This window comes from Mauremys reevesii, linkage group 6 (assembly GCF_016161935.1).
Source record: "Mauremys reevesii isolate NIE-2019 linkage group 6, ASM1616193v1, whole genome shotgun sequence".
NCBI classification, from domain to species: domain Eukaryota; kingdom Metazoa; phylum Chordata; order Testudines; family Geoemydidae; genus Mauremys; species Mauremys reevesii.
The window spans coordinates 1,242,500-1,380,217 of record NC_052628.1 but is presented as its reverse complement, the minus strand read 5'-3'; the positions used below and the strand labels follow the sequence as shown (position 1 = coordinate 1,380,217).

General features: G+C 55.9%; 2 protein-coding genes across 2 annotated transcripts; one reads left to right on the top strand and one right to left on the bottom strand.

Annotated features, from left to right (window-relative positions):
* Nucleotides 1–57,182: 57,182 nt before the first annotated feature.
* On the top strand, nt 57,183–89,222 carry TESK1 (testis associated actin remodelling kinase 1). The gene is made up of 10 exons (XM_039545219.1): nt 57,183–57,533; nt 76,573–76,694; nt 77,049–77,097; nt 78,224–78,370; nt 85,156–85,238; nt 85,671–85,761; nt 86,493–86,576; nt 86,928–87,017; nt 87,390–87,504; nt 88,030–89,222. Exons 1-10 carry the CDS (start codon nt 57,288–57,290, stop codon nt 89,082–89,084), a joined length of 2,082 nt encoding a protein of 693 aa, XP_039401153.1. The 5' UTR covers nt 57,183–57,287; the 3' UTR covers nt 89,085–89,222.
* Nucleotides 89,223–91,583: 2,361 nt separating this feature from the next.
* On the bottom strand, nt 91,584–137,074 carry LOC120407968 (B-cell differentiation antigen CD72-like). The gene is made up of 7 exons (XM_039544380.1): nt 137,062–137,074; nt 116,826–116,915; nt 115,600–116,082; nt 113,787–113,938; nt 111,701–111,795; nt 93,493–93,690; nt 91,584–91,822 (listed from the first exon to the last, which is right to left on the bottom strand). Exons 1-6 carry the CDS (start codon nt 137,072–137,074, stop codon nt 93,537–93,539), a joined length of 987 nt encoding a protein of 328 aa, XP_039400314.1. The 3' UTR covers nt 91,584–91,822; nt 93,493–93,536.
* Nucleotides 137,075–137,718: the final 644 nt, after the last annotated feature.

The window sequence follows — 137,718 nt, the reverse complement described above, 5'->3', positions numbered from 1 at the left end:
ATCCCATTGCTCACCCCCTTACTGGACTCCACCGCCGTGGAGGTGTACAGCCGAAAGAAAGGGGCGGAGGCAGAGGACTACAAACTGTTCAAAGAGGCCCTGCTCCGCGAGTTTGGGCTAACTCCTGAGATGTACCAGAAGAGGTTCCGGAGTCAACATAAAACCTGTGAGCTCACATACCTACAACTGATCAACCGGGCGCAGGGATATGCCCGCAAGTGGACAGCTGGGGCCCAAACTAAAGAGGACCTGCTTGACCTATTCATACTGGAGCACCTGTATGAGCAGTGCCCACCCGACCTGAGGCTGTGGTTGATGGACCAGAAGCCGGAGAACCCGCAGCATGCAGGCCAGCTGGCCGATGAGTTTGTGGACAGTCGGGCAGGGGATGACAGATAGGAGTCCCAAAGAAGCAGGGCCGCCACGACGCGGAAAGAGAGTGACCTGGAGACCTCCTAAAGGGGAAGCATGGAGAACCCTGCGTGAGGGGACCCATGGGACATGGGCTGCTATCACTGTGGCCAGAGGCCACATACGGGCCCAGTGCCTCAGGCTCAGGGACAGACTGAGCAGACCCAGCCCACAGAGGATTGACAGAGTAAAGACCCAGCTGGACGAGGGGCAGTGTTCCCAGGCAAGGGGGGCTGGCCGCGTACCACCTGCGAAGTGGGGAGGAGCAGGGCCGGCTCCAGACCCCAGTGCGGCAAGCACACGCGTGGGGCGGCATTTGCCGGCAGGGGCGGCAGGCGGGTCCGGCGGACCTCCCACAGTCATGCCTGCGGGAGGTCCACCGGAACCCCTGGAGGAGTGGACCTGCCGCAGACATGACTGCGGAGGGGGCGCTTGGCCCGCGGCTCCAGTGGACCTCCCGCAGTCATGCCTGCGGACGGTTCGCTGGTCGCGCGGCTCAGCTGGACCTCCCGCAGGCACGCCTGCAGAAGCTCCACTGGAGCCGCGGGACCAGCGAACCCTCCGCAGCTGCGGGAGGTCCAGCCAAGCCGTGCGACCAGTGCACCTCCCGCGCATGACTGCTTGGGGTGGCCAAATTCGTAGAGCCGCCCCTGGGGAGGAGGGTCTCAGGCCAGCTCCTCTGGGGGGCTGGATGCTCCAGACTCAGGGTTTTGGGTTTACAGGGTGGGCACGGAGCTGCCCCTCCGGAGCGAGTGCCTTGTTCCCCTGGAGGTGGATGGGAGGAAGGTCACTGGGTACTGGGACACAGGCGCAGAGGTGACGCTGGCCCGGCCCGGGGTGGTGGCCCCAGATCGGGTGGTGCCTGATACCTACCTGACCCTGACTGGAGTGGGCGGGACCCCATTCAAGGTGTCCGTGGCGAGGGTGCACCTGAAGTGGGGGGCCAAGAAGGGCCACAAGGACGTGGGGGTGCACCCCCATTTGCCCACTGAGGTGTTAATGGGGGGATCTGGAGGACTGGCCAAGCAACTCCCAGGGTGCCCTAGTCGTGAACCATAGCCAGACCCGGCGAGGGGCACTGTGCCCTGACAACGGGCAGGGTACCTTGCCCAAGGCGCAGGACCCTAACCCGGTGGGGAGGGAACGCCCAGGGACACGACTCAGAGAGCTGCAGCCTCAGACCCGGCTGGCAAGAGAGAGCAGGTCCCCGTCCCTTCCCCAGCGGCTGAGTTCCAGCCCGAGGTGCAGAAAGATCCCTCCCTGCGGAAGATAAGGGACCTGGCAGACCTCAGTGCGGTACAGACCATGGGGGGAGGTTGCCGGAAAAGGTTCCTGTGGGAGAAGGGGTTCCTGTACCGAGAATGGGCTCCCCCAGGGAAAATGGAGTCAGGGGGGATCAGGAGGCAGCTGGTGGTACCCCAGGAGTATCGCCACCAGCTGCTGTGCTGGGCCCATGACATCCCCCTCTCAGGGCACCAGGGAGCCTGGCGTACCCAGCAGCGGCTGCTACGGAACTTTTACTGGTCTGGGGTCTTTACTCATGTCCGGCAGCACTGCCACTCCTGTGACCCTTGCCAGAGGGTGGGGAAGGCCCGGGACAAGGAGAAAATGGCTGTAGGACCCTTGCCCAGCACAGAGGAGCCTTTCCAGGGGGGGGCCAGGGTCAAAAGGAGGGCTCTGAACCAAGAGAGCCCGAATCACAGCCCCCCAGACTGGAACGTGGGGAGAAGACCCCAGCCCAGCTTGAACCCCGGGGGTATTGGGGTGGGGAAAGGACATGGGCCGCATAAACCTTCCCACATGCGAACTACGAGTGCCATCGAGGACCCCTGACCTAAAGGGGGGCAGGAAACTGGAAGGGCCTGGTGTAATTCTCACCTATGGGAGGGATGTTGGGGCATCCCTGGGAATGTGGGTAGGTTCGAACTTCCCCAGATCACTGGCCGAAGTGACCCCGCTCAGTTCAGTCTCCAAGGGGGGAGAGATGTGACGAACTGTGTTAGAGCAAAAGGTCAACTATTTGCTTACACCCCACTTAAGCTTCCTGCACGTATTCAAGTTGCTTGGGAAAGGAAGTTCAACAGATGCATCCTGATTACACCCGAAAGAAGAATGTAGGAAGTGCATAGGCTAATAGAATTTACGCATGCTAAGTTGTTTGTTACCGGGTATAAAGAGCCTGTTCCGCGCTTGAAAGGTCTGCCTCTCCTCTGGCATGAGTCGAGGGGAGCACCCGCTCAGCTGACTGATAAATAAAGAATTTGGTATCTGTCTTCACGCCTTCCGTGCCTCCTTGGGGTAATTGAGCAGCTCCAGGGGGAAACGAGCCCGTTTGGCTAACAATTGGCACCCCAGATGGGACTTCTCTCCCTGTAGAGGGTGCTGACCAGCGGCCGAGGATGACTCCGGGGAATGGCCACCTCGAGCTGTTGGTTTGCTCGGGCTCCGGGTCGCCACAATCGGCCGGGATGGCTGCGCCCTCTCTGTAGAGAACTCCGAAGGACACGGAAGCAGGACGGTCAAATCAGAGGGGAGTCCAACTGCCGGACGCGGCCACTCCAGGTGGTAAGTGCATTTACCTGTCGGGTTTGAGGTATAATACCTTACAGGGACGCCCCTGCAGTGTAGGTCGGACAAAGGGAGCCCTCTAGGCGGCACGTACACGGGATGGTATAGTGTAGTATGCTGTGTGTATGTCCTGTTGTTGTATCAAATGTACTGTGTTTGTTGGTAAGGGAATGAAACAGCTAATGGCCAGTGAGTAATTCCACCAGTTTGTGGGCCATCTTGGTCAATTACTGGGATTTGGAACAACCCCAGGGATTGCTCCTGTTTCTGATAGGAGTAGTCATATTCCTCCTATTGATAGTGTGTTGGAAACCGAAATTATAATTGCTCGAGCAAGCAGTTAGGAGTCCTGTGTGTGTGAGGAGTGAGTGCCGCTGACCAGGTCTGGGACTTAAGCTGACTCCAGCCGCCCCAAGACTCCTGCAAGGGGAAACCCGATGACCAGGATATCTTGATTGCAAGGGGGGTCAGCCGAACCTCGTGACCCAGTGGATATCTGAGTGAATGATACTCCCTCTCCTTTTTCCCTTCCCTCGATATATTTGGTCAAAGCATAATGGGCTCCTCTCAAAGCACTTTTTCTGGGACGCCCTTGGGATATATGTTGGACAATTGGAAGGCGTTTAGACGCCAGGCTGATTATGGAATTGTACTATGTAAAAATGATCTTGTAAAATTCTGTACTCTTGAATGGACAACACTCGGGGTGGAATGGCCCGATAGGGGAACACTTAAACCAGAAATTGTACAAGCTGTACATAATGTTGTGACCCGAGATGGGCACTGAGACCAATACCCTTATATAGATATTTGGCATGATCTCGTAGCCAACCCTCCCCTCTGGCTGCAAAAATGCAGGTCACAGACTATTAAAACTCTAATGGCCCATGCCCCTGCTAAGAAACCCTGTCCGCGAGTTGTGATTCCTTCTGCCCCGATCCTATGCCCCCTCCCCCCTTGTATCCTGGCCTCCTGGTTCAGGCACCCCCGACCACAAGGGCCTCTTCCCCTCTCGCTGAGGGTAATGGCTCAATCGAAGGAACGGAGGATGGTTCAAATAGCCGGGACTCCCCCGAACAGATCCCTTCGACCTCCTCGGCTCAGGTAGATTTGGCGGGTCAAGAAAATATCCCTATAGTAGTGCAGTCTCAATCCGGTGTCCTGTTGCCTTCAGGCGGACCGCCGGCTTCCCCTACTAGGAGCCACGACCCCAAACCTGGCTCCTCGACACCCCGGGCCGAGAGCTCCAGAGCGCAGTGGGGCTTGTCTTCCGCCTATACTCCTGGGGATGTTCGGTTTACCCTTATTAACACGTCGGGCCGAGACGCTCCGGTACTCCAAATGCCCCTAAAACAGAGTTATTTGTGTCCAATGCGGGAGACTGTAGCCCCCGATGGCAGTCTCACCATGGTGTATGTCCCCTTTACTACTAGTGATCTATATAATTGGAAGCACCAGAACCCCCCATTTTCAGAAGATCCCTCCCCACTAACAGCAGTGTTTGAAACTTTGATTACGGCCCATAACCCAACTTGGGGCGACATGACGGTTGCTCTTAACACTCTACTGACCATGGAGGAGAGGCATTTAGTCCTCTCCAGGGCCCGCGAGTGGCTAACCGAATTAGGATTGAACCTGGCCGAGGTGGCTACGCGGTTGCCTGAGAGTCCTCCTAACTGGTCTCAGCATGACACAATAGAACGAGCCCTCCATGGCCAATACGCCTCGGCCATAGTACAGGGCATGAAGCGCTGCATTAGAAAAACCCCGAATTGGGCCAAGTTATATAATATAAAACAGGAAAAAAATGAGAACCCAGCCGCTTTTTATGAACGGCTTTGTAATACTTGTAGAAGATATACAGACCTCGATCCTGAGGACTCCAATGGGAAATGGGTATTGCTACCCCTTTTCATTGGACAATCCTGTGAGGATATTAGGAAAAAGTTGCAAAAGTTGGAAGGGGCGTCGGGCAAGAATATAGAGGAACTTTTAGAGATTGCCATGAAGGTTTATGATCGAAGGGATAATGAGGAGCAAAAGAAAGGGGCCCGCATTTTAGCAATGGCCCTAAGGGAAGGATATGAAGAAAGGGGGGCCAGAGTTAAGGTGCGGCCAGGGCCACCGGGGAGGGGACAGGGCCCCTGCCTGGGTCGGAATCAGTGCGCTATCTGTAAGGAGGAGGGACATTGGAAGAATGAATGCCCCCGGCAACGGGCCACGGGGGAGGAGCATAGAGATAGAACCCCACCCCTTTCCGTCCTCTATAGCCATGCAGGACCGACTGGGGAGGGATCCTCCCCATAAGGGGGCCGAGGGACCCAGTGGCCCCCGGCGGCACAGGCCGCCAGCCTGGATCCCACGGTAAAAATTAAAGTAGAGACCCACCCAATTGAAGCCCTTATTGATACTGGGGCCACCCTTAGTTTGCTCCCCCTTAATAAGGCTCCCCAAGGTAGAGCTCGGGGACGTGCCATAGTCCAAGGAATTGAGAGACAAACTACAACTTTAGAAAAAACTCTTCCCCTCCTGGTGAAAATAGGGGACCATAAGATTTCCCACCAGTTTGTTTGCAGCCCCTCCTGCCCCATCGCGCTGCTTGGACGAGACATCCTCACTAAATTGCAAGCGGAGATCTCGTTCAACAATGGGACTATGGAAGTTAGACTTCCCAAACAGCAAACCTCCAACTACCAGATGGCCCTCATGAATGCTAGAAATCTCTCCTCGGGATGCCAGGGGAGTGAAGGAGACCAGCTGCCGGGGGTTAACCTTGAAGTTTGGGCAGAGGAGGGAGGCGTCGCTCGGGCCCGGAATGCTTCACCAGTGCATATTTCCCTTAAGGAAGGAAGCAGCCCGGTCTGAATTCAACAATACCCTCTTAAGCTGGCCACTCGGGTCGGACTGAAACCCCTGATCCAAAAATTTCTACAGTATGGGTGGCTCAGGGAGGGCACGTCCCCATACAATACTCTGATAATGGGGGTGCCTAAGCCTAATGTACAGTATCGATTGGTCCAGGACCTAAGACAAATTAACAAATTAGTAGAGGCCCCCTACCCTGTTGTCCCGAATCCTCATACTATCCTGGGTCAGGTTCCTAGGAACCACAGCTGGTTCTCTGTCATAGATTTAAAGGACGCCTTCTTTTCCATATCCCTTGATCCGGAGTCTCAGAGGCTGTTTGCCTTTGAGTGGGAGGACCCAGATACCCACTACAAGGCTCAATATCTCTGGACCGTTGTTCCACAAGGACTTACCTGTGCACCCGAGATTTTTGGCAGCCAGCTAAAAAGAGACCTCACTCCATTCCTGGTGAGGCATCCCTCATGCAACATAGTCCTGTACTGCGATGATTTGCTCCTAAGTACTGAGACGGAGGCATCCTGTAAAGAGCAAACTACAGAGCTCCTTAATTACCTTGGGGCACAGGGGTATAAAGTCTCAAGAGAGAAAGCCCAATTGATTAAGCAGCAGGTCACTTTTCTCGGATATCATCTTTGCCAAGGGAGTCGTAGCTTGGGTAAAGAGAGAATCCAGGTTATATTTGATAGCCCTCAACCCCAGAACCCCCGAGAATTGAGGGCCTTTCTGGGACTGACTGGCTTTTGTCAGCTCTGGATCCCTGACTACGGGGGAAAAGCCAGACCATTATATGAATCCCTAACTAAGGAAGGTCTGCTCCATTGGACATGGACCAGAGAAATGGAAAAAGCATTCTGAGTGCTTAAAACAGCCTTGGTTCAGCCTCCCGCTCTGGCCCTCCCAGATCCCCGGAGGCCATTCACCCTGTACGTTCATGAGAGAGGAGGAGTGGCAGCTGGAGTCCTGTGCCAAAGGTCAGGACCAACCTGGCAACCCATTGGATACTACTCAAAGGTGTTGGACCCTGTCGCCAAGGGGTGGCCTGCTTGTTTACGGGCCGTTGCGGCAACCACTCTCCTCGTCCAGGAAGCTGAAAAGTTAACCCTGGGTGGGGACACTGAGGTTGTGGTCCCCCACAGGGTGCCTCAAATACTGGGAACAGACGCTGGGGAAAAGCATCTAAATCCCAGTCGACATACTAGATATGAAGTGGGGCTCTTGCTAGCCCCCAATTTAACCTTTAGGACAGTTAGTTCCCTCAACCCAACTACCCTACTGCCTGATCCTCGGGTTTCCCGTGAGACCAACCCCACTCATGACTGTATTGAAGTCTTGCAACAAGAAACCAAACCCCGCCCTGACCTCTCAGACTTACCCTGGCCCAACCCCGATATCGAAAGATACGTTGATGGGTCTAGCTATGTGGTGGATGGCAAGCGGTTTACTGGAGCGGCAGTAGTAGTTAAGGACAAAGAAGTGCACAAGTTTAAACTTAGCCCCAATTTGTCCGCCCAAGCAGCGGAGTTAGTGGCCCTTACTGAGGCTCTCCGGTTGGGAACCGGGAAGACTCTTAATCTATATACTGACAGTCGCTATGCCTACATGGTGGTACATGCCCACGGGACCCTGTGGAGAGAGAGAGGATTCATTACGGCCTCAGGCCAAAGAATTGCACATGGGAGCCTCATCAAAACACTTCTTGAGGCCCTGATGCTTCCTCTCCGGGTCGCCGTAATACATGTGCGTGCTCATGGATGGGCCCCTGAGGCCGAGCAGCGTAGGTATAACCAATTGGCTGACCAGGCTGCGAAGGAGGCCGCCCGAGAGGGGGCCTTATGGCTCCTCTTGGCTCAAGATACTGAAGCTAAGACCCCTCCTCCCCAATATACTGCTGAGGAAGTATGCCACGCACAGGCTGCAGGGGCCCGGCAGGTCTCCTCTGGATGGTGGAAATTGCTTGGGGGGGAGATTTTTGTCCCTCAACCAGTACTTCAGGAAATTCTTCGACTCTTACATAAAGAGGGACATCCGGGGTCGGGAGCAATGGTTGATTTGGCCACCCTATCCCTTAAGGGGCTGGGTATGCACATGGAAGCCCAGAGAATTGTTAATAATTGCCCAATCTGTCAATGAACAAACCAAAAGGGGTGTGGCCCTCCTGCCCCAATGGGAGGCCGACCCTGGGCCACCTTCCCCTTTCAAAGATGGCAAGTTGACTTTGCTGAAATGCCCCCTTGTAGGGGCTATAAATACCTACTCGTATTTGTTGACCAGCTCACTGGGTGGGTAGAGTGTTACCCCACCCGGCATTGTCAGTCCCGGGCTGTCACCAAGGCCCTGTTACATGAAATATTTCCTCGCTTCCATCTCCCCGAGACAATTGAGTCTGATCAGGGAAGCCACTTTACCTCACAAGTGGTCCAAGAGGTGTGCCAGGCACTCGGTATACAATGGAAGTTACATACGCCCTGGAGGCCGCAAAGCTCAGGTCAGGTAGAAAGAATGACTAGAACCCTCAAGGATACCCTCACTAAAATATGTACGGAATCTGGTTTGAAGTGGCTTGATGCTCTACCACTCGCCCTTACCCGCATTCGAAGGGCCCCGCGTAAGGGTCTTAAACTTTCACCCTTTGAACTGGTCTTTGGGTTTCCTCCCCGAATACTTGTCCCGGGGTACCGGGAGGATGTAAACTGGGAAATGTGGAATGACTCTTTATGGAAACAGGTTTCTGGGCTGCAATCTGTCTTGTTACAGCTGCATCGATACGCGGTGCCTTTTCAGGCCCTTCCCTTGGATCAGCCCGTGCACCCATTCCAGATCGGTGATCAGGTCCTTGTCAAGAAGTGGAAGCGTGACCCCCTTACACCACGGTGGGATGGCCCACACTCTGTCTCGCTCATCAGCCAAGCCGCAGTTAAAGTTCTTGGGAGCGACAAATGGACACACCATACGCGGGTAAAACGGTTCCTGAACCCTAACCTGGAGACCGAATCAGCGGAAGGAGACACCAGCCCTCTGTCCGCCCCAGCTCCGGAAGCCCGGGGTGGCACAGGCGAAGACTCCACCTGGGAGTACCAGAGACTGGACGGACTAAAAGGACTGTTTAAGAAAAGATAATGAAACTATTGTTGATATTTTTGCTTATGTACTCCCATCACTATTATGGTTGGGAAAATAGGTTTTTACAATTGGGAGAGACGATAGCAAATTCCTTTAATCTCAGTAACTGTTGGGTGTGTGGAGGTCCAGGAGATTTGAATGAATGGCCCTGGGTAGCCCAACCGGTGCAACCCAAATGGTGGGTTAGTAATTTAAGTATAGTCCACGATGGGACAAAAGTTTGGACTAAGGAGGGTAGTCCCTGGCGACTCAATTCTTCTGGAATGGGTATTTATTGCCTTAATCGGACGAGACGGGAGGGAGTGCATGTAGGGGAAAGTAAGTGTGAATGGACTCTATCTCCAGGATTTACCCAACTGTTACGCGTACGGTTGTTCGGGAATCACGCGACACGGATCTATCAATGGGCATGGCAACACCTTAATGGAACTCGTACTTTTTTTAAACAGTTTTGGTCTAGTACCAATAGGCCGGAACAGGGCTGTAATTGCATCTGGCAAACAGAAGCTGGGGCATGGAAATGTGATTACTGCTATTCTGATGGTTCACCATCAGCAATTATGGGGGGCCTCTAGGGCCAGGTAATCACTTCTATTATGAACAACCATCGGGCTCCGAAACCTGGGATGGCCCCTTTGCTAATGGAACCTGGGCCCTGGAAGGCCATTACTGGATTTGTGGGCAATATGCTTATCGAAGATTGCCATCAAATTGGTCAGGAGTATGTTATGTTGGGTACATTAGGCCCTTGTTCTTTTTATTACCCCAAACACAGAAATAAATTGGGAATTAAAGTATATGACAATTTGATTAGGGAGAGGTGGTTCGTGGACTCCATGTTGGCCGCCAGAAGCTCCCAAACATGGGGGGCTCAGGAGTGGCCCCCTGAAAGAATTGTACAACATTATGGACCGGCCACTTGGAATCCTAATGAATTAGTATCAGGGGCCAGGGAGCCTATTTATAACCTAAATCGAATAATTAGGCTACAGGCTGTTTTGGAAATATTAACTAACCAAACAGCCGCGGCCCTCAACCTTTTGGCCGATCAATCAACCCAAATGAGGAATGCGATCTATCAGCACCATATAGTCCTTGATTATTTACTGGCAGAAGAAGGAGAAGTCTATGGGAAGTTGAATGAATCTAATTGCTGTTTACAAATCAATGATAATGGAAAAGTGGCAAGACAGCTAACAAAGGAAATGAGAAAGTTAGCCCATGTCCCAGTTCAAACGTGGGGAGGGTGGAATATGCACTGGCTTACTTCTTGGCTACCACAGTTAGAATGGCTCCGAAAAGGCTTCCTCCTCTTTGCACTCTTCATTGTAGCTTTATCAGCCCTAGCTTGCTTTGCTCCCTGCTTAGTTGCATTAATCCGACGAATGGTTAATCAGGTTGCATATCAACAAATAAAGCTGAAGACTGGGGATCCTAGGGCTCTCAAAATGCTTTTAAGGGGGGAGAACCTTGTTAGAGCAAAAGGTCAACTATTTGCTTACAGCAGCAAAGAATCCTGTGGCACCTTATAGACTAATAGTCTATAAGGTGCCACAGGATTCTTTGCTGCTTCTACAGAACCAGACTAACACGGCTACCCCTCTGATATTTGCTTACACCCCACTTAAGCTTCCTGCACGTATTCAAGTTGCTTGGGAAAGGAAGTTCAACAGATGCATCCTGATTACACCCGAAAGAAGAATTTAGGAAGTGCATAGGCTAATAGAATTTATGCATGCTAAGTTGTTTGTTACCGGGTATAAAGAGCCTGCTCCGCGCTTGAAAGGTGTGCCTCTCCTCTGGCATGAATCGACGGGAGCACCCGCTCAGCTGACTGATAAATAAAGAATTTGGTATCTGTCTTCACGCCTTCCGTGCCTCCTTGGGGTAATTGAGTAGCTCCAGGGGGAAACGAGCCCGTTTGGCTAACAACTGGGACTGTTCTGACTGTGGTCTGTGAATGCTGAGTGGGGGGTGTTGGCCAGGGAGGACGGTCTGCATTGGGGGATGGGAGACTGGCTGGAGGGAAGATGCCTGAGCATGTAAGGTGAGAACCCAGGAAGGGGTTAGAGGCCAGGTGACACCTCTGCCTGGGAAGCTGAACAAAGGCTGGGGGAGGAGACGCTGGGGGAGGGAGAGGAGTTTTCAGGAGCTGGCTGTTGGAGGAAGGGAAGGACAGACAGGGCTCTGACCCCCCAAGGAGGATCCTGTTGTCTGTACCAGCAAGACCTGTCTTGGACTGGGTTCCTGTCGTCTGAATAAACCTTCTGTGTTACTGCCTGGCTGAGAGTCACGGTGAATCGCAGGAAGCCGGGGGTGCAGGGCTTTGTGCCCCACCACGCTCCATGACAGCAACATCTACTGCCATTAAATAATTATTGTCCACACCTCCCTCTGTCACCTCTCACAACTGTGAAAATTTAAATCAATTTGAAAAAATGCTTAGAAATAAGCATTGCTGTTATCCCTGGAAATTATACAAAATACAAGTTCTGCTGAGGCTACTCGGAGTTCAGGCTCCCCTGGCAGAGAGGGGTGGTTACTGGTGCTCTGTACTGAAAGCTGCCAGCCCCACAGTACAGCGCCTGTGTCAACGTGCATCTGCCATGGAAACGAATCCCTGCTGCATGGCCCCATCGCTCACACCAGGCACCCCCCCTCCAGTGGGCACTGAGAACGCAATGAACTCGTTACAGGAATGAGCCCACTGTGCTGGGGGCTCCAGGAGGGTCTGCATGGCTCAGAGGGAGCCGGCAGCGCAGGGTGGCTGGCTGGACTCCTGCTCCTGGTACCAGAGTCGTTCGCGGAACAGAAACAGAACCCCACAGGTCCCCCGCCCCAAGTGTGGGACTCACACCTGCCCCCCAGGGCACTGGTGATACTATTTGTAGAGTAGCATGAAGGTCACTATCCCGGGCTTCTTCTCCGCACTCCAGAGACAGACGCTGACCTGTCTGCTGCTCCCGGGGAGGGACCCGCTTCCCAGAGGGGCGCACGGCTGCAGCTCTCCCTTGGGCCCCCCCAGGGGAACACGGTTCCCTGCCCCGGCGTCAGCCCCAGCTGCCTTTCACCCCGGCTCTCTGAGCGGCGGTTGATGCTGAGCCCCGCAGGCTCTGGCAGGGACGGGGAGGGCAGCCCCCTCCCGGGGCAACTGCAGCCAGACTGACAGAGCAAAGCCCAGCAGCCACCTGCAGGCAGGGGAGCAGCAACGCCTGAGGCGGGTCCTACCTGGAGTCTTGGTGGGCCTGGGTGCCGCTCCCTGGGCAGACAGCAGGGGCGAAAGGGCCAGGAGAAGGGCCAGAGCCGACACCTGCAGGGCCATGTTCCCAGACGGTCCCGGGGAAGAGCTCAGCCCCACGCGCTCTGCCTCTCAGCTCAGCTCCAGTGTGAGCTCAGCGTGACAGAGACCAGCGAAGAAAGGAAACAGCCAGACACACAGAAATCGCATGTGGTGCAAGAGCTTCCTCCTTCCCTGGAGATGGAAACTCCTGTCAGAGCTGCTCTGGTTCCTCTCGGGGTGTGCTGGGGCACCGCGTGGCTCCAGACCTGTTCGGTAACCTCGCCGCTCTGGGAGCTGTCAGACTTCTGAGGGGAACACACACTCCGCTGCTTCCCCTCATTGCTGGGCCAGGACTCCTGGGTCCCTTTGGACCATGCCCAGCTTGCGGCGCTGGGGGTGGGGGGCAGTCAGGGGCCGTGGGCGCAGCAGCCCTGCGCACTAACCCCTTTGCGCTTGTGACGTTATGAGTATAATATAATATCTCATTGAAAGATGACAGGGCCACCTCACCGACTGACCTGACCCATGGGTGCATGTTAAGGACTGGTTAGCAAGATCTGTAAATGAACAGAGCTTTGAAATGCAGCCTGCATTGTTAGAGATCTCAAGGGTAGATGTTTGCTCAGGTCTTGTGATTTAAGCAAACAAGTCTTGTCTATTGCTATAGCTTTAATTCAAAGATCAAAAAAGGAATATTAACATTTCTGATGATACTTGAGTGAAATAGTATTATTGTCTATGTGTCTCTTTGAAGGTTGTGGTAACCTGTATCTGAACTGTTTAATGGATAAATTACCCTGTGCTATTTGCCAGGATGTTTGGGAGAAGGAGTTAAGCCTATTGTTTTCTCAGGCCGAAAGGCTGCTGGAAATGTATAAGACGCCTGGGACACGATCCTGCTTCATCTCAGATCTGCTTTGGGTTTCAAGAGGGGGAAACCTTAAGCCACAAGGATTGAGATCCCCAGTCACTGACTGGAGTCACCCTGAATATGGACATTGGACTGTAACCTATGAACTACTTCTGAAAGGACTTTTGGCAACTACAAGCTCACCTCTGCTGTGTATCTGAACCTCAAGAATTGAATTCAAGTCTGTCTGTATATTGATCTTTTAACCAACTCTCTCTCTCTCTTAATAAATTTTAGCTTAGTTAATAAGAATTGGCTATAGCATGTATTTTGGGTAAGATCTAAGCTATAATTGAACCTGAGTATGTGGCTGATCCTTTGGGATTGGAAGAACCTTTTCTTTTATATGATGAGATCAGATTTTCAGGAATCATCATCATATCTGACGTGTGTCTGGACGGAGGCCTGAGGCTGGGCACTTTAAGGGAACTGCAGTGTTTGGACTTCTAAGGGCTTGGCTACACTGGGGAGTTGCAGCGCTGGTGGTGGGTTTACAGCGCTGCAACTCACTCACCGTCCACACTTGCAAGGCACATACAGCGCTGCATCTCCCTGGCTACAGCGCTGGCTGTACTCCACGTCTGCCTGGGGAATAATGACTATAGCGCTGCTCTTGCAGTGCTGCGGTGCCAGTGTAAACAGTGATTAATCTTACTATGCTGTAACTGACCTCTAGAACCTTCCCATAATGCTTTTTAAGTAAAGATAACACTCTTTGTTTTAGCAGCAAAGAGTCCTCTGGCACCTTATAGACTAACAGACGTTTTGGAGCATGAGCTTTCGTGGGTGAATACCCACTTCGTCGGATGCAAGCAGTGGAAATTTCCAGGGGCAGGCATATATATGCAGGCAAGAAGCAAGCTAGAGATAACGAGGTTAGTTCAATCAGGGAGGATGAGGCCCTGTTCCAGCAGTTGAGGTGTGAAAACCAAGTGAGGAGAAACTGCTTTTGTAGTTGGCAAGTCATTCACAGTCTTTGTTTAATCCTGAGCTGATGGTGTCAAATTTGCAGATGAACTGAAGCTCAGCAGTTTCTCTCTGAAGTCTGGTCCTGAAGGTTTTTTGTGCAGGATGGCCACCTTTGTTTTGTTATGAACTAAAAAACAAACACAGCTCCTGTTTGCTCGAGCAGAGGCAGGGAGGGGGGATCCCCTAGTGTTTGCTTGAGGAGAGAAGCAGCCCAGAGGCGGGGAGGGAGGGTCTGTTTTGGAGCAGCTGCTTATCTGGTCTGAAGGCTATTTGCATTTAGTGAATGAGAGAGGGGTGGGGGAAGGGGTCCAAACTTTTAAAATGATTGAAGATTGGTGCTGTGTATCTTCAAGTCCTTAGAACTTGCAAGGCAGGGAGCTGACACAGTGTCAGCTCCAAAAATCCACTCTCTCTTCTGTCTCCCCCACAAACCCTGTCACACCCCACCCCCCATCTTTTGAGAAGCACGTTGCAGCCACTTGAACGCTGGGAAAGCTGCCCATAATGCACCACTCCCAACACCGCTGCAAATGTGGCCACACTGCAGCGCTTTCCCTACACAGCTGTACAAAGACAGCTTTAACTCCCAGCGCTGTACAGCTGCAAGTGTAGCCAAACCCAAAGTAACCAGTGAGGTGCTGTAGAAGCTGTTCTGTGCTGGCTGGTAAATCTAAGTATTGGAATATCCACCAGCGTTTGGGGTTCGTCTGCCCCGTTTGGTCTGCAGTTCACCCTAATTGAGTGACCTCAGCTGGCTCCCACGGGCAGCACCATCACAGTGGCGTAGTTATGCAAGGATCCACAGAACCAGGTCAATTAAGCTTTGGGTCAGAACCCCACACTATCCAAATCCGAATTTTAGTATTGAGAGTTTGGTTGGTTAAGGAGCAGTTGCAATGGATGAGCAAAGAGCATATGAGGGTCTTGACAAAAAAGCCCTGGAAGATTTGTGTTCAAAAAGGGGATAAGCTTTAGAAAGAAAGCTACAAATAAAGAACTGAGAGATCTGTTAATGGCCAGTGATCAGGATCTTCATTAACGATCTGGAGGATGGTGTGGACTGCACTCTTAGCAAGTTTGCAGATGACACTAAACTGGGAGGAGTGGTTGATACGCTGGAGGGTACGGATAGGATACAGAGGAACCTAGACAAATTAACAAAGAATCCTGTGGCACCTTATAGACTAACAGACGTTTTGCAGCATGAGCTTTCGTGGGTGAATACCCACTTCTTCAGATGCAAGTGCACTTGCATCCGAAGAAGTGGGTATTCACCCACGAAAGCTCATGCTGCAAAACGTCTGTTAGTCTATAAGGTGCCACAGGATTCTTTGTTGCTTTTACAGATCCAGACTAACACGGCTACCCCTCTGATATTAGACAAATTAGAGGATTGGGCCAAAAGAAATATGATGAGGTTCAACAAGGACAAGTGCAGAGTCCTGCATTTAGGACGGAAGAATCCCATGCACTGCTACAGACTAGGGACCGAATGGCTGGGCAGCAGTTCTGCAGAAAAGGACCTAGGGGTTACGGTGGACGAAAAGCTGAATATGAGTCAACAGTGTGCCCTTGTTGCCAAGAAGGCTAATGGCATTTTGGGTTGTATAAGTAGGGGCATTTCCAGCAGATCGAGGGATGTGATCATTCCCCTCTACTCAGCACTGGTGAGGCCTCATTTGGAGTACTGTGTCCAGTTTTGGGCCCCACACTACAAGAAGGATGTGGATAAATTGGAGAGAGTCCAGCGGAGGGCCACAAAAATGATTAGGGGGCTGGAGCACATGACTTACGAGGAGAGGCTGAGGGAACTGAGATTGTTTAGCCTGCACAAGAGAAGAATGAGGGGGGATTTGATAGCTGCTTTCAACTACCTGAAATGGGGTTCCAAAGAGGATGAATCTAGACTGTTCTCAGTGGTAGAAGATGACAAAACAAGGAGTAATGGTCTCAAGTTGCAGAGGGGGAGGTTTAGGTTGGACATTAGGAAAAACTTTTTCACTAGGAGGGTGGTGAAGCACTGGAATGGGTTACCTAGGGAGGTGGTGGAATCTCTTTCCTGAGGTTTTTATGGTCAGGCTTGACAAAGCCCTGGCTGGGATGATTTAGTTGGGTTTGGTCCTGCTTTGAGCAGGGGGTTGGACTAGATACCTCCTGAGGTCCCTTCCAACCCTGAGATTCTATGATTCTAGGCAGGAGCACGGCCCTTACCTGATGCTACAGAAACTGCAGAAGCAATTAGAATGAAAAAGGCAGCAAATAAACTGCAACTGGAGCATGTACAGAAACTAGCAGATCTTCGATTGCTGGAAAAGCAAAAAGTAGCTGAATTAGAAAGAAGCTGCTGAGAGAGAAAAAGAGGCTCGTAAGGGGCGTCTGGAATTACTGGCTGCTGAGGAGAAAGCTTAACAGGGGCAACAGGAGACTCGCAAGATGGAACAGGAGATGGCCAAACTGCAGCTCCAAGTAATGGAAGAGCAGAGAAAGTCAACACCACCTGATACTCCACATACCCACCACCGCGAGAAAAACTGGGAAAGGATGTGTCCCCTCTACAACGATACTGAGGATATAGAGGAGTTTTTGTCCACCTTTGAGCGCCTCTGCAATCTGTACCAGATCCCCGATGATCAGCAAATACCTGTCCTGCTGACCAGACTGACTGGAAAAGCCAGGATGGTATTTAATGAATTGGGGGAACAAGAAGCCTTGGATTATGGGCGTGTAGTCGTCCGGTGCGGGGCTCGACCCTCTCAGGTGCGGCTGGGAGCCAGGCTGCCTCACTACCCGGCCTAAAGCAGCAGTTCAATCTCCGAAGGTCCAAGCCCTAGGGCAGGGCCGGGCAACAAGCAGCAGTGCAAGGGCTCAGACCCTCAGGCAGGGGCTGAGCAAAATAAATAGTCAGTGAAGCCCAAGCCCTCAGTCAGGGCGGGGCAACAGAACAGCAGTCCAGGGGCTCAGGTCCTGAGGCAGGAGCTGAGCAACCACACAGCAGTCCAGGTAAGTCCAGACTTCTTTGCCCGAGCGCTGGGGTGAGGGGGAGACTGCCACCCGTGAGTGGGGTGGCAGGGGGGACACAGGCCCACCCACTCCACTGTGTCCCAGCCCGGGGCCCTAACAGCGGCAGTTAGTCTGCTGCTGTGTCGGTGGGGTCCTGACCACAACACACCAACATCAGCTCGAAATCTGCGGTAGCCAGACTGGGGTCAGCTACCCCTGGGCTACTTCCCATCTCCCCCTCCATGGGTACCTACTCATCGCTGGTGTCCGCAGCGAGGTCCCACACCATGGGCTCCTCGGCATGCTGAGGGCTGGATAAGTCGGGCTGCTGCTCAGGACTCGGGTCGGGGGAACATTCAGGCAGCTCCTCGGGATACCGGGCTCGGGGAAGGATGGCCAGTCCTCCTCGGGGTACCGGGCTCGGGGAAGGCTTGGTCCAGCAGGAGCTCGGTCCGTAGCGTCTGTCCTCTCCGGCCGCCGGCCAGCAACTGAGTGCTGGGGCCGGGCCTTTATACTTCCTGTCCCGCCCCTTGACTTCCGGGGGCAGGGACAGGCCCACTGCGGAGGCGACTGTTCTGGCTCGGCCCTCTCAGGTGCGGCCGGGAGCCAGGCCGCCTCACTACAGGGCGGTTTAAAGATTCTGTGTTAAGTCGGTTCAAGGTGACTCCTGATTCTTACAGAGTTAAGTTTAGAAAATTTAAGATGTCTAATGATTGTACTTTTGTGGAATGTGCTCATAAGCTGAGGGGTTTTGTTAAAAAGTGGGTTATGGGAGCAAAGGCACATGGGAGTTTTGAAAATCTGCTGGATTTGATAACTTTGGAACAGTTCCTAGACATTGTGCCTGACCATGTGAGAGCAGCTGTGTGTGATAGGGACCCTGAGTCAGTCCTACGGGTGGCAGAGATTGCGGATGCCCATACCCAAAACAGGGCTCGAGAAGGGTATAAACCCCCGGGGAGAAAAAATCACCATTCTCCCCAGTTCAAGAGGAGGGAAGGTTTTAAAGGTAAACCGGGCCCTGACTCTTCTCGAGGAGCTCGTGGGGGCCCAGAGGGTAGGAACTCTCACCCCAGGCATAAACAGGTGACCTGCTATCACTGTGGTGTGCTTGGCCACATGAGACCAGATTGCCCGACCCTGAAGTGCAGCCCAAAACCAGCAACCCCAAATGCCACAGCAAATGCTAATCCCGTTGTTATAAACTCACAGGCAAGCCACATAGAGCCTGGCACTGGGGCCCTGTGTGCAAATGCTGTTTCCGTGGTCTCTCAAGAATTGGACCTTAAAACTCCTATTAAGGGTAAATATGGGAACCACACTGCAGAGTTTATGAGCAGTGCAGCAGTGACCGGAGTGAGGTGTGTGTCCGGGAGGGACACTGCAGAGTTTATTAGCAGTGCAGCAGTGACTGGAGTGAGGTGTATGGCATGGAGTGACACTGCAGCAGACATTACTCTGGTTAAAGCGAGTCTGGTCAGGGAGGAAGATTATTGGCCAGATGAAAGTGTAACTGTTGTAGCCCTACCTGAGTATTTTGTCAGGGTGCCTTTGGCTAAAATCCACCTGAAATGGAAGGGATTTGAGGGCACCATGGCTGTGGGAGTAAAAGACACAATCCCTAAGGATCTTATGATTGGGAATGATAAAGCTATGATCAGTCAAGTTAACACAAACCAGGCACAGGAGAGGATTAATCCTAAAGTTGTTTGGGAAGAGGTTCTCCAAATGTTTGTCTGAGGAAAAGAGCTGTTTGTGAATGGAGTTGCTGAATGTCTGTCTAATGTCTCAGAAGTGAATCTGGAATTAGATCAAGATAAGGGGGAGGAGAACAAGGAGATTTTGGAGGAGCCTGGGCAGCCTTGTGCGCTGATGGCTTTGTCTAGTCAGCAGTTTGGGAAGGGAGGGATAGTGGAAGATGAGTGTCCCTATCCCTTACCTGTTTCCTGTGTGGAGAAATGTGACAGTGGAGGGAATGTGCCTGTGTCTGTCAGGGGTATTGACTTGCCTATGGAGGAAGCTACCTCGGTCTCCAAGCTGTTGTCTGTGAACAGCCATGTGTGCTGGGACAAGGGAAATGAGATCCCAAGCTGTGTGTCTAGTGCAGGAGAATGTATCTCCGGCTCTTGTGTGTTTGTGGAGCAGACAGAAGGTGCCTTTCAGCTTGTGATGGTTGAGAATAGTGCATTTGTCTCGGAGTTGGTTGTAAATACAGCTAAAGCCCAGGAAGGGAATGGTCCTAAGTTTGCGTCTGCTGGGGAAGAATGGCCCTGTGACTAGGTTGCATCCAGTTAGTATCTGGTCTCTGGGATTTTGCTAAGACAATTCTGGTGCTTGTAGTTTGCCAGTTGCTAATGTGTGGTTGGAAAAGGGTGCAGCAACTCTGTCTGATCAGGGTGGTACCCTAGCCAAGGCACAAGGAGAGCAGAAAGATGATTTAATTGTGTTACCTACTGACAGTTTGACAACTTGTAACAAGTGTAAGGGGGCTTATTCCTTCACCCTCTCACTTCCCTGGTCCTTCTCGCATGAACAGAGAGCAACAATCCCCAAAGTCCAAAGGCGCAAACAATTCGATATTTATTGGGGTGAACTTCCAGCAAGCAGGATTCCAGTTTCCTTCCTTAGTCTCCCCCTTCCCAGCTCTGACACCACAGAGCCTTGTCTGTGTTCCCGTTCCCATTCCCCCTTTAGCAAAACATGATCCCAATTCTAATTCTATTTCTCCCGTTCCCCCGCCTCTACTTCCTGACTGACTGCAGACTATATAGTAAAACCTGAGTTCTGCTTAGCTAGACCTTAACCAATCATTTTACTGAAATGTAACTAACCAATCCTAACATACTGTAACATGGTTATTTAACCAATTATATCCCACCACCTTAATTCATTTACACCCAACAAAATTAATGATACAGCAGCCAGAAACAATCACAGAACCAGACAGAGACCATGCAAATAAACATACAAAACAATACAGAAGTGAGGATTTCACAACTACATCTATACAGACAGAAGGGTTCTCCAGCGGTGTCTATTGATAAGTGAGTTCTTGCCAGACAGGATGCTATTAAACTAAGTTTCCTTTTACATCTTCTAGGCTCTTCCCTTCCTCTGGAGGTGATGGAATATCAGGACAGGATTGTATTTCTAATAGCACTTTATTTCAATGTGACTAGTTTGGAATGTGAGGATGTGACCATACACAGACAGTGATTTTGATTCTCTCTTGTATACCTCTATAACTAGCTAAGTGAGAACAATACACCTAAATTCTTAAAGTATAAGCCTTTGCAGACAGGCCTGAATATCTATATCCTAACAACAAGGAGGAAATGATTCCTAAACTTGTGTGTATTGAGCCTGACAACTTGTAGGTTTCCAGTGACTATGAGGAAAGTTGCAGAGGGAAGGAGAAAACCTCTAACATTTTATCTAGTGAGTCTATGAGTTTGCCTGAAAGGGGATTGTGTAGAAATCCGCCTGATGGGCCAAAGGTGATCATGGATGTGAGTAAGACCCAGAAAGAGTCTGTTGTGGCTCAGGGAAGTGTTTCTTTAGAGCGAGCCCTGGGTGAAAAGGATAAGAGCAGAAATTCTGTGAGGGGTGAATTGTTGCTTAAAGAAGCTGCTAAGGAGAGAAATCCTCCTGGTAATCTGTGCAAGCAGTTTGCTACAACTGAAGGGTGTGAAAATGATTTAATCAAGAAAGTTTCAGTTCCTAACAGCCAGAAATTTTCTGTTGTGAATGGATCCACTGACTTTCCTTTGAAAGATCCAGTGTGGGCAGCTTTGAAAAGATCTCAGATGGAGTAAGAGCTGTTAACAAAGTTGAGCAGCCCTATAACCACGTGGCTGTGTGTGGCCAGCTTGTTGGGAAAACAATGGTGTTGGCACAGGAATGTCTCCATGCTGATTCTGGGAGTGAGCAGTCTGTGCTTCAGGGTCTGAGGAGAGATTTGGTTACTGGTGTTTCACAGCAGAACAGTTTTATGGCTGAATGCTTGAGGATGCAGGGGAGAGCAAGCCAGCTCTCACCCTCAGACCCTCTGGATTTGTGTGGTATCTCTGGTATCAGAAGGGTAGCTGTGTTAGTCTGGATCTGTAAAAGCAGCAAAGAATCCTGTGGCACCTTATAGACTAACAGACGTATTGGAGCATGAGCTTTCATGGGTGAATACTCACTTTGTCGGATGCATCAGACAGAGTCCAGCCTTGGAATGGGTAGCAGCTGAAAATCTAAAAGCTAGTGTCTGTGTTAATGCAAATTACTTGGCTGGCAGGGAGAAGAAAGACTTGCTAATAGCTAAAATAACAGGAGTACTTGTGGCACCTTAGAGACTAACAAATTTATTGGAACATAAGCTTTCGTGGGCTACAGCCCACTTCAAGCTTATGCTCCAATAAATTTGGTAGTCTCTAAGGTGCCACAAGTACTCCTGTTCTTTTTGCAGATACAGACTAACACGGCTGCTACTCTGAAACCTGGCTAATAACTGTTAGCAAAGAGAGCCCACCCCATCAGCCAGTGAATTCTGTTAAGCAAGAGATATCAGGGTTTAATCCTGCAGGACAAGGAGGAAAGAGAAAACTGAATTTTGCAAAGGGAAGCTGCAGGTTAACCCTAAAATGCCAAAACCCCGATGGTGTTGAGCCGAAGGTGGGCATAACAAACATGACTGTAGATGAACACTTGCAATGAATTTGTTTTTATTGCTAATGATGGGTTTTGTAACGAATGTGTTGCTATTACCAAGAACTGTATGAATGTATAATGTGCCTAATCTTTTGGAAAATCCTTTGAACATGTTGGCTAAGTCCATAAATGGCTATTAGCCAGGATGGGTCAGAATGGTGTCCCTAGCCTCTGTTCGTCAGAGGATGGAGATGGATGGCAGGAGCGAGATCACTTGATCATTGCCTGTTAGGTTCACTCCCTCTGGGGCACCTGGCGTTGGCCACTGTCGGTAGATGGATACTGGGCTAGATGGACCTTTAGTCTGACCCGGTACGGCCTTTCTTATGTTCTTATGTTCTTATGTTAAGAGTAATGCATGAAGACATACTTTATGTTAGAAGGTCTTGTTATACTGATGTTTCACAGTTGATGCCTGTAAACAGTCTTGGAACTTTTCACAGGGGAAAAAACATTCCAGACCTGACGTGCTGTATGAAAAGGGAAACTGAGGCACCCTACTATATTGCTTGCCTGGCTAAATGCCACGATTCCTACACTGTAAACAACATTAATATCTATGTGGAACCCAATTAACATCAAATCAAAACATTTGCCAGAGCTTGTATGGATAAAATAGCTAGTTTCTTTAGCTCTGGGCAAGATCACATGAAATATACAGGAAGCCTGCTGCAGCAGCAGATCCAATCCACTACAGTGCTAACCAAGTTTTATCTTAAGTTCATAAAATGATTCAATCATGTTATTGAACATGAGTTGGGTAAACCATTTCTGTTATACATTAATATGGCTTCTAACCCAGTACAAGCTGTAATGAGACAGAACCCAGGATGGGGAGCTCTTGGGATGCAGTCAGTGATGTTTGTGTCATTCCTTCCTGCATCAATTTTGCATTGTAGGTGTGACGTTATGAGTATAATATAATATCTCATTGAAAGGTGAAAGGGCCAGAAGGAGTTAATTAACTCACCTCACCGACTGACCTGACCCATGGGTGAACCTTAAGGACGGGTTAGGAAGATCTGTAAATGAATAGAGCTTTGAAATGCAAGTCTGCATTGGTAGAGGTAGAAGGGGAGATGTTTGCTCAGGGCTTGGGATGTCAGCAAACAAGTCTTGTCTATTGCTATAACTTTAATTCAAAGATCAAAAAAGGAATATTAACATTTATGATGATACTTGAGTGAAATACTATTATTGTCTATATGTCTCTTTGAAGGTTGTGGTAACCTGTATCTGAACTGTTTAATGGATAAATTACTCTGTGCTAATTGCCAGGATGTTTGGGAGAAGGAGTTAAGCCTATTGTTTTCTTAGGCCGAAAGGCTGCTGGAAATGTATAAGACGCCTGGGACACGATCCTGCTTCATCTCAGATCTGCTTTGGGTTTCAAGAGGGGGAAACCTTAAGCCACAAGGATTGAGATCCCCAGTCACTGACTGGAGCCTATGGACTATTTCTGAAAGGACTTTTGGCAACTACAAGCTCATCTCTGCTGTGTATCTGAACCTCATGAATTGAATTCAAGTCTGTCTGTATATTGATCTGTTAACCAACACTCTCTCTCTTTTCTTTTTTAAATAAATTTTAGCTTAGTTAATAAGAATTGACCATAAGCGTGTATTTTGGGTAAGATCTAAGCTATAATTGGACCTGGGTATGTGGCTGATCCTTTGGGATTAGAAGAACCTTTTCTTTCATATGATGAGAGAAGATTTTCAGGAATCATCATCATATCTGACAGGTGTGTCTGGATGGAGGCCTGAGGCTGGGTACTTTAAGGGAACTGCAGTGTTTCGACTTCTGAATAACCTGTATGGTAATATAGAAGTTATTCTGTGCTGGTTGGTAAATCTAAGTACTGGAAGATCCACCAGCTTCTGGAGTTTGTCTGCCTCGTTCTGTTTGCAGTTCACCGTGATTGAGTGACCTCAGCTGGCTCCCAGGGCAGCATTGTCACAGGTTCTTCAGAAGACGTGGACACCGGCAGCACTGAAGGGCCAAGTGGATTGGCCTGATCTGTTTTTGCCCAGACCCAAAACCAGATGCTCAACCAAATGGTGAAACAGAGCGGGATGCTTATTCTATAGGCCTGTACTATCTAAAGTTGAGGGAGAAATTAAGCCTGTGCAAGCTCATAACCGTAAAACTGTGATGTGTGCAATTGTCCTGGGTGTGCCCCTGGTCAGAGGCATCACGACTGCGTGTACTGGTCTTTAGATGATGTGAACTGTAAAGTTAGCGGTAGTTTGTGTATGGAGAGTACGTTAAATATCATCATTATATTGGGATACACACTGCAGTGCCTCTGTTTAACCAAGGAACATTTAGCTCTAGGGGCAGAATTGGTGGACAAAGTGACAGAGGCCGAGGACCCAAATAGTGTTTTAGATAAAATCATCAAACCGACAGATGTTTAATGCAAAATGTTGAACGTCTTCCTTGTTCAGCAAATTACAAAATCTTGCTAAGAAAAACCACTAACAGAGCGTGTTTTGGGAACAAAACAGGGCGTGTTGTAAAATAACATGTCACTTGAAAATAACTGTGTGAAGCGTCTGTTTATGGAGTTCAAGGGGTGTAGGGTTTGTCAAAAGGGAAGTAGGTTGCCCCATAGTATACCTACTGTTAGGTTACAGTTTGTCAACAACAAGAAGTATATGAGCGGCCTGTTCCTCTAACAAAGGCCCACCCACCCCAGGCGTTTGAGCATGAGGGTTGTAGGCTGTTGGGGCACCTGAGCCATTCCAAAGCAGCCCCGGAACCCCTCTTCAATCATACCGTCTTCTGCTTCGGCTGGACCTGTTGCCGGCACAGAGGGCCGAGGACAGCAACAGTGGGGGTTCGTTGCCTGGTGTGCGCCGCACTAATTAACACACCAGGGTGGAGAAGCAAAACAAGTTTATTTGAGCCCAAATAAGGTGCAAGGGAGACATAGCAATCTCAAATCCTGCACACAGATACAAGCCGTTTTTCTCCCTTTATACATAACTTCAGCTAAGCATTCCCATCACCCCCACACTCCTCCTCTCCCCCCACCTTTCATTCCCATGCAACAAATACACTTTGCAATAGCAATTACATTAAGCAGTTAAGTCATACTTGGCAAAAACCACTTTAGCTCGTTAGTAACTCTTCTGTGAACAGTTATCTTGTTTTATTTCTTTGATCTGTTATTCTGCCCCCCCCCCCCCGCCCTTAGCCAGGTGCAAGCAGGCCTCATCATTATCTCCTGGCAGTACCACGGTTGAGCTAGCTGTTGTACATTCCATTCTCGCTTACTGGCCTGCTAGGTTGATTAAAGTTCAAACAAACATGGAAGCGCTTTGGTCAGACATGGAGTGACTTTAGTTCATTCAGGCCTACTACAGAAGGCTTTATTGACACTTATGGTTTTCCACCCTCCTGAGTTACCTAGAGTCATGCCTAGTGACACCAACAACTCCCCCCTTTGAGAATACTCAACAAACCTTTTGGCTGAGTTTTCTCATACTTTGAGGACAAAAAGGAATTAAGCTCTAGGGAGCTGGGGTTAGTAATGAGGGGGTATTCAGTTCCACATTCATCCTCCCCATGGACCCGGCAGGATTTGGTATGTGGGAGCCCACCCGCACCCTAATCGGTCCATATGCTTGGAAGGAGCACTGTGAATGCCCACACTTCCACCCAGAAAGTGTCCAAGTATGTCTTCATGACCACAGATCAGATGGTACTTCTGATATGTCTGTAAGGGCAGTGGGTCAAGTCTGGTGCTCAAGATCACTCTGAATGGCCATCAGCTGGTCATTCAGGAAATCCTGAATTTCTAAATATACTAGATCCCACTGCAATGCCTTCCCAGCCTCAGTGATATTCAATACCATCTCTGTCAGTAACTTCTGGGTCATAGAACTAAGGGTGGAAATGACATGTAACTCACCAACTCCAGCCTGTACTTGGGTTAGCTGAACTTCAGAAATAAGGCTAGTGGCCCTTTCTGGATGGCCCAAGTTCTTATCATGTTCTTGGCCTTTAAGAATATTCCAAATGGCTGCTACACTGTTGGCCCCAGCCCACAGGGATCTGCCCAATTTCCTCTTTTTCCAGAGGAAATAACCCAGGTTCTTTGTTGTGCTAATCTAATGGCAGCCCCTTGTGAGCAATCTGGGTATGTAGAAGTGATCTGAAAACTGGATAAAGGCAATGTCAGTTAAAATCCAATTAGGGAGGGGAATACATATTGAAGGATTTATCCAAAACACAGGGTGCAGACTGTAGAATAAACCCCAAAATCCAATTAATACCACATTCCCAAACATGGGTCCCACAAGTTTCTTCCTGCCAGTGTATAATTCCTTGGGTTTCTTCACCAGGGTCAGTTCTCAATGTCCTTTCTGGTCAGGAATTCCTGGATTTTGGCAATGTCAGTGAAATGAGTGTTTCTTCTCCTTTCCTCAAACATTTGTAGTTCAGCATTCTACAGGGGAGGGATTACGAGTACATCACCCTGTAATGGTTTTGCTTCTTTTAGAAAAATTCAAAGGCACAATAGATTTGTTCGTGGACAAGGGAGAGGTTTAACCAGCACGTCACCTTGTCCTTTTTCCCTGCTGTCCAGAAGGCACAGTAAAACTAGAAAAAGGAATAGGCTAATCATGAGTAGGAGAATTCTTCTGAGGTGGAGGGGTCTTTTTGCAGTGAGAATCCTGGGTCCAGGCAGTCAGTCTTTGGCACTTCACAGCGGTGTTGGTAGTCAGCAGGACTCAATAAGGGCCTTTCCAGCATGGAACCAAAGCAGTCTTTCGTTGGTGGACCTTTACATTGATCTAGTTTCCTGGTTCCAAGGAGTAGCAGGGCTGCTAGGGTCTTCGGATAATGCTTCTTTACCTGTGAGAAAAGAAACCTAACACATTTTATTAGTGTCTTTGCAGATTTTACAGCTGCTTGGGTATATTCAAGCCCCCCTTTTCTTGGTTGTTAGCCAAGTCTTAGCTGTGAGCAGTGTCCTTGAATGGAGCTGGCGCCTTATCCTTAGACTGAGCATGTTAACTATTTTTTCTCTTAGTTAACTCGTTCTTTTTCCTTTTCCCCTTTTTGGCTTCTTTTAACCTACAAAGGAAACTTTTACTTTTTACTTATACACCTTTTGTTAACAATGAACACATACACATTGCTGAAGCAGCAAATAATCCTGTGGCACCTTATAGACTAACAGATGTTTTGCAGCATGAGCTTTCGGGGGTGAATACCCACTTCTTCGGATGCAAGTAGTGGAAATTTCCAGGGGCAGGTTTATATATGCAAGCAAGAAGCAAGCTAGAGATAACGAGGTTAGTTCAATCAGGGAGGATGAGGCTCTGTTCTAGCAGTTGAGTGAAAACCAAGGGAGGAGAAACTGGTTCTGTAGCTGGCAAGCCATTCACAGTCTTTGTTTAATCCTGAGCTGATGGTGTCAAATTTGCAGATGAACTGGAGCTCGGCAGTTTCCCTTTGAAGTCTGGTCCTGAAGTTTTTTTGCTGCAGGATGGCCACCTTAAGATCTGCTATTGTGTGGCCAGGAGGTCGAAGTGTTCTCCTACAGGTTTTTGTATATTGCCATTCCTAATATCTGATTTGTGTCCATTTATCCTTTTCCTTAGAGACTGTCCAGTTTGGCCGATGTACATAGCAGAGGGGCATTGCTGGCATATGATAGCATATATTACATTGGTGGACGTGCAGGTGAATGAACCGGTGATGGTGTGGCTGATCTGGTTAGGTCCTGTGATGGTGTCGCTGGTGTAGATATGTGGGCAGAGTTGGCATCGAGGTTTGTTGCATGGATTGGTTCCTGAGTTAGAGTTACTATGGTGCGGTGTGCAGTTACTGGTGAGAATATGCTTCAGGTTGGCAGGTTGTCTGTGGGCGAGGACTGCCCTACCACCCAAGGCCTGTGAAAGTGTGGGATCATTGTCCAGGATGGGCTGTAGATCCCTGATGATGCGCTGGAGGGGTTTTAGCTGGGGACTGTATGTGATGGCCAGTGGAGTCCTGTTGGTTTCTTTCTTGGGTTTGTCTTGCAGTAGGAGGCTTCTGGGTACACGTCTGGCTCTGTTGATCTGTTTCCTTATTTCCTCGTGCGGGTACTGTAGTTTTGAGAATGCTTGGTGGAGATTTTGTAGGTGTTGGTCTCTGTCTGTGGGGTTAGAGCAGATGCGGTTGTACCTCAGTGCTTGGCTGTAGACAATGGATCTTGTGGTGTGCCCGGGATGGAAGCTGGAGGTATGAAGGTAGGCATAGCGGTCGGTAGGTTTTCGGTATAGGGTGGTGTTAATGTGACCATCAATTATTTGCACCGTAGTGTCTAGGAAGTGGACCTCCCGTGTAGATTGGTCCAGGCTGAGGTTGATGGTGGGGTGGAAGCTGTTGAAATCGTGGTGGAATTTTTCCAGAGTCTCCTTCCCATGGGTCCAGATGATGAAGATGTCATCAATGTAGCGTAGGTAGAGAAGGGGCGTGAGTGGACGGGAGCTGAGGAAGTGTTGTTCCAGGTCAGCCATAAAAATATTGGCATATTGTGGGGCCATGCGGGTGCCCATAGCGGTGCCACTGATCTGGAGATATATATTGTCATCAAATTTGAAATAGTTGTGTGTGAGGATAAAGGCACAGAGCTCAGCAACCAGTTGTGCTGTGGCATCATCAGGGATACTGTTCCTGACAGCTTGTATTCCATCAGCGTGTGGGATGTTTGTGTAGAGAGCCTCTACATCCATGGTGGCCAGGATGGTGTTTTCTGGAAGGTCACCAATGCATTGTAGTTTCCTCAGGAAATCAGTGGTGTCACGGAGATAGCTGGGAGTGCTGGTGGCATAGGGTCTGAGTAGAGATTAAACAAAGACTGTGAATGGCTTGCCAACTACAGAACCAGTTTCTCCTCCCTTGGTTTTCACTCAACTGCTAGAACAGGGCCTCATCCTCCCTGATTGAACTAACCTCGTTATCTCTAGCTTGCTTCTTGCTTGCATATATAAACCTGCCCCTGGAAATTTCCACTACTTGCATTCGAAGAAGTGGGTATTCACCCACGAAAGCTCATCTGTTAGTCTATAAGGTGCCACAGGATTCTTTGCTGCTTCTACAGAACCAGACTAACACGGCTACCCCTCTGATACTATACACATTGCTGTTATACAGTACATTAGTCTTATCTAATGTATGCCACATATACCCTTTCACTAAAATAACCTTATTACAGAGCTTTGGAACAACAAGCCAGGACAAGCACACCCACTTTGATGAGTTTCTTCAATACAACCTCTAGTCCAATAGCCTCCCACCATCCCCAGCCCTCTGGCTAGAAATCTGAGGTAGCCAGAAGAATTCCATGTACAATATGGGGAGTGGGTTAACTTTTCATGTCCTTGCAAATTTTAATAACAATTTTTAATTAAAAGATTTGGCCAATAAAGTTTCTCTTTCTCTTATGGAAATGTACTAGACTTTAGTATATCACATTTTTCCTGATGTATTTAAACACTTTGTATTCTAAGTTGAACAAAACAAGTATCTGCATTCCAATCCAACCCTTCCACTTGATTTTAAACCAGACCATCCCATGAAAATATTAAACACAACAATTCTGGCCATGAGACAAACACCACAAGACAGAACATAGACCACAAAACATAATTTTTACTGTGCCAGCAAATCATGGTACGTTGAATGCTGTTCAGCTGACATTAGTTTTCTCTGATTATCTGAAAGACAAAAACAGAGATCTACCCCTTCTGGGCAGTCAATCATTGCTTAAAATATACAAATACCCTTGTTGATTTCAGGCAAAACAGGGGAATTACCCCATATTTTCTTTAGCATTTTTACAAAGTACAACTGCTGTTCCTTCCAGCAACTACAGAGTTAACTTTCCACTCTGTTTTAAATCACTTGCTTGTTTTCCAACAGCCACTTTTATCAACTCAAATCAGCATTCCAAGTATCCTCCTGGGTCTTTGAAATCCCCATGCTCACACTTACTTACTCCTTCCTTCCACTAGACCCTTAAAAGTTTCCAACCTGTTTTCCAATCTCTCCGTCTGTTGCCTGCCCTCCTGGGCCCGATCCGTCTTTTCTCGCTGAGCCGTCCCTTCCATTGGCACCAATTTGCTCCACTACCAGTTTAGCTAGGAGGGTGGGCTTCTTAACTAGCCCCCACCCTTCTGGTCTTTTCCCTAAAACATTTCTACTCACAAGACTACCCGAATCCTCCCTTTTCTCCAACTACTTTATTGCCCAGTCCCGCTACAACTGGGGGGAGATCCACATGCCACCCTTCCCGGTCAACCAGGATGGAGAGAGGAATGCTAAACCCCTCTCCAGTTCTCAGACTTACTGCGGCTGAGAGTGAGCACACCTTTAATTATACAATCCTCAACATATAACCCCAACAGTACCAAACAAAGCAAACATAAAATAACAAGGGTAAAACAGATAGATGGTGTAAATTCTGCAGGGCTCCCCCATTCTCTATTGCTCACCAAACTGTGACAAATTTCTGTTACCAATCAATCCCTCATGTCAGGTGATCAAACTGACACTGCAGGATGGTGGGGGAGGATAGAGAAAACACACCATATAACCAAATTTTAAAGCTTCATTAAAAATAATAAAACAACAATGAAGGGTGTTGGGAATGCTCCCACATCACTCAGGAAAAACATGAATACTTCAACCCTTAAGCCACTTTAATACTCACACATGTCCAAACTGGCCACGTCTGTATAACGTTCAGAAAAGGGGAATAGGTGGACGGGAGATTATCCTATATACAGCTAGTCCAGAATTTCCAACATACTTCTGCTCTTGGGATGGCTGTTCTTTTACACCCTGGAATCTCCTGCGGTGTCTCTTTCAGAGATTCCAGTTCAGGTCAGCTGCCTGTGGCTTTTCCAGTGTCACCAAGCCACACCAGCTACAGGGTCGCAGAAGCACACTGTTGGATCTCACTGGAAAGTTAAGCTTTGCAAATGTAATTTCAGTTCTGTAACTTGTATTGCCTTTGGTTTGCCTCTGTCTCTATTTTTCCACAGCCAGCTGGGGCCGAGAGCAGTTTTTCTTTGTACTTAGCATAGTCTGCGCTGATTCTTGACCTTGTACGCACAGCAGCTTTCTCTTTCTCTCTGGGCTAAGCTGAATTTCAAATTAACCCGTTCCTAGACAAATTGCTCACACTGTGTCGGAGGCTTTTCTTTGGTAATTAAAAGCTCCTCTGAGATATATGATCTTATCTAGACTAAAGATACCTTCTAATGGGCATTGTTTAGATGGATTTTCACGCGTGTAAAGATTCCAATTCTCTAAATACCTGCAGGTTTTAGGACCATAATGTACGTACATGTAACATGCCGGGGTACCCATAGGGGGTGAGGTGGAATGTTTAGACTGTCCCTCCCCCATTTTCCACTTACACACACAGAGAGGGTGCCCTGTCCGCGCTAGCGGCACATAAACTAAGGATCTCTCCCTACAGGGCACTCACACAGGAGAGACTAACGGGGATGACCACGACTCTCCTACACCTCCCTTCAGCAAAGAGCGTTGGCTAGTCTCTGGGAGACGGCGCCGCTTACTCTGATTGCATCCAGTGAGATGATCAGACTGTCAGTAGCCCACACGGAAAGGAAGGGGGGGAGGGAAGATGGGTTCACACACTCCTAGACCCAGGAAGCTTCCTCGCCGGACGATGCCAGGCCGAGTCAGCCCACCGTGGGTCGGATCTCCTAAAGGTCCACTAGTTACCGGGCTTGCATTAGAGTAGTCCTGATCACGAGCCTTCGCTTCACAAGGTACTCTGGGCGTCTTCCGGTAACAATCACTCACACTGGTATACACACACACACACACACACACACACACACACACACACACACACACACACACACACACACCAAGACCATTATTTCCTATTACCACAATGCATCTTATCTTGCTGCACAGTCAATAAGTTCAGATTGCGTGAGCCCAACAGAGACAGACGTCCCCACGGACAGTTCTCCTCCCAGTGCAGCTCTAGGGCATATGATGGGGGATTTTTACAAGAGCTCTCCATACAAACAGCTTCAGAAGCTACCTGTTCGCTGACAAAACAGGAGTAATTGAAGGATCGTGTTGTAATTAAGTGATCCTTCCAGTGGCCACCTTTCCTGGCTCTCTAGCTGATATTGAGGCCAGTCTACTGTACAGAACCTTTTCAGTTTGCTTTCAGTCAATGGATCTGATTAAAACACTCTCCAATTCATCAGAATGCATTCTAAGGGTGTACACCGTGCCCTGCCTGTACTCTGTTCCTGCCCCATACCTATGGGAAGACACTGGGCGTCCCCAGATCTTAACAGGCAAACAAAAGGTTAACAGCACTGGACTGTTCCTACCTTATCCACAGGACCGGTTCCTCACCGTCACCCGCAGCTGCTTCTCCACTATCTGAGCGAGTTGCACCGTTGTGTCCTCCAAGGTCAGCCTGACGTGTCTCTGCCGAGGCCCCCGGTAAAGGCACCGGTGCGCGCTAGGCGTCGGCTGTGACCATCGTCCACCGGCCATTGGAGGAGTCCGGGCAAGGCACAATTTTGCCTCGAGCCCACCCAGGGACGCCAAAACTGTTGCCGGCACAGAGGGCCGAGGACAGCAACAGTGGGGTTCGTTGCCCGGTGTGCGCCGCACTAATTAACACACCAGGGTGGAGAAGCAAACCAAGTTTATTTGAGCCCAAATAAGGTGCAAGGGAGACATAGCAATCTCAAATCCTCCACACAGATACAAGCCGTTTTTCTCTCTTTATACATAACTTCAGCTAAGCATTCCCATCACCCCCACACTCCTCCTCTCCCCCCACCTTTCATTCCCATGCAACAAATACACTTTGCAATAGCAATCACATTAAGCAGTTAAGTCATACTTGGCAAAAACCACTTTAGCTCGTTAGTAACTCTTCTGTGAACAGTTATCTTGTTTTATTTCTTTGATCTGTTATTCTGCCCCCCCCTTAGCCAGGTGTAAGCAGGCCTCATCATTATCTCCTGGCAGTACCACGGTTGAGCTAGCTGTTGTACATTCCATTCTCGGTTACTGGCCTGCTAGGTTGATTAAAGTTCAAACATAAACATGGAAGCGCTTTGGTCAGACATGGTGTGACTTTAGTTCATTCAGGCCTACTACAGAAGGCTTTATTGACACTTATGGTTTTCCACCCTCCTGAGTTACCTAGAGTCATGCCTAGTGACAGACCTTTTCATTTTCTTCCCACAGGCCCTCTGCATTAGGACTTAATCATGACCCCTCTGATTTCAACAGTGTCTCAAGTCTCTCATCTACTAGTTCATATTATTTAATGCTGTACATCACCTAGGGTTACAGTCTGAATAAAAGTGTTTTATAAAAACAAAACAAAACTATTCTCTAGGGGCTTAGACAAGCTAATGATCAACAAAATTGTAATTGTTGCTTTGCAAGCCCTGCTACAAAGTATCTTTAAGTTTGTTTTTGTTAATATTTCTGATAGGCCATAGGATGAGGGAGATAATACTAGATAGTAGTAATACTAATACTAAAAGCAGCAAAGAGTCCTGTGGCACCTTGTAGACTAACAGATGTATTGGAGCATGAGCTTTAGTGGGTGAATACCCACTTCGTCAGATGCTTATGCTCCAACACGTCTGTTAGTCTATAAGGTGCCACAAGACTCTTTGCTGCTTTTACAGATCCAGACTAACACGGCTACCCCTCTGATAGATAATACTAGTGCTTCCGAATGACAAATGCTTGCTGGTGCTAAAGCATAACAACTAACACAGAATGGCTGCCTACAAAACAGTTTCACTAAAAGAGTTATTATCATTCCCCCTAAAACTCAGGTCAGGTTTCTTACCCCTGTGGCCTGAGCTCTGTGGCTTTTTAAAAAAATTGTTTGTCCTCGGTTTAGATTTGAAAAAAAAACATTAGAAAAGAAGAAAGTGGAGAGTAGGAAGGTGTGTGTGGGGGTGGGGGGGGGGAGGGCAGAATCCTTATCTCCAGTAAAAGAAACAGCTAACTTTTTTTTACATAAGCTAATTTTTTCTTGTGTTTTTTTTGTATAAATCCAAACTTTAAAAAGCAATCCTGTTGATTTTTTTTGTTAATTTGGGTTTTTTATTAAAACACATCTGTAAACTCCTTTCAGTTGCCAGTTTTCATATTCTTACCCAGTTGCTCTTTTGCTACTTTAAAAACACTATTTTTAAAAGGCTAGACTAGTATCTTAAGCCTTTTTAGCTCACTAAACTTCTGCAAAATATCCCTGAGAGGGGCCTTATTTTGTTACATCTCGGTCAATACTGCTTTTTTCATGTTAAACTTTAAAACAAACAAACATAATGCTTCAAATAGGCCTCACTGCATACAGAATATCCTTTAAAAAGGTCATGTTGTGTTACCTCTCAGTCAATGCTGTATTTTTCGTGTTAAATGTTAAAAACACCTTTATACAATGAAACACTGCATGTTTAGCAAGTGTTAGAAGTACGGGGGTGGGGGAAATCGAGGGGTGGGGTGTTCTTCAGATAAGCTTTATCTCTGAGCTTCATGCAGTCACAAAGTAATGGCTTTTGTCTTTTACAATCAGTAAATGGAATAAAATACTTGTTATAACTCACAAAGTGTCTTTCAATGCGATCTCACCATTTGTTAAAATGTTAATAGCATTTAAAAAGCAGCCTGCATAAGAAACCAAGCAAACGGAAGAGGTGATTGACCCCTAGAGCATTGCTAAGGCAGACTCTAGTGCATGGAGCACTGGCTAGCCTTATCTGCTAGTCTTATCTGTTTTTTAAATGTAGAGAAAGCCACAGCTCCAGCCTGTGCTGTATTCTTATAATAAAATCTATGGAGCCAAAAGAAACACAAGAGCTTGTACCTGTGCCTCAGCACACGGGTTGCAAACATTTAAAAACAAAGACATTCTGATAATACAACAGAAAAATTCATACTTAAATCTAAAAGTCCTAAGAAAATGGAAGCTTAATATAACTTTCACTTGTCTTTGTTAAAAAGTGGGGGAAGAAACAAACTTCTCTCTGATCCACTGGATTACAGAATAAGGGGGATATAAACTGGCTATTACTAATGACCTGTGGTTTTAAACCTGGAGTGTTTCTGCATGCTCTGTTTTATTGAAACACACCTGTAAAAATGTTAAATGAAGGGATGTGTCTTCATATAGCCTTCCTTGTCTTTTAAAGTATTTATTCCTTTGCAAGACTTAATACAACTTTCACCTCTATTTGTTAAAAAGCGGGGGAAGAAGCAGCCTTCTTATCTCTGATCTGCTGGCTCACAAACGCTGTTTTTGCTGCAGCTTCAAATTGTCCTCACTAAAAGCACAGGGAAAAGCTTTAAACACTTTTTGTTAGTAAGGGATTGTGGGTTTAACCCTGGGGTGCTTCTGCATGCTCATTTTTTATTGAAACATACATGTAAGTGTTAAATGGAGGGGTGTTTCCTCAGATAGGCTTGTATTTCAAAGTGTTTATTCCTTTACAAAACTTAATATAACTTTCACTTGTATTGGTTAAAAAGGAGGAAGAAGCAGCCTTCTTATCTCTGATCCGCTGGCTCACAAAAGCTGTTTTTGCTAACAGCGGCTTTCTTGCAAAAGGGCAGCAAGTGTGTGCGTGCATGTGGATAACAGCACTGTGTGTGTATGGTCACTGTATGTGTGTGTGCAGGCAAGGGCAGTGTGCGTATAAGGGCAGGGCTGAGTGTGCATAAGGACAGTGCTCGTGTACAGTGAGTGTACGTGTGCTTAAGGGCACTTTGCGTGTGTACATGTATATAGGGGCAGAGTGCGTGTGTATTGTCAGCATACATGTGTGTAAGGGCATTGTGCACATGTACGTGTGTGCATGCATAGGGACAGTGTGCACACACACAAGGACAGTGTACGGTCAGTGTGTGTGTGTGTGTGTGCATTAAGGTCCGTGTGCATGTACAATCAGTGTACATATAAGGGCAGTGTGTGTATACATGTTGTCACGGAGTGTGGGGAGACTAGGCCCGGCACCCCCAGCTTCCTACGATTCACCGTGACTCTCAGCCAGCCAGTAACACAGAAGGTTTATTTAGACGACAGGAACACAGTCCCAGACAGGTCTTGCCGGTACAGACAACAGGATCCTTCTTTAGTTAGGTCCATCTGGGGCCCCAGGGAAGCCACAGCCCTGTTGAGAGGCCTGAGCCCTGTCGGGCTCCCCTCCATTTCCCAGCCAGCTCCAAACTGAACCCCCCCCCCCCAGCCTCTCACTCAGCCTCCCCCCGGCTCCTCCCCCAGCCTTTGTCCTTTGTCCAGTGTCCCGGGCAGAGGTGTCACCTGGCCTCCAACCCCCCTCCTGGGGTCTCAGGTTACAGGCTCAGGTCTCCTCCCTTCCCCAGTGCAGCCCGTCCCAGCACAGCTCCCCTGCCACCTTCCCAGGTCACTGCTCCCCACTCAGCATTCACAGACACACCCAGAACATTCCCACTTCGTCACAGGAGTATTGACCTGGGAAGGTTGCAGGGGAGTTGTACTGGGACTGGCTGCCTTCTGTTTTACTGGCTGGCTGAGAGTCACGGTGAATCGCAGGAAGTGGGGGGTGCAGGGCCCTGACTACCCCCACACTCCGTGACAACAGGTGGCAGTGGTGGGATCTACTGCACCCCGTGGACGGCGCTTCCTGCAGTAAGTGACTGGGGAGCAGTAAAACGAAGGGGCGATTAACCCTGGGGAGAGTGTGGCCAGAGAGAAGGACTTTGCAGTAACAGGGTCCCCCGGGGGATCACAGCGAGCGATCCCAGGGGTGGAGGAGTCTGCGGCTCGACCCTGGCAGGGAGGGGGTGACCTCAAGGACTGGCACACTAGGGGTCCCTCTGGAACCCGTGGGGAGCGGCGAGCACCCCGGCCTGCGAGCGGCCAGCAGGAAGATGTATGCCAAGTGGCTTAAGGACGACCTGGTGGAGCTGTGCAAGCAGAGGGGGCTGCGCAGAGGGAGGCTCACCCAAGACCAGCTGATGGCCCGGCTGGAGGAGAGAGATCGCAGGAATGAACCGGTCCCTGTCTCTGAGGGAAGCAGCCTGGCAGAGGCAGCGCAGGCACCAGTGTCTGTCCCCGCTGGGAGTGGTCAGCCAGCTGCGGAGGGCTTGCCTAGGGGGAGGGTGGGGAGGAGCCCAGCGACTACCGAGGGCACCGTGACCCCCCCGGCCAGCAGGGGATCCTCCCAGCGACGCTCAGCATCTGTGGAGCAGAAGCGGCTGAAGTGGGAGAGAGAGCTAAAACAGAGAGCAACATGAACAGAGGCAACATGAATGGGAGGAGAAAGAGAAACAGCGTCAGCATGAGCTGGACCTGGCAAGGCTGGGGGGCAGCGGGCCCCCTGCTGCGGGGTCTGAGGGGGGCCCAGGACTGCGCGGAGCTTTGATAAGTGCATCCTGGCCCCGCGCAAGGAGGGGGAGGACATGGGTGACTTCCTGGGTGCCTTTGAGACGGCCTGCGAGCTGCACCAGGTGGATCCTGCGGACAGGCTCCGGGTTCTCACCCCCTTACTGGACCCCAAGGCCGTGGCATTGTACGGCCAGCTGGGAGAGGAGGAGAAAGGGAACTACGAACCATTCCACCAGGCCCTGCTGCGCGAGTTTGGACTGACCCCTGAGATGTACCGGGAGAGGTTCCGGAGTCAGGATAAAACCCCTGAGGTCTCCTATCTGCAACTGGCCGTCCGCATGGAGGGGTACGCCAGCAAGTGGGCAGATGGGGCCCAGACGAAGGGGGACCTGGCTAAACTGCTGGTACTGGAGCAGCTGTATGAGCGGTGCCCATCCGACCTGAGGCTGTGGTTGAGGGACCAAAAGCCGGAGAACCCACGACATGCAGGGCGGCTGGCCAATGAGTTTGTGAAGAGCTGGTCGGGGGGTGGCAGGGAGGAGTCCCAAAGAAACAGGCCCGCTGCGATGCAGAGAGAGAGTCATCCTGAGACCACCCATAAGGAAAACGTAGAGAACCCCCTCCCAAGGGAAACATCCGGCGTCAGGGCCAACCGACCAGCTCGGGGGGACCAATGGGACATGGGCTGCTCTCACTGTGACCAAAGAGGCCACATATGGACCCAGTGCCACAGGCTCAGGTACAGACCAAGCAGACTGGACCCACAGAGGGTTAACTGGGTAGCGGCCCAGCTGGACGAGGGACAGGCTTCCCAGGAAACGGGGGCTGGCAGCTTATCAACTGTTCAGGAGGGAGGAGGGCCCCAAGCCACCTCCTCTGCAGAGCTGGACGCTCCGGACACCAGGTTTTCCGTTTACAGAGTGGGCGCAGGGCTGTCCCTGCAGAGCGAGTGCCTTGTTCCCCTGGAGGTGGATGGGAGGAAAGTCCATGGATACTGGGACACGGGCGCTGAGGTAACGCTGGCCTGGCCCGGCCCGAGGTGGTAGCTCCAGATCAGATGATGCCCAACACCTATCTGACCCTGACTGGGGTGGGTGGGACCCCATTCAAGGTGCCCATGGCAAGGGTACACTTAAAATGAAGGGACAAGGAGGGCCCCAAGGAAGTGGGGGTACACCCCCATTTACCCACTGAGGTGTTAATGGGGGGTACATAGAGAACTGGCCAAGCAACCCCCAAGGTGCCCTGGTCGTGACCTGTAGCCCAAGCCTGCATGGGACACTGTGCCCTGACCTCGGGCAGGGTACCTTGCCCGAGGAGCAGAAGCCTACCCTGGTGGGGAGGGAACACCCAGGGACACGGCTCAAGGAGGCTGCAGCTTCAGACCCAGCCGGTGAGAGAGAGCAGGTCCCCATCCCTGCCCCAGCTGCTGAGTTCCAGGCCGAGTTGCAGAAAGATCCCTCCCTGCAGAAGATAAGGGACCTGGCAGACCTCAGTGCGGTACAGACCATGGGATTCCCCAGGGGAAATGGAGGGGGATCAGAAGGCAGCTGGTGGTACCCCAGAAGTATCGCTGCCAGCTGCTGTGCCAGGCCCATGACATTCCCCTCGCAGGGCACCAGGGAATCCGGCGCACCAGGCAGAGGCTGCTGCAGAACTTTTACTGGCCTGGGGTCTTTCCCCATGTCCGGCAGCACTGCCGCTCCTGTGACCCCTGCCAGAGGGTGGGGAAGGCCCGGGACAAGGGAAAAATGGCTGTAGGACCCTTGCCCAGCACAGAGGAGCCTTTCCAGAGGGGGGCCAGGGTCAAAAGGGGGGCTCTGAACCAAGAGAGCCCGAATCACAGCCCCCCAGACTGGAACGCGGGGAGAAGACCCCAGCCCAGCTTGAACCCCAGGGGTATTGGGGTGGGGAAAGGACATGGGCCGCATCAGCCTTCCCACCTGCAGGCTACGGGTGCCATGGAGCACCCCCGACCTAAAGGGGGGCAGGAAACTGGAAGGGCTGGTGTAACTTTTCCCCCACAAGGTGGGGGATGCTGGGGCATCCATGGGAATGTGGGTAGGTTCGAACTTCCCCAGGTCACTGGCCGAAGTGACCCCGCTCAGTTCGGTCTCGAAGTAGGGAGAGGTGTGACGAAGTGGGACTGGTTTTAATGGTCCCTCTGAATACTGTGTGGGGGGGGGGGGGGGGGCTCAGCTCGGGCCGACCCTCTGTCGCCTGGCAACTAATGGCCTGGGCCCTTCCCCCTGCCAGGGGATGCTAAAGATGGGGGAGACAGAGAGATCAGGTGCCTTCTGGCCCCAGAAAGAGACAAAGGCCAGAGAGGAGGGGCTGGAGGGGGTTGGGCAGTTTTTGGAAGCTGGCTGGGAAATGGAGGGGAGCCCCGAGGAGGCTTGGGCCTCCCAGCGGGGCTGTGGCCTCCCTGGGGCCCCAGATGGACCTAACTAAGGGGGGTCTTGTTGTCTGTACTGGCAAGACCTGTTTTGGACTGTGTTCCTGTCGTCTAAATAAACCTCTGTGTTACTGGCTGGCTGAGAGTCACGTCTGACTGCGCAGTCGGGGTGCAGGACCCTCTGGCTTCCCCAGGACCCGCCTGGGCGGACTCGCTGTGGGAAGCGCATGGAGGGGCAGAGGATGCTGAATGCTCCAAGGAGAGACCCAGGAGGTGAAGCCGTGGGAGCTTCTTGGGCCAGGGAGAACCCAGCTCCGAGGCCGGGGGACCTCCGCCCCATCCTCCTGCTGCCCATTGGGTTGCCAACCCTCCAGGATTGTCCTGGAGTCTCCAGGAATTAAAGATTAATCTTGAATGAAAAACTATGTCATGATGAAACCTTCAGGAATATGTCCAACCAAAACTGGCAACCCTAGCCTGCCCAGCACCACATCCCGGGGCCTGCAGTGGGTCTGCCAGCTTCAGGGAGGGGGCAGCGTGGATGTGACACACAGGTCCCAACTCCCCCAGCACCTGGGGACAGGCTCTGGAGTGGGGCAGCTGCTTATCCAGCTCCCACACCCTGGGCTAGTGACCATCAGAGCGGATCGTGGCCCGGGGACGGGAGCCCTGCGCCTTGCCCTGGTTCACCCTCTGGCTCCATCTCTCCCCACATCCGGCAGAGCCCTGCTGCCATGGCTGCCTATGCCACGTTTCACATGGAGCTGTGCCCAGGGGCGCCCCCAATCCCCGGGGTGTGCAGTCACTCCAGACCCCGGGTATAATGCCAGGAAGGCTCTGGGGGCTCCACCCCTTTGGCGTGAGCTCTGGCCCTTGGCCTAGAATAGCCTGAGTCTGCTGCCCCTCCCGCCCCAAGCAAGGCACCAAGCCCTGGGAGCAGTGGGTGCCAAAGGGGGCTGGCTCAAGGAGGGGGGCAGGGGAGGGGGCTGGATCTGTGCCAGCTGGTGGGCCTGGGGGTCACTGCTGCTGCCCTCTGCTATCTGGATGGGGGTTCAGTGAAGAGTTGGGGTATCGATTGCCCCAAGCAGGGGGGTTGGCAAGGTGGTGCCCACCTAAGTTCCCTCCGAGCTGCGTGGCCGCACATCAGGCTCTCACGGACCAGGCAGGTGCAGAGCCACAGGGGACTGGAGAGGCACCTCTGTCCCGGCACCGGGCTGCTGCAGCGGGAGAGGGCTGTGGGGAGTTCTCTCCCCCCGCCCGGCATTTCCCCTTTTTGCATCTCAGCCTGGCCAAGCTCCCAGTGGTGAACAGGTGCCCAGAAGCCAGGCAGGGTGAGTGGGAACAGGGAAGTGCCCAAAATACCCTGTGCCCGGAAGGGGCCGGATCGAATAAGGAAGGAAAAGCCAAGCAGCTGCTCCCCAAGTGGGCCGGAGCCAGGGGCCGGAGGGGGGGGCAGTGGAGCTGGGGAGCTGCACGGCACGGCCAGCAGTAGCCAGAGCAGCACTGCCCAGCCCTGATGCACACATGCCCGCTGCGCTCTCAGCACCCTCCGGGCAGGCCTGTCATCCCCCTGCCCAGGCCAGGTTGGAGCAGTGACACACACCCCCCAGCTCGTGCAAGGGTCTCCGGGACTGGCCCTGTGTCACGGAGTGGGGGGGGGGGGAGAGAGATGAGGCCCGGCACCCCCGGCTTCCTGTGATTCACCGTGACTCTCAGCCAGCCAGTAAAGCAGAAGGTTTATTAGACGACAGGAACCCAGTCCAGGACAGGCCTTGCCGGTACAGACAACAGGACCCCCTTCAGTTAGGTCCATCTGGGGCCCCAGGGAGGCCACAGCCCCATTGGGAAGCCCAAGCCCCATCGGGCTCCCCTCCATTTCCCAGCTAGCGCCAAACTGAAACTCCCCCCAGCCTCTCACTCAGCCTCCCCCCGGCTCCTCCCCCAGCCTTTGCCAGTGTCCCGGGCAGAGGTGTCACCTGGCCCCCAACCCCCCTCCTGGGGTCTCAGGTTCCAGGCTCAGGTATCCTCCCTTCCCCAGTGCAGCCCGTCCCAGCACAGCTCCCCTGCCACCTTCCCAGGTCACTGCTCCCCACTCAGCATTCACAGACACACCCAGAACATTCCCACTTGGTCACACCCTGTAACTGGTGGGAGAACTCCAGGCTCCACAGCTAGGCCCCGGGCTCGGAGCGGGAGCACTCGGGGCATTACAGGCCCTGGGGCGCTTCTCAGAGCCTGGGCGTGAACCCAGGCATCCGGGCCAAATGCCGGCTGCTAATCACCTTCACCCCCAGGGGCGATGGGGCTCTGCTGCCCTACAGCGCAGCCCCACGGTGCCCTGCGCCCCTCACACAGCCGGGCCTTCGTGCACGTGGCGAGCCCGGGGGCAGGACGGCAAAGGAGGGGAGAAATCAGGCCTCTGGCACTGCGCCAACAGCGAGGGCCCTGCCTGCTGGCAGCCGCCCCTCCCTGGGCCGTGCAGCCACAGCTCCAGTCTGACCCACGGTCCCTGAGTGTTGGGGGGAGGGCTGCCAACTTAATCGCACAAAACCGAACACCCTAGGCCCCGCCCCTTCCCTGATGCCCCGCCCCCTGCTCACTACATTCCCCCTCCCTCCCCCACGCTCACTCACTCACTTTCACTGGGCTGGGGCAGGGACTTGGGGTGCAGGAGGGGGTGAGAGCCCTAGCTGGGGGTGCAGGCTCTGGCTTGGGGCTGGGAATGAGGGGTTTGGGGTGCAGGAGGGGCCTCCTGGTTTGGGGGGGGCTCAGGTGCACTCCCGGTCAGCGATGCAGTGTGGGGGCTAAGGCAGGCTGCCTGCCTGTCCCGGCACCCTGTTGCGCGCACCCCAGAAATGGCCACAGGACCGGCGCTAGTAGGCGAGGGCGGGGGGGGGGGGCAGGAGGCTCCACATGCTGCTCTTGCCTGCAGGCACCCCCCCCTTCCCAGTTCCTATTGCCCAGTTCCCAGCCAATAGGCGTGCGGAGCTGGTGCTCGGGGTGGGGGGCAGCACGCAGAGCCCTGGGGTCTCCCCGCCTAGGAGCCGGACCTGCTGGCTGTTTCCAGGGCGCAGCGCAGAGCCAGGACAGCCTGCCTTAGCGCCGGCGGTGCTGACCGGAGCCACCAGGATCCCTTTTCGACCAGGCGTTCCCGTCAACAACCAGACACCCGGTCCCCTAGCAGAGGGGAGGCCCTTCGACGGTGTGCTGCACCCCATGCCCCCCTCGGCAGAGTCTGCAGGAACCTGGCCCCGCAGAGCATGCTGGGGGGAGCCTGAGCGAAGGGGCTGGGGCTGGGGTGCTTGTTCTCCCCTGCTCTGGGGGGCAGGGTTGGCAGGAGAGTGACCAGATTGAAAGTGTGAAAAATTGGGACGGGGGTGGGGAGTAATAGGTGCCTATTACCCCAAAATATCAGGGACCTCTGGTGACCCTGGCTGGCAGGGACGCTGCTTTGGTGTCACTGGTGGAGCCGGCTGGGAGGCGCCGGCCTGTGTGTGAGAAATAATCAAACGCCAGCGACTCTCAGAGCTCAGCGCCAAGGGCAGGGCCTGCGTGGGCTGGGGCTTGTCCCGGGAGCCGCCACAGTCAGCCACCCCCTGCCGGCTGCAGCCACGCGCCTTCAGCCGCTTCAATGACACTGGACGGGGCTTAAGCCTGGGCGGTGGGTCCAGGCCAGGGAGCCTGAGCCGCCCCTAACCCAGGCTGGGGCCCCGCCCATGCTCTGCCCCAGCCAGGGGGAGGCGCTTGGGGCTCTGGTGGGCAGGGCCTCTCAGCCACCATTGACCCCACAGCTGGGACAGACACGGGGTGTGACCGGAGTCATGGCCACGGCAGCCACACAGGGCATCCTGCAGGACACATTGTGATGAAGTGGGGCTGTTCTTAATGTTCCCTCTGAATACTGTGGGGGGGCCTCAGCTCTGGCCCACCCTCTGTCTCCTGGCAACTAATGGTCTGGGCCCTTCCCCCCTGCAAGGGGTTGCTAAAGGTGGGGGAGAACAAAGAGGTCAGGCGACCTCCTGGCCCGGGAAAGAGACAAAGGCCAGAAAGGAGGGGCTGGAGGGGGTTTCAGTCTGGAGCTGGCTGGGGAGGAGGAGTGAGGGCAGATGTGGGGGTCTGGCTCACTGCCCCCCAGAATGGACCCGGCCGAGGGGTCCGGTTCTTTGTACCTACAAGCTCTGTTTTAGACCCTGTTCCTGTCATCGAATAAACCTCTGTGTTACTGGCTGGCTGAGAGTCACATCTGACTGCGAAGTGGGGGTGCAGGACCCTCTGGCTTCCCCAGGACCCGCCTGGGGGGACTCGCTGGGGGAAGCGCACGGAGGGGCAGAGGATGCTGAATGCTCCAAGGAGAGACCCAGGAGGTGAAGCCGTGGGAGCTTCTTGCCCTGCAGACAGGCTGCTCCGAGGGAGAGGAGGCTCCCCAGAGTCCTGCCTGGCTTTGTGGGGAGCAGTTCCAGAGCTTCGCCCGGGGACCCCATGACACATGTACCCCCCCTCTTCACTGCAGGACGTAGCTGGCTGAGCTCCGGGGGCTCCTCTGGGGTAAGCTGGTCATTCTAGCCCCCAGCTGGTCTGGCCTGGCCCACACACTAGCAGTGGCCTGGGGGGTCTCCAACAGGCCAGCCCACCCCCCTGTTCTGCCAACAGGGGCCCCTTCGGGCCCCCCTTGCCGGGGGGAGGACAGAGCTATGCTGGCCGGCCAAGCACAGACCCACCCTACTGGCGGAGGGAAGGCACAGGTGGGAGCCCTTGGGGCAGCTAGAGCCCAGCTCCCCCTCCCTAGAGGCACTCACCTTCCTCGGCCCTCCCCCCTGCTGGGAACAGCTGCAGTCACTCTGTGGGGCAGGGGAGTGTGGGACACTCCATGGGCAGGGTGTGACAGAGTCTGTAATATTTTTACAAGGCCTTGTAATGCAGCCATGCTCACCTGCACAGCGCTGGCCATCCAGGGAATTAGCTCACAGCCACCAGGACACCCTCTGCCAGCCAGTGGCTCACCTGTCACTGGCCCCAGTACCCCTTCGGGACTGCCCCCTGGCAGTATCCCCCAGTTTCTGGGTCTCCCCACCCAGGGGAACCCCTAACCACTATCCTCACCTCAGTATCAGGCCACTGCCAGTCACCATCTAGCCCCTGTTCCCTGGGGCAGATGCAGCATCAGCCACTCATCACCAGCAAAGGAGGGTTGGACCTGCTGCCTCTGCCTCCCTTGGGCTGCCCCCTGCACCCCCAGTACCTGTTCTTGGCCTTTAACAAGGCCTCAGCCGGGGGGTTTCCAGGCCAGAGCTCCCCCAGGCCTGCTCCAGTCTCTGTACCCTGTGGGCTCCTAAGCAGCCAGACCCCTCCCTCTCTAGAGACAGAGAGAGACTGACTGTGCCTGGCCCACTGCCCTCTTATAGGGGCCAGCTGGGCCCTGATTGGGGCGTGGCCACAGCTGTAGCTGTTTCCCCAATCAGCCTGGGAACTGCTTGATCCCAGCCACCGCCCTCTCCTGGGCTCTTTTAAACCCCTACAGACCTGGTGTGCCCGGTGGGCCAGCCTGTACTCCACCCTGGTCCCGAGGCCCGCCGGGGATGTCAGTTGGCAGCTCCTCCATGGGGCTGTGAGCACGGGCGTGTACTTGGCACGGTTCACCCCTGTCCCGGACACCTGCCCCTTCTGCGGCATGAGGGAGACCCTGGCGCATGTTTACTTAGAGTGCGCCAGGCTGCAGCCCCTCTACCGGCTCCTCACTAATCTCCTCTTGCGTTTCTGGCTGCACTTTTCCCCCCACCTCCTTCTCCATGCACTCCCTATCCGTGGCCCCACGAAGTCGCGGGACCTCCTGGTCAACCTCCTCCTCGCCCTGGCAAAAATGGCCATCTACGCGACCAGGGAGAGGAGGTTGGCCGACGGAGACTCCTGCGACTGTGGGGCTTGTTTCCGGTCCCTCGTCCGCTCACGTCTCCGGGCGGAGTTCCTCTGGGCGGCGTCCGATGGCTCCCTTGACGCCTTCGAGGAGCAGTGGGTGCTGTCCGGGGTTCTCTGCTCAGTGTCCCCATCAGGCTCCCTCCTTATGACCCTTTGACCACACTCCTGTCCCTGTTCTTTTATTAGTTGTCCCCCGCACTTAGTGGGTTTCTGAGGCTCTGTGGCACCTCCCCTTAGGCTGGGGGGGGGTTCTGTTAGCATGGGGCGGGCTCGCCCGCCCCATTTCCTGGAAACCCAATAGATCCACCCTGGTCCCGAGGCTCGCCGGGGATGTCAGTTGGCGGCTCCTCCATGGGGCCGTGAGCACGGGCGTGTACTTGGCGCGGTTTACCCCTGTCCCGGACACCTGCCCCTTCTGCGGCATGAGGGAGACCCTGGCGCATGTTTACTTAGAGTGCGCCAGGCTGCAGCCCCTGTACCGGCTCCTCACCAATATACTGTTGTGTATCTGGCTGCACTTTTCCCCTCACCTGCTTCTCCACGCACTCCCTATCCGTGGCCTCTCAAAGTCACAGGATCTCCCTGTCAACCTCCTCCTGGTCCTGGCTAAAATGGCCATCTATGCAACCAGGGAGGGGCGGTTGGCCAGTGGAGACCCCTGTGACTGTGGGGCTTGTTTCCGATCCTCTGTCCGTTCACGCATCCGGGCATAGTTCTTCTGGGCGGCATCCACTGGCTCTCTTGATGCCTTCGAGGAGCAGTGGGCGCTGTCCGGGGTTCTCTGCTCGGTGTCCCCGTCAGGCTCCCTTCTTATGACCCTCTGACCGCACTCCTGTCCCTGTTCTTTTATTAGTTGTCCCCTGAACTCAGTTGGGTTTTGAGGTCCTGTAGATCCTCCCCTTAGGCTGCGGGGGGGGGGGGGAGATCCTTTAGCAGTGGGTGGGATTCCGCCTGCCCACTTCCTGGAACCCAATAGGTACAGGCCTGGTGTGCCTCAGTTTCCCCATATGCTGCATTGTTACCTGGTGGGTGGAAGGGGACTGCTTGTTCTCAGGGCAGGCTGACACACGTGGGTGCAGATGTCCCCGAGCTGTCTGGGCCTCAGTCTCCACCTCAGCGGAGGATCTGAGAAGAGAGGGCAACTCCAATCAACAGGACATTGGCGCCTAGCACCCAGCGACCGAGGGGGATATGGACGGTCCCCCCCTCCTTAGGGAAACTGAACAATCCCCAGCGTGAGATCAAAGAACAGGGGAGGAACAAGGTGGGGGAGGGATGGCTCAGTGGTTTGAGCATTGGCCTGCTGGGCCCAGGGTTGTGAGCTCAATCCTAGAGGGGCCATTGAGGGATCTGGGGCAAAAATCTGTCAGGGAACTGGTCCTGCTTTGAGCAGGGGGTTGGACTAGACACCTCCTGAGGCCCCTTCCAACCCTGAGATTCTATGATTGCAGCTGGGAGGAGTCGGGCTCTCACCTGGAGTCTGATCGAGGAGATCAGACAGAGCTTGCCCCAAGGGTTCCCTACAGCGTGGCTGGGCTCTGGGCTCTGGGCTGGCCAGACTGGAGGATGCTCCGACCGTCAGTTCTCTGGGCTACCCTAAGGGCTCCCTGTGCTGTGTCCAGGTGATGGACAGACCCGACTGTTCTGGCAGCGCTGGGTGAGCGTCACTGCAGATGCTGGGCGAGGTGCATTAATCCCTGCGGAGTGGACAGGTCTCCACCAGGGTCGGTCTCTCTGGGACTCGCTGAGCAGAGCTCACAGGGTGAAGCAGGGGGGCTGCAGGCCCAGAGGTCCAGTCTCAGGAGGTGGAGAAGCCGCATGGCTGACTCTGGAGGAAGAGCAAAGCCCATAGGGGGTCCGGCCCGCTGACGGGTTCCTCCTACAGACCCTTCCAAAGCTGGAGCCTAGCCCCGAGCCTGTGGGTCTGTGACGCCTCTATGCCAAGGCACCCAGTACAGCAGGGCCTGGGGGTGCTGCTGAAAGGCAGAGGTAACAATCCTGCCCTGCCGGGGCCCCAGCACCCCTTTGCCTGGGTATCTGTCACGGGCCGCTCCCCGCCCTGCAGCCAGTGCTGACACACACGGCTCACCATGAGCACTGGCTCGCACACACACGGGTAAAGCCCCTGGCCTGCTTGGATGCTAATTGCCTCTGGGAGACCTGTTTGTCCAGAGCCAGCGGAACCCGCCCGCCCAGGAGCCAGGGATCAGCAGGGTGGGGTAACTGGCACCTTGAAATAGGGCAGGAGAGAAACCAGGCCACAGCCAGTCTGGTGATTTATTCATGTCAGGGAGGCCCTGGAGCCCCAGCTGGGAGCAGGGCCCTGTTGCGCCAGGTGCTGCACAGACGCAGTGGGAGACTGGGCAGCGAGAGGCGGCACAGCGGGGAGAGCGCTGGCGTCCTGTCTACACCAGGGCCCCCTGCGCTAGCCCAGACACAGCTACTGGGCCACAGAGCTGGGGGCTCTGGCCATGGGTGGCGCCAGACTGTTCTCTCACCCAGCGCCCCACACGGCCCAGGCCTTCCTGGGGAGCCGGGAACATGGGCGCAGTGTGAACCCTTTTCCTTCCCCCTGCCTGCTCCGTGCAGCGAGCGGCTCTCTGGCCTCGGTGCCAGCGCCCTCCCCATCCCCCAGAGGGTCTCCCTGCCTGCCCAGGCTGTGGGACCCAGGCACACCCGGCCAGGTGGAGGGGCAAGGGATGCTCTAGCAGCCAGCCTGGGGCTCAGCCACTGCAGCGAAGGCTCTGCCTGGGCGGGCTGGGTCTGATCCTCCGGCAGCGGGGGGCTGCCCGGGCGGGCTGGGTCTGATCCTCCGGCAGCGGGGAGCTGCCTCGGCGCTGGGGGTGGCAGAAGAGGAGGGAAATGTCAGCGAGCGGCGCTGTCGCTCTTTAAGCGCTAAGTGGGATTTGCCAGGCCGGGAGAAGCAGTAAAGGGCAGCGCCAGCCTTGGCTGTGAGCAGTGACAGATCCAGTGGCCCCCGCGCCGCGCCCCCGTCCAGCCCGCCCCCCACTCAGCTCGGCAGCGTCTGAGCGGGATGGGCCCGGCCTTCGGGGCTCTGGGATGGTCAGTGGGGCGCTCTCGGGGAGCTGGGGGCTGAGCCCAGCAGCTCTCCCTGCTGCGCCCCGGGCTCTCTGCCCCCTTCCTGGCACAGGAAGCAGCGGCTGTGGGCAGCGTGGGGGCTGGGTGCCCTATGCTAACGCTCTCGCTGTTTGTGGTCGTTCCTTAGCAACATCCCCCAAAGTGTCCTGCCCACATGACGCCTCCTCCGCCCCACGGGAGGGGGTGAGGCACCACGCTCTGTGCCCCCCCCCAGGCCCCGCGGTGCTGGGCTAACACCCTCAGCCAGGGGAGGGGACGGCACTAGGAGTAATGGGGTGAGATGCACCATATCCTAGGGGCTCTCCTGGGCCAAGAAGCTGGCAGCTCATGGGGGCTCAGCACAGACCCATGGAAAGGATCCCCCCACAGCCAGGCTGCCCCAGCTCCCGTCCTCGTCTGAGCCTGGGGCTGCCTGGCTAGTGAAGGGCAAACGGGTGAGATCGGCTTCCTCTCCTGCTGTGACCTCCCCTCCCTGAGCCTATCGCCTCGTCCTCAGCCTGCCCTGCTCTCGGCTCCTGACGTCGGTGCCACTCACCTTCACTCTGCCCCCTGAGCCCAGCTGGCACCAACTCCCTCGGGCCCTACGCCCAGAGCAGCCCCCTCTGCATGCCCGGTGCCTTGTCTCACCCCAGAGCTCCCTCCTTGGGCCCCCTCCCATCTGGGCGGCTCCTGGGCTCAGCACCTGGGCACCTGCCACGCAGCAAATCTGCTATCGGGGGGGATGGGGAGGTCGGGGGGGTGTCTGCCCAGAGCTCAGAACTGGCTGTTTCCTGGTCACTGCGGGATCCTAGCCTGGCGAACATCTGCGCCGCTCTGGGCCCTGGTGAATGCGAGCAGAGGTGAGACCTGTCAGCTGCCTCACTGGGAACAACTGACATCCCTGACCCAGCCCCGCGCGGTGTCTATGGCCAGGGAGGTGCAGGCCGAGCGCTGACCCAGCCAAAGGGCTGCGACCAGAAGAGGATACAAATGTTACCCGTTATGGAGGCGACAGAGAGCCGCTCTCTGCACGGAGCAGGCAAGCAAAGAAGTACGGGCTGGATGAATGGACTATAAGGTGGATCAGCCAGTATCAAGCAGAGTGTCTCAAGGGTCAGTCCTGGGGCCAGTTTTGTTCAATATCTTCATTAACGATCTGGAGGATGGTGTGGACTGCACCCTCAGCAAGTTTGCAGATGACACTAAACTGGGAGGAGTGGTTGATACGCTGGAGGGTAGGGGTAGGATACAGAGGGACCTGGACAAATTAGAGGATTGGGTCAAAAGAAATCTGATGAGGTTCAACAAGGACAAGTGCAGAATCCTGCACTTAGGACGGCAGAATCCCATTCACTGCTACAGACTAGGGACCGAATGGCTGGGCAGCAGTTCTGCAGAAAAGGACCTGGGGGTTACAGTGGATGAGAAGCTGGATATGAGTCAGCAGTGTGCCCTTGTTGCCAAGAAGGCCAACGGCATTTTGGGCTGTATAAGTCGGGGCATTGCCAGCAGATCGAGGGACCTGATCATTCCCCTCTATTCGACATTGGTGAGGCCTCATTTGGAGTACTGTGTCCAGTTTTGGGCCCCCCACTACAAGAAGGATGTGGACAAATTGGAGAGAGTCCAGCGGAGGGCAACAAAAATGATTAGGGGGCTGGAGCACATGACCTATGAGAAGGGGCTGAGGGAACTGGGATTGTTTAGTCTGCAAAAGAGAAGAATGAGGGGGGATTTGATAGCTGCATTCAACTACCTGTATGGGGGTTCCAAAGAGGATGGATCTAGACCAGGGGTAGGCAACCTATGGCATGCGTTCGGCACGCAAGCTGATTTTCAGCGGCACTCACACTGCCTGGGTCCTGGCTACCAGTCTGGGGGGCTCTGCATTTTAATTTAATTTTAAAAGAAGCTTCTTAAACATTTTAAAAACCTTATTTACTTTACACACAACAATAGTTTAGTTCTATATTATAGACTTAGAGAAAGAGACCTTCTAAAAACATTAAAATGTATGACTGGCACGTGAAACCTTAACTTAGAGTGAATAAATGAAGACTCAGCACAGCACTTCTGAAAGGTTGCTGACCCCTGATCTAGACTGTTGTCAGTGGTAGCAGATGACAGAACAAGGAGCAATGGTCTCAAGTTGCAGTGGGGGAGGTTTAGGTTAAATATTAGTGTGACGTTATTGATATAAATTGGGACCATATAGAACACAGGACCAACCCCAACTAAATTATCCCAGCCAGCGCTTTGTCAAGCCGGGTCTTAAAAACCTCTAAGGATGGAGATTCTACCACCTCCCTAGGGAACCCATTCCAGTGCTTCACCACCCTCCTAGTGAAATGGTGTTTCCTAATTGTGACGATGCGGTTCTGGCGGGACCCCACTGAGAGTGCCAATTCAGGACCAATTGCTCAAACAGGGCAGTCACAGCCCTAGGCTGGGGTTTTTCCACCTCTAAGGCAAACCAAACCAGCCAGACAGAGAGGACTTCGGTCTCACCCCACTGGCTAACCACACGTCACACAAGCAATTTCCTTAGACACTCCAGTCTCCCAGTATCACCACCAGTGCTCTCGGCCTGGGGATGAATGGTTATGAAAACCAACACCCCAATAAAAGAAAACAGTTCTCTCGATCCCAAAGAATCAAGCCCCAGACCCAGGTCAATATCAACATCAGATCTTACCCACAAATCACGCTGTTGCCAATCCTTTAGAATCTAAAATCTAAAGGTTTATTCATAAAGGGAAAAAGGTAGAGATGAGAGGTAGAATTGGTTAAATGGAATCAATTACATACAGTAATGGCAAAGTTCTTAGTTCAGGCTTGTAGCAGTGATGGAATAAACTGCAGGTTCAAATCAAGTCTCTGGAGAACATCCCCCACTGGGATGGGTCATTCAGTCCTTTGTGCAGAGCTTCAGCAAAGTCCCTCCAGAGGTAAGAAGCAGGACTGAAGACAAGATGGAGATGAGGCATCAGTCTTTTATAGGCTCTTCCAGGTGTAACAACCTCTTTGTTCTTGCTGTGGAAAATTACAGCAAAATGGAGTCTGGAGTCACATGGGCAAGTCCCTGCACTTTGCTGAGTTACCAGGTGTATCTGCCTCCTCTCCATGGGTCAATTGTGTAGCTGATGGTCCTTAATGGGCCATCAAGCAGGCCAGGCAGAGCTAACACCAACTTGTCTGGGATGTCTCCCAGAAGCACAGCACAAATTTGAAATACAGACAGTATAGAGCCAATATACATAACTTCAACTAAAAATGATACAGACACACAGACAGCATAATCATAACCAGCAACCCAGAACCTGGTCTTAGACACCTTATATGACCCCCTTTACATAAGATTTGGTGCCACTACAGGACCTTGGTTGCAACCATGTTCTATATGGTCCCAGTTTATATCAATAAAGTCACACCCTGTCTCCCCAGCAGCCCCCAGATCCCACCACAGGGCCCCCTGTCTCCCCAGCAGCCCCCAGGGCCCTCTCCCAACTTCCCCTTGGCATCCCCCCGTTGTGGTGCCCGGTCTCATGCTGTATTTGGAAGTTTGTCCCTGGCACATTTCTTCCCATCTGAGCACCTCTGCCGCCGTATGTGCCAGGGACGGGCCCAGGAGCCGGAGCAGCGTGAGGGGCCCTGGCCTAGGGAGAAGGTCCCAGCTTCACTACTCTCCAGCTAACGCAGGGGCCCAAGGCTGCTCGGGGATGGGGGGGACCCATGGAGCCTACAGGCCCCGGCATGCAAAGCATCAGCCAGCTCTGAGCCGCCTGGCCCCGCTGCATGCTGGGATCTGCAGTCTCACCCCACACGTCTAGCTGGGAGTGTCTGGAACCCGCTTCCAGCAGCGAGGTTCAGTTCCTGGCTCAGCCTCGCCCGTGCCAGCGAGCGGCTCCCTGCAGCGCTCCAGCTGCCAGGCCAGGCGGACGGGGAGTGGCTGGGAGCTCCAGGGCCTTCGTTATCAGCCCAGGGTTCGTTATCAGTCACTCGGGCATCGCCGTGCTCAGCTGATCTGTGCCATCTGGCCAGCAGGCTGCTGACACACACCTGGTTAATGAGCCTCCTGCACATTGAGCCGCTCTTATCTCCTGCTATCGCACGTGATGCCAGTCCCTGCAGCCCACGGGCAGGGCTGCCTCTGGGCTCCGAGCTGCGCCGGGAGCAGCCAGGGACCCTGCACATCCTCTGCGCCAGCGAGCGAAGGGACCGCAGTGCCCTGCGTGCAACGGGCACCAGGAGAACCCGGCTGGCCCGAACCCTGAGCCCTGATGAGCAGACTGGCCCAGCAGCCCCTCGGGACTGGCCTGGGTCTGAGCGGCGTCCATGCAGCCAGGCCAGCCTGCCAAGGCGGCGCTGAGAGAGCCAGGACCAGCCGGCCACTGCTACGGCCACCCCACCTCCATGGTTGACTGGTCAGAGTCGCTGAAGTCGGGGGACACCCCATGGGGCGATCTGGCCCATCCCCCGTGGCCTGGGGGGCTGCTCTCACCTGGGCAAAGGGCTCCAGGCCCCCCCCCCGCTGCCCCCTGCGGCAGAGGGTCCCTGAGGACCTGCCCTGCCCTCTCCATGGAAAGGGGGCTCACAGGTATTCACAGCGGCGGCCTCTCTCCAAGCAGCCCCTCTGCAAGCCGCTCGCCTGGCCTGATGCCGCGGGGCTGGTGGAGCCAGCGGCAGAGCAGAAGGGTTCAGGGCCTCCGGGCCAGTCACCTCAGGAAGCGGGCAAGGTGCTGGGGTGCCAGGCTGGAGCCTGGAGCACAGGCAGCCCAGGCGCTGGTGGGAGGGGCTCCCCTGGGGCCCCCCATGCATGGCGGGTGGATTGGGGTGTAGGGCCAGTGCTGAGCCTGCTGGCGTCGCGTGAGAGGGGCACCCCCCGAAGGGCTGGCTGGAGGCCGGGGGCTGAAGCACAAATCCGAGAACCAGCTGGGCACAGGGCAGAGGTGAGTTTTCTTTGTGCCTGTGCAGGGCAGAGGCCCCCGTCCCAGGGTGCCCCCCCCCATGGTTGGCTGCAGAGAGGGTGGGGCCCAGCCTGCTTGGTCCTGGCTTTCCTGAGCCATTCTGCATGGGCAGCCCTGGCACAGACGCTGGGCCGCGGGGCAGGGCGAGCAGGCGGACAGCCAGGCGTTACTGGGGGCCGACCCCCACCAGGGCTGCCAGGAGCTGGGGAAGGGGGACGGCGCGGGACACAGCTGTGTGCTGGGCTGCCGTTCCCGTGAGCGCTGGGCCAGGCTGGGCTCCCGGGGGGGATCCCCACAGTCTCCCTGCTGCTCTGCTCGCAGCCCTGCCAGCCAGTACGGAGCTCTGTGCCCACTGGTGACGAGACCCCCACTCACGCCCCAGCCCCCAGGGCTGTTACAGAGCCCTCGCCCAGCACGCAGGATGGAGCTAGTGGGAGCAGCAGGGTGCGGCGGGGAAACACCCATCGGTAGTTAGCACCTGGCCCTTCTCATGCCCCGGTCTCAGGGCGCAGGGCTGTCAGCCCATTCACGGAGGGGAAAGTGAGGCGGGGAGGGACGTGGTGAGTCAGTGGCAGAGCCAGGGTAGGACTTCGGTGGGCAGGAGCCGGAGCGGGCAGCGCCGAGGTGAGCCGCATGCTGCCGGCTCTCCCATCGTGGCGGCACAGCCGGGCAGTGGGCGCTGGCTGCTGGGAGAGGCAGCACGGCTGGGACCTGCATGGGCTGCCAGGCTCTCCGAGGCTACAGAGCGTGTGGGGCCACGTTTCGGAACATGCCTGAATCCGCAGGAGGCCAGCGGCTGGCGTGTCCATGGGGCACCATGAGAAGGGGTTGAAGGGCAGGAACGCCCCTCCCTGGGCTGGGACAGTGTTTGCTCCTATCCTCCTCCCCGTGCTGCCCCCTCACCAGGGCATCCACTCCCCACCCCGGCAGAGGAGCTCACTCCCTCTGGATGGGGCAGGCGTCGCCCCCCCTCCCGGTGGCAGCAGGATGGAGAACATGGGGCTCAGGGGGCAGGGAAAGGTGGCAGGGCGCCCAGGCTGCCTGGGTAAGCAGGACCCATGGCAGCCCCTTCCCCAGGCACCTGCCAGCAGTCTCCCAGCCTGGCTAAGGCACCGGAGGCTCCGAGCCACGAGCCACAGGGCGGAGCTGCTGTTTGCCATGCAGCCTCTCAATAAACCCTCCTGTGTTACGCTGGCTGAGAGTCGCTCCGGGCTAGAGAACAGGGCGCGGGGGGGGGGGGATCAACCCCTTCAGGGTGAGGAGGCCCGGGGGTTCCAGAGCGAGGGGACTCCCTGAGGGGGCCCATGGCACAGACAGACGTGCTGAGGCTCAGAGAGATGCGGCTCCAGGAGGTGGAGGGGCCTGACCCCGAGAGAGAGTGGCCCCCCGAGAAGGGCTGTCGCACTGAAAGGGGCACCCCCCATGGACCGCATGGGGCCAAGAGTGGGCACCATCTGTGAGTCCATGACATGGGCCAAAAGAAACCTGATGAGGTTCAACAAGGACAAGTGCAGAGTCCTGCACTTAGGACGGAAGAATCCCATGCACTCAGGGCCGGCTCCAGGCACCAGGCATGGCTTGGGTGCGGCGGCGGCCATTCGCGCAGTCCCGGGCTGTTGTCCCCCTGCCCCAAGCAGCGCGCGGGCGCCGCGTGCCCCGGTGCCGCGCAGGCAGGCTGCGCAGCGTACGCCAGCGGGCGCGCAGCTTCGGGCAGCAGCCATAGCTTCAGCTAAACAAAGAAGCTGGCGCCCGCCTGGCGCGCGGCTGCACCGCCAGCACGCACCTGCCACCACACAGGGCACAGCCGCACTCCCCTCCCAGGGCCAGGGGGGCCGTGCGCGCTGCTTGGGACGGCGAAAACTGTAGAGCCGGCCCTGCATGCACTGCTACAGACTAGGGACCGAGTGTCTAGGCAGCAGTTCTGCAGAAAAGGACCTAGGGGTTACGGTGGACGAGAATCTGGATATGAGTCAACAGTGTGCCCTTGTTGCCAAGAAGGCTAATGGCATTTTGGTTTGTATAAGTAGGGGCATTTCCAGCAGATCGAGGGATGTGATCATTCCCCTCTATTCAGCACTGGTGAGGCCTCATCTGGAGTACTGTGTCCAGTTTTGGGCCCCCCACTACAAGAAGGATGTGGAAAAATTGGAGAGAGTCCAGCAGAGGGCAACAAAAATGATTAGGGGGCTGGAGCACATGACTTATGAGGAGAGGCTGAGGGAACTGGGCTTGTTTAGTCTGCAGAAGAGAAGAATGAGGGGGGATTTGACAGCTGCTTTCAACTACATGAAAGGGGGTTCCAAAGAGGATGGATCTAGACTGTTCTCAGTGGTAGAAGATGACAGAACAAGGAGTAATGGTCTCAAGTTGCAGTGGGGGAGGTCTAGGCTGGATATTAGGAAACACTATTTCACTAGGAGGGTGGTGAAGCACTGGAATGGGTTCCCTAGGGAGGTGGTGGAATCTCCTTCCTTAGCGGTTTTTAAGGTCAGGCTTGACAAAGCCCTGGCTGGGATGATTTAGTTGGGGATTGGTCCTGCTTTGAGCAGGGGGTGGGACTAGATACCTCCTGAGGTCCCTTCCCACCCTGATATTCTATGGAGCAAGGCCGACGGGATGTGGCAGGGGCTGGCGGATGGGTTTGGGGGGGGCTGGGACCTGAGGGCAAGTCTAAGACCCGTCCAGGCTTGTAGTGGAGACACCCCCACGCGGAAGAGCCATTTCTGTCGCCTTTTCAATTCGAATGTAACGTTTGGGGGATGGGGCAGCAGGGAACCGGGGCTTTATAGGGGGCTTTGTGGCATTTTCTGTCTTAATAGCTAAACATTAAATACATGGGACCCGTCCCGGGCAGGCACTAGGTGTACTGGGGGGCAGGGCCCCACACGCCCCCGGGAGCCGGGTCCGGGCAGGTGCTGGGATATTGCCTGTGCCCTGCCCCGTCTGTGTGGCCCTTTGCAGGGTGGGCGGCTGGTCAGGTCAGAGGCTGGACCGGAGCGGAGGGGGCAGGAGCCGGGAGGGAACCAGGGGAGCGCGGCGGGGGCTGGGGCAGAAGCTGGGGCTGGGGGGCTGGGGCAGGAGCCAGGGAGCGGGGCAGGAGCCGTGGATGGGGCAGGGGGACGGGTCAGGAGCCGGGGCAGGGGGACGGGGGACCGCGGCGGGGGACGGGGCAGGAGCCGGGGAGCGCGGCGGGGGGCCGTGGACGGGGCATGGGGACGGGGCAGGAGCCGCGGAGCGCGGCGGGGGGACGGGGCAGGAGCCGGGAGAGAGCCGAGGCAGGAGCCGGGAGCGCGGCAGGAGCGGCCGCGGCGGCTGGTACCCAAGGAGTTAAGGGCTCGCCCCGCCCCGGCTCCGCCTCTCGGGTCCGCTCCGCTCTCAGGGCCGCGCTCGGAGCCGCGGAGACACGGAGCGGCGGAGCCGAGCCAGGCCGGGCCCTGGCGAGCCCGAGCCCCGCTGCGCCCCGGGGCTGCCCCCCGCCGGCGCGTCCTGCTCCCGATCCCCCGCCCCGGCCGCCCCCCTGCGGCCACTGCCCCGGGCCTGCTGCACCCCGCCCCCAGGGCATGGCCCCCTCGCCACCCCGCCCTGAGCCCGGTGCTGAGCCCCTGGCCCGGAGCCCCGGCCCTGGAGCCCCGAAGGCCCCGCGCCCGGGCAGGACGCTGCGCTCCCGCCGCGCCCGGGCAGGGGCCGAGGCCGAGCCGGGCACGATGTGAATGGCGCCGGGGGTGCTCCGCGCGCCCGACATGGCCGGGGAGAAGCTGAGCCGGCGGCCCGGGCTCTCGCTGCGGGGGGACCGGCCGGACGAGGGTGACGCGGAGCCCCCGGCCGCCTGGCCGGGCTGCGGGCGCCTCCGGCCCTCCTCGTACCGGGCCCTGCGCAGCGCTGTCTCCACCCTGGCCCGCATCGACGACTTCTACTGCGAGAAGATCGGAGCCGGCTTCTTCTCCGAGGTCTTCAAGGTGCGGGCCCGGGCAGCGCGGGACGGGGATGGGCACCCGGGGACAGGCAGGGCAGGACGGGGATGGGCACCTGGGGCCGGGCAGCGCGGGATGGGGATGGGCACCTGGGGCCGGGCAGCGCGGGATGGGGATGGGCACCTGGGGACAGGCAGGGCAGGATGGGCATGTGGGGATGGGCAGCGCGGGACGGGGATGGGCACTTTGGGGACTGGGCAGGTGTGTGGGTTGGGCTGCAGGGTTGGCCCATCGCGCTGGGGGCCGCAGGTTCGTGGGCTGCGGGGTTCATGGGCTGTGGGGTTGGCCCATGGGGCTGGGGTCTGCGGGTTTGTGGGCTGCAGGGTTGGCCCATTGCACCGGGGCCTTGGGTTCGTGGGCTGCAGGATTGGCTCATCGCACGAGGGGCCGCAGGGTTCGTGGGCTGCGGGGTTGGCCCATCACGCCAGGGGCTGCAGGTTCGTGGGCTGCGGGGTTCATGGGCTGCAGGGTCAGCCCATCGCACCGGGGGCTGCAGGTTCGTGGGCTGTGGGGTTGGCTCGTCGCACCAGGGGCTGCAGGTTCGTGGGCTGTGGGGTTGGCTCATCGCACGAGGGGCCGCAGGGATCGTGGGCTGCGGGGTTCATGGGCTGCAGGGTCGGCCCATCGCACCGGGGGCTGCGGGGTTCATGGGCTGCAGGGTCGGCCCATCGCACCGGGGGCTGCAGGTTCGTGGGCTGCGGGGTTGGCTCGTCGCACCGGGGGCTGCAGGTTCGTGGGCTGCGGGGTTGGCTCGTCGCACCAGGGGCCGCAGGGTTCGTGGGCTGCAGGCAGCTGGGTTGCGGCACCGGTTCGTTGCCAGCGAAGGTGTTTCTGGAGGAGGGGGCGGCGGGGTCCGGCCTGAGCTCTCAGCACAGCCTGTCTCACCACCACAGGGCGCTGCTTGTTTTCACAGCAGCTGTTGTGGTGTGGGGAGGGGCCGCTGGGCGGGGAGGCTCCTTCGCTGCCCCTCCCTCAGCAGTGCGTGCGAGTGTGAGCGTGCCCCGGCGCCCAGGCTGTTTCGGCAGCGTAAGGCACGAGGTGTTTGAGGCGCCCACAGGCCGTGGGCGGGTTAAACCCTCCACCCCCCATGCCTGGCCACGTGTGGCTTTATCCCCGGGGTCCTTCTGGGGGGAGCAGAGCTGAGAGGGGCTCCCCAGGGTGCCTGTGGGTGCTGCCCAGTATGACAGCGCGAGCTCCACCCCCATTCGTAGCACTCCTGGGGGCACAGGGTCAGCCTGGGTCCCGTGGAGCTCGCTAGCACCACGCCTGGAAGGGCCCCTTTAAGGTCCCCCTGCCCTGACCTCCCGCCGTGGCCTGGGCACCTGGGCCTGGTTTGCAGGGATCTGGGTCTGGCATGCTGCCCGCCCCCCACCCCCCCCGGAGGTGCTGTCAGAGGTGGAAGCCCTGGGGCCCTGCCCGTCTCCTAGGGCCCAGCAGGAGGGCTGGCTGCCCTGGGGGCTGCTGTCTGGGTGACGCTGGCCGTCCCCACGAGAGGCTGGCCCAGGCAGGCTAAGGGTGGCATTTAATACAGCCAGGCGGGCGGTTGGCCACTCAGGGAATACGGCTCCATCTAAGAACGACTCTCCTGTCAGCCGGCAGGATCCCTGCGCCCCATGTCCCCAGCCGGCGGGATCCTCGCGCCCCCTGTGCCCCCAGCCAGCAGGATCCCTGCGCCCCACTCCCCCAGCCGGCGGGATCCTCATAGACTTTAAGGTCAGAAGGGACCATTATGATCATCTAGTCTGACCTCCTGCACAACACAGGCCACAGAATCTCACCCACCCACTCCTGTAACAAACCCCTAACCTATGTCTGAGTTATTGAATTCCTCAAATTGTGGTTTGAAGATCTCAAGCTGCAGAGAATCCTCCGGCAAGTGCCCCATGCCCCATGCTGCAGAGGAAGGCGAGAAACCTCCAGGGCCTCTGCCAATCTGCCCTGGAGGAAAATTCCTTCCCGACCCCAAATATGGCGATCAGCTGAACCCTGAGCATGTGGGCAAGACTCACCAGCCAGCACCCAGGAAAGGATTCTCTGTAGTAATTCAGATCCCAACCCATCTAACATCCCATCACAGACCACTGGGCATACTTACCTGCTGATACTCAAAGATCAATTGCCAAATTAATTGCCAAAATTAGGCTATCTACAATACTCACCTATGCCACAGGGGTGTGTGGAGGAATCATCAGCTCATGTTTCCAGCAGCATTAATAATGCAGAGAGTTGGCCTGAGAGAGAGAAATGGGAATTTAGAGATTATTTTTGTTTCCTTTTTTCAAACAATAAATTGGAGAATTTTGTGGGGTGAAAAAAGTGATTCCATTGGCAGTCTGGGGACCCTAGGCCTGTCTAAGGAGTTGGGACCAATCATCTCTGGGAGCGAAAGGGCCTTCACTCTCTCTGTTAGCCGAGATGATGAGCCTACCACAGATCATAGGTTAAGTACGGGTCAGTACTAGGGTGCTGCAGTAAGTGGTGCTAAGGACACACCAAGGGGTGCTCTTTCTTCCAAGTCTGCAGGGATACCCCAGTATTGCCCTTGGGGGTGTGGCGCTGCAGGGAGCGGTGTGGCTCTCCCCTCAAGTCAGTACAGACTCCAGCATGGTGAAGGGAGGAAGCAATTGTGCTGCAGCAGTAGCCATATTTCAGATGAGCTATAAACCCCATGAGCTATTCAATTGCACCCCCTGCGCCTCCAGCCGGTGGGATCCCTGCGCCCCCCCGCGCCGCCAGCTGGCGGGATCCCCGCACCCCCAGCTGCTCGGCCAGACCAGGTGCCTCTCCCACCTTGCCAGTGCTGCCCCCACCCCGCAGGGGAGCCATTTGCATGGCTGAGTTTGTCCCCACTAGTGATTTCCCCACACGGGGACATGGAGGGAGCGGGCACTGGAAAGGGGTTGGGGTGGGTAGTGGCAGGGGAAGAGCGGAGTGGGGGTGGAAGGGGTATGGATGGGCAGCGGGGGGCGGCGGGAAGGGCAGGGGTTAGGGTGGACAGCGGGGGAAGGGCACAGTTGGGGCGGGGAAGGGCAGGGGTTGGGTGGGCAGCGGCGGGAAGGGCACAGTTGGGGTGGCGGGGGAAGGGCAGGGGTTAGGGTGGACAGCGGCGGGGGAAGGGCACAGTTGGGGTGGCGGGGGAAGGGCAGGGGGTTAGGGTGGACAGCGGCGGGGGAAGGGCACAGTTGGGGCGGCGGGGGAAGGGCAGGGGGTATGGATGGGTAGCGGCAGGGGAAGGGCACAGTTGGGGTTGGGGCGGGGGAAGGGCAGGGGTTAGGGGGCAGCGGCGGGGAAAGGCATGATTGGGCGGCGGGGAAGGGTAGGGGTTAGATTGGCAATGGTGGGGAAGGGCACAGTTGGGGTGGCGGGGAAGGGCAGGGGTTAGGGTGGACAGCGGGGAAGGGCACAGTTGGGGCGGGGGAAGGGCAGGGGTTAGGTGGCAGCGGCGGGGAAGGGCACAGTTGGGGTGGCGGGGAAGGGCAGGGAGTTAGGATGGACAGCGGCGGGGAAGGGCACAGTTGGGGGCGGCGGGGAAGGGCAGGGGTTAGGGTGGGCAGCGGCGGGGAAGGGCAGGGGTTAGGTTGGCAGTGGTGGGAAGGGCAGGGGTTAGGTTGGCAGTGGTAGGGAAGGGCAGGGGTTAGGGTGGGCAGCGGCGGGAAGGGCAGGGGTTAGGTTGGCAGTGGTGGGAAGGGCAGGGGTTAGGTTGGCAGTGGTAGGGGAAGGGCAGGGGTTAGGGTGGGCAGCGATGGGGGAAGGGCGTGGTTGGGGAGGCGGGGGAAGGGCAGGGGGTTAGGGTGGGCAATGGCGGGGGAAGGGCAGGGGGTTAGGGTGGGCAATGGCGGGGGAAGGGCACGGTTGGGGCGGCGGGGAAGGGCAGGGGTTAGGGTGGGCAATGGCGGGGAAGGCACGGTTGGGGCGGCGGGAAGGGCAGGGGTTAGGGTGGGCAGCGGCGGGGAAGGGCAGGGGTTAGGTTGGCAGCGGCGGGAGGGCAGGGGTTAGGGTGGGCAGCGGCGGGGGAAGGGCAGGGGGTTAGGGTGGGCAGCGGCGGGGGAAGGGCAGGGGGTTAGGTTGGCAGCGGTGGGGGAAGGGCAGGGGTTAGGGTGGGCAGCGGTGGGGGAAGGGCGTGGTTGGGGCGGCGGGGGAAGGGCAGGGGTTAGGGTGGGCAGCGGCGGGGAAGGGCAGGGGTTAGGTTGGCAGTGGTGGGGGAAGGGCAGGGGGTTAGGTTGGCAGCGGCGGGGGAAGGGCACGGTTCGGGTTGGGGTGGCGGGGGAAGGGCAGGGGGTTAGGGTGGGCAGCGGCGGGGGAAGGGCAGGGGGTTAGGTTGGCAGCGGTGGGGGAAGGGCACGGTTCGGGTTGGGGGGGCCGGGGAAGGGCGGCCGGTCGCCGTTCATTGTGCGGTGGGGAGGCTGCTCCAGCACCCGGCTTTGGTCGTGCAGGGACTCGGCGTGGGCCTCGGTGCGTGAGCCGTGTGCTCCCCGTGGCCTGGCTGGGCCCTGTGCTGTGTGCGGGGGGGGGCACCTCTCCCTGCCAGTGCCCCCCAGGTACAGGCGTGTGTGGGCTGCGTACCTGGGGCGGTTGGGGGCCCAGCCAGGGCCAGGCAGGTGTCAGTGGGGTCCGGGGGCACTGGCCAGCGGGGACCTGATGTCCTGCTTAGCCCAGCCCGTTACCCCCGTGCTGAGCCCGGTCCCTGGTTTGACCAAAGCCCCCCCCAAGGGCTTTGGTCAAACCCAAACCCAAAGTGTGGCTCGGCGACACGAGCCGGAGAGCCCCTTGGCAGCCTGTGCCCGCGGGCACCACCTCCCTGGCATGCGTTTGGGGCCTGTTTCTAAGGTGCATTTCTGTGGCCTCAGCTTCCAGCTCTTGGTCTCTCGCTCGTCGTTTTCACCAGGCCTTGAATACGTTTTGTCTCGTCTCTGCACCTCTCCAAGTTCTCAACGTCTTTTTAATACTGTGGCCGCCAGAGGTAACATCCCGCCTGCTCCCGCTCCCCTGTTCATACACCCGGGGTCACGTTAGCCCTTCGCAGCACAGCCTCGCGCTGGGAGCGCTTGGTCGGCTACCTGCCCAGTGGGAGCCCCGGATCCCTTTCCGAGTCGCTGGTTGCATTCGGCTGTTTCAATCTCATGTTGTTTGAATGGGCCCAGCTTAGCGAGTGAGCCAGATCGCGCTGGGTGTCACCCTGTCCTCATTGCTTGCTGCACCGCCCGTGTGGCTGCTGACGACAAAAATAATCCTGACTTTTCCCTCGGTAGCTCTCAAAGCGCTGCACAAAGGAGGGCGGGAGCAGTCGGTTTTACAGGTGGAGAAATTGAGGCACAGCAGGGCAGGGAAGCGACTTGTCCCAGGTCACCCAGCAGGCCAGCAGCCAAGCTCAGGATAGAGCCCAGGTTTCCTGAGACCCAGCCCCGTGCGCTAGTCCAGTATTCGAGCCACTTGGCCGGGCTAGTCACTCTTACGGGGACTAGTGTCAGGCATAGAACCAATCCCACTAGAAACACCCCCGTTCATCAGAGACCCCTTCTTGAGATCCATCATCAGCCAGTCCTGAAGCTATTCAGCATGTGCCTTACTGATAGTGTACAGTGCTCGTTTTTAACCAGAACGTCACACACCTTCCAACAGTCTGTTCCATCTGCGCCGTCGTTACCTTCGTTAACTCAACTTGGAATCTCATCAAAGGCTGAAATCGGATGGGTTAGACAAGACCTGTTTTCCATAAAACCTATTGTCCTGTCCTTCCGTCCTTTGTCACTTGAATCCCGTTACTTTGTCTGGGATTGATGTCAGGCTAACCAGCCTAGTGTTACCCGGGTCATCCTGCTTCATCTTTTTGAATATTGATGCAACATTAGCACTTTTCCAGTGTTCTGGATTTTCCCCAGTATTCCAGGGTTTATTAAAAAATGATCCTTAGCAGGCCAACTCTTTTAGGACTCTTGGGTGCTAGTTACCAAGACCTACTGATTTAAAAATATTTATCCCTAGTAGATGTTGTCTAATGTCATCCTCAGTTACTATTGGACTAGATAGTACTTCGTTTTTGTGTGATAAGAGTATGTCATCCTGCCCTTTCCAAATATAGAACAGAAAGGTTTTTGAATGCTTTTGCATTTTCTGCATCATTATGAAAAGCTTTGCCATCTCCATCTAGTAATGTGCCTATGCCGTTGCTAGGGTTTCTTTTATTCCTGACATACCTAAAAAAACCCTCTCTTTTTTATTGTCCTTGGCCCAGCTAGCCATGGATAGTTTCCCTGATGTCTTTAGCTTCCTTTATCAATTTTCTATTCTGTATAACTTCTCATTGATATCAGTTGCAATCTGCTTGCCCCCATTCCCGTTCCCCATTCTGTTCCCTTTATTTCCATTTGTTAGATATTGCTTTTTTATTCCGAGTTGCATCGCCACTGAACCTGGAGGGGGTTCGCCCATGTTGGTAACATGCCTAGAGCCAGAGGTGTGGGCTGGCCCCTGTGCCGAAGCACATACAGAGTCCTGGCCGTTAGGGGCAGGAGCTGTGCATGCTGGGACAGGTGGTTGTGCAGCCACAGGCCCATGCTGCAGCTAACAGCTGCCTGCCACGTTGCAGAGCCCCGTGGGCCAGGCCCTGGGACCCAGCGAGGGCCGGAGGGCACAGCGCAGCTGGGGGAGTTCCGGTCCCCCAGAGCCTGGCCGTGCCCAGAGGAGGAGCTGAATGCCAGAGCCCAGGGAGGCTAACCTGGAGCATGGCAAGCGGCTGGTACCCATGGGGATGGGAGGGCACCGCCGGGCCCTGGCACGGAGACGGGGGCGCGAAGAAGGCTGACGGGGGAGGGGCAGGCTGTGGCTGCTGGCGGGGATCCCGCGCTCAGACTGTCCTAGCGGGCGGGATCCGCCTGGGGCGGAGAGCCAGGCCCCCAGAGACCTGCCCCCTGTGCCTGGCAGCGCCCTGTGCGTCCCTGGCGAGTGGGCAGGCCCCCTGGCACCGCCTGCTGTCAGCAGTGCTCAGTCACCGGCTGCTGGAGCAGGTCTCCCGGCGCGCGCGGGCAGGACGGTCCCGTCTTGCCGGAGGAGGGGCTGAGGCAGGGACAGGCCCAGGGCGCAGCGCGGGAGGCAGAGCATGGACCCAGGCTCCTGCCTGGGATGCTAAACCCTGCTGGGGTGGCACCTTGCTGGGCCCTCTCGGGGCGGGCCCGGTCCGTGGGGGAGGGGGGCCAGGCTGTGGCCCCTGGGGCTGTGCTGTCTGCTCGCTCTCATCAACGTGCCCGTTAATCATTTCTAAGCTCTGCTGCTGAGGCAGCTCAGCTCCCTGGTGCCTGTGGCGGGGGATGGATCTCGGAGCCAGCGTGTGCCAGGGGCCCGGTGCTGGGGTCTCAGTGCTGATTAACGAGAGCAGGCGGCCAGTGCTGTGGGCAGCAGCAGGGCCCCAGGGCGTGGGGGGAGTCACGGGGTGCCAGGCTGGGGGCACTGGGTGCCAGGTGGGTGCCACGTAGGGAGGAGCAGAAGGGCCCGTCCAGCCCTGTGGGTGGTGGGCAGGAGCAGGCTGCCTGCCCGTCACCCAGAGCCGGGCCGCGTGTGGCTGCCCGGCTGAGCTCAGCTCTGGGGAATGTGCCGGGATTCCAGGGCACGGTGCCAGCGCACGGGGAGGCGGGGGCGGGTGGCGTAGCTTATCTCTGCTCCCCCCGTGCTCTGGGCTGCAGGGGATCAGGCAGCCTGACTGCACGGGCTCTGCCCGCAGCGCCCGTCTCGCGGGGCTGCCCCTGCCGGAGGCTGTCCCGGGGCTGAGGTGCATTAGACCCTGGTCGTGCCTGGCCAGGGCTGGCAGAACCTGCCTGTTCCCTGGGTGTTGCTCACTGGGGAGTGAGCACACAGCTGGGGGAGCCTCCTCTCTGCACAGGCCACCGCACCCCCATGGGGAAGTGGGAGAGGGAGCTGGAGCTGCAGCACCCAGAGATGGCCCTGGGGTTTCCTCTCTCTGGGTGCCATGCTGGGGTGGGGCCTGGCGGGTGAGGTGCCCCACGGTCCTGGGGAGCAGCGGCTTGGGGGCCCAGCAGCTGTGGGGCCCAGCTGGAGCCGTAACTGAAGTGGGTGCCAGGCAGAGGAGGTGCCCCGATGCTAGTGGCAGGTGCAGGGAATGGGGGTCAGGCAGCCCCACTAGGGGCACCCGAACCCTGGCTGCTCCCTGGAGCTGAGCCCAGGCCCGGGGGTGCCGTGGCCACGCCCCACGCTCCCGGCACAGCCGAGCAGGACGCCAGCCGCGACCGCAGCCGTGTGTGGGAGGCTGGCTGCACGTACACAGCCTTAACCCCGTCACCACTGCCCGGGGCGCCCGCAGGCTGGGGGTAGGGGTCATGCTGGGGGCACTGGGCAGGGGACGGTAGTGATGTGCCCATCCAGCCTCAGGCACAAGGCCGCTGGGCACGCGGGAGCTGCATGGAGAGGGGTTTCTGGGGAGCCCAGCTGGTCGCTGGGTGCTGGGGGCAGGGAGTGGGAATGTAGGGGGGAGCTGGTCTCCCCAGGGTGGGACTCAGGCAGCCCCTCAGGCAGCTGGCTGGGAAGAGGCGCTCGACGTGGGGTGCGGTGTGGAGGGGGGGCTCCTGTGTTGTAGTGCGGGAGGGGGAGGGGCAGGAGCTGCCTCCTCTCAGTGGGTTCACGGGGTGCCTGGGGGTTGCCATGGTGGAGGTCTCAGCAGAGGGAGGGGCCAGGGAACATGCACTGGGGGGGGGTACGCGCGTATGGGGGCCCAGCTGGTACCTCTCCATGCTGAGGGAGCTGTCGGTGGGTCTGCAGGGAGTCCCGCCCGCCCTGCTCCCCTGGCCTGGGAGGGCTAAGCAGGGCCGGGGACGTCTCTGTCCCTGGGGGAGTCACTGTCCCGGTTTGGTACCTTCCATGCCCAAGGCAGTTCTGTTTCCTAATTTCATTTGTTGTTTATCCAGCAGCCAAGAGGTGGTGGTTAGCCACCGCCCCAGATTTTATGTTGCTTTTAGGTTGTTTAGACCTATTTGTGCCAAATCCACAGTAGCGTTTGCCTGCTTGTGAGTGGGACGATCCCGCAGCTGTGACAAGGAGCGGGACTCGGTTGTAATTACCTCCAGGATTTCCAGTTTTTGCTTTACATTTAACGGTTTTTACTATTGTGTTTGCTACATTTTGTTCTGCCCGGCCATCAGAGTGTTGATGTGCTTTGATTTAGGCCGTTACAATAGGAAGGGAGGAGGGGGGACAATTTAGACACGTTTGAGTTTAATTTATACCAATTTTTATTTTTATTAAGAGTGGATTTAACAGGACTTTTCTTGGGTCACTTTGAGTTACAAAGAACTTTGGGGGTGAGTGACCCTGGCAGGAGATGGGGCAGGGCTGGGCCGGCCCATGGGAGGAAGTTGGGGCAGGGAGGGGTCTGTGCCCTGCTGGCCGACCCCTTGGAGATGGCCTCACACGCCTGCTCTGTCCTGCTGCCCTGGAGTGGCTGGGCCGAGATTTGCAGGGATCCTGGGGGTCCTGCCCCAGTGCAAGGGGAGTGTCTCGTCTGGGCCCTGCCGCATGCGCCCCCCCCAGTCCTGCAGCACTTGGGGGCCGCCCTCCCCTCTCCCTGCCCCTGTCCAAGGGCATTAGGCAGCATTAGTCTCCATCTCTCCTGGCCAATCACCAAGGGAGGAGGCTTATTCGAGGGAATGAGGCCGGGGGCTTCCCCGCCAGCAGAGCCGGAGTTGCTCCCCCCTCCCCCATGGCAGGAGGCTGCCCGCTTGTCCCTGGGCCCTTCCCGACCCGTGTGGGATCCTGCTCCCTGCCCCGGCTGCCGGGGTCCCCTGGGCATCGGGGCGCCTGGGCCCATCTGCACTGCCCCCTCTCGCCTGCTGGTACCTCGGCTGGCTGCGCACTGCGGGGGCCTTGCAGCTCCTGGCGGGGTGCAGGGGGCTGGGGCGTCCCCTGCCGGTGAGCAGGGCTCTCGCAGGCCTGGCACCTGGGCGTGCAGCCCAGTCCCCAGCCCGATGGGCAGGGGCCCAGACTCCCCCAGAGTGCACTGCCGTGAACAGCGGGCCAGGGCACGTGCGTGCGTGTGTATACGGGTTTGTGCGTGCGTGTGTATATACGTGTGTGTGCGTGTGTGGGGCAGTGTCTGTGGGCCCCTCTGCCGGGAGTGCTGGGGGGGATGCGCTCACTGCTTGATGGCACTTCCAGCCCCGGCCTGACTGCCCAGACCCCGCGGGGTGCCAGGCTGTGCCCATGGGCTCCCTCCGGCTGCCGTGCCCTGGATGCCGGGAAGCGGGCAGCTGGGCCATAGCCCCGTCCCTGCCCTCTGTCGCTCTCCTGTGTAAAGCGCCTGTGCCCGCAGCCCCAGGTGTCTTTCTGCATCCAGGTGTCTCTGCCTCGCCACGTCCAGGCCTCTCCCCGGTCAGGTCGGCGGGGCCAGAATCGTTAACGGACCCTGAGGGGATTAAATCACCTTCACCAACGAATCGAGATCCCAGATAAGAACACAGGGCCGGACGTCCTAGTCCCTGCCAATGCACCAGGCCCTGAGCCCGGCCTTCAGACGAACGTGGGAACGGCCCTACTGGGCCAGACCGACGAGCCGGGGGCAGGAAGGGCTGTTTGCTCTCAGGCAGCTCTGAGACACACGCTGACTGGTGCTGAGCTCTCTGAGCTGGAGGGGCCATTGGAAAGGCCTGGCCGAGGCTGCCCCGCACCAATGGAGGAGCCCACAGCCAGTGGAGAACCCGGTCACCAGGGCAGTGACACCTGGCCCCCAGGACCCGGAGGGGGAGGATTCCCCCTCTCTCCACGGGGAAGCAGAGCTCAGACCCCAGCTTGAGAACAAAGCGCCGAGGTTTGAGGTCGGGGATGGGAGTTGGCTGCTGGGAGGAATCTGGGCTCTCACCTGGGAACTCACCAAGGGGATCAGGTGGCGAGAGACCCAGACCCTGAACATGGAGTCACTACAGCGTGGCTGGGCTCTGGGCTGGCCAGACTGGAGGATGCTCCAACCGTCAGTTCTCTGGGCTACCCTAAGGGCTCCCTGTGCTGCGTCCAGGTGACGGATAGACCCGACTGTTCTGGCAGCGCTGGGTGAGTGTCACTGCAGGTGCTGGGCGAGGTGCATTAATCCCTGTGGAGTGGCCAGGTCTCCACCAGGGTCTGTCTCAGTGGGACTCACTGGGCAGAGCTCACGGGGTGAAGCAGGGGGGCTGCAGACCCAGAGGCCCAGCCTAAGCAGGTGGTGAGGTCGCATGGCTGACCCTGAGGAGTGAGATCTCTAAGGGATCTGACACACTGAAGGGTTCCTCCTAGAGACCGTTCCGGAGCTGGGAGTGTAGGACCGATCCTGTGGGTCCGGAACAGGTGGTGGGAGCAGTGGGATGCTGAATGCACCCGTAGTATTTTGCAGTAAGTGGCATGCAACAGTAGTAACAAGGTTAGTCAAAGGCAACAGCAAGAAAAAGGCGTGTAACCACCTGCCGAAGAAGCACCTCGCGAACCTGTGCGATGGTTAAACGTTGGGACGTTCAATGGGCGCAGCGGAGTGCACGGCTGGAGAAGGGTGATCGGTGCAAGGAGCAGGGTCCAGAGCCATGTGGCTTCCAAGAGGGTCCGAGAGCGACGGAGGAGCAGCCGGGCATCCTCGAGCCCCGGTTCCTGTCCAGCAGGGTCTCCTGGGATCCCATCAATAGATCTGAAGCGCTGGGAGCTGGAGCTGAGAGTAAAGGAGCTTCAGTTAGACCAGCCGGGACTAGCAGCCCATGGCAAGCAGCGGAAACATGCACTGGAGATGGAGAGGTGCAGGAGCAGCAGGGTACGTGGGGAAAGGCCCTGCGGATGCCAGTTCTGCAGGCAGCCTAGATCCCAAAGGTTGTCTCAGTTGAAAGGAAGAGGCTATCGGGTCCTGCCTCGCTGCCTGTGGGGAGGCCTGTGATCTGACCCTGGCTGGCCCTGCGGACCGGCTCTGGCTCACCCCTTGCTTGGCCCCAGAGCTATCGAGGTGCACAGCCAGGTGGATGGAGTTGATACTAGGGACCATGAACAGTCTGAAAAGCTGCTGCTGCTGAAGTTTGAGCTCACATCTGAGGCTCGTAGGAAAAGGTTTTGGGGTGTGTAAAAGCCCCAGGGTGTGACATTGTGACGAAGGGGGAAATTTTTGTAATATTTTTATGAAGCCTGAATGTGCCTCGGTTTCCCCTATGTGCTGCATTGTTACGCGGGGGAGAAAAGGTCTGTGCGCTTCCAGGGCAGGCTGAGACACAGGTGCGAGTGTTACCGAGCTGTCTGCACCTTAATCCCCACAGCAGTGGGGAGCTGAGAAGGCAACAGCAAATCACCTAGAGACGAACGCCTCGGAAGGATGTGGGCTTCCCGCCTCTCCACAGGGCTCTGGGCGGCATCTTCCCGGCTGGGGGTGTGAGGTGGAAGTGAAGTGAAAGCAGTCGAGGGACCCTGGGAGTCTGACGAGAGCAGATGGCCATGGAGGGGCTAACTCATCCGCTGCCCAGCCAAGGCAGCCTGTAGGTCAGGCTGAGAGGGTGACAGATGCAACTGAGTGGACTCTCCTGGGCTCAGACACATCTGAGCCCCAGTGGGAGCAGAAGGGGGTGGTTAATGGGGAGACATTGTTGGGGTTGAGAGTCTGGGACAGCGAGACAACCTAGTGACAGAAGAGGTGGTAAAAGCTGACGTGCTCAATGCTTTTTTTGCTTCGGTCTTCACAGACAAGGTCAGCTCCCAGACTGCTGCACTGGGCAGCACAGCATGGGGAGGAGGTGAGCAGCCCTCAGTGATGAAAGAGCAGGTCAAGGACTATTTAGAAAAGCTGGACGTGCACAAGTCCATGGGGCCGGATCGAATGGCTCCGAGGGTGCTGAGGGAGTTGGCAGATGTGATTGCAGAGCCATTGGCCATTATCTTTGAAAACTCGTGGCGATCGGGGGAGGTCCCAGACGACTGGAAAAAGGCTATTGTAGTGCCCATCTTTGAAAATGGGAAGAAAGCGAACCCTGGGAACATCAGACCGGTCAGCCTCACTTCAGGCCCCGGCAAAATCATGGAGCAGGTCCTCAAGGAATCCATTCTGAAGCACTTTGAGGAGAGGAAGGTGATCAGGAACAGTCAGCATGGATTCACCAAGGGCAAGTCAGGCCTGACAAACCTGATTGTCTTCTATGAGGAGATAACTGGCTCTGTGGATGAGGGGAAAGCAGTGGCTGTGTTATTCCTTGACTTTAGCAAAGCTTCTGATACAATCACAGTATTCTTGCTGGCAAGTTAAAGAAGTATGGGCTGGACTATTGGACTATAAGGTGGATAGAAAGCTGGCTAGATCGTCGGGCCCAGTGGGTAGTGATCAATGGCTCCATGTCTAGTTGGCAGATGGTATCAAGTGGAGTGCCCCAAGGGTTGGTCCTGGGGCCGGTTTTGTTCAATATCTTCATTAATGATCTGGAGGATGGCGTGATTGCACCCTCAGCAAGTTTGCGGCTGACACTAAACTGGAAGGAGTGGTAGATAGGCTGGAGGGTAGGGATAGGATACAGAGGGACCTAGACAAATTGGAGGATTGGGCCAAAAGAAACCTGATGAGGTTTGACAAGTGCAGAGTCTTGCCCTTAGGACGGAAGAATCCCATTTACTGCTACAGGCTGGGGACCAACTAGCTAAGCAGCAGTTCTGCAGAAAAGGACCTGGGGATTACAGTGGACGAGAAGCTGGATATGAGTCAGCAGGGTGCCCTTGTTGCCAAGAAGGCCAACAGCATATTGGGCTGCGTTAGTAGGGGCATTGCCAGCAGATCGAGGGAAGTGATTATTCCCCTCTGTTCGGCACTGGTGAGGCCACATTGAGTCCAGTTTGGGGGCCCCTACTACAGAAGGGATGTGGACAAATTGGAGAGAGTTCAGCGGAGGACAATGAAAATGATTAGTGGGCTGGGGCACATGACGTATTAGGAAAAGCTGAGGGAACTGGTCTTGTTTAGTCTGCAGAAGAGAAGAATGAGGGGGGATTTGATAGCTGCTTTCAACTACCTGAAAAGGGGGTTCCAAAGAGGATGGATCTAGACTGTTCTCAGTGGTAGCAGAGGACAGAACAAGGAATAACGCTCTCAAGTTGCAATGAGGGAGGTTTAGGTTGGATATTAGGAAACACTATTTCACTAGGAGGGTGGTGAAGCACTGGAATGGGTTCCCTAGGGAGGTGGTGGAATCTCCTTCCTTAGAGGTTTTTAAGGCCTGGCTTGACAAAGCCCTGGCTGGGATGATTTAGTTGGGGTTGGTCCTGCTTTGAGCAGGGGGTGGGACTAGACACCTCCTGGGGTCCCTCCAGCCCTGAGAGTCTATGATTCTATGACCCCTCGTCACACCCTGTGTGGTGCAACCCCATTGGATGCCGAGGGGCTGTGGGACCTGGGTGAAGGTCCCAGGGATGAAGCCCCTCACCCCGCCTATGGCTCTGATCCTTGAGCAGACCCAGGAGGGGTCAGGGTGGCTGGTCGTTGGGGTTCTCCAGGGCACCAGCTATGGCGTCCATTTGGGGAATGACTGGATCACTCTAAGACAAAATTCAGTCCCTGTTTCAGTCCCCCCCCCAGGGGCTGAACCCAGCGAGCCAGCAGGCCGGGAGTGGAGATATCCGGGAAATGCAAACAGCTTGGTTGGCAGGGAGAAGACGGGTCGCTTGCAACACTAGGGAACAGCTGCGAAGCTCAGGGCACCTTCCTGTCTGCAGCCAGACCCCTGGGCCTGCGGGGGCAGACGAATGCCCCCGCCCAGCTCCACACTGGAGCTGTGAGTCACACAGGCTCGGGGGTAACTGCCTGATGCTGTGGCCAAGGGAGCAGCTCACGGCCTGTCCTCACTGGCACAGCAGAGCAGAGCTGGGCCCTGTGGTGTCTGGGAGCCCAGCTCAGCGTGGGGAGAGACGGGCAGGGCAGGACGCTGCCAGACATGGCTGGGGTCAGAGCCGGACACTATCTAGCCCAGCGGCCTGACTCTGCCAGGTGCCCCAGAGGGAATGAACAGAACAGGGCAATTTATCAAGTGATCCATCCCCTGTCGCCCATTCCCAGCTTCTGGCAGTCAGAGGTTTAGGGACACCCAGAGCAGGGGGTTGTGTCCCTGACCATCTTGGCTAATAGCCATTGATGGACCTGTCCTCCAGGAACTGAGCTAGTTTATACTTTGAGTTATATTTTGGCCTTCACAACATCCCCTGGCGAGGAGTTCCACAGGATGACTGTGCGTTGTGTGAAGAAATACTTCCTGTTGTTTGTTTTGAACTTACTTCCTATTAATTTCATTTGGTGACCCCTAGTTCTTGTGTTATGTGAAGGAGTAAATAACACTTCCTCATTCACTTCTTCCCCACCAGTCATCATTTTATAGACCTCTGTCATATCCCCCCTTAGTCGCCTCTTTTCCAAGCTGAAAAGTCCCAGTCTTATTAGTCTCTCCTCAAATGGAAGCTGTTCCATACCCCTAATAATTTTTTTGCTCTTTTCTGAACCTTTTCCAATTCCAATCTATCTTTTTTGAGATGGGGCAACCACATCTGCATGCAGTATTCAACCTGTGCACGTACCAGGGATTTATATAGAGACAATGTGATATTTTCTGTCTTATTATCTCTCCTTTTCTTAATGATTCCCAACCTTCTGTTCCCTTTTTTGACTGTTGCTGCACATTGAGTGGATGTTTTCAGAGAACTATCTACAGTGACTCCAAAATCTCTTTCTTGAGTGGTAACAGCTAATTTAGACCCCATCATTTTATATGGCTAGTTGGGATTATGTTTTCCAATGTGCATTACTTTGCATTTATCGACATTGAATTTCATCTGCCATTTTGTTGTGCAGACGCACAGTTGAGTGAGATCCCTTTGTGACCTCATGGCGTGGTGTGACTGTGAGGGGGGGTGGGGCAGTGGTGCACCCGGGGTCTGTGGTCCAGGGTTGTGCTGTGGAGGAAGAGATGTGATGAAGTGAAAATTTTCTTGAGTATTTTTATGAAGCTGTTGTGTGCCTTAGTTTCCCTCTCTACATTGTATTGTTACTCAGTGGGCACAAAAGGGTTAACGCTGCCCCTGGCCCAGCACAGGGGACACGGGGGGGGGGGTGTTGCCTGCTGTCGGGGTGCAATGAATCAGGTCCTTACGGAACCGGCTGGAAGCAGCCCAGACTAGGGCTCTGGTGCACACAGCAGGGCAAGCCCTGGGAGGGGCCAGGCCTGGTGCCCTGAGCTGGCGAGATCCCCTTGGGCCAGGCCTGGGTCTCTGTCTGGCTGCTCCCCTGGGGCCAGGGACCTCCAGAGGAGCGTGGGTGAGTGGGCGCTAAGCAGGGAGCTGTGGAGGGGGCATTGCCCTAGGGGGTCGCTGCCCTTAGCACCCGGGCCCCTTGGTGGCACAGGTGCCGGGAGCTGGCTGGGAAGGCGGCACTGGTGAAACACAAGCGCCCAGGCCGAGGGGCTGCTGAATAATGCAGGGCCTGGGAGAGGGACGAATGGAGAGGCAGGCGAGGCCATGGGGGCCCAGGGGAGACACCCGGCCTTGGGACATGAGGTGCCAGCCTGGGGAGGGTGTGTGCTCTGACTGTAGCCTGAATCTGCCCCCCCCAAAGCCGTGGGGATGAGCACAGGGTGCCGTGGGGAGGGTGCATCTACCCTAGGCCCCGTGCACCACGAGCATGGCCAGACGTCTGTCCCGCTCGGCGGCTGGGGAGGGGGGGCACCTAGTCTGCCTGGGCCCAGCGCCTCCTGGTGCCCCACCTGGGCCAGGCACGGCAACTCCCAGTCCCCCCAGCCCGGGAGGGAGGGGGCAGGTTCACGGTGTGGCCCCATTCACCCAAAGTGCTGCACACAGTGTATGTGGGGCGCCCTTGCCCAGCACTGGCATGCAGCCACCTCTGGGGCAGGCCTGGCGGCTCGCTAACAGCTCACAGCCACGCCGCACAACTGCTCAGGACAGCAAGGCAGGCGGAAAGCCGTGTGCTGCGAGGGGCCTGCCCCCTTCCTGCCCCTCCCTTGGGAACTGCCCAGGGCCTGTCTGCATCTGCCCCCCAGCCAGCTCCCACGCCCTGCGGTACTGACTGGGGGAGGCAGACTCTGCCTAGAGCCCGGCTGGGGGCGGGCCGGGCCTGGCACAGCCCAGCGACTCAGAGCAGCATTGACTAAAAAGGGCAGGAGAGGGGAGCTGACAGCAGCGCTGAGGAATGCGGCTCCCTGGGGCAGGGGCTCCTCCGTCAGCTGCTGGGCCCCCCCGGCAGGCAGCTGGGCTGGGGGGAGGGAGGGCTCTGCACTGCTCTCCGGAAATGGGACGAGGCTCCTTGTTCTTCCCAGCACCCCCCAGAGCCAGGGACCCCCCCAGGGAACTGGAACCCCCGGGGCAGAGTCTGAGCCTGTGTGGCGGAGGGGGCTCTGTGCGTGTGTGTGTGTCAGCTGTGTGTGTGTGGCAGGTGGGGACTCTGTGTGCATGTGTGTGTCAGCTGTGTGTGTGTGGCAGTGGGGGTCTGTGCGTGCGTGTGTGTGTGTCAGCTGTGTTTGTGTGGCAGTGGGGGTCTGTGTGTGATCTGTGTGTGTGTCAGCTGTGTGTGCGTGTGGCAGGGTCTGTGTGCTAGAGACGGGGCTCTGTGTGGGTGCATCTGTGAGCCGTGTGTGCGTAGCAGTGGGGACTCCATGTGCATGTGTGTGTCAGCTGTGTGTGCATGTGGCGGGTTCCATGTATGTGCGAGGGCGAGGTCTCTGTGCGAGAGACGGGGGTTCTGTGTGCACACGTGTGCCAGCTGTGTGTATGTGCAGTGGGGTCTGTGTGCGAGAGATGGGCGCTCCGTGTATGCATGTGTGCCAGCCATGTGTGCATGCGGCGGGGTCTGAGTGCGAGAGATGGCGGCTCCATGTGCGTGCAATTGCCAGCCGTGTGTGAGTGCAGCGGGGTCTGAGTGTGAGAGACGAGGGCTCCGTGTGTGCATGCGGCAGGGTCTGAGTGCGAGAGACGGGGGCTCCGTGTGTGTGCGTGCGACAGGGTCTGAGTGCGAGAGACGGGGGCTCCGTGTGTGCGTGCGACAGGGTCTGAGTGTGAGAGACGGGGGCTCCGTGTGTGCATGCAACAGGGTCTGAGTGCGAGAGACGGGGGCTCCGTGTGTGCATGTGGCGGGATCTGAGTGTGAGAGACAGGGGCTCCGTGTGTGCATGTGGCGGGATCTGAGTGTGAGAGACGGGGGCTCCGTGTGTGCATGCGACAGGGTCTGAGTGCGAGAGATGGGGGCTCCGTGTGTGCTGGGAGGACGGACCCCGGCAGCCACCTCCCCTCTGGCATCCCTGGAGCAGCCCCAGTAACGCAGGTCACGTGGTGGTCTCTGCTCGGAGCAGGCTAAATATACCGCGCTGCTGCGGCTGGTAGGGCAGGGCGCCGAGTCCCCGCTCCCTGCGGCTCACCCAGGCAGGACTCCCGGCTCCGCCGGGGCCTGGAGCTGAGCCTGCAGGCTCGGGGCCGACGCTGTGCTTTGGGACAGTGGTTCTGGTCAGTCTCCGAGTGCTGAGCTCCCGGCTCCTTCCCCCGGGGGCCTTGCCGGGCTCCAGGGGCCGTTCAGCCTCTGCTAAGGGGCCTTGTTAATACAGTGGCACCGACGTGCCCAGAGCCGGCCATCCGCAGGGCGCCTGCAGACCTTCCTCTCCTCTTCATGTGGGGAAACTGAGGCTCCTGGCAGGGTGGGACCCAGCAGGTCCATCTCAGCACTCAGGGTCCTGGCTCCCAGCCCTGTGCTCTGCCCACTAGGCCGTGCTGTGTCCCACCCTTACAATCATAAACTATCAGGGTTGGAAGGGGCCTCAGGGGGTATCTAGTCCAACCCCCTGCTCAAAGCAGGACCAATCCCCAACTAAATCATCCCAGCCAGGGCTTTGTCAAGTCTGATCTTAAAAACCTCTAAGGAAGGAGATTCCACCACCTCCCTAGGGAACCCATTCCAGAGCTTCACCACCCTCCCAGTGAAATAGTGTTTCCTGATACCCAGCCTAGACCTCCCCCTCTGCAACTTGAGCCCATTACCCCTTGTTCTCTGCTCCCCCAGGTGCGGCACCGCCAGTCTGGCCAGATCATGGTGCTGAAGATGAACAAGCTGATGAGCAACCGGGGGAACATGCTGCGGGAGGTGCAGCTCATGAACCGCCTCTCGCACCCCAACATCCTCAGGTGAGGGGCCCACAGTGACCCCCCCGACGCCCCTGCCACCAGGTGGCCCCTGTCCTCCTCCGCGGAGGGGGGCAGCCGGCGTCTGCGGCCCCTGCTCCCAGCCGAGCGGGGTCCTTCCTGGCCCGGCCTGGCTCTGTGGCCCTCACGGAGGCCCTGGCTCTGCCTCTGCCCAGGGCGTGGGGAAGCCGGCGCTGGCTGGGGGGTGAGGTCCCTGCCCCGGATTGGCATGTGCTGGGCAGAGGGCGCTGGTCCCTTCTCCGCCTGGATTCTCTCTCTTCTCCGCGGGGGATCTGGCCCGTCCGGGGGGCAGGTCCCCGGCGCTGCTGGTCTAACGCGCTCCCCTCTGTGTCTCAGGTTCATGGGGGTCTGTGTGCACCAGGGGCAGCTGCACGCGCTCACGGAGGTACGAGGGGGTCGCCCGGGGGCCCTGGGGTGCTGCGCTGGGGCCCATGCAGCTGGGCTGGGGCTGGTGGGGAGGCGGGCAGGGCAAGGCAGGAGAAGGTGGGGGATGGGCCCCATGGGGGAGGCAGTGAGGTGGTGGGCAGGGAAGAGCAAGGGGGGACCGGCACCATGGGGGAGGCAGGCAGGGCAAGGCAGGAGGATGAGGGATGGGCCCAGTTGGAGAGGCGGGCAGGGTGGGGGATGGGAGATGGGCCCCATGGGGGAGGCGGTGGGGAGGTGGGCAGGGGATGGGGATGGGTCTGATGGGGAGGCGGGCAGGGCAGAGCAGGGCAAGGCGGGGACCAGCCCCATGGGGGGGTGGGGAGGTGGGCAGGGCAGGAGGATGGGGGACGCGGTGGGAAGGCGGGCAGGGCAGGGAGATGGGGGACAGGCCCCATGGGGGAGGTGGTGGGGAGGCAGGCAGGGCAAGAGCGACGGGGACGGCCCCACGGGGAGGCGGGCAGGGCAGAGCAGGGGGATTGGGGATGGGCCCCATGGAGGAGGCGGTGGGGAGGTGGGCAGGGCAGGAGGACTGGGGACAGGCCCGATGGGAGAGGCAGGCAGGGCAGGGCAGGGGGATTGGGGATGGGCCCCATGGCAGAGGTGGTGGGGAGGCAGGCAGGGCAGGAGGACGGCGCAGGGCCCCCAGGGGGGAGGCGGTCGGGAGGCGGGCAGGGCAGCGGGACGGGGGACCAGCCCGACTGGGGAGGCAGGCAGGGCAAGGCGGGGGGCCGGCCCCGTAGGGGAGGTGGGCAGGGCAGGATGGGGAAGGCGGACAGGGCAGGGAGATGGGGGATGGGCCCAATGGGGGAGGCGGTGGGGAGGCGGGCAGGGGGACAGGGGACCGGCCCGATGCGGGAGGCGGGCAGGGGGACGGGGACCAGCCCGATGCGGGAGGCGGGCAGGGCAGGGCAAGGCGGGGGAACCGGCCCCATGATCGGGGGGAGGTGGGCAGGGCAGGGCAGGGCAAGGCGGGGGGCCGGCCCCATAGGGGAGGCGGTGGGGAGGTGGGCAGGGCAAGGCGGGGGGCCGGCCCCACGGGGATGCCGGGGGCTGACCGCCCGCTGCCCGTCCCCTCTCCCTGGCAGTACATCAACGGCGGGAACCTGGAGCAGCTGCTGGACAGCCCGGTGCCGCTCTCCTGGGCCGTGCGCGTCCGGCTGGCCCTGGACATGGCCCGCGGCCTGCGCTACCTGCACTCCAAGGGCATCTTCCACCGCGACCTCACCTCCAAGGTGGGCAGTGCCCCTCCCGCAGCTGACAGACCCCTTGTGACGGAGCGATTCTGGCGGGACCCAACTGAGAGTGCCAAATCAGGACCAATTGCTCAAACAGGGCAGTCACAGCCCTAGGCTGGGGTTTTTCCACCTCTAAGGCAAACCAAACCAGCCAGACAAAAAGGACTTTGGTCTCACCCCACTGGCTTACCACAAGTCACACAAGCAATTTCCTTAGACACTCCAGTTTCCCAACATCACCACCAGTGCACTCGTCCTGGGGATGAATGGTTATGAAAACCAACACCCCAATAAAAGAAAAAGGTTCTCTCAATCCCAAAGGACCAAGCCCCAGACCCAGGTCAATATGCACATCAGATCTTACCCACAAATCACGCTGTTGCCAATCCTTTAGAATCTAAAATCTAAAGGTTTATTTACAAAGGGAAAAAGGTGGAGATGAGAGGTAGAATTGGTTAAATGGAATCAATTACATACAGTAATGGCAAAGTTCTTAGTTCAGGCTTGCAGCAGTGCTGGAGTAAACTGCAGGTTCAGATTAAGTCTCTGGAATGCATCCCCCGCTGGGATGGGTCCTCAGTCCCTGGTGTAGAGCTTCAGTTTGTAGCAAAGTTCCTCCAGAGGTCAGAAGCAGGATTGAAGACAAGATGGAGATGAGGCATCAGCCTTATATAGGCTTTTCCAGGTGTAAGAATCTCTTTGTTCTCACTGTGGAAAATCACAGCAACATGGAGCCTGGAGCCACATGGGCCAATCCCTGCATACTTTGCTGAGTCACAAGGCGTGTCTGCCTTCTCTCCATGGGTCCATTGTGTCCTTAATGGTCCTTAATGGGCCATCAAACAGGCTAGGCAGAGCTAACACCAGCTTGTCTGGGAGGCTTCCCCCAGAAGCACAGCACAAACTTGAAATACTGACAGCATAGAGCCAACATTCATAACTTCAACTAAAAATGATACAGACATACAGACAGCATAATTATAACCAGCAACCCGGAACCTGGTCTTAGACACCTTATATGACCCCCTTTACTTAGGATTTGGTGCCACTACAGGACCTTGGTTGCAACCCATGTTCTATATGGTCCCCATTTATATCAATAACGTCACACCCCCAATGCAAAATTGATGCAGGAAGGGATGACAAAACATCGCTGACTGCATCCCAAGAGCCCCCTTTCCTTGGGTCTGTCTCACTACAGCTAGTGTTGGGCTAGAGGCCGTACCAGTGTATAACCGAAATGGTTTATCAAAGTCATGTTCAATAACATGAATGGATCTCTTTACAAACTCAAGGTATAACTTGGTTAGCTTTTGCAGCATGGTTCCTGTATGTTTCATGTGATCTTGCCAAGAGCTAAAGAAAATAGCTACTTTATCCATACCAGTTCTGGCCAATGTTTTGAACCCAAATAACATTAAACCAATGTAGATATTGAGGTTGTTCATAGTACAGGAATCTTGGCATTTAGCCATGAAAGCAATATGGTAGTGTGCCTCAGTTTCCCCTTTCATACAGCACATCAGGTCTGGAATGTATTTTCCCCTGTGAAAAGTTCCAACACTGTTTACATGCATTAACTGTGAAACATCAGTATAGCAAGGCCCTTTAACATAAAGTGTGTTTTCATGTATTCCTTTCAACATGTTTAAGGGATTTTCCAAAAGATTAGGCACATTGTACATTGTTACAGTTCTTGGCCATAGCAATACATTAGTTACAAAAATTAGCATTAGCAATAACAACAAATTGATTGCAAGTGTCCATTTACAATCATGTTTGTCATGCCACACCCTTGGCTCAATACCATTGGAATTTGGGCATTTTAGGGTTAACCTGTGGCTTCCCTTTGCAAAATTCAGTCTTCTCTTTCCTTCTGGATTAAACCCTGATTTCTCTTGCTTAACAGAATTCACTGGCTGATGGTGCGGGCACCCTGTGCTAACAGCTATTAGCAATTCTGTCTTCTCCCTGCCAGCCAAGTAATTCGCATCAACACAGACACTAGCTTTTAACTCTTCAGCTGCTATGGATTCCAAGGCTGGACTTTGTCTCACAGAGATACCACACAAATCCAAAGAGTCTGAGGGTGAGAGCTGGCTTGCTCTCCCCTGCCTCCTCAAGCATTTAGCCATACAACTGTTCTGCTCTGAAACACCAGTAACTGAATCTGTCCTCAGATCCTGAAGCACAGACTGCCCACTTACAGATTCAGCATGGAGACATTCCTGTCCCAACAGCATTGTCTCCCCACCAACAAGCTGGCCACACACAGCCAGGTGGTTATAGGGCTGCTCAACTTCCTTAACAGCTTCTACTTCACCTGAGACCTTTTCAAAGCTGCCCACACTGGATCTCTCAAAAGGAAAGTCAGTGGATCCATTCACAACAGGAAATTTCTGGCTGTTAGGAACTGAAACTTTCTTGATTAAATCACTTTTACACCCTTCAGTTGCAGTAAACTGCTTGCACAGGCTACCATGAGGATTCCTTTCCCTAGGAGCTTCTCTAAGCAGCAATTCACCCCTCTTAGAAATTCTGCCCTTCCCCTCTCCAATTAGGGCTTGCTCTACAGGAACACTTCCCTGAGCAACCACAGCCGCTTTCTGGGTCTCACTTACACTTAGACTCACTTCAGGCCCCACAGGCGGATTTCTACACAATCCCCTTTTAGGCACACCTACAGACTTTCTAGATAACAGGTCAGAAGCAGTCTCCTTCCCTTGGCCATGAACAAGTTCAGGAATCTTTTCCTTCTTGCTACAAGTTGTCAAACTGTCAGTAGGTAACACACTTAAATCACCTTCATGCTCTCCTTGTGCCCCGGCTAGGGTATCACCCTGATCAGACAGAGTTGCTGCCCCCTTTTCCAACCACACATTAGCAACTGGCAAACTACAAGCACCAGAACTGTCTGGTCTCTGGGATTTTGCTAAGACACTAACTGGATGCAACCTAGTCACAGTGCCATTCTCCCCAGCAGACACAAACTCAGGACTATTCCCTTCCTGGGCTTTAGCTGTATTTACAACCAACTTCGAGACAATTGAATCACCCTCAACCATCACAGGCTGACAGGCCCCTTCTGTCTGCTCCACAGACACAGAAGAGCCGGAGACACATTCTCCTTCACCAGACACACAGCTTGGGATTTTACTTCCCTTGTCCCAGCACACAGGGCTGTTCACAGACAACTGCTTGGAGACTGGGGTAGCTTCCTTCATAGGCAAGTCAATACTCCTGACAGAGACAGGCACATTCCCTCCACTGTCACATTTCTCCACACAGGAAACAGGTAAGGGATATGGACACACATCTTCCACTATCCCTCCCTTCCCAAACTGCTGATTAGACAAAGCCATCAGCTCACAAGGCTGCCTAGGCTCCTCCAAACTTTCCCTACCAGGCACATTGCCTCTCCCAACAGATAAGCTGCTGCTCTTTTCACTACACTGAGCTACTTTTAGCAAATCACAGTTACCCATTTCAGGTTTACTTCTACAAGCTGCACTAGCCAATAATTCATTACCCATTACAAATTTACCCTCTCCCTCCTCAGTTAGGGATTTAACCTGAGAAACATTTTCCTCCCCAATGAGATCTTTTTGCTCTTGATCTAACTCCAGATTCACTTCTGAGACATTAGACAGACATTCAGAAATTTCATTCCCAGACAAACTGCTTTTTTGCACAGATAAACCTTTGGAGCAACCCACCTCAGGCAAATCATTGCTCACAATAGACACAGGTTTAAGATTATTCCTCTCCTGTGACTGGCTACCTGGACTGAACAAATCTTTAACATTTTCCCCAATTAAAAGATCTTTAGGCAATAACTTCCTGACGCCAGCTATCACTTCATGCTGAGCCCCATTCCACTCAAGGTGGATTCTGGCTAAAGGCACACGGACAGTAAACTCACAGAGGATCACAACATTCACACTCTGATTTGGTAAATAATCTTCCTCTTTGACCAGATCTGCTTTAACAAGAGTGATGTTAGAAGCCATAGTTTGCCCTAAACAGCTTTTACCATTGACTTTTACACTCTCATACATAGCACTGGCACAATTTATGGGGCCACCCCCTACTGAACACACAGTAACAGCATTGACATAAAAGGTGGCATTGTTGGGGTACATTTGGTTACCCCCAGACAACTGCTCAGAGTTATACAACATACCAACATTGTTACAAACTGGATTTTCAAGAGGATACAGTCTCTGCCGTTCTTCCCTTGCTTTTTTGACTTGGAGCTGGAGTCTGGCAGTTTCTTGTTGTATTTTGTGAGTCTCCTGCTGCACCTTGCGAGTCTCCTCCTCAGCAGCCAGCAGCTCTAGACGTCCCTTACGAGCTTTTTCTTCTCTCTTAGCAGCCTCTCTCTTTCTCTCATCTGCCTCTCTCTTTCTCTCAGCTGCCTCTTTCTCCAGCTGGGCCAAGACTTGCTTCTCTTCCATTCGAATTTTTGCCAGTTCTTGCTCATAATCAAACTGCAGGCTGTCTCTCAAGGCTTGCAGTTTCCTTGCTTTTCCTGATGCTTTCTGTCTCATGGTCACTGATCTTTAACCAACCAAACTCTCAATCCCACATTTAAATTTTGAATAGCGTGGGGTTCTGACCCAAAGCTTAATTGACCTGGTTCTGTGGATCCGAGCCCGACTACGCCACTGTGACGGAGCGATTCTGGCGGGACCCAACTGAGAGTGCCAAATCAGGACCAATTGCTCAAACAGGGCAGTTACAGCCCTAGGCTGGGGTTTTTCCACCTCTAAGGCAAACCAAACCAGCCAGACAAAAAGGACTTTGGTCTCACCCCACTGGCTTACCACAAGTCACACAAGCAATTTCCTTAGACACTCCAGTTTCCCAACATCACCACCAGTGCACTCGTCCTGGGGATGAATGGTTATGAAAACCAACACCCCAATAAAAGAAAAAGGTTCTCTCAATCCCAAAGGACCAAGCCCCAGACCCAGGTCAATATGCACATCAGATCTTACCCACAAATCACGCTGTTGCCAATCCTTTAGAATCTAAAATCTAAAGGTTTATTTACAAAGGGAAAAAGGTAGAGATGAGAGGTAGAATTGGTTAAATGGAATCAATTACATACAGTAATGGCAAAGTTCTTAGTTCAGGCTTGCAGCAGTGATGGAGTAAACTGCAGGTTCAATTTAAGTCTCTGGAATGCATCCCCCGCTGGGATGGGTCCTCAGTCCCTGGTGTAGAGCTTCAGTTTGTAGCAAAGTTCCTCCAGAGGTCAGAAGCAGGATTGAAGACAAGATGGAGATGAGGCATTAGGCTTATATAGGCTTTTCCAGATGTAAGAATCTCTTTGTTCTCACTGTGGAAAATCACAGCAACATGGAGCCTGGAGCCACATGGGCCAGTCCCTGCATACCTTGCTGAGTCACAAGGCGTGTCTGCCTTCTCTCCATGGGTCCATTGTGTCCTTAATGGTCCTTAATGGGCCATCAAACAGGCTAGGCAGAGCTAACACCAGCTTGTCTGGGAGGCTTCCCCCAGAAGCACAGCACCAGCTTGAAATACAGACAGCATAGAGCCAACATTCATAACTTCAACTAAAAATGATACAGACATACAGACAGCATAATTATAACCAGCAACCCGGAACCTGGTCTTAGACACCTTATATGACCCCCTTTACTTAGGATTTGGTGCCACTACAGGACCTTGGTTGCAACCCATGTTCTATATGGTCCCCATTTATATCAATAACGTCACACTCCTCCCCGGCCCACCCCCGGCGCGGGGTCTCGGGGGAGCCAGCCCAGCCATTGCCCGGCCCCTGGGACACGCCGGGGCTGGCAGGGTGCTGAGCCCGAGCCTGGCTCTGCCACCGTTGGCTGCCCCGATGGGACGGCGTGAAAGGCTCGTTGTCACAGGCTCCCGCCCCCTACGGTCCCTGCTCCCCCTGGAGCCGCACCTCTCTGAGCCTCGGCACCTCTCTGCCGTGGGCCCCCTCAGGGAGCCCTCCACCCCCAGCCGGAGCAACACAACCCCGATCTCTAGCCCGGAGCGACTCAGCCAGCGCAACACAGGGGGGTTTACTGAGCGTCTGCCCCCAGTGCAGGAAACTCTCCGGGCCTCGGCACAGCACATCTAGGTGTGTCCAGCCTCCGGGGGGCTCTGGCTGCTCTTCCCTCCCAGCCCAGAGACCCCCCTTCCAGCCAAGGTGTCCTGTGTCATCTCCCCCACAGCTCCTCCCCTGGCCTTGGTCTCCAGGTAAACAGGTCACTGGGGCCCCTCCCCTCTCCTCTCCTCCACCCTTTGCACCCCCCCACCCCGGCTGGAACCGGCTGGTCAGGTCACCGGGCCCCTCTCCCCACAGCCCATTGTCCCCCACTGGCCAGAACCGGCTGCGACTCCTGAGCTGGGCCCCCGGGTCGCTGGGTCACCAGTTGTTAGGGTTCCCCATCTCCAGGCCGTTGCCCGGGGGTCCCGGCAGCCAGGCGAGGTCACACCTGGCCCCCTGCAGCAGCAAACCCTCTCCCAGCACCTTGTTAAACATGCCGCACACCGGGAAACTGAGGCGCAGACCCTATTAATGTAAAACACTACAAATCCCCAACTTGGTCACACGCGGAGAGGGCCTGGCTGGATCCCCTGCACTCCCTCGGCTGCTCGCTGCCCTCCCCCAGGACAGCAGGGTGGGAATGCCCCTGCCCGCGGCCCTCTCGATTGCTTTGGGGGGCAGTGCGCCATGGGGCAGGTGCCAGGCGGGGCGGGCGGCGTGACGTCTCCTCTCCTCTGGCTCTCAGAACTGCCTGGTGAAGAGTCAGGACAACGGCTACACGGCCGTGGTGGGCGACTTCGGCCTGGCGGAGAAGATTCCCACCTACAGGTGAGTGGGGAGCTGCCCCCACCCCGGGGTGGGGCACGTCACCCCAACAGGCCTAGGCAGCGGGGCCAGCAGTCCCCTCTGGACCCTTCCCACACCCAAGGCAGGGCGGCACCCACCCCCTCCTGGAGGTCAGAGTTGGCTCGGGGAGGGAGATTGGGGGTAGCTGGGGTGGGCTGTGGGTTGCCCCTGGCTGGAGGCGGGATGGGGAGGGCTTTGGAGGGCTGTGAGCTGCCCCTGGATTGGGGCAGGGACCCATGGGAATGGGGGTTGCCCCGGCTGCAGGCAGGGACTGGGGTGCTGGGGATTGTCCCAGCTGGGGCAGGAGATGGGGGGGGGACTGGGGCTTGCCCCGGCTTCGGGCAGGGACCCGCAGGGGTTGGGGTTGCCCGGCTGGGCAGGGGGCCGGGCTAACCCTGCAGCTCTGCCCCCCAGCGAGGACACTCAGAAGGAGCCGCTGGCCGTGGTGGGCTCGCCGTACTGGATGGCCCCGGAGGTGCTGCGTGGGGAGCTGTACAACGAGAAGGTAACTCGCTGCGCTGGGCACCGGGGGCTGGTTGCCTTTGCCACGCCCGGGCTTGGCCATTTCCAGGGGCCGTGCCAGCCTGGGGATGTGTGTGTGATGGTGGGTCCTGGGGGTCGGCGGGGGGGGAGGTGCTGGGAGGCAGCGGGGTGGGGTGTGTGAAGGGGCCAGCAGGGTTTGTGGGAGGAGATGGGGGCAGGGTGGGGGAATGAGGGGCAGTGGGACATGGGGATGGGAGGTGACAGGGCAGGGGACGAGGGGCCGGCAGGGTGCAGGGGAGCGGTGAGACATAGTGGGTGCGGGGTGTTAGGGCGTGGGGTGAGGGGCCAGCAGGGTGCGGGGGGGGGGTGGGACATAGCGGGTGCGGGGGGTGTTAGGGCGTGGGGGGGGGTGAGGGGGCTGTGTGGTCACTGACACTCTCCTTCCAGCGTTTCCTGGAGAGCGTCCTGAACCTGTCACTCCCCCGGCCAGTGCCCCCCCCATCCCCCTGCTGGGAGAGGCCGGGACTGGGGTAGCCGGGAGCCCCCTGCAGCCAGCGCCCCACCCCGCCCCCCATAGCGCCCCCTGCGGGAGAGGCCGGGGCTGCCGAAGCCGTGATGTGCCGTGCTGTCCGGCTGGGCCGTGGGCCCGGCGGGAGCCGTGGGGATGTCCTGGCTCGTGCATGCCGGGCGGAAGGGCTGTCGGGTTCCCCTCAGGGCCGCTGACACACCCTCCCCTCCCGCTCCTCTCCGCAGGCCGACGTCTTCGCCTACGGCATCATCCTGTGTGAGACCATCGCGCGGGTCCCCGCCGACCCGGACTACCTGCCCCGCACTGAGGTAACGCTCGGCCGGGCCGCCGGCTGCCGGGGGGCGAGGGCCTGTCCTCGGGGTTAGGTGTGGGCCGGGGCCGAGGCGGAGCGTGGCGGGGGTGTGCATGGTGGGGGTGTGCATGGCAGGGGTGCAGAGGCCGGCGAACCCCCCCCCCCCCCTCCGGAGACACAGGGCCCTGCTCCCCGGCTCCAGGGACGGCTCCTGTGTGGGGCAGGGCTTTGGGGCACTTCCTGCCCCCAGTGGTCGGCGACACCTGTGGCTGGGATCCCCGTGGGGTGCCGTCTGGGGCAGGAGCTTGATGCAGGGGGCTCTGGGGCTCTGGGGAGGTGGCATTCTCAAAGGCGTCTCCCCTGGCAGGATTTTGGGCTGGACGTCGCCGCTTTCTGCAACATGGTGGGGGACGACTGTCCTGCGGCCTTCCTCCAGCTGGCCTTCCACTGCTGCAGGGTACGTGTCCCCCTCTTCCCTTCCCTCCCCCGGGCAGGGTCCCTGGGCCTGCCCCCCGCACCAGACACCGAGACACGGGGCAGCCGGGTGATTGATTCCTGGTGCCGAGGCCTGCCCCCCTGCCAGCCTGTCCCCGAATGGGGGGCTCCTGGCACCACAGAGCCACCGGGATCCGTGCCTGTCCTCCCCTCCCTCGCCCCCAGCATGCGGGACGGGGGCAGCCCCCTGCTCCCGGGGGAGGGACGCTGCCCCCGTCTCCTGCCCAGCAATCCCTCCCGAGTCCCGCGGGGTGGGGGGCCCTGGTGAAGCCGGGCAGGCGGGTGAGAGATGGTGCCCCGTGGCCAGCGGTGACATGGTGACTCCCCCACCCAGATGGAGCCCACGGCCCGACCTGCCTTCGTGGAGATCACGCAGCGCCTGGAGGGCATCCTGCAGCAGAGTGATGGGGAGAGCGTGCCCTTGCCCGGGACCCCGGCCACGCTGAATGGTACCGTGACTGCCCCGCCCCCGGGCCTGTCCGTCCTGCTGCCTCCCCCCCCCCCCCGCCTCCCAGGGCCCCCCCGGGGACCCACTTGGCACTGGGCTGGGCACTGCGGGTGCTGAAGGGACCGCTAGGGCAGGTGCTGCCCCCATGTGGCCAGAGCTGGGCGCTGCGGCCGCTGAGGCTGTCCCCGGACAGCGCTGCAGCAAAGGGGTCCGTGGGTGGCCTGTCCCCCCGCGGGAGGGGTACGTGACCCGTCTCTCACCCCACTGAACTAACGGGGAGGCCCCACAGCCCTGGGGTGGGGTCAGGCGGAAATGCCAGCCCCACTGCGGGGCGCGGGGGTGGGGGGGTGATGGGGCTGGCGGGACGCAGACGGCCGGCAGCAGGGTGCCCAGGGGGTTCTCCCGCCCGGTGCCCAGAGCCCCTGGCCTCGCGCTGCGCCAGGCGCTCTCCAAATGGGCTGGGGGGCTGGAGGCCGTGGGCCCGGCCCAGCCTGGGGGCTGCTAACCCCTGTCTGTGTTGTGCCAGGCGAGGCAGCCAGCGAGTCCGCGATCCCTGAGCAGCCACCGCCGCGTGACCTCCAGCCCGACCCCCGCCTGGCCCGCAGCCGCTCGGACATGTTCCCGCCCGGGTCCCCGGCCCTGCTGCCGCCCCAGGAGCCCGGCGCGGGCGCCCGCCCCAAGGATCCGCCGCCGCCGCCGCCGCGTCTCAACCCCTTCTCCCAGCGCGAGGACCTGAAGGGCGGGAGGATCAAGCTCTTTGACACGCCCAGCAAGTCGGTCATCTCGCTGACCTTCGCCCTGCCGCCGCCCGCCCCCTACCAGCTGGGCACGCCCGTCACGCCCGAGCCCGTGGTGGAGGCGCAGTGCGACTTCTCCGCCCCCCTGGGGCTGACCCGCAAGTGCCGCTCGCTGCCCGCGTCCCCTGAGCCGGCCCGCCGGGGGAGCCTGGCTCTGGGGGGGGAGCCGGCCCGCGCCTGCTGCCGGGAGGAGTCCCCAGCGTGTGGGGAGGGCCCCCAGCCTCACGGCCCCTTCCCCGCTCCGAGCTGGGGGGCGGCGGGGGAGGTGGCAGGGCGCTCGCCCCTTCCCAGCCCCCCCGCGGTGGAGCAGATGGACTGCAGCCCCGACAGCCCCGAGCCGGAGCCGGCGCCCGCCCCGCCGCTCACCCACAGCACCTTCATCAGCACGTCGGCGTCGGGCGCCCAGGCCTGGCTGCCGGGGCCCCCCACCGGCCTGCCCCTCAACAACAACGGCGTGGTGGTGAGCGCCCCGCCCGGCTGGGGCCGCTGCCCGGAGCGCGGCTTCTCGGAGCTCAGCATCCCCCGCACGGGGGCCTGGGAGCGGACGGAGCACTCGAGCGCGCTGCCCCGGCACGCCTCCAGCGCCGGGCTGGAGCAGGACGAGGTGCTGGCCTGCCCCGGCTGCTGCCTGGGCCCCTTCAGCTTCAGCTTCGCCTCCGTCTGCCATCGGCCCGCGCCCAGCCCGCCCCGCTACCAGCACCTCACCTGCGAGGCCAAGAGCCTCCTCTGCCAGGACAAGCGCCCGCCCGAGCCCAGCCTCCAGCTGCCGGAGGCACAGTCCTAGTGCTGGGCAGACGGGACGATGGACACGACCCCCCGCGCGGCTCCAGCTCCCCCCCACGGCCTGTACTGAGCAGGGCCCGGAGCCAGCCCACACCTCGCCGGCCTGCCGGGACCCGGTTCTGCCCTGGTGATGTGGCTGCTCCTAGGGCCGCTCGCCATGGTGGGACCATCAGCCATTGCCAAGGCCACGCACGACCTGGGCTCGGGGCCTGGCTGGCCCAGTGTGACCGGCGGGGGGGGGCTCGTGCAGGGAGCTCCAGGCCGGGCACGGACCCAGCGGCGAGTTGGGGCCGGCTCCGAGCGGGGCTGGCTCCCTGCAGTGGCACCAGGGGCCGATGAGTCGAGCTGGGCTGACGTGCAATAACATGGCTGCCTCGTGCGCACGGCCGCGTCGGAGCCGGCGCTTCCCCTAGGAGGGGGAGCGGTGCCGGTTCATGCCCCAGCGTGGGGACGGGGCTGGGTGGAGGGGCTCTGCGCCCCCCTGAAAGCTGGGGGCTCCGGTGAGCAGCCACCGAGGTGCGGCACTGATGGACCAGCAGGGCACGGTGCCACCCAGGAGTCTCTGGGAAGGCACGTGGGGGCAGGTGGGCTGGGCCAGCCCTCCATCCCGCCCTCCTTGCCCGCGGCTGTGGGGAGAGGAGTGGCGCAGTCAGGGTCATTCTGGGGCCTGCGGCTCCTCCCTGGCCTCCTGTCCCTGCGCGTCCGCTCCCCGGCCCCCGCGCTCAGAGGCAATGGGAGCACAAGCCGGGGGGAGGGGTGTGGTGGGCGCTGGGGGGCAGCAGTGTGCACTGGGGGGCTCCCCTCTGTCCATCACACAGGGGTAAGGGGCCGGGTAACGGGTGAGCCAGGTGCTGAGCCGGGGTGACAGCGTGACGCCCTCCCCCATGGAACCCACCTGTCTGTGGTGGGGGGCAGGGTCTGCGGCCTGCCGGGCACGGAGCAGACTGGATGCCAGTCACTGGTGAGTGGGGATAAATACACCCCCTCCGCCATCATCACTTCCTGGTTCAGGCCCTGCTCCCTCCGTGGCCGCTGTGAAGGGGCCAGTGGGGCAGGTCTTTGCAATATGGTGGCTGGGGTGTGCCCCCCCGAGCTGCGTCCCCAAGCTCCCCTGCCCGGGGCCGGCACCCAGACTCCCCCCATCCCACGTATACGATGCACTGGTGAATGCAGACTCTTGGTTTTTATTCTGATAACATATTGCTAGTAATATATGCGGCTTATTTAAGGTGTCGAATAAAAGCGACGGTCCCAGCGTCCCCTGTGTGTGTGCAGCGCGATGCGGGGGCGGGGAGGGGGCTGAGCTGGCTGGTCACAGGACAGGGACACAGCCGGGCCTGGGAGTGCGAGTCAGGAGAGCCCACCTCCAGCGAGACCCCCGGTGCCGTGCCTCGGTTTCCCCATCTGAGCGCTCAGGACTGCACAGCGCCCTGGGGGTGGGGAGCGTGTCAGCAGCACTGAAGGCTGTTCCAGCCCCATGGGCCCCTGGTTGCAGCATGGGGCGGAGCGGGTGGCGGGGGGCAGGCACTCGGGCAGTGGGGCAGGACTAGGAGGTGCAAAGGGAGGTGTCGCTGTGGAGGGGGCTGGTCCCTGCCGCCCTCCCGCTGGGCCCAGGGGGATCCACTGGTGGGAGGGATGAAGCCGGTCCTGTGCTGGGAGCATGTTGGGGCCACCCTGCCTCCAGCCTGGCACCAGCATCTCGGGGTGGGGCATGGGCACTGCCCCATCTGCCCCTTGGCCCTGCGCTGCCCCCTCCGCTCAGCCCAGCCCCACCGCAGCGCGGCTCCCACACCAGCCTGGCCCCAGGCACGCGGCCGGCTCCCACCCCCCCGGGCTCGCCGCCCAGTGACCCTCCTTGGTCATAATCCTCCACACGCCAGTGCCAGCCAAACTCCCGGGCCTGCTCTGCCCCCTGCCCTCAGCACCGGCCCCCTCCCACGCCCTCTGCTCGCCGCCAGGCTCCGGCCGCGCTCAGCCCTGCACTGCCCGGTGTGTGTGTGGGGTGTGTTGTGTCTCTGAAGGGCGGGGGTTGGGGGTTGGGGGACGTGTTGTGTCTCTGACACCAGGGGGCAGGACGGGGGGTGTCGTGTTGTGCTCACCCAGCCCTGGCCCCGCTGGCCTATCAAACGCCGGGTGCGGGGCGGGGGCGGCTCTCACTCCCCCGTGCACCAGGCCCTGGGTGCCCTGCCTCACTGCTCTGCTGCTCCCAGCTGCTGGGCAGCGCCCCGGTCCCAGCCACGCCCGGCTGTGGGCAGCAGAACTCGCCCCGCACCAGCGACCCGGCCCGCCTGGGAGCCCGACACCGTTAGAGGGGGCAGGCTGCTTGCCCTGCATGGGGCCAACGCCCACAGCCATGGGGCTGCAGGAGGGTCTGGGGGGCAGAGAGCAGCTCCTGGAGCCCGCCCCACTGGGGCATTTAGTGCAGCAGGGCGGGTGGAGCTGCCAGGGAGCCCACGCTCGGCAGGGCCGCTCGCCCCCATGGGACCCAGCCCCACGTGCGGGGAGGGGGCTGGCTGTCCGCTGAGGGCGGGCGGCTCTTTTCCTGGGCATGACGCCCCCAGCCCTGCCCAGCACGCGGGCTGGCACCTGCCGGGGGTGGGAGCTCCAGGCCGGAGCAGGGGGCAAGGCTGAGTGGGGCAGGCGGTGCTGGTGGGGCCGGCCGGCCCTCGGGTGCTGCGTCCTCGGCACAGGGAGCAGGGCACGAAGGCGGCGCAGGAGCCGAGCCTGGAGCAGCGGGAGCTGTAAGGGAACGAACAGGGTGAGCTGGGCCGGAGGGTCAGTCCCCCGCCCACGCTGGCCGGGCCTGAGACCCAGACGGCTGGGATGGCAGCGCCACCGAGGCCTGGCCTGTCCCCTCCTACAGCTGGGGGGGGTGACCCTGGGGCTCGCCGCTGCCAAGGGAAGGGGGCGAGTTGGGGCCCCAGCGCCGGCTGATTTGGGGCAGGCCGAGGGCGACGCGAATCTACCCGACCGGTGCCCTGGAGGCCGCGGGGGGGGGCCCGGCTGCTGCTTTCGTTCTCACACGTTCTCAGTTGTGTGGAGCCGGGATCTGCGCCAGGGAGGAGGGGGACGGGCGCTCTCACGGGGCCCCCACGGCCCTGTTACCCCAGCGCAACCCACGACACCCACAGCTAACCCGTGTGTCCTGCTCGACCAGCGCTGCCCCGCAACCCCCCCACGCCCCTCCTCCGTGTGCCCTGCTCCCCCAGCACCGCCCTACAAACCCCCCTGCCCCCCATGTGCCCTGCTCCCCCAGCACCGCCCCACAAACCCCCCACGCCCCTGTCCCCGATTGCTCTGCTCCCCAGCCCCACCCTGCAACCCCACGCCCCTCCTCCGTGTGCCCTGCTCGACCAGCGCTGCCCCGCAACCCCCCGCCCCTGCCCCCCCTGTGCCCTGCTCCCCCAGCACCACCCCACAACCCCCTGCCCCTGCCCCCCATGTGCCCTGCTCCCCCAGCATCGCCCTACAAACCCCCCCGCCCCTGCCCCCCATGTGCCCTGCTCCCCAGCACCACCCCACAAACCCCACACCCCTGCCCCCATATGCCCTGCTCCCCCAGCCCCACCCTGCAAACCCCCACGCCCCACCCCGTGTGTCCTGCTCCTCCAGCACCGCCCCACAACCCCGGCCCCTGCCCCCATGTGCCCTGCTCCCAGCCCCACCCTGCAATCCCCATGCCCCTCCTCTGTGTGCCCTGCTCCCCCAGCATCGCCCTACAAACCCCCCCGCCCCTGCCCCCGTGTGCCTTGCTCCCCCAGCACCGCCTACAAACCCCGCCCCTGCCCCCATGTGCCCTGCTCCCAGCCCCACCCTGCAACCCCACATGCCCCTCCTCTGTGTGCCCTGCTCCCCAGCACCGCCCTGCAACCCCGCCCCTGCCCCCATGTGCCCTGCTCCCAGCCCCATCCTGCAAACCCACTGGTCCCCAACCCTGTGTATCCTGCCCCAGCACCACCCTACAAACCCCCGCTCCTGCCCCCATGTGCCCTTCCCCAACCCCAACCTCAACACCCCCTGCCCCTGCCCCTCATGTGCCCTGCTCCTGCAGCCCCACCCTGCAGTCCCCCCACACCCCTCCTCCGTGTGCCCTGCTCCCCCAGCACCACCCCACAAACCCTCCACATCCCTGCCCCCCATGTGCTCTGCTCCCCCAGCCCCACTCTGCAAACCCCACCCCTGCCCCCATGTGCCCTGCTCCCCAGCACCACCCTGCAAACCCACCACTCCCCTGACCCCCAGCACTGCCCTGCAAACCCCCACTCCCGTGCCCCCATGTGCCCTGCCCCCCCCTCCCAGCACCACCCTGCAACCCCCCTGTCCCTGTGTGCCCTGCTTCCCCAGCACCGCCCTGCAAACCTGGACCTTGCCTGGGATGTCCCCACTACGGGGATGGTGTCCAGACTTACAGGAGTGTCCTGTAGGGCTCTCACTGATTGTCTCTTCAGGGACTCTAAGGAAACCACGGCCTGTATGAGCTGGGTTGGCTGGGCGCCTTCTCACAGATCCATGGCTTCTTCTGATAAGAATAGCATGTGTCACTGCTTATGACACCACCTCTTATTGTTCCACACCTCTCATATCTGTAATTCCAATAGCTCCAATCTCTGGAAAGAAAAGGGGCATTACTGAGACAGCACGTCCCACACGGCATTGGCTATCAGCTGTGCCACCCTGGCGTTCCAGCGGATGCACTAATGCCAACGCTCCATCGATTTCCAGGCCAGAGTCACTTCACCCAGTGACACCTGCAGCCCACCCAGGAACTTCTGCTTCAGCTGGACTGGAGCTTTGCAAAGGGACACCCACTCAGCACTGAAACCCCCTGGGATGGAGACTCCACCGCGTGCCTGGGTGAGCTGGTCCATTGCTTAATGCCCCTCCCAGTTGTGAGGACCTGGCACTGTTCTTACTGTGGTCTGTGAATCAGGGCCGGCTCTGGCTTTTTTGCCGCCCCAAGCAAAAAAAAAAAAAAAAAAGGCGGAGGGGCACGCCGGAGCGGCAAAGCAGGGGGAAAAAAAACAAAAAAAACCCCACACAGCGCGGCAAAGCGGGGTGGGGGAACAAAAAAAGGGCACGGCTGGAACGGTAATGCAGGGGGGGGGAACAAAAAACAAAAAACCATGGCACAGCTGGAGCGGCAAAGCAGGGAGGGGGAACGGGGACAAAACAAAAACACAGTGCGGCCGGAGCGGCAAAGAGGGCGGGGGGGGGGGGACAACGGCGCAGCTGGCAAAGCAGGGGGGAAAAACCAAAAACCCCACAGGGCGGCCGGAGCCAGGTTGCAGGGGGACTCCCTGTGCTGCAGAGTGCGCGCCCGGTCTAGTGGGGGGGAGGGATGGGGGGACAGAAGGGGGCGGCCAGCGCTTCAGTGGGGAGCTCACCCCGCGGCCCCGACCGCCACACCACCTGGTGGGAGGGCTCCGCGCTGCTCTGGTCGGCAGGGAGGGAAGGACGCGGGCTGCCCTGCCGAGTTTGCTGCAGGTCGCTCCCCTCCTCCGCCCCCTACAGGGCGGCCAGAGCAGCAAACAAAACCAAAAAAAAAAGCGTCAGTGCCACCCTAGGTTTGGTCAGAAGCCGCCCCCTAGAATCTGCCACCCCAAGCACCAGCTTGCTCAGCTGGTGCCTGGAGCCGGCCCTGCTGTGAATGCTGAGTGGGGGGTGTTGGCCTGGGAGGACGGTCTGCATTGGGGGATGGGAGACTGGCCTTGAGGGAGGATAACTGAGCATGTAACATAGAGGCCAGGTGTGACGTTATTGATATAAATGGGGACCATATAGAACATGGGTTGCAACCAAGGTCCTGTAGTGGCACCAAATCCTAAGTAAAGGGGGTCATATAAGGTGTCTAAGACCAGGTTCTGGGTTGCTGGTTATGATTATGCTGTCTGTATGTCTGTGTATAATTTTGTAGTTGAAGTTATAAGTATTGGCTCTGTAATGTCTATACTTAGTTTTATGCTATGCCTCTGGGAAGTGTCCCAGACAAGCTGATGTCAGCCCTGCATAGCTGGGTTGATGGCCCATTAAAGAGCCATCAGCTACACAATTGACCCATGGAGAGAAGGCAGACACGCCTTGTGACTCAGCAAAGTATGCAGGGACTGGCCCATGTGACTCCAGACTCCATATTTTTGCTGTAAATTTCCACAGTGAAGACAAAGGGATTCTTACACCTGGAAAAGTCTATATAAGGCTAAGGCCTCATCTCCATCTGGTCTTCAATCCTGCTTCTGACCTCTGGAGGGACTTTGCCACAAACTGAAGCTGTACACAGGGGACTGAACGACCCATCCCGGTGGGGGATGTATTCCAGAGACTTAAACCTGCAGTTTACTCCAGCACTGCTGCAAGCCTGAACTAAGAACTTTGCCATTACTGTATGTAATTGATTCCATTTAACCAATTCTACCTCTCGTCTCTACCTTTTTCCCTTTGTAAATAAACCTTTAGATTTTAGATTCTAAAGGATTGGCAACAGCGTGATTTGTGGGTAAGATCTGATGTGTATATTGACCTGGGTCTGGGGCTTGGTCCTTTGGGATCGAGGGAACCTTTTTCTTTTATTGGGGTGTTGGTTTTCATAACCATTTATCCCCAGGACGAGTGCACTGGTGGTGATACTGGGAGACTGGAGTGTCTAAGGAAATTGCTTGTGTGACTTGTGGTTAGCCAGTGGGGTGAGACCAAAGTCCTTTTTGTCTGGCTGGTTTGGTTTGCCTTAGAGGTGAGAAACCCCAGCCTAGGGCTGTAACTGCCCTGTTTAAGCAATTGGTCCTGATTTGGCACTCTCAGTTGGGTCCCGCCAGAATCGCTCCGTCACACCAGGTGACACCTCTGCCCGGGAAGCTGAACAAAGGCTGGGGGAGGAGACGCTGGGGAGTGAGAGTTTCAGGAGCTGGCTGGGGAATGGAGGGGAGCTGTGGTGCTCCTGGTGCCCCAAGAAGGATCTAACTTGGGGGGGGGGATCCTGTTGTCTGTACCAGCAAGGCCTGTCTGGGACTGTGTTCCTGTCGTCTGAATAAACCTTCTGTGTTACTGCCTGGCTGAGAGTCACTGTGAGTCCCAGGAAGAGGGGTGCAGGGCCGGACTCCCGCACACTCCGTGACAACTGGTGGCAGAGGCGGGACCTACTGCACCCCGTGGACGGCGCTTCCTGCAGTAAGTGACTGGGGAGCAGCAAACCGAAGGGGGATTGACGAGAACCAGGCATGCTGAAGAGTCAGAGAGAGACGGTTTCAGGGGGTGATTAACCCCTGGGAGTGTGTGACCAGAGAGAAGGACTTTGCAGTAACAGGGTCCCCCGGGGGGATCGCAGGAGCAGTCCCAGGGGCGGAGGAGTCTGCAGCTCGACCCTGGCAGAGAGGGGGTGACGTGAAGAAGGGCTGGTGCACGAGGGGTCTCCCTGGAACCGGTGGGAAGCTGAGAGCACAGGCTGGCGAGTGGCCGGCAGGAAGATGTTTGCTAAGCACCTTATGAGCGACCTGGTGGAGCTGTGCAGGCAGAGGGGGCTGCGCATTGGGAGGTCTGGAACAGCTATTGCCCAGCTGGAGGAGAAGGATCGCTTGGGTGAACCGAGCCCTGTCCCAGAGGGAAGCCGCCCAGCAGACGCAGCGTGGGCCCCGGGGCCTGACATGGCTGGGAGGGGCCAGACTGCTGCCGAGGACACCCCGAGACCCTGCCCACCTATACCTAGGGGAGGGGTTGGGGGAAGCCCAGCGAATACCGAGGGCTCAGCGGCCAGCAGGGGATCGTCCCGGCGGAGCTCCCTGTCCCTGGAACGAATGTGACTGGAATATGACAGGGAGGCGCTCGAGTTAAGGAGGCAAGAACTGAAGCAGGAGCGGGAGGAATGGGAGAAACAGCGTCAGCATGAGAACCAGCATCAGCTGGAGCTGGCCCGGCTGAGAAGCAGCGGGGCCCCGGCTGTGGTGAGTGAGGGGGGACCCAAGATTACAAAGAGCTTTGATAAGAGCTTCCTGGCCCGGCGTAATACCTTCCTGACGCCTCTGAGAATGCCTGCGAGCTGCACAGGGTTGACCCTGCAGACAGGCTCTAGTTTCTCACCCCCTTACTGGACTCCACCGCCGTGGAGGTGTACAGCCGAATGAAAGGGGCGGAGGCAGGGGACTACGAACTGTTCAAACAGGCCCTGCTCCGCGAGTTTGGGCTGACCCCAGAGATGTACCGGAAGAGGTTCCGGAGTCAGCATAAAACCCGTGAGGTCACATACCTACAACTGGTCAACCGGGCGCAGGGATATGCCCACAAGTGGACAGCTGGGGCCCAAACTAAAGAGGACCTGCTTGACCTATTCATACTGGAGCACCTGTATGAGCAGTGCCCACCCGACCTGAGGCTGTGATTGATGGACCAGAAGCCGGAGAACCTGCAGCACGCGGGCCGGCTGGCCGACGAGTTTGTGGACAGTCGGGCAGGGGATAACAGGAAGAACTCCCAAAGGAACAGGCCCACCATGACGCGGAAAGAAAGTGACCATGGGACCTCCCAAAGGGGAAGCATGGAGGACCCCGTCCCAAGGGGAACATCTGGTGTCAAGTCTGTCCAACCCGCTCGAGGGAACCCACAGGACATGGGATGCTATTACTGTGGCCAAAGAGGCCACATACGGGCCCAGTGCCTCAGGCTCAGGGACAGACTGAGCAGACCCAACCCACAGAGGGTTGACTGGGTCAAGACCCAGTCGGATGAGGGGCAGCATTCCCAGGCAAGGGGGGCTGGCAGCGTACCACCTGCTAAGGAGGGAGGAGAGTCCCAGGCCAGCTTCTCTGGGGGGCTGGATGCTCCAGACACAGGGTTTTTGGTTTACAGGGTGGGCGTGGGGCTGTCCCTGCGGAGCGAGTGCCTTGTTCCCCTGGAGGTGGATGGGAAGAAGGTCACTGGGTACCGGGACACGGGCGCAGAGGTGACGCTGGCCCGGCCCGAGGTGGTGGCCTCAGATCGGATGGTGCCCAACACCTACCTAACCCTTCTGGGCATGGGTGGGACCCCATTCAAGGTGCCCGTGGCGAGGGTACACCTGAAGTGGGGGACCAAGGAGGGCCCCAAGGACGTGGGGGTGCACCCACATTTGCCCACTGAGGTGTTGATGTGGGGGGACCTGAAGGACTGGCCAAGCAACTCCCAGGGTGCCCTAGTCATGACCCGTAGCCAGAGCCGGCAAGGGGCACTGTGCCCTGACATCAGGGGGGGTACCTTGCCCGACTCTTTGCTGCTTTCATTAACGATCTGGAGGACGGAGTGGACTGCACCCTCAGCAAGTTTACAGATGACACTAAACTGGGAGGAGTGGTAGATAGGCTGGAGTTTAGGAATAGGATACAGAGGGACCTAGACAAATTAGACGATTGGGCCAAAAGAAACCTGATGAGGTTCAACAGGGACAAGTGCAGAGTCCTGCACTTAGGACGGAAGAATCCCATGAACTGCTTCAGGCTGGGGACCGAATGGCTAGGCAGCAGTTCTGCAGAAAAGGACCTTGGGGTTACAGTGGACGAGAAGCTGGATATGAGTCAGCAGTGTGCCCTTGTTGCCAAGAAGGCTAATGACATTTGGGCTGTATAAGTAGGGGCATTGCCAGCAGATCGAGGGACATGATCATTCCCCTCTATTCAGCACTGGTGAGGCCTCATCTGGAGTCCTGTGTCCAGTTTTGGGCCCCACACTACAAGAAGGATGTGGAAAAATTGGAGAGAGTCCAGCGGAGGGCAACAAAAATGATCAGGCGGCTGGAGCACATGACTTACGAGGCGAGGCTGAGGGAACTGGGATTGTTTAGTCTGCAGAAGAGAAGAATGAGGGGGGATTTGATAGCTGCTTTCAACTCCCTGAAAGGAGGTTCCAAAGAGGATGGATCTAGACTGTTCTCAGTGGTGGCAGATGACAGAACAAGGAGCAATGGTCTCAAGTTGCACAGGGGGAGGTTTAGGTTGGATATTATGAAAAACTTTTTCACTAGGAGAGTGGTGAAGCACTGGAATGGGTTCCCTAGGGAGGTGGTGGAATCTCCTTCCTTAGAGGTTTTTAAGGTCAGGCTTGACAAAGCCCTGGCTGGGATGATTTAGATGGGATTGGTCCTGCTTTGAGCAGGGGGTTGGACTAGATACCTCCTGAGGTCCCTTCCAACTCTGATATTCTATGATTCTAAATCGAGGTCAGACCACTTTCTAGAAGATACGTTTTAGTGCATCTTTGGGTAGCAGTGCTCTGGGCTATGTGTGACGGACATCAGGCTAGATGAACATCGTAGTCCCCTCTGCTCTATGAATAAATTACTGGTTGGGCTTGTCCTCTCTGTGCCCACACTGAATGTGATCAGGTCATGATCATTGGACTCTAGACAACCACCAGTTTCCAGTCTAGTGATGAATTCAGCTGTATCCATCAGAATGAGGCCAAAATAGCTACCTCATGTTGAGGGTAAGAACATCAGAACGGCCACATTGGGACAGACCAAAGGTCCATCTAGCCCAGTATCCTGTCTACCGACAGTGGCCAATAGCAGGTGCCCCAGAGGGAATGAACAGAACAGGGAATCATCAAGTGATCCATCCCCTGTCGCCCATTCCCAGCTTCTGGCAAACAGAGGCTAGGGACACCATCCCTGCCCATCCTGGCTAACAGCCATTGATGGACCCTGTCCATGAACTTATCTAGTTCTTTTTTTTAATCCTGTACTGGCAAGACCTGGTTTGGACTGTGTTCCTGTCATCTAAATAAACCTCTGTTTTACTGGCTGGCTAAGAGTCATGTCTGACTGCGAAGTGGGGGTGCAGGACCCTGTGGCTTCCCCAGGACCCTGCCTGGGTGGACTCACTGTGGGAAGCGCACGGAGGGGCAGAGGATGCTGAATGCTCCAAGGAGAGACCCAGGAGGTGAAGCCATGTGAGCTTCTTGCCCTGCAGACAGTCTGCTCCAAGGGAGAGGAGGCTCCCCAAAGTCCTGACTGGCTTGGTGGGGAGCAGTTCCAGAGCATCGCCCGGGGACTCCGTGACAAGAGAGAAGGACTTTGCAGTAACCCCGTGGACGGCGCTTCCTGCAGTAAGTGACTGGGGAGCAGTAAAATGAAGGGGGATTGATGGGAACCAGGCATGCCAAAGATTCAGAGAGAGATGGTTTCAGGGGGCGATTAACCCCTGGGAGTGTATGACCAGAGAGAAGGACTTTGCAGTAACAGGGTCCCCCGGGGGATTGCAGCGAGCGGTCCCAGCGGTGGAGGAGTCTGCAGCTCGACCCTGGCAGAGAGGTGGGGACCTCAAGGACTGGCACACTAGGGGTCCCCCTGGAACCCGTGGGGGGCGGCGAGCACCCCGGCCTGCGAGTGGCCAGCAGGACGATGTATGCCAAGTGGCGTAAGTGCGACCTGGTGGAGCTGTGCAGGCAGAGGGGGCTGCGCAGTGGGAGGCTCACCAAAGACCAGCTGATTGCCCAGCTGGAGGAGGAAGATCGTGTGAATGAACCGATCCCTGTCTCTGAGTGAAGCAGCCGGGCAGATGCAGCACAGGCACCAGTGTCTGTCAGCTGGCTGCTGAGGGCTCCCTGAGACCCCCCCTTCCTATGCCTAGGGGAAGGGCGGGGAGGAGCCCAGCGACTACCGAGGGCACCGTGACCCCCCCGGCCAGCAGGGGATCGTCCCAGCAATGCTTGGCATCCGTGGAGCGAAAGCGGCTGGAATGGGAGAAAGAGCTAAAACTGAGAGAGCTGGAGGATCGTGGGGAACATGACTGGGAGGAGAGAGAAAGAAAAACATGAAGAGCGACAGCGCCAACATGAGCTGGACCTGGCGAGGCTGGGGGGCAGCAGGCCCCGGGCGGCGGTGAGTGAAGGGGGGCCCAGGACTGCGCGGAGCTTTGATAAGTCCATCCTGGCCCCGCGCAAGGAGGGGGAGGACATGGGTGACTTCCTAGATGCCTTTGAGACGGCCTGCGAGCTGCACCAGGTGGATCCTGCGGACAGGCTCCGGGTTCTCACCCCCTTACTGGACCCCAAGGCCGTGGCTTTGTACGGCCAGCTGGGAGAGGAGGAGAAAGGGAACTACGAACCATTCCAGCAGGCCCTGCTGCACGAGTTTGGGCTGACCCCTGAGATGTACCGGGAGAGGTTCCGGGGTCAGGATAAAACCCCTGAGGTCTCCTATCTGCAACTGGCCGTCCGCATGGAGGGGTACGCCAGCAAGTGGGCAGCTGGGGCCCAGACGAAGGGGGACCTGGTTAAACTGCTGGTCCTGGAGCAGCTGTATGAGCGCTGCCCATCCGACCTGAGGCTGTGGTTGAGGGACCAAAAGCCGGAGATCCCGCGACATGCAGGGCGGCTGGCCGATGAATTTGTGAAGAGCCGGTTGGGGGGTGGCAGGGAGGAGTCCCAAAGAAATAGGCCCACCGCAATGCAGAGAGTGAGTCATCCTGAGACCTCCCAAAGGGGGAATAGGGAGAACCCCCTCCCAAGGGGAACATCCGGTGTCAGGACCAACTGACCAGCTCGAGGGGACCAATGAGACATGGGCTGCTATCACTGTGGCCAAAGAGGCCACATACGGACCCAGTGCCACAGGCTCAGGTACAGACCAAGCAGACTGGACCCACAGAGAGTTAATTGGGTAGAGGCCCAGCCAGACGAGGGGCAGACTTCCCAGGAAAGGGGGGCTGGCAGCTTATCAACTGTTCAGGAGGGAGGAGGGCCCCAAACCACCTCCTCCGCAGAGCTGGATGCTCCGGACATCAGGTTTTCCGTTTACAGGGTGGGCGCAGGGCTGTCCCTGCGGAGCGAGTGCCTTGTTCCCCTGGAGGTGGATGGGAGGAAAGTCTGTGGATACTGGGACACGGGCGCTGAGGTGACGCTGCCCCGGCCCGAGGTGGTAGCTCCAGATCAGGTGATGCCCAACACCTATCTGACCCTGACGGGAGTGGGTGGGACCCCATTCAAGGTGCCCGTGGCGAGGGTACACTTGAAATGGGGGGACAACGAAGGCCCCAAGGAAGTGGGGTGTACCCCCATTTGCCCACGGAGGTGTTAATGGGGAGGGACATGGAGAACTGGCCGAGCAACCCCCAGGGTGCCCTGGTCGGGACCCATAGCCAGAGCCGGCGAGGGACACTGCGCCCTGACAATGGGGAGGGTACATTGCGCAGGACCCTAACCCGGTGAGGAGGGAACACCCAGAGTCACAGTTCAAGGAGGCTGCGGCTTCAGACCCAGCCAGTGAGAGAGAGCAGGTCCCCATCCCTGCCCCAGCTGCTGAGTTCCAGGCCGAGGTGCAGAAAGATCCCTCCTTGCGGAAGCCAAGGGACCGGGCTGACCTCAGTGCGGTACAGACCATGAGGAGAGGTTGCAAGGAGAGGTTCCTGTGGGAGAAGGGGTTCCTGTACTGAGAATGGGCTCCCCCCGGGGATGTAGAGTCATGGGGGATCAGGAGGCAGCTGGTGGTTCCCCAGAAGTTTCGCCACAAGCTCCTGTACCTGGCCCATGACATCCCCCTCGCAGGGCACCAGGGAATCCGGCGCACCAGGCAGAGGCTGCTACAGAACTTTTACTGGCCCGGGGTCTTTACCCATGTCCGACCCATGCCAAGCCTGAGACCCCTGCCAGAGGGTGGGGAAGGCCCGGGACAAGGGGAAAATGGCTGTAGGACCCTTGCCCAGTGTCACGGAGTGTGGGGGAGTCCGGCTCTGCACCCCTCTTCCTGGGACTCACAGTGACTCTCAGCCAGCCAGTAAAACAGAAGGTTTATTGGACAACAGGAACACAGGATACAGCAGAGCTTATGGGCAGAGTCAGGAACCCTCAATCTGGTCTTTCTGGGGGTTCAGGGAGCTTAGTTCCCAGCTTGGGATTCCCTGCATTGCACCCCCCAGCCCCAAACCGAAACTGACCCCACCCTCTCCACTCGGCTCCCTGCCTTTGTCTAGCTTCCCAGGCAAAGGTGTTGACCTTCCCTCCCCCCTGCCTAGCTCAGGTTACAGGCGGAGCACCTGTCCCTCACCTAAAATCCTCCCCGGCTCTCCCATCCCCCACACAGACAGTCCCTACTCCATCACACCTCTCCCCCCTCCGAGACTGAACTGAGCGGAGTCACTGTGCCCAGTGACCCGGGGAAGTTCGGGGCGCCCTCTCCGGGACAGCGCATCCGCTATCAGGTTAGCACTTCCCTTCACGTGGACCACGTCCATGTCATAGTCCTGCAGGAGCAGGCTCCACCTCAGGAGCTTGGCGTTGGCTCCTTTCATCTGGTGCAGCCAGGTCAGGGGAGAGTGGTCGGTGTACACGGTGAAGTGGCGCCCAAAGAGATATGGCTCCAGTTTCTTAAGGGCCCACACCATGGCCAGGCATTCATTCTCGATGGCCGCGTAGTTCTGCTCCTGGGGTAGCAACTTCTTGCTCAGGTACACGATGGGGTGTCTCTCCCCCTTTTCATCCTCCTGCATCAACACCGCCCCCAGGCCCGTGTCTGAGGCGTCAGTGAATACCATAAAGGGCTTGTCAAAGTCTGGGTTTGCCAGAACTAGGCCACTAACCAGAGCCTCCTTCAGCACCCAGAGAGCCTGCTGGCACTGCTCGGTCCAGACCACCTTGTCTGGCTTCCCCTTCTTGCACAGCTCAGTGATGGGGGCAGCTAGGGCACTAAAGTGGGGCACGAACCTCCGATAGTACCCCGCCATCCCAATAAAGGCCTGGACCTGCTTTTTGGTCTGGGGAACGGGCCAGTCTCTGATCACCTCCACCTTGGCTGGTTCCGGCTTTAGGCAGCCGCTCCCCACCCGATGGCCCAGGTAAGATACTTCAGCCATCCCCACCTTGCACTTCTCAGCCTTTACGGTTAACTCGGCCTCTCGGAGTCGGTCCAGCACTCGTCTAACCTGGGACACGTGGTTCTCCCAGGTCTGGCTGAAGACGCAGATGTCATCAATATATGCCATGGCAAAACTCTCCATCCCCCTCAGTAGCTGATCCACCAGGCGCTGGAAGGTGGCCGGCGCTCCCTTGAGGCCGAAGGGCAGGGTCAGAAACTCGTAGAGCCCCAGAGGGGTGATAAAGGCCGATTTCAGCCTGGCATCTGCGTCCAGTGGCACTTGCCAGTAGCCCTTTGTAAGATCCATGGTGGTGAGGTACCGAGCGCCTCCCAGCTTGTCTAGGAGCTCATCAGGCCTTGGCATGGGGTAGGCATCAGATACGGTGATGGCATTGAGCTTTCGATAGTCCACGCAGAACCGGATCGACCCGTCCTTCTTGGGGACCAGCACCACTGGGGAGGCCCAGGGGCTGGCGGACGGCTGGATCACCCCTAAAGCCAGCATGTCCCTGACCTCCCTTTCCAGGTCCTGGGCAGTCTTCCCGGTAACCCGAAAAGGGGAGCAGCGTATCGGGGTGTGTGCCCCAGTCTCCACCCGGTGGACAGTCAAATTAGTGCGCCCAGGCTGGTTGGAAAACAACTGTCGGTACAGTTGCAGCACCCATCTGATCTCAGCATGCTGGGCCGGGGTCAGCTGATCAGAGAGGGGAATCGCCTCCAGGGGGGAGCCAGCCTTTGTCCCTGGGAATAGATCCACTAGAGGGTCATCCCCCGGCTCCTCCCAGTGCCCACACACGGCCAACACCACATTCCCCCTGTCATAGTATGACTTCATCATATTCACATGGTACACCCGGCGGTGATGAGCCCGGTTCGACAGCTCCACCACATAGTTTACCTCATTTAGTTGCTTGACAACCTTGAAGGGCCCTTCCCAGGCAGCCTGGAGTTTGTTTTTCCTCACGGGGATGAGAACCATCACCTGATCCCCGGTGGCGAAGGCGCGGGCCCGCGCCGTGCGGTCGTACCAGACCTCCTCTTCCTCTGGGCTCGGGCCAGATTCTCCCTGGCCAGGCCCATGAGCTCGGTAAGTCTTTCCCGGAAGGTCAGGACATACTCCACCACCGACTCTCCATCGGGAGCGGCCTTCCCCTCCCATTCGTCTCTCATCAGGTCCAGGGGCCCCCTTACCCGCCTTCCATATAACAGTTCGAAAGGCGAAAACCCAGTAGATTCCTGGGGTACCTCCCTGTACGCGAACAGCAGGTGAGGTAAGTACTTGTCCCAGTCCTGTGGGTGCTGGTGCATGAATGTTTTTAGCATCATCTTTAGCGTCCCGTTGAACCTCTCCACCAGCCCGTTGGTCTGGGGGTGGTACGCTGAGGCCCAGCTGGGTCGGACCCCACATTTCTCCCACAAGGACCGGAGCAGGGTAGACATGAAGTTGGACCCCTGGTCCGTTAAGACTTCCTGGGGGAACCCCACTCGGCTGAAAATGGTCAGCAGCGCATCCGCCACAGTGTCTGCTTCGGTAGAGGACAAGGCCACCGCCTCGGGGTAGCGAGTGGCGAAATCTACCACCACCAGGATGTGTTTCTTCCCTGACCGGGTCGCCTTGCTGAGAGGTCCCACTATGTCCATGGCCACCTTCTGGAAAGGTTCTTCTATGATGGGTAAAGGCCTGAAAGCTGCTTTCCCCTTGTCCCGGGCCTTCCCCACCCGCTGGCAGGGGTCTCAGGCTTGGCAATACTGTCGGACATGGGTAAAGACCCCAGGCCAGTAAAAGTTCTGTAGCAGCCTCTGCCTGGTGCGCTGGATTCCCTGATGCCCAGCGAGGGGGATGTCATGGGCCAGGTACAGGAGCTTGTGGCGAAACTTCTGGGGAACCACCAGCTGCCTCCTGATCCCCCATGACTCTACTTCCCCGGGGGGAGCCCATTCCCGGTACAGGAACCCCTTCTCCCACAGGAACCTCTCCTTGCAACCTCTCCTCATGGTCTGTACCGCACTGAGATTAGCCCGGTCCCTTGGCCTCCGCAGGGAGGGATCTTTCTGCAACTCGGCCTGGAACTCAGCAGCTGGGACAGGGATGGGGACCTGCTCTCTCCTGTTGGCTGGGTCTGAGGCCGCAGCCTCTCTGAGCCGTGTCCCTGGGCGTTCCCTCCCCACCGGGTCAGGGTCCTGCGCCTCGGGCAGAGTACCTTCCCCGTTGTCAGGGCGCAGTGCCCTGCGCCGACTCTGACTATGGGTCACGACCAGGGCACCCCGGGTGTTGCTTGGCCAGTCCGCGAGGTCCCCCCCCCATTAGCACCTCTGTGGGCAAATGTGGGTGCACCCCCACGTCCTTGGGGCCCTCCTTGGCCCCCCACTTCAGGTGTACCCTCGCCACGGGCACCTTGAATGGGGTCCCACTCACACCTCTCAGGGTCAGGTAGGTGTTGGGCACCATCCGATCTGGGGCCACCACCTTGGGCCGGGCCAGCGTCACCTCTGCGCCCGTATCCCAGTACCCAGTGACCTCCCTCCCGTCTACCTCCAGGGAACAAGGCACTCGCTCCGGAGGGGCAGCCCCGTGCCCACCCTGTAAACCAAAAACTCAGGGCTGGGAGCATCCAGCCCCTCGGAGGGGTCAACCCGGGGCCCCCCTCCCTCCTTCGCAGGTGGTACGCGGCCAGCCCCCCTTTCCTGCGAACGCTGCCCCTCATCTGGCTGGGTCTCTACCAAGTTAACCCGGTGGGGGGTCAGTCTGCTCAGTCTGTCCTTGAGCCTGGGGCACTGGGACCGTATGTGGCCCCTCTGGCCACATTGATAGCAACTCATGTCCCGTTGGTCCCCTCGAACCGGTGTGACGGAGCGATTCTGGCGGGACCCAACTGAGAGTGCCAAATCAGGACCAATTGCTTAAACAGGGCAGTCACAGCCCTAGGCTGGGGTTTTTCCACCTCTAAGGCAAACCAAACCAGCCAGACAAAAGGGACTTTGGTCTCACCCCACTGGCTAACCACAAGTCACACAAGCAATTTCCTTAGACACTCCAGTCTCCCAGTATCACCACCAGTGCACTCGTCCTGGGGATAAATGGTTATGAAAACCAACACCCCAATAAAAGAAAAAGGTTCCCTCGATCCCAAAGGACCAAGCCCCAGACCCAGGTCAATATACACATCAGATCTTACCCACAAATCACGCTGTTGCCAATCCTTTAGAATCTAAAATCTAAAGGTTTATTTACAAAGGGAAAAAGGTAGAGAAGAGAGGTAGAATTGGTTAAATGGAATCAATTACATGCAGTAATGGCAAAGTTCTTAGTTCAGGCTTGCAGCAGTGATGGAGTAAACTGCAGGTTCAGTTTAAGTCTCTGGAATGCATCCCCCGCTGGGATGGGTCCTCAGTCCCTGGTGTAGAGCTTCAGTTTGTAGCAAAGTCCCTCCAGAGGTCAGAAGCAGGATTGAAGACAAGATGGAGATGAGGCATTGGCCTTATATAGACTTTTCCAGGTGTAAGAATCCCTTTGTCTTCACTGTGGAAATTTACAGCAAAATGGAGCCTAGAGTCACATGGGCCAGTCCCTGCATACTTTGCTGAGTCACAAGGCGTGTCTGCCTTCTCTCCATGGGTCAATTGTGTAGCCGATGGCCCTTTAATGGGCCATCAATCCAGCTATGCCGGGCTAACATCAGCTTGTCTGGGACACTTCCCAGAGGCAGAGCAGAATACAAACTATAGACATTACAGAGCCAATACTTATAACTTTAACTACAAATGATACAGACATATAGACAGCATAATTATAACCAGCAACCCATAATCTGGTTTTAGACACCTTAGATGACCCCCCTTATCTAAGATTTGGTGCCACTGCAGGACCTTGGTTGCAACCCATGTTCTATATGGTCCCAATTTATATCAATAACGTCACAACCGGTCGGTTGTCCCTGGTGCTGGGCATTCCCCTTGGGAGGGGTTCTCCCTATTCCCCCTTTGGGAGGTCTCAGGATGACTCTCTCTCTGCGTTGCGACGGGCCTGTTCCTTTGGGACTCCTCCCTGCCACCCCCCAACCGGCTCTTCACAAACTCATTGGCCAGCCGCCCTGCATGTCGTGGGTTCTCCGGCTTTTGGTCCCTCAACCACAGCCTCAGGTCGGATGGGCACCGCTCATACAGCTGCTCCAGGACCAGCAGTTTAACCAGGTCCCCCGGCGTCTGGGCCCCATCTGCCCACTTGCTGGCGTACCCCTCCATGCGGACGGCCAGTTGCAGATAGGAGACCTCAGGGGTTTTATCCTGACTCCGGAACCTCTCCCGGTACATCTCAGGGGTCAGCCCAAACTCGCGCAGCAGAGCCTGCTTGAATGGTTCGTAGTTCCCTTTCTCCTCCTCTCCCAGCTGGCCGTACAATGCCACGGCCTTGGGGTCCAGTAAGGGGGTGAGAACCCGGAGCCTGTCCGCAGGATCCACCTGGTGCAGCTCGCAGGCCGTCTCAAAGGCATCCAGGAAGTCACCCATGTCCTCCCCCTCCTTGCGCGGGGCCAGGATGGACTTATCAAAGCTCCGCGCCGGCCTGGGCCCCCCTTCACTCCCCGCCGGCCTGGGCCCCCCCTCACTCACCGCCGCCCGGGGCCTGCTGTCCCCCAGCCTCTCCAGGTCCAGCTCATGATGACGCTGTCGTTCTTCATGTTCCCTCTGTCTCTCTCTGTCTCCTCCAGCACTCTCAGTTTTATCTCTCTCTCCCATTCCAGCCGCTTGCGCTCCATGGATGCCGAGCGTCACCAGGACAATCCCCTGCTGGGGGGTGAGCTTCGCCGGGAGGATCCCCTGCTGGCCGAGGGGGTCACGGTGCCCTCGGTAGTCACTGGGCTCCTCCTCACCCTCCCGCTAGGCATAGGAATGGGGGGTCTGGGGAAGCCCTCAGCCGCCGGCTGACCACTCCCAGCTGAGACAGACACTGGTGCCTGTGCTGCATCCGCCAGGCTGCTTCCCTCAGAGACAGGGATCAGTTCATTCAAGCGATCTGCCTCCTCCAGCTGGGCAATGAGCTGGTCTTTGGTGAGCCTCCCACTGCGCAGCCCCCTCTGCTTGCACAGCTCCACCAGGTCGCACTTACGTCACTTGGCAAACCTCTTCCTGCTGGCCACTCACAGGTCTGGGTGCTCCCCGCTCCCCACGGGTTCCAGGGGGACCCCTAGTGTGCCAGTCCTTGAGGTCACCACCTCCCTGCCAGGGTCGAGCTGCAGCCTCCTCCGCCCCTGGGATCGCTCGCTGTGATCCCCCGGGGGACCCTGTTACTGCAAAGTCCTTCTCACTGGGCCCACACTCCCAGGGTTTAATCACCCCTACAATCGTCCCTTCGTTTTACTGCTCCCCAGTCACTTACTGCAGGAAGCGCCGTCCACGGGATGCAGTCGATCCCACCGCTGCCACCAGTTGTCACGGAGTGTGGGGGAGTCCGGCTCTGCACCCCTCTTCCTGGGGCTCTCAGTGACTCTCAGCCAGCCAGTAAAACAGAAGGTTTATTGGACAACAGGAACACAGGCTACAGCAGAGCTTGTGGGCAGAGTCAGGACCCCTCAAGCTGGTCCTTCAGGGGGTGGAGGGAGCTTAGTTCCCAGCTTGGGATTCCCTGCACTGCACCCCCCAGCCCCAAACCGAAACTGACCCAACCCTCTCCACTCGGCTCCCTGCCTTTGTCCAGCTTCCCGGGCAAAGGTGTTGACCTCCCCTCCACCCTGCCTAGCTCAGGTTACAGGCTCAGGTATTGCCCCTCACCTAAAATCCTCCCCGGCTCTCCCATCCCCCATGCAGACAGTCCCTACTCCATCACACCCAGCACAGAGGAGCCTTTCCAGAGGGGGGCCAGGGTCAAAAGGGGGGCTCTGAACCAAGAGACCCCGAATCACAGCCCCCCAGACTGGAATGCAGGGAGAAGCCCCCAGCCCAGCTTGAACCCCAGGGGTATTGGGGTGGGGAAAGGACATGGGCCGCATCATCCTTCCCACCTGCAGACTACAGGTGCCATGCAGCACCCCCAACCTAAAGGGGGGCAGGAAACTGGAAGGGCCTGGGGTAACTCTTCCCCCATGAGGACGGGGATGCTGGGGCATCCATGGGAACGTTGGTCGGTTCGAACTTCCCCAGGTCACTGGCCTAAGTGACCCCGCTCAGTTCGGTCTCGAAGGGGGGAGAGATGTGACGAAGTGGGGCTGATTTTAATGTTCCCTCTGAATACTGGGTGGGGGGCTCAGCTCTGGCCGACCCTCTGTCGCCTGGCAACTAATGGCCAGGCCCTTCCCCCCCCTGCCAGGGGATGCTAAAGGTGTGGGAGACAGAGAGATCAGGTGACCTCCTGGCCCAGGAAAGAGACAAAGCCCAGAGAGGAGGGGCTGGAGGGGTTTGGTAGTTTTTGGAAGCTGGCTGGGAAATGGAGGGGAGCCCTGAGGAGGCTCAGGCCTCCCAGCGGGGCTGTGGACTCCCTGGGGTCCCAGATGGACCTAAGTAAAGGGGGTCCTGTTGTCTGTACTGGCGAGACCTGTTTTGGACTGTGCTCCTGTCATCAAATAAACCTCTGTGTTACTGGCTGGCTGAGAGTCACGTCTGACTGCGCAGTGGGGGGGCAGGACCCTGTGGCTTCCCCAGGCCCCTCCTGGGCAGACTCGCTGTGGGAAGCGCACGGAGGGGCAGAGGATGCTGAATGCTCCAAGGAGAGACCCAGGAGGTGAAGCCGTGGGAGCTTCTTGCCCTGGAGACAGTCTGCTCCGAGGGGGAGGAGGCTCCCCAGAGTCCTGCCTGGCTTTGTGGGGAGCAGTTCCAGAGCATCACCTGGGGACTCCGTGACAACAACATCCTCTGGCAAAGAGTTCCACAAGTGTTGTTTGAAAAACTACTTCCTTTTGTTTGTATTAAACCTGCTGCCTATTAAACACCCCAAGTTGTGTTAGAATATTATCACTTATGTTTAGAAACTTAAATGAGGTTTTACGACTGGCTGCAGGAGACCTCCCGCACTTCTCCCAGACTGAAGTCCCCCATAACACAGTTTTTCTTCCCACGTCACAGACAAGTGGTTAGTGAGTATCCCATTCTGTTCTCGGGTTTGGTTTGGTGTCTGTAACAGACCCACCAGTACAGCCACTGGGCTTTGTCAGCACGTTCAGCCATAGGCATGATCCTGCACTTCTGAGTTAGCAGGACCTCTAGAACAGGTGATGCTGCCTGTAATGCAGAGTGCCCCCCCACAAACCTTCCTAAAGAGGCTGCAACCAGTGAGTATAACATCCCCGTCCTGCGACTCATCTCGCTGGGCCTCGGTGATGACAATTATACCAAATTCTTCTCATCAGTGAGAATTTCCAATTCCTCTGGCTTGTTACCCAGATTCCCAGCATTGGGTCAGAGACAGTTAAGAAATGTCTCCTCTTCACGTCCCTGCCAGCGCCCCTCAGTATGGTCCTGACATCTGGAGCTGTGTTTTACACTCATTTGTTCTGTGGTTTTCCCCTTGGCCTCCCAGTAAATCACCTCACTTACTCTTGGGCACTACGGGTAAAGAATTTACTCAGAGGTCTTGAAACTGCTTGAAACTTGTTATTTGGCAGCTTTCGAGCACACAGACTTGCTTTAAATATTCCCCTCTGGCAAAGCATCCACATGAGGAACTGCAGGCTGGTTGGTTCCATTACGCGGAAGCCACTAACCCTTCCAGCGCACTTTAATCAGTGGCTTTAGCTACAGTTACTAACGTGCCTGTTTCTTTTGGATGGTGCCACTGGTTAGCAAATGGAGCATCTATCTGAAGAAATAAATATTGTACTTACTTTTCAAAGGGTGAATTATCAATCCACTGCGCTTCCTTATTCACATCTTTCCTGAGTCCAATCCAATACTGCACATCAGTATTTCTCAGAAAATTCTAGGAAGACAAGAGTTACAGAATGGGGCCAGCCCTGCATTCAAGTGACAGCTGTGAAGAAGCAGAGCACTGCAGGGAAAGGATTAGCTGGTGGAGAAAAGGATGTTCCCGTGAGCACGATCACATTGCTCCAGAAGTGGGTTTACCCAGGTACCCAGGTATGGGGCAGCTAACAGCATCCTTCCAGCGCACCCTGCTATTGGTTATCCATTGTACTGGATCCCACTCACCCCAGCCCACCAGAAATGAGAGGCCCCTGGGTACTTTCCCTGCCGGGACCTGCTGGGATAACTGGGCCCATGAGTTTCCCCAAAGTGGGAGCTCAGCCGTGACAAGTGAGTGACGGTTCCTAGGATGTCACGATACCCCTAGAACAACAGATGTGATGGGGAAAGGTGCAGAAAGGAGACAGAGATGGAATTAGTCCAAACAAAAAGGCCCCCTTAAATACTTACTTTTCAGAGGTCGAGTCATCAACCCACTGCAGGCCCTACCAAATTCACGGCCATGAAAAATGTGTCACGGATCGTGCGATCTGGTGCTTTGTGGGCTTTTACCCTACACTATGCAGATTTCACAGGGGAGACCAGAGTTTCTCAAACTAGGGGTCCTGACCCAAAAGGGAGTTGCAGAGGGGTCACAAGGTTATTTTAGGGGAGTCATGGCATTGCCACCCTTACTTCTGCGCTGCTGCCTTCCGAGCTGGGCAGCCAGAGAGTGGCAGCTGCTGACTGAGGGCCCAGCTCTGCAGGCAGCAGCGCAGAGGTAAGGGTGGCAATACCATACTGTGCCATCCTTACTTCTGCACTGCTGCTGGTGGCAGCGCTGCCTTCGGAGCTGGGCTCCCGGCCAGCAGCCGCTGCTCTCCAGCTGCCCAGCTCTGAAGGCAGCGCTGCCGCCAGGAGCAGCGCAGAAGTAAGGGTAGCCCGCCTGAGCCCTGCTGCGCCGCCGGCTGGGAGCCGCCTGGGGTAAGTGCCTCCCGGCCAGAGCCTGAACCTCACGCCCCCTCCTGCACCCAAACTCCCTCCAAGACCCTGCACCCGCTCCTGTACCCCAACCTCCTGCCCCAGATCAGAATCCCACAGGCAAGCCGACGAAGGTAACCTGCCTGCCGCCCTCGCGGCGACGGCACAGCGCCCCCCCCGCAGCTTGCCGCCCCAAGCACACGCTTGGCGTGCTGGGGCATGGAGCCGCCCCTGCCTGGAGACAGTCTGCTCCAAGGGAGAGGACCCAGAGGCTCCCCAGAGTCCTGCCTGGCTTTGTGGGGAGCAGTTCCAGAGCATCGCCCGGGGACTCCGTGACAGGGGGTCGTCCATTTTGGATCTGGTGTTGACCAACAGGGATGAATCACTTGTGAAGGTGAAGGTGGGCGGGAGCTTGGGAGAAAGTGACCATGATCTGATGGAATTCAAGATCCTAAGGAAAGGAGAACACGAAACCAGCAAAACCAGGACACTGGGCTTCCGAAAGGGGGATTTCTATGGACTCAGAGAAACAGCAGGGTCCTGTGGAAGGAAGAGAAGGAGTCGAAGGGGGCTGGCAGTTCCTAAAAGCTGTAATACTAGGGGCTATTCCCACGCAGAGGAGAGGGAAGAGGAGCCACAGGAGGCCAACGTGGCTGCACAAGGAGCTCTAGGGACAAATACAGGGACTGGAGGGCAGGGCACGGCACCAGGGCAGTGCATGGGGATAGTGCGAGCACCTAGGGACAAAGTCAGGAGAGCCACGGCAAGGAACGCGGTACAGCTGGCAAGGACTGTTAGAGGGAGCAGGGAGGGGAGTTCTTCAGATCTGTCAGACAGGGGCGGTGTGGGGGCGCTGCTCAGCGGAGGAGGTGAGCTGGTCACGCTCCTCCAGCCCCTGGATCATTGCCGTTGCCCTGCTCTGAGCCCTCGCCTGTTTGCCAACACCCCGACTCCCCCCAGCATGGGGACCCCCCCCCCTTACGCGGTGTTCCGGCTGCGGTCACACCGGCCGTGCATGTACCGTACCAGCATTGTCTCCCTGTCCCAGGATTTGGCAATAAGAAGCTGAGCAGATTGCCGGTCACACTCTTTTCTGCTTTCTTCCCAATTCGTCGTCTTCTCCTTCGAGACGAACAGGCACTTTCCTCTGTACAACACCCAGCCTGCCGGGCAGCAGTCTGCAGGGGAGACGGAGGGAGAAGCTCAGACGCTGTCCTGGCCTGAGTGCAGCTAACGGGTTCATGCCCTGAGCTGTACAAAGAAGACCTGGTCCCTCCCCAGGGGCTCCCCTCCCCCAGACTCACGGCTGCCCCAGGAGCTGCTCCGAGCTGTGGGTGTGGGGGGTGGGGAGGTTCTCGAGGGTTTGGGGCAGGCTGGGAGCTGAGTCCAGGGCGCAGATACAAGTGTAACTGTTCACGGGGTTCAGGGGAGCCCCCCGCCTTCCCAGAGTGTCCTGCAGCCCCTGATTCGCCCTTCCAAAGGTGTGAACCCTCCAGCACCGCGACCGTCAGCCCCAGCCGACCCCGCTGCGGCTCTGTGGGAAGCATTTCACTGGTGGGGTAAATGAGCCCCGTCTCCCTGGCCTTTCGCTCTCCCCTGCCCCAGGGGCTCAGCCACCGGGAGGACGTGGGCATTGCTCCGTTACAGCTCTGGCCGGAGGGCTGGGCAGGCAGCAGGCACAGGCTGGGCAGTGATGCGCAGACAGACTGAGCCGTTTCCCTCATTCTGACAGAGCTCCTTGTTCAGTGTCAGCAGACAGCGACTCGCTGCCCTTGTCACCTGGCAGCCGCCTCCTCCCTGTGCCCTGCTCTGCCCGTGTGGGAGGCCCCAGGCTGTCTGCGATGGCGCGTCGTCCTCGGGGCTGGGATTCTGCCCTTGGTGAGGGTGCAGGGCCCCGGCTGGAGAGTCGCCCAGCTCGCCTGCCAGGGAGCCGGGCCAGGACTGGCAGGGGCAGTGGCACCCTCAGGGAAGCTGATCTCATTTTTTAAGGCCTGGGTTAGTTTACTTGCCTGGGGTGGGCCAAGCACCGAGAGCATCACGGGCACAAAATGTGACAACCTGCCCTGTGTGAATGTCTGCTGCAAAAAAATCCCAAAGGTGAATGGGCCCGTTGTGTGCTGGGCCCCATGGGCTGTTTACACACGTCGCCCAGTTCTGAACACGTGGGAGAGAGGCCTGGCCCTGGATTGTGGGGCTGCAAGTCGGGTCTGAGGAGCACCAGCAGATCGGGGCGGGGGGCAGGGAGAGCAGGGGGTGCAGGAGAAGCAGCACTCCCACTCCGAATGCAGTTAGTCCAGGTGTTAGCGCTTCGCCAGGCTGAATCGTGGGATCTCGGCTGACTAATGATCATGTTCATAGTTTGTATTTAGCCAGCACCTTTTCTCCAAGGCCCTAGCTTGGTTCTACACATAAACCGTTAGACCAGCCAAGTGTAGGCCTTGCTTCATGCACCCCTGAAATGCAGCCACCTCTGGGGTGGGATGCAGCGTCTTTAACAGCTGAACCCGCAGGGGGATTTAGGGGAGCCGGTTGGAACTGGGCCAGGACAGCGAGTTCACGTCCCAACTGTTATTCCATGGAACCGGCCAGTGCCCCCCACCCGGGGTGTTCTGTCTCGTCTTCAGCAGTGCCCCCCACCCCGCAACACACACACACTCCCCTGCACCATGCAGACCTAGGGGCCAGCGCAGCTGGGGGAAGAGCTGCCCCTCCTGAATGACCAGAGCTGCTTGTTTTAGCTCGGCCCTGGCTCTGGGTGCTCCCCTCTCCCCCCCAGGGCTCAGCTGTCCCTGCCAGGAGGTGGGGCACCCCAGTGACCCCCGCCCCGGGAAGGCAGTACCTGTCTGCTCGCAGGGGCAGATGCTGGACAGGGAGCTCTCCGTTTGCTTCAGCTTCTCTTTAATTTCTCTCTTCTCCTCCTGTACCCTCGCCAGCTCCTCCTTCGTTCCCTTTAACGTGGCCTCTCGCTGTTGCAGCTGCTCCTTGGTGCTGCTTTCCTCCAGCCGCATCTGCTCCAGCTCCCGCCTGGCCTGGTTCAGCTCCTCCCTAGCGTGCTCCAGCTCCGGCCTCACCTGGTTCACCTCCCGCCTGGCCTGCTCCAGCTCCAACCTCGCCTGGTTCAGCTCCCGCCTGGCCTGCTGCAGCTCCTGCCTCACCTGGTCCAGATCCTCCCTGGCCTGCCCCAGCTCCTGCCTGGCCTGCTCCAGCTCCCTCGCCGTCTGCGCCAGGGTCGCCCCCTTGGTGCTGACTTGCTGGGAGAGGCGGCTGCTCTCTGCCTCGTGCGCTCGGGACACCTGCTGCAGATGCTGGGAAACCTGCCAGTCTGCAGGGGACAGACAGCGTGAGCCTGGGCCAGACGCAGGGACGCACGAGCTCCAGCACAGGTCAACGGGCACATGCCAGCAGGGGAGGGCAGGGCTGGGAGGGCGGCTAGCGCACTGGGCTCATTCATCTACCCCTGCAGGGCCCCAGGGGGACGGGGACCCTCCCGACCGTGGAGAACAGCCCTGTAATGCCAGAGCCTCCAGCAGCGGGACGGAGCCTCGGGAACGCTGGGCTGGGGCTTTTCAAACAGCTGGCAGGCGAGTGGGTGCTACAGCCAGCGGGGAGCCTCCGAACCCACCGCGAGGGGCACCGGGTGCCAGGCGGGCAGCGGGTAGGGGGCCCAAGTAACAGGGCCCCACTCCTCTCCCCATGGGTCCCACCCCAGAGAGAACTCCCTGACAGCACCCCCCATGGCTCCCCAGTGACAGCCCCCCCCATGCCTGCCCCGGGACTGGGCCCCCCACATCTCCCTGGTAACAGCCCCCCCCCACCCCCACCTGCTCCAGGACAGCCCCCCATGGCTCCCCAGCTGGATCCGTGTTGCTGCTGGGGAGGTTTCCTGAGCTGCACCCTGAACTCTCCTTTGCTCGGGTTCACCCCCCCGCACTGCGCCCTGAGCCCCCCTCGCTCTCCGTGGGGTCCCCGGCCCCCCACATCATCACTCCCCACACGCAGCCCCCTCCCTCTCTCCCCGGCCGGCGTGGCGTTGGCGGGTGCCCACAGCCCGGGTCCCCTACTCACAGCGAACCCCCAGGCCGATGGTGGTGGCCAGGAGGAAGAGGCAGGTCCCCAGCAGGCCGAGGGGCAGGTACCGCGTGCTCCACCTGGGCTCTGCGGGAGAGAACCGGCTGCGTTAACGAGGGGAGCCCTGGGCACCAGCTCCTCCCCTCCTCCCCCGAGAGGGCAACGGGCCTGGAACCCAACCCCCCGGCCAGCTCCCCCCTCAGGGTACCCAGGCAATGGGGCTCGGCCCCCCAGGAGGGCAGTGGGAGCCAGGGGAGAGCTCCCAGTGCTGTGGGGCCCGCAGGGACACAGCCCAGGCTTAGGCCACCGGCTCCAGTTCCCCCACAGTGCGTGGCTGGCAGCCGGGGGGGTGCCGGACCCCTGCCCGTGCCATGGGCCACACACCCAGGCTTTGCCCCATGCTCCTGCCAGCCCAGCTGGGGCCTCCTCCCTCCCCCAGCCACGCTCCCCCACTCAGTGCCCATCCCCACCAGGAACAGGGACACCCTGCCCAGGGGCCAGCCCAGCTGCTGGAGTGCAGGGGAGCGCCCCAGGGCAGGTCTGTGCTAACCGCAGGTGCTGGGTCATTCCCACCTGATTCCTGAGCCAGCCGGGCGTGGACCCCACAGACAGCACTTCGAGGAGAGGAAAGTGATCAGGAACAGTCAGCACGGATTCACCAAGGGCAAGTCATGCCTGACTAACCTAATTGCCTTCTAAGAGGAGATAACTGGCTCTGTGGATGAGGGGAAAGCAGTGGATGTGTTATTCCTTGACTTAAGCAAAGCTTTTGATATGGTCTCCCATAGTATTCTTGTCAGCAAGTTAAAGAAGTATAGGCTGGATGAATGGACTATAAGGTGGATAGAAAGCTGGCTAGATCATCGGGCTCAATGGTTAGTGATCAACAGCTCCGTGTCTAGTTGGCAGCCGGTTTCAAGCAGGGTGCCCCAAGGGTCGGTCCTGGGGCCGGTTTTGTTCAATATCTTCATCAATGATCTGGAGGATGGCATGGACTGCACTCTCAGCAAGGTTGCAGATGACACTAAACTGGGAGGAGTGGTAGATACACTGGAGGGTAGGGATAGGATACAGAGGGACCTAGACAAATTAGAGGATTGGGCCAAAAGAAATCTGATGAGGTTCAACAAGGACAAGTGCAGAGTCCTGTTGGTGTCATTAGGCATAACCCTAGGTAACTCAGGAGGGTGGAAAACCATAAGTGTCAATAAAGCCTTCCTGTACTAGGCCTGAATGAAATAAAGTCACTCCATGTCTGACCAAAGTCTTTCCATGTTTGAACTTTAATCGACCTAACAGGCAGCAACAGAGAATGGTTATCAGTTGCAACACCTGTACCAGAAGGTAATAATGAGGCCTGCTATAATGAGGCCTGCTTGCTCCTGGCTAAGGGGCAAAATAACAGATCAAAAGAAATAAAACAAGATAACTGTTCACAGAAGAGTTACTAACGAGCTAAAGTGGTTGTTGCCAAGTATGACTTAACTGCTTAATGTAATTGCTACTTGCATGATGTATCTGCTATAGAAAAATAGACGGGAGGGGGAAAAAGGGGGGATAGTGGGGGTAATAGGAATGCTTAGCTGAAGTTATGTATAAAGAGGGAAAAATTGCTTGTAGGTGTGTGCTTGATCTGAGACAAGTCTGTCTCCTGGCACCGCTTTGAGATCTCAAATAAACTTTGTCTGCTTCTCCACCTTGGTGTGTTTATTGGAGCGAAGCACACCGGGCAACGAACCACTGTTGCTGCCTCGGGCATTCTGTGCCGGCAACAGTTTTGGCGTCCCTGGGTGGGCTCGAGGCCAAATTGTGCCTTGCCCAGACTCCTCCAATGGCCGGCGGACGATGGTCACAGCCGACACCCACCGCTCACCGGTGCCTTTACCGGGGGCCTCGGCAGAGACGCGTCAGGCCGACCTTGGAAGACACAACGGTGCAACACGCTCGAGTAGTGGAGAAGTGGCTGCGGGCGACGGTGGGGAACCGGTCCCATGGATAAGGTAGGAACAGTCCAATGGTGTGGACTTTTGCCTGTTAAGACCTGGGGATGCCCAGTGTCTCCCTAGAGTATGGGGCAGGGACAGAGTACAGGCAGGGCACAGTGTACACCCTTAGAATGCATTCTGACAAATTGGAAAGTGTTTGAATCAGATCCATTGACTAAAAGCAAACTGAAAAGGTTCTGTACAGTTGACTGGCCTCAGTATCAGCTAGAGAGCCAGGAAAGGTGGCCACTGGAAGGATCACTTAATTACAACACGATCCTTCAAGTGGCCACCTTTCCTGGCTCTCTAGCTGATACTGAGGCCTTGTAAAGGAGAGCTCTTGTAAAAATCCCCCATCATATGCCCCAGAGCTGCACTGGGAGGAGAACTGTCCGTGGGGACGTCTGTCTCTGTTGGGCTCACGCAATCTGAACTTATTGACTGTGCAGCAAGATAAGATGCATCGTGGTAATAGGAAATAATGGCCTTGGTGTGTGTGTGTGTGTATACCAGTGTGAGTGACTGTTACCGGAAGATGCCCAGAGTACCCTGTGAAGCGAAAGCTCGTGATCAGGACTGCTCTAACGCAAGCCCGGTAACTAGTGGATCTTTAGGAGATCCGACCCACGGTGGGCTGTCTCGGCCTGGCATCGTCCGGCGAGGAAGCTGCCTGGGTCTAGGAGTGTGTGAACCCATCTTCCCTCCCCTCTCCTTTCTGTGTGGGCTACTGACAGTCTGATCATCTCACTGGATGCAATCAGAGTAAGCGGTGCCGTCTCCCAGAGACTAGCCGACGCTCTTTGCTGAAGGGAGGACTCGGATAGTCTTGTGAGTAGAAATGTTTTAGGGAAAAGACCAGAAGGGTGGGGGCTAGTTGAGAAGCCCACCCTCCTAGCTAAACTGGTAGTGGAACAAGTTGGTGCCCATGGAAGGGACGGTTCAGCGAGAAAAGCAGGATCGGGCCCAGGCGGGCAGGCAACAGACAGAGAGACTGGAAAACAGGTTGGAAACTTTTGAGGGTGTAGTGAAAGGAAGGAGTAAGTAAGTGTAAGCATGGGGATTTCAAATACCCAAGAGGATACTTAAAGTGGTGATTTGAGTTAATAAAAGTGGCTGTTGGAAGACAAGCAAGTGATTTAAGGAAGAAGTGAGAAGTTAACTCTGTAGTTGCTGGAGGGAACAGCAGTTGAACTTCGTAAATATGTTAAAGAGAAAAGTTCTTGGTGTCTTTGAAATGTTTGTAAATAAATTCAGGTAAAGAAATTATTAGATTGTAATCATTTGGCTATGAACCATTTAGTTGAATTATCCAAAGAATGTATATAGTGCTATGTAATTGAAATTTTATTAGGCTCTAAGGCACTATAAGTGGTGATGTTTTCTTTCAGTGTTTAAAAGCAGGAGTTAAAAGTAAAAAGCAAGCCAGAAAGCATCTGTATTAATGCAAATGATCTAACTGATAAGGTAGAAGCCACTGAAACCTGGGCTGCCTATAAAACACATACAAAAAATATGGGGTAATTCCCCTGTTTTGCCTGAAATCAACAAGGGTATTTGTATATTTTAAGCGATGATTGACTGCCAAGAAGGGGTAGACCTCTGTTTTTGTCTTTCAGATAATCAGAGAAAACTGATGCCAGCTGAACAGCATTTAACGTACCATGCATTTACTGGAACAATAGAAATTATGTTTTGTGTTCTATGTTCTGTCTTGTGGTGTTTGTCTCGTGGCCAGAATTGTTTTGTTTAATATTTTCATGGGATAGTCTGGTTTGAAATCAAGTGGAAGAGTTGGATTGGAATGCAGATACTTGTTTTGTTCAATTTAAAATACAAAGTGTTTGGATATATCAAAAAATGTGATATACTAAAGTCTAATACATTTCCTTAAGTAAAAGAAAGAAACTTCATTGGCCAAATCTTTTAATTGAAAATTGTTATTAAAATTTGCATACTAACAGTCTTTGGAAGCAAGGACATGAAAAGTTAACTCACTCCCCATATTGTACATGGGATCCTTCTGACTACCTCAGATTTCTAGCCAGAGGGCTGGGGATGGTGGGAAGCTATTGGACTAGAGGTTGTATTGAATAAACTCATCAAAGTGGGTGTGCTTGTCCTGGCTTATTGTTCCAAAGCTCTGTAATAAGGTTATTTTAGTAGAAGGATATATGTGGCATACATTGACTAATAAGACTAATGTACTGTATAACGGCAATGTGTATGTGTGCATTGTTAACAAAAGGTGTATAAGTAAAAAGTAAAAGTTTCCTTTGTAGGTTAAAAAAAAAGCCAAGAAGGGAAAAGGAAAAAGAACGAGTTAACTAAGAAAAAAAAATAGCTAACATGCTCAGTCTAAGGATAAGGCGCTGGCCCCATTCAAGGACACTGCTCACAGCTAAGACTTGGCTAACAACCAAGAAAAGGGGGGCTTGAATTTGCCCACACAGCTATGAGATCTGCCAGGCACTAATGAAATGTGTTAGGTTCTTTTCTCACAGGTAAAGAAGCGCTACCCAAAGACCCTAGCAGCCCTGCTACTCCTTGGAACCAGGAGACCGGATCAATGTAAAGGTCCACCAACAAAAGACTGCTTTGGCTCCACGCTGGAAAGGCCCTTATTAAGTCCTGCTGACTACCAACACCGCTGTGAAGTGCCAAAGACTGACTGCCTGGACCCATGATTCTTACTGCAAAAAGACCCCTCCACCTCAGGAGGATTCTCCTACTCATGATTAGCCTATTCCTTTTTCTAGTTTTACTGTGCCTTCTGGACAGCAGGGAAAAAGGACAAGGTGACGTGCTAGTTAACCTCTCCCTTGTCCACTGACAGATCTACTGTGCCTTTGAACTTTTCTAGAAGAAACACTCACTCCACTGACATTGCCAAAGTCCAGGAATTCCTGACCAGAAAGGACATTGAGAACTGACCCTGGTGAAGAAACCCAAGGAATTATACACTGGCAGGAAGAAATTTGTGGGACCCATGCTTGGGAATGTGGTATTGATTGGATTTTGGGGTTTATTCTACAGGCTGCGCCCTGTGTTTTGGGTAAATCCTTCAGTATGTATTGCCCTCCCTAATTGGATTTTAAGTGACATTGCCCTTATCCAGTTTTCAGATCACTTTTACATACCCAGATTGCTCACAAGGGGCTGCCATTAGATTAGCACAACAGAGATCCTGGGTTATTTCCTCTGGAAGAAGAGGGAATTGACCAGATCCCTGTGGGCTGGGGCCATTAGTGCAGCAGCCATTTGGAATATTCTTAAAAGCCAAGAACATGATCAGAAATTGGGCCAACTAGAAAAGGCCACTAGCCTTATTTCTGGAGCTCAGCTAACCCAAGTACAGGCTGGAGTTGGTGAGTTACATGTCATTTCCACCCTTAGTTCTATGACCCAGAAGTTACTGACAGAGATGGTGTTGAATATCACTGAGGCTGGGAAGGCATTGCAGTGGGATCTAGTATGTTTAGAAATTCAGGATTTCCTGAATGACCAGCTGATGGCCATTCTGAGTGATCTTGAGCACCAGACTTGGCCCACTGCCCTTACAGACACATCAGGAACCATCTGATCTGTGGTCATGAAGACATACTTGGACACTTTCTGGATGGGAGTGTGGACATTCACAGTGCTCCTTCCAAGCATATGGACCGATTAGGGTGCGGGTGGGCTCCCACATACCGAATCCTGCCGGGTCCATGGGGAGGATGAATGTGGAACTGAATACCCCCTCATTAATAACCCCAGCTCCCTAGAGCTTAATTCCTTTTTGTCCTCAAAGTATGAGAAAACTCAGCCAAAAGTTTGTTGAGTATTCTCAAAGGGGGGAATTGTTGGTGTCATTAGGCATAACCCTAGGTAACTCAGGAGGGTGGAAAACCATAAGTGTCAATAAAGCCTTCCTATACTAGGCCTGAATGAACTAAAGTCATTCCATGTCTGACCAAAGTCTTTCCATGTTTGAACTTTAATCGACCTAACAGGCAGCAACAGAGAATGGTTATCAGTTGCAACACCTGTACCAGAAGGTAATAATGAGGCCTGCTATAATGAGGCCTGCTTGCTCCTGGCTAAGGGGCAAAATAACAGATCAAAAGAAATAAAACAAGATAACTGTTCACAGAAGAGTTACTAACGAGCTAAAGTGGTTGTTGCCAAGTATGACTTAACTGCTTAATGTAATTGCTACTTGCATGATGTATCAGCTATAGAAAAATAGACGGGAGGGGGAAAAAGGGGGGATAGTGGGGGTAATAGGAATGCTTAGCTGAAGTTATGTATAAAGAGGGAAAAACTGCTTGTAGGTGTGTGCTTGATCTGAGACATGTCTGTCTCCTGGCACCGCTTTGAGATCTCAGATAAACTTTGTCTGCTTCTCCACCTTGGTGTGTTTATTGGAGCGAAGCACACTGGGCAACGAACCACTGTTGCTGTCCTCGGGCATTCTGTGCTGGCAACAGTCCTGCATTTAGGACGGAAGAATCCCATGCACTGCTACAGACTAGGGACTGAATGGCTGGGCAGCAGTTCTGCAGAAAAGGACCTAGGGGTTACAGTGGACGAGAAGCTGGATATGAGTCGGCAGTGTGCCCTTGTTGCCAAGAAGGCTAACGGCATTTTGGGCTGTATAAGTAGGAGCATTTCCAGCAGATCGAGGGATGTGATCATTCCCCTCTATTTGACATTGGTGAGGCCTCATCTGGATACTGTGTCCAGTTTTGGGCCCCACACTACAAGAAGGATGTGGAAAAATTGGAAAGAGTCCAGCGGAGGGCAACAAAAATGATTAGGGGGCTGGAGCACATGACTTATGAGGAGAGGCTGAGAGAACTGAGATTGTTTAGCCTGCAGAAGAGAAGAATGAGGGGGGATTTGATAGCTGCTTTCAACTACCTGAAAGGGGGTTCCAAAGAGGATGGATCTAGACTGTTCTCAGTGGCAGCAGATGACAGAACAAGGAGCAATGGGCTCAAGTTGCAGTGGGGGAGGGGGTTAGGTTGGATATTAGGAAACACTATTTCACTAGGAGGGTGCTGAATGTTAGGATATAGATATTCAGGCCTGTCTGCAAAGGCCTATACTTGAAGAATGTAGGTGTATTCTTATCACTTAGCTAGTTATAGAGGTATAAAAGAAGGAATCAAAGATCACTGTCTGTCGAATGGCCTTCTCTTACTGTGACAGGCTAAGGCCATCAGCTAAGATGTAGTTAGGCAGCCATAAGCTGGGAAGTGTATGGTCACATCCTCACATTCCAAACTAGTCCCATTGAAATAAGGTGCTATTGGGCTGTTAGGAATATCAGGACAGGATTGTATTCCTATCACTTCGAGAGAAAGGGAAGAGCCTAGAAGATGTAAAAGGAAACTTAGTTTGATAGCATCCTGTCTGGCAAGAACTCACTTATCAATAGACACAACTGGAAAACCCTTATGTCTGTATAAATGTAGTTGTGAAATCCTCACTTCTGTATTGTTTTGTATGTTTATTTGCATGGTCTCTGTCTGGTTCTGTGATTATTTCTGGCTGCTGTATCATTAATTTTGTTGGGTGTAAACCAATGAAGGTGGGATATAATTGGTTAAATAACCATGTTACAGTATGTTAGGATTGGTTAGTTACATTTCAGTAAAATGATTGGTTAAGGTCTAGCTAAGCAGAACTCAGGTTTTACTATATAGTCTGCAGTCAGTCAGGAAGTAGAGGGAGGGTTGGAAACAGGGACTGGGGATGGGGGAATTGGGATCATGTTTTGCTTAAGGGGGAAATGGGAACAGGGGATGGGAACAGGGACACAGGCAAGGCTCTGTGGTGTCAGAGCTGGGAAGGGAGAGACTAAGGAAGGAAACTGGAATCATGCTAGCTGGAAGTTCACCCCAATAAACATGGAATTGTTTGCTCCTTTGGACTTCGGGTATTGTTGCTCTCTGTTCATGCGAGAAGGACCAGGGAAGTGAGAGGGTGAAGAAATAAGCCCCCTAACAGTGAAGTACTGGAATGAGTTCCCTAGGAAGGTGGTGGAATCTCCTTCCTTAGAGGTTTTTAAGGCCCGGCTTGACAAAGCCCTGGCTGGGATGATTTACATAAGAACACAAGAACATAAGAAAGGCCATACCGGGTCAGACCAAAGGTCCATCTAGCCCAGTATCTGTCTACCGACAGTGGCCAATGCCAGGTGCCCCAGAGGGAGTGAACCTAACAGGCAATGATCAAGTGATCTCTCTCCTGCCATCCATCTCCATCCTCTGACGAACAGAGGCTAGGGACACCATTCTTACCCATCCTGGCTAATAGCCATTTATGGACTTAGCCACCATGAATTTATCCAGTCCCCTTTTAAACATTGTTATAGTCCTAGCCTTCACAACCTCCTCAGGTAAGGAGTTCCACAAGTTGACTGTGCGCTGCGTGAAGAAGAACTTCCTTTTATTTGTTTTAAACCTGCTGCCTATTAATTTCATTTGGTGACCCCTAGTTCTTGTATTATGGGAATAAGTAAATAACTTTTCCTTATCCACTTTCTCAACATCACTCATGATTTTATAGACCTCTATCATGTCCCCCCTTAGTCTTCTCTTTTCCAAGCTGAAGAGACCTAGCCTCTTTAATCTTTCCTCGTATGGGACCCTCTCCAAACTCCTAATCATTTTAGTTGCTCTTTTCTGAACCTTTTCTAGTGCTAGAATATCTTTTTTGAGGTGAGGAGACCACATCTGTACACAGTATTCGAGATGTGGGCGTACCATGGATTTATATAAGGGCAATAATATATTCTCAGTCTTATTCTCTATCCCCTTTTTAATGATTCCTAACATCCTGTTTGCTTTTTTGACCGCCTCTGCACACTGCGTGGACATCTTCAGAGAACTATCCACGATGACGCCAAGATGTTTTCCTGACTCGTTGTAGCTAAATTAGCCCCCATCATGTTGTATGTATAGTTGGGGTTATTTTTTCCAATGTGCATTACTTTACATTTATCCACATTAAATTTCATTTGCCATTTTGTTGCCCAATCACTTAGTTTTGTGAGATCTTTTTGAAGTTCTTCACAATCTGCGTTGGTCTTAACTATCTTGAGTAGTTTAGTATCATCTGCAAACTTTGCCACCTCACTGTTTACCCCTTTCTCCAGATCATTTATGAATAAATTGAATAGGATTGGTCCTAGGACTGACCCTTGGGGAACACCACTAGTTACCCCTCTCCATTCTGAGAATTTACCATTAATTCCTACCCATTGTTCCCTGTCTTTTAACCAGTTCTCAGTCCATGAAAGGACCTTCCCTTTTATCCCATGACAGCTTAATTTACGTAAGAGCCTTTGGTGAAGGACCTTGTCAAAGGCTTTCTGGAAATCTAAGTACACTATGTCCACCGGATCCCCCTCGTCCACATGTTTGTTGACCCCTTCAAAGAACTCTAATAGATTAGTAAGACACGATTTCCCTTTACAGAAACCATGGTGACTATTGCTCAACACTTTATGTTTTTCTATGTGTCTGACAATTTTATTCTTTACTATTGTTTCAACTAATTTGCCCGGTACCGACGTTAGACTTACAGGTCTGTAATTGCCGGGATCACCCCTAGAGCCCTTTTTAAATATTGGCGTTACATTAGCTAACTTCCAGTCATTGGGTACCGAAGCCGATTTAAAGGACAGGTTACAAACCTTAGTTAATAGTTCCACAACTTCACATTTGAGTTCTTTCAGAACTCTTGGGTGAATGCCATCTGGTCCCGGTGACTTGTTAATGTTGAGTTTATCAATTAATTCCAAAACCTCCTCTAGTGACACTTCAGTCTGTGACAGTTCCTCAGATTTGTCACCTACAAAAGCCAGCTCAGGTTTGGGAATCTCCCTAACATCCTCAGCCGTGAAGACTGAAGCAAAGAATCCATTTAGTTTCTCTGCAATTACTTTATCGTCTTTAAGCGCTCCTTTTGTATTTCCAACAAAGAATCCTGTGGCACCTTATAGACTAACAGACGTTTTGCAGCATGAGCTTTCGTGGGTGAATACCCACTTCTTCGGATGCAAGACTTGCATCCGAAGAAGTGGGTATTCACCCACGAAAGCTCATGCTGCAAAACGTCTGTTAGTCTATAAGGTGCCACAGGATTCTTTGTTGCTTTTACAGATCCAGACTAACACGGCTACCCCTCTGATACTTTTGTATTTCGATCGTCAAGGGGCCCCACTGGTTGTTTAGCAGGCTTCCTGCTTCTGATGTACTTAAAAAACATTTTGTTATTACCTTTGGAGTTTTTGGCTAGCCGTTCTTCAAACTCCTCTTTGGCTTTTCTTATTACACTCTTGCACTTAAGTTGGCTGTGTTTGTGCTCCTTTCTATTTGCCTCACTAGGATTTGACTTCCACTTTTTAAAGGAAGTCTTTTTATCTCTCACTGCTTCTTTTACATGGTTGTTAAGCCACGGTGGCTCTTTTTTAGTTCTTTTACTGTTTTTCTTAATTTGGGGTATACATTGAAGTTGGGCCTCTATTATGGTGTCTTTTAAAAGGGCCCATGCAACTTGCAGGGATTTCACTTTAGTCACTGTACCTTTTAACTTTTGTCTATTTTTGTATAGTTCCCCCTTTTGAAATTAAATGCCACAGTGTTGGGCAGTTGAGGTGTTCTTCCCACCACAGGGATGTTGAATGCTATTGTATTATGGTGTCACGGAGTGTAGGGGAGTCAGGCCCTGCACCCCCGGGCTCCCTGCCGATTCACCAGGACTCTCAGCCAGCCAGTAAAGCAGAAGGTTTATTTAGACGACAGGAACACAGTCCAACACAGGTCTTGCAGGCACAGATAACCGGATCCCCCCGGTTAGGTCCATCTTGGGGCCTCACAGCCCCCCTCGGGGATCAGAGCCCTCTCTCTCTGCTTCCCCTCTTTTGCCCAGCTGGCTCCAGTCTGCCCAACCCCCTCCGGCCCCTCCTCTCTGCTCAGCTTCTTTCCCGGGCCAGGAGGTCACCTGACCCCTTTGTCTCCAACACCTTTAGCCAGCACCTTTGCAGGGAGGGGCCGGGCCATCAGTTGCTAGGAGACAGAGTGTCAGGCATTTGCTGCATGGACTTTTGCTGCTAGATACTTAGGATCTGTACCCAGCCCCCAGTATGAACAGTCCCACTTCGTCACACCTGGTCACTATTTCCAAGCGGTCCCGCTATAGTTACCTCTTGGACCAGCTCCTGCACGCCACTCAGGATTAAATCTAGAGTCGCCTCTCCCCTTGTGGGTTCCCGTACCAGCTGCTCCATGAAGCAGTCATTTAAAGTATCGAGAAATTTTATCTCTGCATTTCGTCCTGAAGTGAAATGTTCCCAGTCAATATGGGGATAATGAAATCCCCCACTATTAGTGGGTTCTTAATTTTGATAGCCTCTCTAATCTCCCTTAGCATTTCATCATCACTATTACTGTCCTGGTCAGGTGGTCGATAATAGATCCCTAATGTTATATTTTTACTAGAGCATGAAATTTCTATCCATAGAAACTTTATGGAACATGTGGATTCACTTAAGATTTTTACTTCATTTGAAGCTACACTTTCTTTCACATATAGTGCCACTCCTCCCCCTGCACGGCCTGTTCTGTCCTTCCGATATATTTTTTATCCCGGAATGATTGTGTCCCATTGGTTGCTCTCAGTCCACCAGGTTTCTGTGATGCCTATTATATCAATATCCTCCTTTATCACAAGGCACTCTAGTTCACCCATCTTATTATTTAGACTTCTGGCATTTGTGTACAAGCACGTTAAAAACTTGTCCCTGTTTATTAGCCTGCCTTTTTCTGATGTGCCAGATTCTTTTTTATGTGACTGTTTATCATCTGATCAGGCCCTTTCATTATACTTTTCAGTCCTCTGCTCCTGACTATAACCTGGAGATTCTCTATCATCAGACTCTCCCCTAAGAGAAGTCTGTGTCCGATCTACCCGCTCCTCTGCAGCAGTCGGCTTTCCCCCATCTCCTAGTTTAAAAACTGCTCTACAACCTTTTTAATGTTTAGTGCCAGCAGTCTGGTTCCACTTTGGTTTAGGTGGATCCCATCTCTCCTGTATAGACTCCTCCCATCCCAGAAGTTTCCCCAGTTCCTAATGAACGTGAACCCCTCCTCTCTACACCATCGTCTCATCCACGCGTTGAGACTCTGAAGCTCTGCCTGCCTACCTGGCCCTGCGCGTGGAACTGGGAGCATTTCTGAAAATGCCACCATAGAGGTCCTGGATTTCAGTCTCTTCCCTAGCAGCCTAAATTTGGCTTCCAGGACATCTCTCCTACCCTTCCCTATGTCATTGGTACCTACATGTACCATGACCACCGGCTCCTCCCCAGAACTACACATAAGTCTGTCTAGATGCCTCGAGAGATCCGCAACCTTCGCACCAGGCAGGCAAGTCACCATACGGTTCTCCCGGTCATCACAGACCCAGCTATCTACGTTTCTAATAATCGAATCTCCCATTACTAACACCTGCCTTTTCCTAGAAACTGGAGTTCCCCTCCCCCCCCCCCCCCCCCCGGAGAGGCAACCTCAGTGCGAGAGGGTTGGGGTTGGTCCTGCTTTGAGTAGGGTGTGACGGAGCGATTCTGGCGGGACCCAACTGAGAGTGCCAAATCAGGACCAATTGCTCAAACAGGGCAGTTACAGCCCTAGGCTGGGGTTTTTCCACCTTTAAGGCAAACCAAACCAGCCAGACAAAAGGACTTTGGTCTCACCCCACTGGCTAACCACAAGTCACACAAGCAATTTCCTTAGACACTCCAGTCTCCCAGTATCACCACCAGTGCACTCGTCCTGGGGATAAATGGTTATGAAAACCAACACCCCAATAAAAGAAAAAGGTTCTCTCAATCCCAAAGGACCAAGCCCCAGACCCAGGTCAATATACACATCAGATCTTACCCACAAATCACGCTGTTGCCAATCCTTTAGAATCTAAAATCTAAAGGTTTATTTACAAAGGGAAAAAGGTAGAGAAGAGAGGTAGAATTGGTTAAATGGAATCAATTACATACAGTAATGGCAAAGTTCTTAGTTCAGGCTTGCAGCAGTGATGGAGTAAACTGCAGGTTCAATTTAAGTCTCTGGAATACATCCCCCGCTGGGATGGGTCCTCAGTCCCCTGTGTAAAGCTTCAGTTTGTAGCAAAGTCCCTCCAGAGGTCAGAAGCAGGATTGAAGACAAGATGGAGATGATGCATCGGCCTTATATAGACTTTTCCAGGTGTAAGAATCCCTTTGTCCTCACGGTGGAAACTTACAGCAAAAATAATATGGAGCCTGGAGTCACATGGGCCAGTCCCTGCATACTTTGCTGAGTCACAAGGCGTGTCTGCCTTCTCTCCATGGGTCAATTGTGTAGCTGATGGCCCTTTAATGGGCCATCAAGCCAGCTATGCCGGGCTAACATCCGCTTTGTCTGGGACACTTCCCAGAGGCAGAGCATAATACAAAATATAGACAGTATAGAGCCAATACTTATACTTAAACTACAAAATGATACACAGACATACAGACAGCATAATCATAACCAGCAACCCAGAACCTGGTCTTAGACACCTTATATGACCCCCTTTACTTAGGATTTGGTGCCACCACAGGACCTTGGTTGCAACCCATGTTCTATATGGTTCCCATTTATATCAATAACGTCACACCCCCAACACAAAATTGATGCAGGAAGGGATGACAAAACATCGCTGACTGCATCCCAAGAGCCCCCTTTCCTTGGGTCTGTCTCACTACAGCTAGTGTTGGGCTAGAGGCCGTACCAGTGTATAACCGAAATGGTTTATCAAAGTCATGTTCAATAACATGAATGAATCTCTTTACAAACTCAAGGTATAACTTGATTAGCTTTTGCAGCATGGTTCCTGTATGTTTCATGTGATCTTGCCAAGAGCTAAAGAAAACAGCTACTTTATCCATACCAGTTCTGGCCAATGTTTTGAACCCAAATAACATTAAACCAATGTAGATATTGAGGTTGTTCATAGTACAGGAATTTTGGCATTTAGCCATGAAAGCAATATGGTAGTGTGCCTCAGTTTCCCCTTTCATACAGCACATCAGGTCTGGAATGTATTTTCCCCTGTGAAAAGTTCCAACACTGTTTACATGCATTAACTGCAAAACATCAGTATAGCAAGGCCCTTTAACATAAAGTGTGTTTTCATGTATTCCTTTCAACATGTTTAAGGGATTTTCCAAAAGATTAGGCACATTGTACATTGTTACAGTTCTTGGCAATAGCAACACATTAGTTACAAAAATTAGCATTAGCAATAACAACAAATTCATTGCAAGTGTCCATTTACAATCATGTTTGTCATGCCACACCCTTGGCTCAATACCATTGGAGTTTGGGCATTTTAGGGTTAACCTGTGGCTTCCCTTTGCAAAATTCAGTCTTCTCTTTCCTTCTGGATTAAACCCTGATTTCTCTTGCTTAACAGAATTCACTGGCTGATGGGATGGGCCCTCTGTGCTAACAGCTATTAGCAAGTCCTTCTTCTCCCTGCCAGCCAAGTAATTCGCATCAACACAGACACTAGCTTTTAACTTCTTAGCTGCTATGGATTCCACGGCTGGACTTTGTCTTACAGAGATACCACACAAATCCAAAGGGTCTGAGGGTGAGAGCTGGCTTGCTCTCCCCTGCCTCCTCAAGCATTCAGCCATAAAACTGTTCTGCTTTGAAACACCAGTAACTGAATCTGCCCTCAGATCCTGAAGCACAGACTGCTCACTTACAGATTCAGCCTGGAGACCTTTCTGTCCCAACACCATTGTCTCCCCAACAAGCTGGCCACACACAGCCAGGTGGTTATAGGGCTGCTCAACTTCCTTAACAGCTTCTACTCCACCTGAGACCTTTTCAAAGCTGCCCACACTGGATCTCTCAAAAGGAAAGTCAGTGGATCCATCCACAACCGAAAATTTCTGGCTGTTAGGAACTGAAACTTTCTTGATTAAATCACTTTTACACCCTTCAGTTGCAGTAAACTGCTTGCACAGGCTACCATGAGGATTCCTTTCCCTAGGAGCTTCTCTAAGCAGCAATTCACCCCTCACAGAAATTCTGCCCTTCCCCTCTCCACCTAGGGCTTGCTCTAAAGGAACACTTCCCTGAGCAACCACAGATGCTTTCTGGGTCTCACTTACATTCAGAATCACCTTAGGCCCAACAGGCGGATTTCTACACAACCCCCTTTTAGGCACACCTACAGACTTTTTAGATAACAGGTCAAAAGCAGTATCCTTCCCTTGGCCATGAACAAGTTTAGGAATCTTTTCCTTCTTGCTACAAGTTGTCAAACCATCAGTAGGTAACACCATTAAATCACCTTCATGCTCTCCTTGTGCCCTGGCTAGGGTATCACCCTGATCAGACAGAGTTGCTGCCCCCTTTTCCAACCACACCTTAGCAACTGGCAAACTACAAGCACCAGAATTGTCTGTTCTCTGGGATTTTGCTAAGACACTAACTGGATGCAACCTAGTCACAGTGCCATTCTCCCCAGCAGACACAAACTCAGGACCATTCCCTTCCTGGGCTTTAGCTGTATTTACAACCAACTCCGAGACAACTGAATCACCCTCAACCATCAGAGGCTGACAGGCACCTTCTGTCTGCTCCACAGACACAGAAGAGCCGGAGACACATTCTCCTTCACCAGACACACAGCTTGGGATCTCATTTCCCTTGTCCCAGCACACAGGGCTGTTCACAGACAACTGCTTGGAGACCGAGGTAGCTCCCTTCATAGGCAAGTCAATACCCCTGACAGAGACAGGCACATTCCCTTCACTGTCACATTTCTTCACACAGGACACAGGTAAGGGACAGGGACACTCATCTTCCACTATCCCTGTCTTCCCAAACTGCTGATTAGACAAAGCCATCAGCTCACAAGGCTGCCTAGGCTCCTTTAAACTTTCCCTACCAGGCACATTGCCTCTCCCAACAGATAAGCTGCTGCTCTTTTCACTACACTGAGCTACTTTTAGCAAATCACAGTTACCCATTTCAGGTTTACTTCTACAAGCTGCACTAGCCACCAATCCATTACCCATTACAAGTTTACCCTGTCCTTCCTCAGTTAGGGATTTCACCTGACCATCTACTTTAATCTGCTCCTGAGAAACATTTTCCTCACCAATGAGATCTTTCTGCTCTTGATCTAACTCCAGATTTCCTTCTGAGACATCAGACAGACATTCAGAAACTTCATTCCCAGACACACTGCTTTTTTGCACAGACAAATCTTTGGAGCAACCCTTCTCAGGCAAATCATTGCTCACAATAGACACAGGTTTAAGATCATTCCTCTCCTGTGACTGGCTACCTGGACTGAACAAAGCTTTAACATTTTCCCCAATTAAAAGATCTTTAGGCAATAACTTCCTGATGCCAGCTATCACTTCATGCTGAGCCCCATTCCACTCAAGGTGGATTCTGGCTAAAGGCACATGGACAGTAAACTCACAGAGGATCACAACATTCACACTCTGATTTGGTAGATAATCTTCCTCTTTGACCAGATCTGCTTTAACAAGAGTGATGTTAGAAGCCATAATTTGCCCTAAACAGCTTTTACCATTGACTTTTACACACTCTATGAATTTTCCATTACCATTCCCATCCATAGCACTGGCACAATTTATGGGGCCACCCCCTACTGAACACACAGTAACAGCATTGACATAAAAGGTGGCATTGTTGGGGTACATTTGGTTACCCCCAGACAATTGCTCAGAGTTATACAACATACCAACATTGTTACAAACTGGCCTTTCAAGAGGATACAGTCTCTGCTGTTCTTCCATTGCTTTTTTGACTTGGAGTTGGAGTCTAGCTGTCTCCTGTTGCATCTGTCGAGTTTTCTCCTCAGCAGCCAGTAACTCCAGACGCCTCTTAGCAACTTCTTTCTTTCTCTCATCAGCCTCTTTCTCCATTTGAATTTCTGCCAGTTCTTGCTCATAATCAAACTGCAGGCTGTCTCTCAAGGCTTGCAGTTTCCTTGCTTTTCCTGATGCTTTCTGTCTCATGGTCACTGATCTTTAACCAACCAAACTCTCAATCCCAAAGTTAAAATTTGGATAGCGTGGGGTTCTGACCCAAAGCTTAATTGACCTGGTTCTGTGGATCCAAGCTCGACTACGCCACTGAGACGGACTTATTCTGGCGGGACCCAACTGAGAGTGCCAAATCAGGACCAATTGCTCAAACAGGGCAGTCACAGCCCTAGGCTGGGGTTTTTCCACCTTTAAGGCAAACCAAACCAGCCAGACAAAAGGACTTTGGTCTCACCCCACTGGCTAACCACAAGTCACACAAGCAATTTCCTTAGACACTCCAGTCTCCCAGTATCACCACCAGTGCACTCGTCCTGGGGATGAATGGTTATGAAAACCAACACCCTAATAAAAGAAAAAGGTTCTCTCGATCCCAAAGGACCAAGCCCCAGACCCAGGTCAATATACACATCAGATCTTACCCACAAATCACGCTGTTGCCAATCCTTTAGAATCTAAAATCTAAAGGTTTATTTACAAAGGGAAAAAGGTAGAGAAGAGAGGTAGAATTGGTTAAATGGAATCAATTACATACAGTAATGGCAAAGTTCTTAGTTCAGGCTTGCAGCAGTGATGAAGTAAACTGCAGGTTCAATTTAAGTCTCTGGAGAACATCCCCCGCTGGGATGGGTCCTCAGTCCCCTGTGTAAAGCTTCAGTTTGTAGCAAAGTCCCTCCAGAGGTCAGAAGCAGGATTGAAGACAAGATGGAGATGATGCATCGGCCTTATATAGACTTTTCCAGGTGTAAGAATCCCTTTGTTCTCACGGTGGAAACTTACAGCAAAAATAATATGGAGCCTGGAGTCACATGGGCCAGTCCCTGCATACTTTGCTGAGTCACAAGGCGTGTCTGCCTTCTCTCCATGGGTCAATTGTGTAGCTGATGGCCCTTTAATGGGCCATCAAGCCAGCTATGCCGGGCTAACATCCGCTTTGTCTGGGACACTTCCCAGAGGCAGAGCATAATACAAAATATAGACAGTATAGAGCCAATACTTATACTTAAACTACAAAATGATACACAGACATACAGACAGCATAATCATAACCAGCAACCCAGAACCTGGTCTTAGACACCTTATATGACCCCCTTTACTTAGGATTTGGTGCCACCACAGGACCTTGGTTGCAACCCATGTTCTATATGGTTCCCATTTATATTAATAACGTCACATAGGGGGTTGGACTAGATACCTCCTGAGGTCCCTTCCAACCCTGAGATTCTATGATTCTATGACAGCAAAGCCCCAGCAGCCCCCCAACCCCGTCCCCGGGGCCAGGCCAGGTATCGCCCTATGATGAAGTGGGAATGTTCTGGGTGTGTCTGTGAATGCTGAGTGGGGAGTATTAGCCTGGGAAGGTGGCAGGGGAGCTGTGCTGGGACGGGCTGCACTGGGGAAGGGAGGATACCTGAGCATGTAACCTGAGACCCCAGGAGGGGGGTTGGAGGCCAGGTGACACCTCTGCCCAGGACACTGGACAAAGGACACAAAGGCTGGGGGAGGAGCCGGGGGGAGGCTGAGTGAGAGGCTGGGGGGGGTTTCAGTTTGGCTGGTCGGGAAATGGAGGGGAGCCCGACGGGGCTGGGGCTTCCCAACGGGGCTGGGGCCTCCCTGGGCCCCCAGATGGACCTAACTGGGGGGGATCCTGTTGTCTGTACCGGCAAGACCTGTCTGGGACTGTGTTCCTGTCGTCTAAATAAACCTTCTGTTTTACTGGCTGGCTGAGAGTCACGGTGAATCGCAGGAAGCCGGGGGTGCCGGGCCTGGCCTCCCCCCACTCTGTGATACGCCCCCCACCTGGGGCCTGGCCCAGCCTCCTGGGGACACGGGCCAGTTCGCTCTAGCGCCCGTCCCTGCCCAAGGGGTGAGTTCTCCCTCGCTCGGAGCCTGATAGGGGCTGTGTCGAAGGGGGCTGTGTGGGGGTCTGAGCCCCTGTGAGCGGCTCCCTGCCCCTCATGTGGGCTTTCCCCACGCACACCCCATCAGCCGCTGGATTTGCTCTGTGGCCAGGCCAGCCTGCTGCAGGCACTGGGCCTGGGGCCTGGTCCCTGGCTGGCTACACTGGGCGCTCGCAGCTCCACTCAGAGCCGGGCGAGCGGCAGGGCCCCTCTGAGTGGCAGGGGAGGCAGCTCCAGCCAGGACCCCCCCCAAAGGAGGCTCCACAAGCATCGGCCGCAGCAGCTCCGTAGGGCTCCACGCCCCAGGGCGGTTACGCAGGGGCTCTGCAGCCAGCGGGGACACAGGACACAGCCCTTATTATCATATATGGCAATTCGCTCGTGTGCAGGTGTCTGCGGGTGTAGCTCAGGTACCTGTTATATGTGTTACCCTTCTGCCCCTCTGAGTTGGCAGCAACAAGGGCCGGGTTCAGTATCCAGGGGGTCCGTGTCAATAACACAATGCAAAACCGGCTCGAGCCCCCACCCAGTGACCTGGGACAATTACATACCCCCGCCCCCCCCGGGCACCTCTAGGAGGCAAAACTTCCTGTCTTGCAAGCACAGAGTCTGAGTGTAGCAAAAACCTTTTAATAAATAAATAAACAAACAAACAATGCAGCATTATGTTGGGGAAACACTGCAAACAGGATTCGTAACACAAACCATGAGCAAAAGACCCACCCACAAGTAAGTTGGGCAGTGTCCTCTTCCCCTCAGGGTCTTAAGTCCAGCAACCCAACCGTCACCCCTCCCACAGCTTCTGTCCTTGGTCAGTGTAGCCCCAGAGTTCAGAAGTTCATCTGCAGAGTTCGCCTCCCAGCCCGGGGGGAAGGTATGGAAGCACCTTACACGCTCCCCTGCTCAGGCCCTCAACAGCCAATTGCCAAGCTGCTCTGTCCTCTCTGCCACCCACACTGCTCCACTAACCATCCCTCTCCACCAGCCACCCAGGCCTCTTTGCCAGCCACATACCAGTATGACTCCAGGTACCCTACAGTTAACAGCTCTCAGTGGTTTCAGCTGTCAGCAGGGAAGCTCCACTGCTCATGCACCTAGAGAAGCTTCTAACATCAGACCCAACACTTAAACCAAGGGACCAGTGATGTCAACTCTGCAGGTAGTAACAACCCTCTTATTGGAGTCTAAATTAGCTCCACTACATCTTGGAGGAGCCACACTAGCATCAGAAACCTATGTACCTGCGGAACCCATGTCTCTTGTCTAGAGAGTGCCACTAAGTTGAGGGCGAGTCCCTCTGTCATAAAATACCAAGAACAGTTCTACTGTCCTTGATTCACATAACCAGGATAACAACCCTTCATTCCTCCTGCCCCAATAACACAGAGACGGGGGATCCTACAGCAGCCAAAGTGACCATTTGGGCCAGCAGCCTCATCATGCTAGGCAGGGTGGGTGGGCCCATGCAAACGAGATCAGCCCCTGAAGTCCTTTCCCACAGCTCACCACCAGGTGTCAGGGGAGAGCCCGTTCTGACTCTGCGAACAGATACATCAGTTCATTGCCATGACACTGTGGTGGTGGGTTGTCCCTGTGGTCAGAATTTCCCCTTAAACCTGCTATTTTCAGTAATCTCGGTACCTGGGGTTTCCGCTGGGCTGTTCATAGGCTCACTGCTGAAGCTAACGTCTTACAGGAGACGGGCCCGCAGGCTCCTCACGTTACTGCCAAGCCAAACCCTTCGTGGGGATTCCTGCAAACTGTCCCCTCAGCCCCACAGATCGGCTCCCCCTCGTCCTGCACTGCTCCTCCAGCCCTCCGGCAGTGGGGCTGCTGCAGTGGGGCGGGGAGTGGGGCAGGCTGTGCAAACCTGTGCCTGGGGGCAGACCCCTAGTCGG

Excerpts from the sequence above, each read along its gene's own strand:
- TESK1 (XM_039545219.1), top strand. The coding sequence starts at position 57,288 with ATGGCGCCGGGGGTGCTCCGCGCGCCCGACATGGCCGGGGAGAAGCTG. Across the intron at positions 76,695-77,048 it reads TCGCACCCCAACATCCTCAG|GTTCATGGGGGTCTGTGTGC; the intron begins GTGAGGGGCCCA and ends TCTGTGTCTCAG. Across the intron at positions 86,577-86,927 it reads ACTACCTGCCCCGCACTGAG|GATTTTGGGCTGGACGTCGC; the intron begins GTAACGCTCGGC and ends CTCCCCTGGCAG.
- LOC120407968 (XM_039544380.1), bottom strand. Across the intron at positions 111,796-113,786 it reads GGGACAGGGAGACAATGCTG|AATTTTCTGAGAAATACTGA; the intron begins GTACGGTACATG and ends TTGTCTTCCTAG. Across the intron at positions 93,691-111,700 it reads GATAATTCACCCTTTGAAAA|AGATTGGAGCTATTGGAATT; the intron begins GTAAGTACAATA and ends TTTTCTTTCCAG.